Raw genomic sequence first — 127,974 nt, forward strand, 5'->3', positions numbered from 1 at the left:
ATATAAAAAGCCAATGCATTCTCAGACTACAGGTGTTGTGCTGTTGTTCTCTTTATTTGGTTTTGTTTTTAAATAAGAAAACTATGACTACCTACAAAATATTAGGTGGTTCTAGAATGCAAACACTTTAGAAAATAAATATAAATATGTAAATATATTATAAGTAGAAATATAAAATACATATAAAATGTGTTTAAATTTTAATCACTTAAAATGTCAAAACATTAAGAATTTTTGTTCCAGAATATAAAAATCCTGATTTGTAATATACTTTAACTAGATACAAAACTTTTTTTCCTAAAACAAACACATTCATTATAAAAATATTATTTCAATTTCATTTATAGTAGAAATGTCTTACAATTTGAGACACATAAAAAATAATTTTACCCATATGCATGAAAGAATCAATATTCCATCTTTTTCAGTAGGAGGTAGCCAGTTTTGTGGGACAGACTTATGGAGATGATTTTTCAAGTCTTATACTGAAATGAATACATTGGACAATGCCAATTTTATGAGAATGAAATAAAATAAAGTATTGGAAAGGAAAGACAAAAACTCTTCCAACAGCCTTCTGCAATGAGGCCAGGCTCAGGATAGAAGAAAATTCTTAGAATTACGGGTTTCATACTAAAGTTTCTCTGTTCTTTTTTTTAATGTTTACTCAGCAATCATAGCCAAGGTTTTCCCTTACATAATGTTTTGTGAGTGGAAATCTGAATCATCATGGAATGGTTACATATTTTTTTAAAACAGTGCCCTGCCCTTAAAGACCTCTATAATGATGGGTAAGAAAAACGGCATTATGAAAACATAATGATTACACATGTGGAGCCACAAGATGCTTCATCTGCTTTACAGAGCTCAGAGTAAATTTTCTGCAAACCTATTGCAATGTCACAATTAGAATTTTGCTAATATTCTGATTATGTCGGTTAAACATCATGTTTGTATTCCAATCCACTCAAACACGTGATAAGTGGTATGTGATACCCCCTTGTCTTATAGTGCGTTGTATGAAAGGATTTTTTTCTGGAATACAAAAATGTTATTGCTTTCTTCACAATTCTGTTAATTTCAGAGTATATTATTAAATATATGCAAGTACCTACTGTGTGAGTAGTTCAAGGCACTGTGTTAGGCCCTAGAAGGGATGAAGATAGAACAAGACAAATTGGACACAAACAGACAAGAAAATTGCAGTCTAATAAAGAAGAACAAGAAGTAGTTAACATTAGTTACTCTAATATATTCTCTGACCCCCAAGAAAGTCATGAGAAAGGTTTAAACAAGGAGCAGACATGTAAATAAGACAGACAATTTCTTCTTAGAGAAGACTGAAGGAGGAGACATGTGATCCCATGATCCATATAGCAGTTGTAATGTTTTTAAGCTGCATATTCAGGTTCACATTAAAAATTATTATCGTCTTAGTTCCATGATTCTTGATTATTAGATAATGCCTCATTGGAATTATCTAGGATGTGCAAAATTCTCCCATGGTCTACACTGCTGGTTCTGTGTTCAGTCTCCTCTCATCCTCACTCCCTGGGTTCTTTCGTAGCCCTGCATGCTGTGGAAGACTCTGGCACTTTTTCGGGTCCTCTCTTCTTAGACACACCGAGCTGCTCTGAGGATTCCTAATGAAAAAGTTGGAAATTCCTCCTTTAAACTTCTCTCTCTAATTTTTGGGGTCCCCTAAATATTTATGCAGTTATTGTCACTGTCTTCTAAGGATGATACAACCTTCAGTTGGAGAGATTTGGTAGCAAAGATCCTCATGAGTGTGCCCAAATGTATAGCTTCTTGAGAAATGGCTAAGATTTGGCCATGCTGAGATAACAGAATGAAGCACTCCGCGCAGATGGCAAATAAGTAACTTTAGAGTTCAGCAAAACACCCAACTTTCCTGGGTTTCTGAGAAGTAGCAGGTGACTCAGTCAATTACTCCACTCTCAGTAAAATCAGAGTACAATACAGTAAAACAGCCATTCCCCTATTCTGTTTTACATTAACCCAGTACATTTATCTTATACTTTATCCAATCACATGTCTCTTTGAGGTCATGCCTGATAATAAGCCTAGATTAGGCCAGGTACTCAGATAGATGCACTACCCTCAGCATCTATCTGAGAACCTGGCCTAATCTAGGCTTATAATTGATTAATTAATAGTTCTTATACAGGGAGTTCAGAGATTTATATTAAATGATGGTACTAAGTATTAAATCATTGGATACTTGCAAGGAAAGGTTAAAGAAAGATTATACAGCTCTGATAATGTTGCTTATATATTATCTAACTCATTTCAATCCCCTCACCAGCCAATTTTGTTCAGAAGTTTTCACTCGGAATAAGCACAGAAAACAGTGGACACTGCTATCATTGACCCTGCACCTTAAAAAATGTAAAAGCCAGATTGTGTCATATGTCCGTATGAATCAGCAATCAATGCAACATGCATTCAAATATATGATACTTTGCAGAGTCAGGTGGATTCTTAGAACATTCCATTATAATAGGATATACCTCGTGTATGTCTAGAGGGGCACTGAACAACTACTTTTTAAATAGAACCTAATCATTGATAAATTTATGTAATCATTGACATAGAAATGATATATAATTCCTTACTATTTATCAGGTGACATATCTGAATTATGAGTGAAGCATTCAAAGACCACTGACTTATAATATGGGCTTGACATTTGCACTATTCCTGTACAAACACATTTTTTACCAAAACAAAAATATTTTGCATGTTGCACTTTTCTCCCTCTATATAGTTATCCATGGCTCTCCTCTGCCCTGTTTTCTCCATTACTGAATCTTAAATGCTCCAGATCCTTCAATGTCCAGTGCAGAGAGCATCTCCTTCAGGATACTTTTGAGGATTATGCGTCCTTCAAACCCCAGGCACTTAACATTAATGATTCAGGCCTGTGTGTATATGCATGCATGTGTGGCTGGTGCATTTAAGTTCACATATATTTTCTTTATCCAAGATCAAAAATAATAATAATTACGTTTATTGTGTCTTGACCATATGCTTTGAAGAGTCCTATGCATTTACATGATTTAATATATTGAATTATTACAACCTTGCATTTACTGCATATTGTGAATCTCATTTTATGGATGTAGAAAATGAATCATATAAATTTGGTAACCTACTATCACAAAACTGAGGTAACTGAAAATGTAATTAATGTCATATATGCCCAATATTATTATTTAGGTTGTCAAAATAATATATTAATAATTAGAGACATCATAGCCGAACACTTCTCCTTCACATTCACAGTACTCATTTCTATTTTAGCCAGAGAGCACCAGAAAATGACTATGAGAAAGTGACTCTGGCCTCAGTTTCTTACCTTAAGCATGTAAAACCTCGGGGTATCCCTGTCTAAAATGAAAAAAAATAAATTGCTCTGTTTCCTAATTCATTCTATTTTTTTAAATTTTTACAGATTCATGTTGTACACGTGCATTTTTGTTACATCAATATATTTTGTAACAGTGAGGTTGGGGCTTTTAGTGGAACCATCACCTAAATGGTGTACACTGTACCCAATAGGCAATTTCTCACTCCACACCTGCTTCCCACCCTCCCACCTTTTCAAGTCCCCAGTGTCTACTCCTCCACGTGTATGTTCACCTGTCCACATTGTTGTGCTTCCACTAAATGAGAATGTGTAGTATTTGACTTTCTGAGTTATTTAACTTAATAAAATGGTTCCCAGTCCCATCCATGTTACTGCAAAAGACTTGATTTCATTATTATTATATTATTTTAACATTTCAAGAGATTTATTCTAAGCCAACTATGACTCATCAATGTTCTGTGACACATTGATGAGATGCTGAGCCCCAGGAGACACTGAGAACATTTGCACAAGGTGATCAGGATATAGCTTGGTTTTATATATTTTAAGGAGACGTAAGACATCAATCAATACATGTACATTGGTTCAGCCCAGAAAGGCAGGACAACTTGAAGCAGGGGCCTCCAGGACATAGGTGGATTCAAGAATTTTCTAATTAGCAGTTGATTGAAAGAGTTGTCATCTAAATACCTAGAATCAATAGAAAGGAATGTCTGGGTTAAGATAAGTGGTTGTGGTGACCAGATTTCATTATTATGAATGGATAGTATTCTATGATGTGTGGGTGAATGTGTGTTTGTACAATATATGTGTGTGTATTGTGTGTGTGTATGTGTATACATGTATATATACACACACATACATATATATATTTATTTATATGTATCTCCAAGAATGTATACACATTTTCTTTATCCAATCATCTGCAAATGGACACTGATATTGATTCCATGTCTTTGCTACTGTGACTAGTGCTGTGATAAACATACAAGCACAGGTGTCTTTTTAATGACTAATTTCTTTTCCTTTGGGCACATACCCAGTAGTGGAATTGTTGGATCAAATGGTAGTTCTATTTTTAGCTCTTTGAGAAATCTCCATACTGTTTTGCATAGAAGTTGTACTAATTTACATTCCCACCAACAGGGTATAAGCATTCTCTTTTCTCCTCATACTCACCAATATCTATATTGTTTTGAATTTTTAATAAAAGCCTTTCTGACTGGTGAAAGGTGGTATGTCATTGTGGTTTTAATTTGCATTTCACTGATGACAGTGATGTGGAACATTTTTTCACGTTTGTTGCTAACTGTATGTATTCTTTTGGAAAATGCTCATGTCCTTTGTCCACTTTTTAATGGGGTTATTTGTATTTTTCTTGTTGAGTTGCTTTAATTCCTTGTAAATTCTAGATATTTGTCTTTTGTCAGATACATAGTTGGCAAATATTTTCTCTCATTCGATAGGTTATTTGTTTACTCCGTTGATTATTTCCCTTGCTGTGCAAAAGCTTTTCAGTTTGAGTCTTATTTGTCTATTTTTGTTTTGTTGCACTTGCTTTTGAGTTATGAGTCATAAATTCTTTGCCCAGGCCAACTAATTCATTGCATTTTTGTGTGAAAGAAAAAAACAAACAAACAGATAAGAAGCGTTTCATGAGCTATCAAAGATCATACAAATTTAAATGGTATTCTAATATTTTCCCAACACTACTGTTCATTAAGCAATGACTTAATTGTGAACATCCTACAGAGGAGGAAAATAAGTTCAGCGAGGCTACGAGACTCTTCAAGGGTCAAGGAAAGCACCAAGTACTGCAGTGAGTCTGGACACCAGAGATCTGAGTTTCCATCCAGTGCCCCTTCTACAGCATCATGGAGATTTTGGTAGAGTTTCACATCACCATGATCAACCTTTACCTTCAAAATCAAGAGGAAAGGAGACTAAAACTTTGTGATCTAACTTAAAGGTCTCAATGTTGGATGAGTAACTGAATAAAAATGACAGCCTGCACTATCAACTTGTGTTATTTAACCATTAAACAAAAGTGCGGCCAGCCACCACTTTGCAAGTTTTCACATGCTACCATGATGATTAGTTTCAGACCTTTCTGCCAAGTGGGAATGGATTTAAGCTGTGTGTTAATTTCATCATTTCCTTCTCTCTTGAGAGTAGCAACAAGGCCACCATTTTCATCCTTTTGATTTAGCATTTAAAATAGCTCATGATAATAGCAGAAAGATCCTGTTATCATTTTTACAAGGATAGTTTTATGGGTGGCTTTTGTTCCAGCTCCAGTCATTTACACATTGTGTCCCTACCATAAAGCAGAGAACCCACTTCATAGACTGATTTGATAGATAAGGAAAATATGTATGTGCTTCTGACATATCCTGGGGCCACCTGAGTCAGGTTCCCCTTCCGGGAAATAAAGACCAACACATTATGTGCAATTAGATTAACCACAATATGTTTACATTTTTCACTCTCACACACAAATCCAGAACATACTTAAATTTTTCACTGAGTAAGCCAATAAGAAACAAAAGCATATGTCTGCTAACTATGTTTGCTTTGTCACCTACCTTGAAAAGCCTGGATTTCCATTTCCTTTTTGGTACATCACGTAGTATCAATTTTGCTTACTCTAATTACGATCTAGTTTCAACTTTTCAGTCCCTATGAAGTTTCGGCTCCATCATGCAGTACTATTAAAAACAAGAGATGGTATTAGCAGTGAGGGCATTGCATTCCATTTCCATCTCCCCCAGGGAAATAATGGAAGTGCCGTATCCCAGAGGCTGCAAGTGGGCTCTGGATTTTCATACCCTGCTCTTTACTAACTGTAGAGCTAAGTCTTTGGGCATCTCTGAATCTGAATTATTTAGCTTTAAAATGGGAGGATAAGTTAACATCTTAGACATTCTTCACTTTAAAATTTTCTGTGAGCCTAAGAAATAATGAAAAATCTACTATACATATAACATTCGGTGGGGAATACAAAGATGTCATCATTGTCCACAGATAGTTAATGGTAAATGCAGAAAAGATGTGAGAAACTGAGGATACAGATATTGAGAGTGAAAAAGCTTAGCTTTTCTACTAGTTATCTGAGGCTGCAATAAGAAAATACCACAGACTAGGTGGCTTAAACAACAGAAATTCATTTTCTCAAAGTTTTGGAGAATGGAGGAATTCCAAGATTGAAGTCCAAAATGGGAATAACATCAGGGTTGATTTCAGATGAAGCCTCTTTCCCTGGCTCATTAGATGGATGCCCTCTCACTGTGTCCTCACAAGGCCTTTCCTCTGGTCATGTGCAGAGAGTAGAAGAGAGAATGAGAGAGGGAGCATGTACACTCTGGTGTCTCTTCTTCTTATAAGAACAGAAGTATTATCAGATTAGGGCTCTACACTTATGACCTCATTTGACATAATTACCCTCCTGAAGACCCTATCTCTAATTCAATATGGTCATATCGGGGGTTAGGGCTTCAACATATAAATTTGGGGTGGAGAGGACACAATTAAGTTTATAACAGCTCTTTTTCAGCACTATCACATATAGCTGGATAACTCAGAGCAAATTATTCAACCAGAGGTCTTATTTTCCACCTGGAGAAAAGAATATCTAATACATTCTTCAGAAAGGGGTTATAAGGACTGAATAGAATAAAAGATTATAATGTGCTATATTAATTACAAAATGCTAAAGAAATCACATTCAATATGATAATAAAAATTCTTAGTGCTGAGAATATTCAGTGCATTTGGAGTTGAAAAAAGTTAACAAAATCTCTGGATTGGAATTTTCAAAAATGTATTAGGACTGAAACACAAGTATAGAATCTTAGTTACAAGTATTGATTTTTAAATCACAAAGCCTAGAGTCCAAATTCTCCTCCTGATTTACTTCTTATGTGAATTTGGGCAAGTTTTAAAACCTTTTTAAGATTTAACTTTCTCTCAAAATGAAAATAACATTGCTGCCATAAGAGATAGTATTATGACTGAACAGATTACTAATAATGAATATTGGTTGTCATCAATAGGATCTCACAGGATTTATGGAAAATTGGAAAGTGTCAATAGGAATTTAAAAAGATATTTAGGAAACAAAGAAGAGACTGAAATAATGGGCTATGTTGGGCAGAACAAAATGAAATATTTGAAAACATAAGATGGAGCTAAGGTAATAGAGGTTAACTATTAGTCAGCTGTTGCTGTATAATAAATCACTCCAAAAAATGGATGGTTTAACACAATAACTTATTCTTACTGGGTTCGCTGGGCTTTGGCTAATGTATGCTGAGCACAGATCAGTAGCTCTGCTTCAAGGTATAGGTCCACCTGGGCTTGACTCCTCACACTGTGTTGGGCTTGTGTATGCTCCATATTTCTCTCATCCTTCTCTAACCAGCAGTCTAACTAGGCGATGTGCTTCTCACAGGAATGGCAGAGTACAGTCAAGCAAGCCCAACAAACTATATGCATTTCATGCCACTGTTTGTGTCAAGTCTGCTAAAATTATTTTGCAAAAGTAAGATACATAGATGAGTCCAAATCAAGGGGTATAGAAGTATACACTGTTTTTCATGAGGTCAAAGCAAGTCTCAGGACCAAGCCCAATAATCAAATGGGCAGGGAAGTATCCTCCCATGGAGGAGGAGGAGAGGAAGTTATATTTTTGAATAGGAATACAATATGCTTGCTAAGAAACACAAAGTTTTATCTTGAAAGTAAATGAAAACAACTCTAAAGTTTTCTGAGCACAGGAACTACATGGCATCCATGTATTTCAGAGAAAAATAGCTTCTGTAGGTATACTATGGATACTAAAAGAAAAGAATCAGGGTGACTGGTTAGAAGGCTAAATAATACAGCCATGAGGGAGGCAATACTCTGTTAAATTTGGGGTAACATGGCAATTACATTTTAAAGAGGCAGATACTAAAATCACTTCAAAGGAAGAAGGCATGAAACTTAAACATTCTTCATATACAGTCATGTGATGCAGAATGATGTTTTGATCAATGATAAACCACTGATACGATGGGGGACCCATAGGTTATAACACACTGAAAAACTCCAATTGCCTAGTGATGTCTTGATAATCCTGACTGTGGGAATGCCTAGGCGAATGTATGTCTAGATGTCTTCATTTTAAGCAAAAAGTTTAAAAAGTAAAAAATAAAAATTATAAATATAGAAAATAGCTTATAGAATAAGGATATAAAGAAAATATTTTTGTACAGCCGTACAATCTATTTGTGTTTTTATCTAAGTGTTATTACGAGAGTCAGAAATTTTTTTAAAGTTTATAAAGTAGAAAACTTACAGTAAGCAAAGTTTATTTATTATTGAAGAACAAAGTTGTATAAATTTAGTGAAGCCTGTGTACAGTGTTTATAAAGTCTACAGTAGTGTACAGGGACCTCCTAGGCCTTCTCATTCACTCACTTTTCCCTGACTCACCCACAGCAACTTCTAGTCCTGAAAACTCATTTGTGGTAAGTCACCTATATAGGTGTACCATCTTTTATACCATATTACACTCTACCTTTTCTATATTTGGATATATTTAGATACACAGATACTTACTATTGTGTTACAACTATCCACAGTATTTAGTACAGTAACATATCATATAAGTTTGTAGCCCAGAAGCAATAGGCTAGGCCATATACCTTAGGTGTTTAGTAGGCTATACCATCTAGGTTTGTGTAAGGACACCAGAATTTTCACACAACAAAATTGCCCAATACATTTCTCAGAACATATCACTGTTGTTAGCAATGCATAACTGTATACGAAATGAAGTGAATGTTGGAGGAGTGCTAGAATAGCTACCTATTGCTGCATGAGCTACTGCCCCAAAACTTTGTGGCATAAAGTAACAATATTATCTCATAGAGTTTCTGTGAACTTGGAATTGAAGAGTGATTTATCTTGGTGGCTCTGCCTTTGAATCTCTCAAGTGGTTACTGTCAGATTGTCATCTAAAGGAATGACTAAAACTAGAAGATCCACTTGCAAGCTCGCTCACATAGCTGGCCGGCAAGTTGGTGGAGCCATGATGGAAAGGCTGTAGTTGTTTTCCACATGGACATCTCTGTGGGGCTGCTCGATTATTTACATTATATGGTGGCTTGTTTCTTTCAAAGTGAGTGATGTAGAGGAAGCAAGGCAGAAGAGGCAAAGTTGTTTTTTTGTTTTTTTTCCACCATGTAGACTCAGAAGTCATACATGGCCACTTCTGTCACATTCTATTCACAAGAGAAGATTATTAAACTTGGCACACCTTTAAGAAGAGGAGAGTTAGACTCTACCTTTCCTTTTTCTTTTTCTTTTCTTTTTTTTTTTTTTTTTGAAATGGAATTTTGCTCTTGTCACCCAGGCTGTAGTGCAGTGGCATGATCTTGGCTCACTGCAAGCTCTGCCTCCTGGGTTCATGCAATTCTCCTTCCTCAGTCATTCCTGAGGTACCCATGAAAAGATACTCAAGCAGCAATATGTCTGTATTGCATAGAAAAAGAAAGACAAAGAAAAATAATGACAAAATCTAAAAGCAAAACAGTATGTGAGTGAGTTAAAAAGAGGAGGGTTAAAATGGGCATTCAAAAACACAATACTTTGTAGTTACATAGAAAAATATCACAAGTAAAACTGTGAGGAAGAAATACCACTAATGTTTTTATATTTGCAGTTATAGCACTCTCACAAAGATGTTTGCAAATGTGCAGTAGTAGAAAAGGGCAGTAATATCAAAACATGGCTTTCTTTTTATCTTGTTTCTTTGAAGGGTTGCAATTAACAAAATCAACTACATTCTAAAAAATAAGGGAAAATGTTAACTTTTAAAATTCCCCTCAGGAAGACCAAAGGATTGCTAGACAAAAAAATAAGAATGAAATCATTTTTTCCAAATAACTCTTCAGCAAAATTATGAAAGGCTCTGTGTGACAAGAACTCTATTTCAAGGACAAGAACTGAAAGCCATCAAGGCAGCTTGGCCAGGTAGAAAATGACATCACCTTATAAAATCCCTTTGATATCCACAGCCTGGTTTTTGAATAATGATTACATGCTTAGGTTAGCTTCTCAGTAGCTAAAAGAATCATTTACTGTATAGTGTTTCTACAGCAAAAAGGGTTCTAAGTATTTTGCTTAAGAGTTTTGGTTTACTCTGGTTCTTTAAGGAACCGTAGTGCAGATCCCAACCCCATGAAACACACTAAGACAAGCCTCACCATTCCTAAGAAGCTGCCTTTCCACAAAGTGACCATGTAGTGTCTGTTTGTCTGGGTTCTGGGTAGGTTCAATTGCTTCATTTAAAACATAATAAAACGATGGAGAATGGAACTTGGTGACCCTGTTTCACAGTTTTCCAAAGCACAAAAAAAGATCGAGGGCATTGAAAAGTGAGTCAAAACTTTTATGAGTTTTCTTTCCCCCAGACCTCAGACAACAGCATTGTCATGAAGCAGCAGTATTCCTAAAGGGGAGTCTGGGTATTGATATGCAAATGTGGACTACAAACATCCCATTTGGCCTCAGAATTCCTGTGTCTAGCACTGTCACACAAATAGTTTTTGAATCTGTGCAGTTTATTCAGGACCATAAATATGTGTTTCACCCTGTGAACAAATTCTGTTTGCTCACAGAGTTCACAGCAGTGAAATACAAGGTAGACTACAAAACAGCCTCTATTTGATGTGATGTGCCTCACAGCAAAATTACTTTTAAATGGTCCAGATACATATTTGCTGCCCAAGATTTCAGTGCAAATGTAGCAGAACCCAGATGGCAAGGGTTTTCTTGTTGTTATTTATTTAAGGTAAATTCTCTGTATAAAAATAATTTACTTTTTAAAAATAGAAATATTAAAAACAACTTTAGTTTACATTGTTGGTAAAATCATAAAAGTCATATTATTAATTTTGGATAGATCTGGGATAGTAGAAAGAAGAAAAATAAATTTTGAGACATCTAAGGAGCAGATGGAATGAGGAGTAGATGTTTGCTAGTTCTCTCTCTCTGTTTCTCTCTCTCTGTCTCCCACTCCTTCCTCATTTAAAAAAATAATAAAGACTTATCCCTGGAAAAAAAACATAAATTAACTTTCAAAATAGCTTTGATAAGCATTCCAACCACCAGAATCCAATTTAGCTCACAAAATTTGTTTAGCCTCTACCCACCTTTCCCCATCCTATTTCCAGCTCCTCCTGGCCATCCCCTCTTCTTTGCTAACTGCTTCACCTCTAGGCAACTGCTAGCAGGAGCAGACACACTGACTTCTCACCACACTTCTCCACTGAGCATGCATAGAAGAGTGCAAGGCAGAGGGTAAGAAAGATCTCTTTTCTTATTAATTCCATCCTGATTCTCAAATGCACTGGACCTACCAACCATGTGTCTATTTTCATAACAAACAATTAACAACAACAACAACAACACCCATATGATTTCAGAGGAAAATATAAAGCATTTGCCTATATGAATAAGCCCAAGAGAGCACACACTATCAGAATAGAGACTAAACTGCCTTAAAACATCTATTGCCAATATGTCTTATCACATGTCTTTTTGTATATGAGTCCAACCAACCAATTATTCTTTAGGTGACTCTGAAATAATTAAGGAAACCTAGAGTCTATAACTACATGTTACACACTGGTGACCACATACACTCACAGTATATTTTTTGTCGTTGTTTTGTTTTGTTTATTTTTCTCTCTCTTTTTTTGGTTTTATAACTTAGTATATTTTTATTTAATTTTCAATATGAGATTGTATGGTACCTTGTCCTCTCCTAAGGCACACATTCTTGAATTTTATTTCCTCTATTCTTTATTTGCTCAAGATAATGACACCAGACATGAGGCAAAAATGGATGAGTCACTGAGTTAGAGAGGGTGAGGAGAAAAAGAGGTCTCTAGGAATTTTAGGGAAATAATGATAGGCCCCTCCCACTTTTGAGACTAGATGGTTCTATTCTTTTCTTTGAACATCACTATTAAATTACAGAATTTAAAAATCAACAAATTAAAGTCTTATGTTTTTACATATTAATTCTTAATAATTATTTCATCCTTAATAATCTTTAATAATTATTTAACCAAAAGTATGATTGAATGATAAAGTTTCTCTATATAAACAGCTTCTCAGAGTATTTCTTAAATCTCTTAAGCAGAGGTGCTGTATTAAAGATCCAGTTAAGGGAAAATAAATGTTGCTTCTATGCTTCCTCCTAATCCTTACTTTGATCTTATTGAATAAAGTAAGAATAGTTATTATGTGAATACTATCAAATTACTCTGGAAGTAGTAGAAACAGGGCATTATAAAATTCTGTTTCTTTTATATGAGTTGTTAATATCAACCAGCTAATGATATTCATTAGGTTTGAAAAAATGGATTAAAAGAAAGGATAAGCATATCAAATTTAAAAGTTACAAATGGTTAACAACTAATATAGTCTAATTGCATATAATAAGAAAGGCAGTACAGATTTTTACAAATCAAGGAAAAACAAATGATATTTTAAGATATTATGAGTAAACATTTGTTCATTTTATATTTTAAAAGAAAAGGAAAACTGGTTGATTGCTCCACTGGGAAAAGGAACATAACAATATCCAAGAAGGAGGGTGTCATGATTATGAATCAAGGCTTTTCAATGCTAAAAAATATCTTTAACAACAAAAATTCTCTCAAATTTCTCAAAATAATTTGGTTTACTGTTGCTTTTTTTCTATAATTTTCAACAGTATCTCCTGCACGTCTCTTTCATAACTGGATACAATTGGTAGGGTACTAAAATACAACAAAGGCAAAAGATATCATAGAAAAAAGAGAAATTGAATACTTTTTATTTCTTCTTGTGATTATTTTTCATAAATTTTGTGGAGGAGATATAGCCAAAAAGCATCTTGGAGCATGTCCTGACCTTGGAGGAACTTTTTCTTCCGGAATACTTCCCGTTTGTGTTTGTTTTTCCCCCATGTAGTCTTTTACTTTTCTAGACTAATTGCAGTGAATTACAAATATAAAATTCAGATAATTTTTTAAACGATAAATACTTATTCAACAATTTCATACTGCATTTAAATATACATATCTGGATATCTGCGTGATATTCTCTTGGATTTTTTGGCATCTGCTCAGTTTCAATGCATGCATTCTCTTACACTGTTTTTCTTCAAACTGGAGTTTTATTTGGGGCATTACTGCCATCTTCTGGACATAAATAAAATTACAGACTTGTCAGTTCTGTTTCATATGTGAAAAGTCCAAGTATAGACTTTGTTCCTTAAAATTTAAACTTCATAAAACACTTATTATTATTTTCAGTGTACTCAGAAACATAGGTTCAGCCCTGTTTCTATTGGTCATCCCAAGAAACTTAATGAAAAATATTTTGGGACTATTTGCCATCACAAATACAGTTTAAAATTACATTCAACAAAATTTGCACTCAGTATTCTGGGTGCACAAACAAGAAAACGATTCAGAAGCCTACTTCAAGATGCTTGTGATCCCATGGGTTGATAGGTTTCAAAAAGTAATTACAGTTGTGAAATTAAAATGCTACAATAGAATAATACCTTATTCAAACAACATGTGAAAACTGCCATAGAGATATAGTTATTCCTAAAATAACAAATATAATAGCTCTGGGAGGGATTTTGGACAATTGCCTACTTTTGCAATTGAGAAAAATAAGACTAAAGTGTTCCTTTTTTTTTTTTAAAGGAAAGAAGAAAAGAAAAAGAAAAAAGGAGTAAAGGAAAGGAAGAAAGAGGAAGAAAAAGAAGGAGAGAGAATGGGAATATTGCTTTATTCTAAAAATGGGTATTAATAATGGCTGATCAATATTTTGTGTATTTAAAGTGAAGAATGTATATTTTGTGTATTTAAAATGGAGAGCTCTATAATTATTTATTAAGTTTAATTGTTCCAGATCTGAGTTCAAGTCCTGGTTGTCCTCATCAATTTTCTGTCTCGTTGAGTCTAAATCTTTTTATGGGTCTTATGAAACTGGGTGTTAGGATCGTTAGCTCTTATTGTTGCATTGATCCTTTTACCACTATATCTTTGTTGCTTTGAAATCTGTTTTATCAGATACGAGAACTTCAACTCCTGCTTTTTATTTATTTATTTATTTATTTATTTATGCTCTCCATTTGGTTGGTAAGTCTTTCTCCATCCCTTTGTTTTGAGTCTTTGTGTATCTTTGGATGTGAAATGGTCTGGATGCAGCATACCGTTAGGTTTTGGCTGTGTCTTTTGATTGGGGGATTTAGTCGACTTAAATTTAGGGTTACTGCCATTTGATGTTAACTGGCTATTTTATCCATTTATTGATGTAAATTCTTCTTAATGTTGATGCTCTTTACTTTTTGGTATATTTTTAGAAAGGCTAATACTGGTTGTTCCTTTCTATGTATAATGCTTCTTTCAGAAAATGAAACTAAAGTGTCATATCTTATTTAAATAATATTGCTAGTTAGTGCCAAAGCTGAAACCAAAAGCTAAATCAACTAATGATCTTTTCATGGTTTCCCTTTCTGCCCAATCATTTCTTACCGATTATTTTACATACAACAAAGTGAAGGTAAAACAATCCATTGCAATATAAGCTTAGACAATTAATATGTCATAAAGATCATATCCAAAGCATAAAAAGCAACAAGAAAAACCATTTCAAGATCCTCTCACATTTTTAATATATATGCTATTTTGTTGCTTATTGATTTAATATGTATCTTTTACTACAAGACTTCAAGATTGCATACCAGAGCTTAGCAGAATGCCTGGCATTGTGCAACAGGTATACAATGAATGAATGAACAAATGAAATCTAGACTCCCTTGTGTTCTCTTAACCTAGTGAGAAAGGAAGTACTAAAATGAGCGTGACATATTGCTGAAGAAAAAGGAAAATTGATGCAAATGAATGGAATGAATAAGACTTTGTAGGTTAAGAAACATGTTTAGAACTTGCTCTTACTTCTTTCAGGTACATATTGAAATCCCTGTGGATAATTTAGCTATACCTAAATTACTTGATAACTAAATATCAAAAGATTAACACTGTCTAAATGTTGACTTGAGCAACATAAAAGATATTCCCTGTTTTTCTATCTTTAAAACAAATAAATATTAATTTGGATAAGACATTGAATGCCAGGGATAGAGAGAGGAGCCCCAGATAGAAAAATAATGTATTGATCTTGCCACAAAATTGACTACTGCTAGTGCTAAGAACTGTTATAATGATAAATCATGTGTTAATTTATTCAAACCTCAAAACACAGCTCGAGATATATTATTGTTAATTCCATTTTGGAGGATGAAACACCATAGCATAAGAAGTACAATAACCTGCCCAATATCACAGAACTAGGAGTGAAGAAGTTGGTCTACATGAACAGGCAGTGGGCATCAAAGCCTAAGCTCTTAACCTCCATGCAAGTGGTTCTTAAGGTGTGTGCCAAAGACCTGATTCTCTGAAGTACTGGACCTACCAACCATATGTCTATTTTCATAACAAACCAAAGCTGAAACAATGAACCAAAAAACAGATGATTTCAAGGGAAAACACAAAGCATCTGCCTATATGGATAAGCCCAAGAGAGCACGTACTGTCAGAGTAGAGACTAAACTGCCTTAAAACACCTATAGCCAATGTGTCCTATCACATTTACATTTTATCTGATTTACATTTTTTTCCATGGGGTGCCAGAGATATTTTCAGGGGGTCTGCAAACTCAGAACGACATTCATCATAATATTTAGACGTTATTTGCCTTTTTCATTCTCCTTCTTTCGCAAATATATAGTGGAGTTTTCCAAAGGCTGTGTGACAAATTGGATACAGAAATAGGTATGGGGCATATATTCCATTAAGCAAAATACTGAAGAGATTTGAAAAAAAGAAGTGCCACTTTTCTCACAAATATTTTAAGAAAATGTTTATTTTTATTTATTCATTTGTTTATTATTTTTTTTTTTTTTTGAGACAGGGTCTCAATCTGTTACCCAGGCTGGAGTGCAGTGGTGTGATCTTGGCTTGCTGCAACCTCCACCTTCCAGGTTCAAGTGATTCTCCTGCCTCAGCCTCCTGAGTAGCTGAGGTTACAGGTGCCCGCCACCATGCCCAGCTAACTTTTTGTATTTTTAGTAGAGATGGGGTTTCACCATGTTGGCCAGGTTGGTCTCGAACTCCTGACCTCAAGTGATCTGCCTGCCTCAGCCTCCCAAAGTCCCAGGTTTACAGGTGTGAGCCACCATGCCTGACCTAAGAAAATGTTTAATTTTGATAAAAATTATTGACTCGTGTTAACATATAATGAGTTTATTATTGTTGATTTAAATTAAATTAGTTTAAATAAATGAAATACTTTAAATAAATTAGTAGTTCTTTGTTTTAATTTCTAATAAATATCTATAGATATAACCTAAACAAAATCTCCTTGGAGGCCTCAATAATTTTTTTTCCTTCCTTCCTTCTCTCTCTTCTCTCTCTCTCTCTCTCTCTCTCTCTCTCTCTCTCTCTCTCTCTCTCTCTCTCTCTCTCTCTCTCTTTCCTTTTGACCTTCTCTTATTAAGAACTTTGTGCGGTAGGGTTTTGCTCTGTCACCCAAGCTGGATTGCAGTGGTGCTTACTATCTCCACTCACTGTAGCTTCAACGTCCCAGGTTCCAGTGATTCCCTGCCTCAGGCCAGCTAGCTGGGACTGCAGGCACATACCACCATGCCCAGCTAATTTTGTGTATTTTTGGTAGAGACAGGTTTCACCATGTTGTCCAGGCTGATCTCAAATTCCTGGACTCAAGCAATCCTCCCATCTCAGACTTCCAAAGTGCATGAATTACAGGCATGAACCATTGTGCCAGTCTAATGGAGTAAATATCTGTAGATATAACCCACTTAAACAAAAGCTCCTTGAAAGCCTCAATAATTTTTAAGAGGGTAAAGGAGTCCTGAGACCAAAACGTTTGAAACCCCTTACACAAGACTTGTTTATAGTGGGTATGCCATAATTTGAGTGCTGTTTTCACATTCACATCAGCTTGTAATTCTTACAATACAAATAGTGCCTCAATAATGACTGCAGTCCATGGATCTTTGGGCATACTTATTCAATATCCACATCTCAAAGGTTAAAATCACAACTTCCTAAGCCCATCCTAGTTCAGGCTGAAGCTCAATTATGTATAAGTCATCCATATAAGTTGAAAAAAAAATAAGGTTGCAATGGTAGGTTGGATTATATCACTTAAGGTTTAAATGCTAGGCTAAAGATGTATTTCTGCATGTCATAGAAAGTCAATTAAGATTTTGAATATGAAATAGTGGGAAGCAGAATTTGAAAGAAGTATGTAAAATCAAGTGGAGATGCAAATAACAAGGGCAGAGGAGAATGGAGAAACACAAGTTCTAATGGAATAAAAATTACTCCAAGAAAGTAATTTATGTTTTATTTTAAAAGTTAAAAACATTTGGAAAAAGGAAATTATTTTAAAATACTTTAATTATATAAAGAGTATTCTGTGAAAAGTATAAGTTGCTTTCAGTTATAATGCATGAGTTATGGAGAAATGATGTTAAATTTTGGTCAAGTAATTTGGTTAAAGCATAAGTTAAATTATTGATCAATGAGGATGATTATACATTGGAATAAGCAAAAACAGAATTTCAACAACATCTCACTCTGAAGATATTATAAAGATTATTGGTCCATGTAATTATAAGCTACAGCAGATCTCTAATCTAGAAGCAGTATAATGAAAAATATAGTGCAACACAGCTGAGTAGATCTGAATTCTGGTCTGATTATGACATATTAACTTCTTCATGAGTAACATCAACATATTCTGAGTGTCTTTTTTCATATCTTATATGTTCTTTATTAAGGCCATCTTGTACATGAAGGCACATATTGAATATAAAATACTGTTCACCAATTGATAACTTACGATGATGAGATCAATGACAACTAAAAAGCCTACCTACTGCTATGACTTTATGAAAATCTAGAGTTCATTCTTCTTCTACTGATATGTTGTATTCCAGGGACTGAGAAAATAGTAGTGAGTAAACAGACAGGATATTTGATGCTTTGAAACTCACAACAGAAACATAAGTTTTTAATAAAAATACTTGGGTTTACACTGGAAATCAGTGTTCCCAGATCTTATAACAAAAGTAAGTACAAAAGTTATATTAAGACCTGCTCAATGATATTTTCTTCATTCTTTTGGTGATTTTGTAAAAAGTTTAACAAAAGGATAATTCAAAAATATGGAAGTTGCAGACGTTTGCAATTTGTTGATGGGTATGTTCCAAAAGGTACAGTATGTAGCCTGAATTTTATCCAGACAAAAATCACAAAATTATTCATTAAAAATAAACAAAATCAAATAAAGTTGGTAATTTAATCAAGTTTTGTGGTTTGTTTTCCTAAAATGGACTCAAATATGTTAAAAGATAGTCCCCTTTGAGAGGATTTCCTAGATTTCATTGTATTCTATAATGAAAAGAAGTAAGTATATTGTATACACAGGCATAAACAAAACTTCTGCTTATACACAAATACATACGCTATATATACATGTTTCTAAATAGAGTGATTTATTTTGGTGAAATATATTACAGTCTTTTGAAAAATTCCTTTAAAATTTTTCTTTCCCATAATGAATTACAGTAGAAAAAAATATCATTTTACAAGAGTGTTTCATTGTTGCCTTCTCTATATTTGAATAGAAACAAAAAGTTAATCTTAAGACAAGCCAGGCTTTGATGAGAAACTATTTGCATTGTCAAAGCATATGTAGCATATGTAGATAGATTGTTACTATTCAGTTGAGTAAGCACATCAATTGACAGTAAGATCAGTAACAGAGATATTAATAAGCCTTTCCCCAAATACACAGATACCACACACAAATACACACACACACACACACACACACACACAGCTATTTCACAAAGGTATATAACCTTAAGTCGTTTGAGATCAATACCCTAATAATCAACTACTTTACAAAATAGGAAGAAAAAACTATTGGCTTAAGTTGGTAACTGAGCGACAATTGTTCAATGGCAGGTATATGTCACATTACACACACCAAGAAAGGAAACTCACTTGTTTCCTGCAAGTGCCAAACATGGAAAGATAAAGTCGCATATTGAATATTCACTGAAATGTCAATATTTTAATATTATTAGACATAGACAATGTTTATATCATATTTTAGTATTAAACATGTACAATGTTTATATCATAATATTTTAATATTATTAAACATGGACAATGTTTACAACAGCAGACATCAGGAAAAGTATTCAAACCTTGTCTACATTTGGGAAAGTGTCTCCAGCTACATATTCATAAGAGGTCTTCAGGGGAAAAATATAAGGCTGATTTAGAAAATCTTTATATACTCCAGAGCTTTCTTTGAAAAATCAGCGTTTATTAAAATTATTATTTTATGATATTCACCTTATCAAGAATGTCTCTCTTATATATAATAAATTTACAGATCCAATTTAAACTCTCCAAACTGAGATTTTAAAATTTTTAAACTGACTTCATTGAAGATAGAAAATGCACGGTTTGAAAGTGATATCTGAAATCTTCACCAACAAACTTAAAGACATTATTGACCTTCACTGAGAAAACAAAGTAAATAATATATACGGCAATATTCAATAAATTGAGAATTTACCTTTTTATGATAGAGGAGAAACTGTCCAAATCAGATGAAACCATTGCCAATAACTGAAATGATGCACACCTGTAGAAAATAAGCAAACATTTTAACAGAAAAATTAGATAGCATTTGCTCTCATTAAAGGCAAATGGTTTCCCATGGGGGAAAGGTGCTCACAGTAACTGATCAGAAACTCTACTGGCCAAGAGAAAACTCAGTAAATTAAGAAAAGAAAATACATATGACAGAAGAATAGTCAGTGGGGGTAGAGCTTAAATTTAATTCCTTAAATTTAATGGAGTTTCTTATACTCCTGATGCTCAAAATGGGTTATATGTCAAAAGCCTGAGAGAACCGCCAAGTTATAATCTGGATTATCAGTCCACTAAGAAAGCAGTAGCATTACGCTGTGATAGCTGAAGGATTGAGTGTCTAAATGTATCCAAAATACTACCTCAATGGATCTAGAATCATAGGAAAATGGTTCCTCCATCAAGGTGCTATATTTTCCAGCAATTTCTCCACAAAAGCCTTATGCAATTTACTCTATTGCGTCTAGCTTGGCATACTGTCTCTAGACCAGCAAAACCCAAAATTTACTGTCTTTTGTTAACCCTTAGGATTGGGTCACAGTCAGAAGTCAGAAGTCACATGGAAAAGAAGAGCTCCAGGGGGAAGTTCATAGGAAAATAACTTTTTTTCTACCTTTCCATTCTATCCACAATAATATGGACATCCCAAAGAAGACTCATCATTGAGAGATACTCCTGGCCTAACATATTTTCCATTAGCAAAGAGAAATGTCTTTATACCCAACCATTGGGTATTTCCCCATCCCCACACCCTGGAGAAGAATCCAGCCCTCCAATGAGCCTGCTTTGGAAGATTCTGAACCACAGCAACATTCTATTGTTTATTTTCTAAAGAAATTTTGTGTTTTTCTTTTAGTTTCATCACTATTAAGTGACTAGACCATTATTGAGATAAAGCTTGGTAGAATTACAATTCAAATAATATTTTACAAATTCAGAATATTTAAATGTGAGCTTTAAGACTAAACTGTCCATTTTAATTTTTTTGTCTTTTGAAATAATCTTGAAATTTGTCCCTTTTAATTTTGCTGCTGTTAGATGAATACTCAATTGCTTATATTGAAGCCTGACAGAGTTATAATTCTTCTTCTTTTTTTTTTTTTTGAGATGGCGTCTCACTGTGTCACCCAGGCTAAAGTGCAATGGTACAATCTTGGCTCACTGCAACCTCCGTCTCCTGAGTTCAGCTGATTATCCTGACTCAGCCTCCTGAGTAGCTGGGATTATAGGCACATAACACCACACCTGGTTAATTTTTGTAATTTAGTAGAGATGGGGTTTTACAATGTTGTCCAGGCTTGTCTTGAACTCCTGACCTCAGATGATCCACGTACCTTGTCTCACAAAGTGCTGGGATTACAGGTGTGAGCCACATATATATGTGTATATAGATATACACACACACACATACACACACATATATGTGTATATGTATACACACACATATATATGTGTATATATATATACACACACACATATACACACACACATATATATGTGTATACATATACACATACACACACACATATATATATACACATATATATACACACACACAAACACACATATATGTTAAGGGAAGTATATGCTCTTAGGAAGTTAACAATAAAACATAACCATTTCAAATTTTCTAGTTAAAATAAAATTAAACTTTAAAATTTTACAAATCACTATCTCCAAGAGCATATATTTAGCATCTGCCTTCCATTACCTGAATGGCATCAAGTTTTCCTGACTAAACATCCCTTGTAGGCAGGGACAATGCTGCAGTACAGTATCTCTGAGCATAGTAGCCCAGCAAACATTATAAATAGATTGATATTATGCTGTTAACCTAACAAGCATTTAAATGGTATTTCGTTTGTTAAAGACTTAGTCCTAAGTACTTTTAACTAACTAATTTAACTTCATAATGTTTTTGTGAGGTAAGTAGCATTACTACCCCTTATCTATATATTGGAAAACCAAATACTAGGGAAAATAAGTAAGTGACCCAAGGACACATAGCTCAAAGAGGCTCCACTAGGATTCAAGCCCAGATGACCTGGGTTTAAAGAATACCCACTTAAACACTATACCATATTGTTTGGATGAAGACTAACAGCATCTAATGATTGAAGTTAGCATCAGCAATGACTATTGTATTATTGCCATTAAAATTCTTACATATCCCAGTCTGAATTCTTTTTGATCCAGGTAATTTCTTTTACTCTCTGAGACTCTAGTATTTGGCCAATTGTTTGCATACTTGACATGTAAGTTTTCTAACAATTCACTGTTTATTATTCGAAACGAAATAATATGAAATGTTCCCTCTGATGTGCATGGGTTCATTTATATAGTGTCCTTCTACTTGGAAGAAATATCCCTTTTCTGCCACACTCTTTAGAGGTATGATCAAATGGTTGGCCTTTCTAGTAAAATCATACAGAGATATGTTCTGACTTTCTAAAAATGAACTAAATATCTCAAGGTAAGACAGAGTCTCTGAGAAGGAGAAAAACTATCCTAAAAGAAAAAGAATACATAATATTCTAAAACAACAATAGCATATAATAAGTCTAAGAAAACTTGGCAGTTTCCATACCACAAAATGCTATGGTTACCACTGACAAATTACCAAATGTTTTTATCTGTCAGAGAGAGAAAGCTGTCTACCTGAAACTGGGCTGAAGACCCAGGCCCTCTACAGGAAGAAGCTACCCAACATTCAAATGTGTAAGTTATCCTCAGCTAGCATTTGGGTCATGGTTCACAGGACAAGGGCTCCTGCCTTCCCCTTTGATACCGTGTTCCCACTTATCTTGAGTTTAGGCAAATGACTTGTTCTTGTGTAAATCCACATAGCTTTAGAAATGATGATATAATTTCATCAGTACTTAAAGACAGACTTCAAGGTGATCAGGAAGACCCTGGCTTGTGGGTCAGAGACTCTGTTCCAAGGGAGAATTTGAAAGCAAACAGAAGAAGGTCTTCTCATCTGCTGTTCAGTATCATTTGAGTACAAAGGCGAATCAATCATTGGTCTCTTTAGAAGATGTAGCTGAATCTGCTCCTAATCCCAGAAGAAAAAGTATAGTAAGAGCTATATAAAGCCACGTAACATATTAATTCCATTAACAATTTCAAAACAGTGTCATTAACAACTATATGGAACAAAAAAATTATACATGCTGAATTTGGTTTAAGAATAAGACCAATTAAAACAAAGCCAGAAATCAAACAATAAGGAAGTTTAGCTGCTATAATAATATCACTACTCCTGAAATTAGAATGAACACATTTACTCAAGAAACCAGAAACAAAAATAAAATATATACTCCAAAGACATTTTTTGGTGAGACAACTAAGTGAAAAATCTTGTTTTTCTTGTTTTCTTCCTGTTTATTAAGAAGAAAGGCCCTTCTAATAATAATAATAAAAAAAAATAAAAGAAAAGCTGGGAGGTACAAGAGACCACCTTGCCAAGTCATGTAAGATTCTCTAGACTAAAGAAAGCAAATCTTTAGATAAATAAATAAATAATTTCTAAGGGAAAGGGTAAGAGTAACTAATATACAGAAGGATGGATAACATTTGGCTAATAAATACTATCCCAGATGTTCCAGCACAAAACTTACAGATTAGTGAGCTAGGCACTTTGATGACATTAAAGAAAAAAAAATACATATGCACATCTGAAGTTGGAGGCAATATATGTACAGAAGAAAACACATGAATTTTGGAGATAGAAGGACCTTTATTTAAATACAATTTCCACCACTTACTAGCTTTATGACATTTGCAATTAACAAGTTACTTTGGTAATCAACAAAGTAATACTTTGGAATTTTAAAAATTCTTAATTCAAATGACATTTTCAAATTCCGTTATGGAACACTGGCACAATAGTGGTATGGATAAGTTTTATGATGGTTTTGAGAAAAGGTCCCTTCTGATTGAATTCCTAGTTATGTCTGTATAAAATCAGATAATGTTTTAAGTGAATGGTGCTTTAACCTAAATGTTGTTGCCCAAAAGCCACTTGATCCATTGATAAAACTTCTAACATTTATGACATTTATGGAGAGCATCCAAAAGCATTCCAATGGAACCTCTCTCATCATCCACCACTTACTTTGAAAACAGGCAGAGCCCTTTAGTTAGACATCTGGCTAGACTCCTAATCACCTTTGATCTCGTTATCTGGGACTCATCCACTGCAGCAATCACAGCCCTCCATGGTTCCTAAGATAATGTCTTAGTATGTTTGAAATAATCCAAATTTTGTATATCTTCAAATATGTTGTTAATTTAATGTTTCTATTATCTTAGGGCAATGGAAAGAAGGAAGAGGTTAGATGGTACAGATAAGTTATATCCTTTTTCTCTCCAATTAATGCTCACAGAACTTCTAGAAAGGTCATTTTATTCCTTTATATATAAGATTGATCAGTCTGTTACAGTGGGATTTAGGAGTAAGATGAAGCAACACTTATTGAGCATCTATGATATGTCAGGCACAGTATTCTGTAAATTTAAATATTACATATTAAGTATCATACACAGTATGTAGAGATGTGTCTGTGTATATATTCATATGTATACGTTCTCTGTGTGCGTGTGTGTGTGTGTAATTTAATTTAATAAAAATATAATTCCAATCTGCCTTCAAAGTTCTTCCTCACTGTCTAGTTACCATGTAGTCTGGGGCAAATTATTTAATTACTCTAACTTTCAATTTATTCTATTAAATGAATATGTTATATCTACTTCAGATTGCTCTGAGGAGTGAATGGAATAAAATATTAAAGAGTATTTAACATACTTCTCAGAACACAATAGGCACTCAATAAAATCATAATATCTATTATGCAAATACTTAGCATTTAATATGTGCCAGGCACTGTTTTAAGCGCTTTTTAAATATTGACTTTTAAAATGTTCATTATAATCTTTAGGTCACCTACTATTATTATCTGTCCTTTACTGATAATCTGAGTACTTCAAAGGTTAAATGACTGGCCTGAGATCACACAATTAATGGAAACAGATGTAAAAATAAAACCCAGGCATTTTCATCCCAGAGTCTCTGCACCTACCCTAACCATTATGTTCTACTGTCAGAGTTGAGCCTGAGCTCTCTGGCAAAAATAATAGTAATAATTTTTCCTTTAGGAAGTTTAAAACAAAATAATATTTATTCATTTAAGCAAATTATCAGGGTGACTGCAAACCATATTAGTGTTATACAGATATATTCCAAATAACCAACTACTCACAAAGAAGATAAACAATACATAGGATATGACTGGTACACTCAATTAGGATAATTCAGAGGATTTAATTGAAACAACTATTTTTAAAAGTATGAGCTGGCCATAGGGAAGAGTACAATATCTCAGGCTAGCTGTATTGAGGCTGTATTGATCAGAAAGGAAAAGCAGAGTGGGTATTACTGGAACCCAGAAAGAGCAAGTCATGAGGAGAGAGCCTCATTGAGAAAATTGTACCATCAAGTGAGGCAACCAACCCAAAGCGACTGGGCAGGGAGGAAGGGGGGCATGTAGACCCTGACTTCACAGTTGCCCCCTGGGGATCTCCTACCAGACCCCTCACTCACTAGCAGCTGGAAATCAAGGAAGCTGGCCAGTGTCATCCATACAGGCCAGCCTGCTGGGGCCAGGACCAAGAGGGGAAGACTGTCAGAGGCATTGTTCCAGATTTATAAAATATTAACATTTTAAGTACCAAAACACAATTTTTTCATTATCTTATAGGATATCTTTTTAAAATTTCTGTTACACTCTTGGCTTCTAACATAAATTACATAGTCCATTCATTTTTTTCTGAACTAGCTCTAAAATAGTAGAACTCTCAAGCACATCAAAGATGTACAACTGCGAGCCCTAAACCAGCATTCACAAAGTGTGTTTCTGTCTTTCTAAAAATACAGCTTCCAAGCACATTTTCTGGTGTTATACGAGAAAGATTTTCTGATGAAAAGGACAACATGGCATAAAACCAAACTAAGCAGATTTCTTCACTGAGGGATAGTTCCAGAGCTAGTTGCATGGCAAAAATGACAGATCAGAATATAATATGAAGTGTATACAAAACTAACTAAACCACACAATTCTTTATTTTTTCACTAAAAATAATATTTTTGGGCCTACAGTTGCAAAAAACATTCTTTGAGAAATAATTTTCTTCATACCTAAAAGCCTCAGCATTCTGTAAGGTTTCTAACATGTATTCATTTGTTCATTTTGTCAAAAAAGACGTGTTCTTGTCAGTACTGGGTGTTCAGTAGCATACAGGTCAGATGACGTCCTGCTGTTGTGCATATGCTCTGGTCTTGTGCTTTGCCTGGTGGAGTCTCTGTCTTTCCTCCTCACTGTCACTACCACTTGTCCCTATTTGCCACTATCCTTGAGCACTTAAGTCCTCCAACTTGACATTTTATAACCCTGCCTGTGTTTGGATAATCAGAAAATCAAGCCTATGGGAATGATGGGGCTGTTCTTTTTATATAAAACATGAACAATTTTATGTTAATGCATACAGCTGTTGGGGCCTTTCTTGCATTCTTCCTCATCAGAGGCTTCTAACAAATAGTTAAAATTTCCAAGAAGTCAGTTTCCAGTTAAATAAGATGGTAGAGCAGGGTGATCAAACACAGAATATTTGCCTTCTAACAGGCAGGCATGCCTTCTAGGCCCAATCCTGCCCGCTCCTTCTGTTGTAACCCATGCAAGTTCCAGTTTCCTTGCCTGTAGAATGCTGGTTGTAATCATGCCCACTCACTGGGATTATTATAGGGATTAAATCAGACAATGTGCAAAGAGCTCACAGGAGCCGCTAACCTATCATTTTTACAGAGCCTAGCACATAGTAGACATTCAACATATAGTTAGAAATAGGAGTTAAGGGCCAAATGAAATGAACAGCTTTCACAATTTCTTTCTTTTCAAAAAATGTATTTTTCTTGTTTGCAGTGGGGTTGAAAGCTTTCTAAATTTCTTAAACCAAGATAGTATAGGCAATTTTATTCTGTTCTTAGAAGCACAGATAAAGCTTGGGCCCAAGTATGCTTGCAGAGCTTTTCTAAAATACAGAACGGATGAGCTTCCTAAAGATCAGGTATTATGGTGAAGTAGATGCAGTGACTCAGGCAGTGCACATTTAGAGGAGAATAAAGCAGCACTGTGGCCCCACATACAGTGAGAGAAGTTCCTGGAATATTTACTTTCAGTGTTGGGTTTTCCTTTTTACCTCGCACCTCATGGCTGTTGGCCGAATAGGCAATGGTATTTCCATTTCCTACAGGAGCTTCAGGCCTTTCAAGACATCAAACAAGAAGTTTTACAAATTGAGGTTTTACAGGGAAAGTCCCTGAGGTGAACAGAACATGAGTTGTAAAGGCTGACGAGAAAATGGAGGTAAAGGTAAATGCCCTGGCACCTGAATCTGGACAGAACAGGTGAGGCCTGGTCTTGGGGGGCAGGGATTCAGGAAAGGCAAGGATGAGATCTGCAAGGAAAGGAGAGGCACCTTGGAATGTGCCAGGAGAGACCCTGAAATGGCTAGCCAAAGGGTGCTGTAGAACAAAGCCCTAGGCCACTGCTGGCATGCACAGCTCCTCATCACAGAAGAGAGCAGCCCCTGAAGCTTAGCTGTGGATTATTCAGCAAAAGGAGCCAGTTTGTGGTGTCAACTGTGCAGGGCCCCATGGAAACTGCCCCCTGGATTACAGATTCCCTGCCAATAACCCCAAAAGAGTTGGTTCTTGATAACCCACATGACTCATAGTGATAGTGCTGGTTCAGAAGGAAGCATTTCAGTCACTAACTGAGTTGGGAAGATTGATGCATATATTACTCATTTTGGGAAAACCCTTCAAATTTAGATAAATTTCTGCTGAAAGACAATGACTTTAGTTTTTTAAAGATAACAGTAATAATGTGAAATAGAAAAGGTAATCAAGGTCAAAAAGAGCATAAACAAGAAAAATATAATATTAATCATAAACTATGAGCTAGAAGCTTACAGACTCCAATCAGCAAACTTACAAAGCGTTTTCTCTGCATTTTACATATGGTAAATGACAACTCAGAAAAATTAAGTGTCTTGCCCAAGGGTAGCAAGTCAGTTAACAGTGGTCATGAAAACAGCCAAATACTGAGTAGTTTACTCCAAGTAATTTTAAGTAATTCTATCTATAATTAGTATAATTAGTTATAATATCAGGTATATAATACTGATAATTACCAATTTTACATCTATTCTCTCATGTATAACTCATGCCATTCCTAGAAGGCAGTACTATCATCATCATTATTATTATTATTATTACTGTATAAATGAGAAAACCAAGGTAGGAAATATCAAGTGACTTTCCCAAGGTCACATTTACTTAGTAGTAAACCAGAGCTGTTTGACTTGGAACATGTGTTCTTGGCCACATCCTTTCCATCTTCTGTTTTGTAAAGAAATTTCTTGATACTCAGAAATCACACTGAAATGAGAGAATTCCCTGAAGCTCTCATATCAGGATATGTGATAGGGGTGTGGCTCATCTGTTCATTCATTGCCACTGCTCAAATCCCTTACCGGAGGGGGAGTACAGAGATGGACAGATGCAGGAGCCCAAGTGAGCATGTGTTACAGTGCACTCTTTCAGCATTGTAATCTGCAGATTGCTTAAGTGTTCGTATGGTTTTGGCTATGTCCACACTCAAATCTCATCTTACATCGTAGCTCCCATAATTCCCACATGATGTGGCAGGGACCCAGCAAGAGATAATTGAATTATGGGGGCAGGTCTTTCCCATGCTATTTTCATGAGGGTGAATAAGTAAGTCTCACAAGATATAATGGTTTTATAAAGGGTAGTTTCCCTGACCAAGCTCTCTTCTCTTGTCTGCCACCATGTGAGATGTGCCTTTCACTTTCCCCCATGAATGTGAGGCCTTCCCAGCCATGTGGAACTGTGAGCTCATTAAACTGCTTTCTTTTGTAAATTACCCAGTCTCAGGTATGTCTTTATTAGCAGCGTAAGAACAGACTAATACAAGTGTTAATCAGCCTATTGGACCCTCTGCCTTTTTGCAAGGGCAGAGGGCCAGCATGGCAGCTTTCTGTATCCTGAGTTCTTGCCCAGCATTCCGAAAGAATGGGGTCACACATGGACTTGAAGGATGGTGAATGTGGGGATTTTAGTGAGTGGTGGAGGTGGCTCTCAGTGGGATGGATGGAGAGCTGGAAGAGGGATGGAGTGGGAAAATAATCTTCCCTGGGGGTTTGGCCATCCAGCGGTTGATCTCACCAATTATCCCCAGCTGAATTTCTCCTGGCGTTCAGATGCTCCTTCTCTTCTCTCTGCTCTGCTGTCATTCTGCTCTTCTGTTTGTCTCTTCATCTCCTTCTTGGGCCAGGGGTTTGGAGTTTATATGGATATAGGAATGGGGGTGTGTGGCAGGCCAAAAGGCAACTTTTTGGCGCTAAAACAGAAATGCCTGTTCTCATTTAAGGCTGTGGGTATCCAGGCTTGAGGATGGGAACTTTGTCAGGGAACCACCCTCTTCTACCCAGTATTTGTCTCCTGTCTATATCAACACCTAGGTAGCTTATGCACCACTCAGGAATAACCAGAAATGTATTTTATAATTAGCTGATAGTAAAGTATTCTTTTCTATCATATCTGCTTAGTTACATTTGTAGCTCAATAAATATACTGTCTGACAAACTGTATCAGTGTATAACAATGCTAGGCAGGTAGATAGTCTTCAAATATTTTTTTGGATTGGGTAGAAAGCACAAACTAAAATTACCTGAAGTAGCCAAATCATATTTTTCAATGGCATTATTAATTTAATTTTAGGTAATGACTATACCCATAATTATCTGTGAAATCTCTAAAAATTCCAGGAAAAAAAAAGTTCTTACTACCCCTACACAACTTATTCTATTAGCTAGTAGCTAAGTGTGTGTGGGTGTGGGTGTGTGTGATTTAGACAAGCCTAAATCTTGTCTTGAATTTGATATTCCTTTTATATTGTTTTTAGTGAAACAATAAAAAAGAGCTAGTCATTTTCTCTCTAAAAACTGTTTATATACTTGAACACAGTTGTTAACTATTTTACGGCCTTCCCATTGGGAGGCAAGCACATATTTAGAGATGCACTGTAGTTCCAGCAAAGTTAATAGTAACAGCTTTAAGAAAAAATCTATAGTAAGAAAAATAAAGAATGATAATATATTTAATTCTGAGATTGGATTCTACCTTAATATATTATTTTTAAAATAATAAACTAACTCCTTGTGACTCAGTATATTTATCCAGCTGTAAAATGGGAATAAAATACTTGATTCCATGATCTGTGCATAATATTTTAAATAAGAATGTAACAGAGAAGTTAACTTGCACTCCAGTACATATGATTAAGTTCAGAACCAAAATATTTAATCAGGGTGCAGGGTGACTTTTCTCTTTTTTCAACAGGAACATCTTTTGTCTTGCTGACCACATTCCACAGACAGCTGACCCTTCTTCTTCCCCTACTTGTTACTGTAGTGGCCCCAACTCCTTTCTTCTCTAGATAAGCCTTACTCTTTAGGTCCCTACCCCTGGATGAGTGGGCTATGATCTTCCTATCTGGTGTTACCATCAAGCTCCATATCAATCCTAACTCTTCCTAGACTGACTTCATGCATTCACTGAAGTTTCCACTGCCTGTTTCTGCCCTTATCCCATTGTTTCAAGTAGTGAATAGGTTCACAGTCACATCACAACAGCAAAGGCTCTGGGGGCTATGCAAGATATACACATAGTTTATCAGATTAACATTTTATACCACAGAACATGTGTTAATGGGCAGCATGCTAATTAGTCATCAAAAGTAAACTATTTATATGTTGTTCTTCCATGATGTTGAACAATTAATCATAAACATTGAACAAGTAAATGGGACCTGGGGGGCTGATATGGTTTGGCTGTGTGTCATCACCCAAATCACATCTTGAATTTTACTCCCATAATTCCCATGTGTTGTGGAAGGGACCTGGTGGTGGCAGGTCCAGGAATCGTGGAGGCAGTTTCTCACATTCTTGTGGTAGTGAATAAGTCTCATGAGATCTGATGGTTTTATCAGGAGTTTCTGTTTTGCATCTTCCTAATTCTCTCTTTGCTTGCTGCCATCCATGTAAAATGGGACTTGCTCCTCCTTGCCTTTTGCCATTATTGTGAGGCTTCCCCAGCCACATGGAACTGTAAGTTCAATTAAACCTCTTTCTTCTGTAAATTGCCCATTCTTGAGTATGTCTTTATCAGCAACAAGAAAACAGACTAAACTAGTAAACTACTACCAGAAGAGTGGAGTGTTGCTGAAAAGACACCTGAAAATTTGGGGTGAGTCTGGAACGGGGTAACAGGCACAGGCTGGAAGATTTTAGAGAGCTCAGAAGAAGACAGAAAAATGTGGGAAAGTCTGGACCTTCCTTGAAACCTGTTGAATGGCTTTGATCAAAAGCCTGATAGCAATATGGAAAATAAGGTCCAGGGCTGAGGTGGTCTCAGAAGCAGATGAGGAGCCTGTTGGGAACTGGAGCAAAGATGATTCTTGTTATGTTTTATCAAAAAGACAGGCAGCATTTTGCCCCTTCCCTAGAGATTTGTGGAACTTTGAACTTGAGAGAGATGATTTGTAGAATCTGGTGAAAGAAATTTCTAAGCGGCAAAGCATTTAAGAGGTGACTTAGGTGCTGTTAAAAGTTTTCAGTTTTAAAAGGGAAACAGAGTATAAATGTTTAAACAATTTGCAGCCTGACAATGTGATTGAAATGAAACTCCATTATTTTATTGCATTTTAGGTTTTGGAGTACATGTGAAGAACATGCAAGATTGTTGCATAGGTACACACATGGCAGTGTGATTTGCTGCCTTCTCCCCATCACCTATATCTGGCATTTCTCCCAATGTTATCTCTCCCCAACTGCCCACCCCCCGCTGTCCCTCCCCTATTTCCCCTCGACAGACCCCAGTGTGTGATGCTCCCCTCCCTATGTCCATGTGTTCTCATTGTTCAACACATGCAGTGTTTCATTTTCTGTTCTTGTGTCAGTTTGCTGAAAATGATGGTTCCCAGGTTCATCCATGTCCCTACAAAGGACATGAACTCATCATTTTTGATGGCTGCATAATATTCCATGGTGTATATGTGCCACATTTTCCCAATCCAGTCTATCATCGATGGGCATTTGGGTTGGTTCCAGGTCTTTGCTATTGTAAACTGCTGCAATGAACATTCGTGTGCATGTGTTCTTATAGTAGAATGATTTATAGTCCTTTGGATATATACTCAGTAATGGGATTGCTGGGTCAAATAGAATTTCTATTTCTAAGGCCTTGAGGAATCGCCACACTGTCTTCCACAATGATTGAACTAATTTACACTTCCACTAACAGTGTAAAAGTGTTCCTATTTCTCCACATCCTCTCCAACATCTGTTGTCTCCAGATTTTTTAATGATTGCCATTCTAACTGGCGTGAGATGGTATCTCAATGTAGTTTTGACTTGCATTTCTCTAATGACCAGTGATGATGAGCATTTTTTCATGTGTTTGTTTGCCTCATGTATATCTTCTTTTGTAAAGTGTCTGTTCATATTCTTCACCCACTTTCAAATGGGCTTGTTTGTTTCTTTCTTATAAATCTGTTTTAGTTCTTTGTAGATTCTGGATATCAGCCCTTTGTCAGATGGGTAAACTGCAAAAATTAATCCCCTTCTGTTGGTTGTCGATTCACTCTACTGACTGTTTCTTTTGCCGTGCAGAAGCTGTGGAGTTTGATAAGGTCCCATTTGTCTATTTTGGCTTTTGTTGCCAATGCTTTTGGTGTTTTGGTCATGAAGTCCTTGCCTATGCCTATGTCCTGAATGGTTTTGCCTAGATTTTCTTCTAGGGTTTTTATGGTGCTAGGTCTTATGTTTAAGTCTTTAATCCATCTGGAGTTAATTTTAGTGTAAGGTGTCAGGAAGGGGTCCAGTTTCTGCTTTCTGCACACAACTAGCCAGTTTTCCCAACACCATTTATTGAACAGGGACTCCTTTCCCCATTGCTTTTTTTTGTCAGGTTTGTCAAAGATCAGATGGTTGTAGATGTGTGGTGTTGCCTCCAAGGCCTCTGTTCTGTTCCATTGGTCTATATCTCTATTTTGGTTCCAGTACCATGCTGTTTTGATTACTGTAGCCTTGTGGTATAGTTTGAAGTCCAGTAGTGTGATGCATTACACTTTGTTCTTTTTGCTTAGAATTGACTTGGCTATTTGGACTCTCTTTTGGTTCCATATGAAGTTTAAGGTGGTTTCTTCCAGTTCTATGAAGAAGGTCATTGGTAGCTTGATGGGGATAGCATTGAATCTGTAAATTACTTTGGGCAGTATGGCCATTTTCACAATATTGATTCTTCCAAACCATGAACATGGAATGTTTCTCCATCTGTTTGTGTCCTCTCTTATTTTGTTGAGAAGTGGTTTGTAGTTCTCCTTGAAGAGATCCTTTACATTCTTTGTTAGTTGTATTCCTAGGTATTTTATTCTCTTTGTAGCAATTGTGAATGGCAGTTTGTTCTTGATTTGGCTCTCTTTACATCTGTTATTGGTGTATAGGAATGCTTATGGTTTTTGCACATTGATTTTGTATCCTGAGACTTTGCTGAAGTTGGTTATCAGTTTCAGGAGATTTTGGGCTGAGATGATGGGGTCTATTAGATATACAATCATGTCGTCTGCAAATAGAGACAATTTGACTTCCTCCTTTCCTACTTGAATACCCTTTATTTCTTTTTCTTGCCTGATTGCTCTGTCTAGAACTTCCAGTACTATATTGAATAGGAGTGGTGAGAGAGGGCATCCTTATCTAGTGCCAGATTTCAAAGGGAATGCTTCCAGTTTTTGCCCATTCAGTATGATATTGGCTGTTGGTTTGTTGTTAATAGCTTTTATTATTTTGAGATACATTCCGTCAATACCTAGTTTGTTGAGAGTATTTAGCGTAAAGGGCTGCTGATTTTTGTCAAAGGCCTTCTCTGCATCTATTGAGATAATCACATGGTTTTTGTCTTTGGTTCTGTTTATGTGGTGAATTATGTTTATACACTTGCGTATGTTGAACCAGTCTTGCATTCCCGGGATGAATTTTATTTGATCATGGTAAATAAGCTTTTTGAAGTGCTGTTGCAATCGGTTTGCCAGTATTTTATTGAAGACTCTTGCATCTATGTTCATCATGGATATTGGCCTGAAGTTTTCTTGTTGAGTCTCTGCCGGGTTTTGGTATCAGGTTGATGTTGGTCTCATAAAATGATTCAGAAAGGATTCCCTCTTTTTGGATTGTTTAAAATAGTTTCAGAAGGAATGGTTCCAGCTCCTCTTTGTCTGTCTGGTAGAATTCAGCTGTGAACCCTTCTGGACCTGGGCATTTTTTTTGGGTGACAGGCTCTTAATTGCTGCCTCAACTTCAGACCTTGTTATTGGTCTATTCAGGATTTCGACTTCTTCCTGTTTAGGCTTGGGAGGATACAAGTGTCCAGGAATTTATTCATTTCTTCCAGGTTTACTAGTTTATGTGTATAGAGCTATTTGTAATAATCTCTGATGATGGTTTGAATTTCTGTAGAATCTGTGGTGATATCCCCTTTATCATTTTTTATTGTATCTATTTGATTATTCTTTCTTTTCTTTTTTATTAATCTGGTTAGTGGTCTATTTTGTTGATCCTTTCAAAATACAAGCTCATGGATTTAATTGATTTTTTGAAGTGTTTTCTGTATCTCTACCTCCTTCAGTTCTGCTCTGATCTTAGTTATTTCTTGTCTTCTGCTAGGTTTTGAGTTTTTTTGATCTTGCTCCTCTAGCTCTTTCAATTTTGACTAGAGGGTGTCAATTTTATATCTCTCCTTGCTTCTCATGTGGGCATTTATTGCTGTATATTTTCCTCTAGAGATTGCTTTGCAAAGCATACACATGTTTCAACAGCTGAATTGACCAAGCAGAAGAAAGGATATCAGAGGTCGAAGATAAACTCAATGAAATAAAACGAGAAGGCAAGATTAGAGAAAAATGGGTAGAAAGCAATGAACAAGTCTCCAAGAAATATGGGAGTATGTGAAAAGACCTAATCTACTTTGATAGGTGTACCTGAATGTGACGAAGAGAATGAATCCAAGCTGGAAAATACTTTTCAGGATATTATCCAGAAAAACTTCCCCAATCTAGCAAGGCAGGCCAATATTCAAGTCCAGGAAATACAGAGAACATCACAAAGATATTCCTCAAGAAGAGTAACCCCAAGGCACATAATTGTCAGATTCACCAGGGTTGAAATGAAGGAGAAAATGCTAAGGGCAGCCAGAGAGAAAGGTCGGGTTACCCACAAAGGGAAGCCCATCAGACTCACAGCAGATCTCTCAGCAGAAACCCTACAAGCCAGAGGGAGTGGGGGCCGATATTCAACCTCCTTAAAGAAAAGAACTTTCAAACCAGAATTTCATATCCAGCCAAATTAAGCTTCATAAGTGAAGGAAAAATAAAATCCTTTGTGAACAAGCAAGTACTCAGATATTTTGTCACCACCAGGCCTGCTTTACAAGAGCTCCTGAAAGAGGCACTACACATATAAAGGAACAACCAGTATCAGGCACTCCAAAAGCATACCAAATGGTAAAGAGCATTAACACAATGAAGAAACTGCATTAATTAAAGGGCAAAACAGCCAGCTAGCATCAAAATGGCAGGATCAAATTCACACGTTACAATAATAACGCTAAATGTAAATGGGCTAAATGTCCCCATCAAAAGACACAGACTGGCAAATTGGATAAAAAGTCAAAACCCATCGGTGTGCTGTACGTAGGAAACCCATCTCACATGTATGGATACACAAAGGTTCAAAATAAAGGGATGGAGGAAGATTTACCAAACAAATGGAGAGCAAAAGAAAATCAGGAATTGCAATTCTCATCTCTGAAAAAAGAGACTTTAAAGCAACAAAGATCAAAAGAGACAAAAAAGGACATTACATAATGGTAAAAGGATCAATGCAACAAGAAGAGCTAAGGATCCTCAATATATATGCACCCAATACAGGAGCACCCAGATACATAAGGCAAGTGCTTAATGACTTACAAAGAGACTTAGACTCCCACACAATAATAGTGGGAGACTTTAACACCCCATTGTCAATATTAGACAGATCAACAAGACAGAAAATTAACAAGGATATCTAGGACTTGAACTCAGACCTGGGACAAGCAAACCTGATAGACATTTATAGAACTCTCCACCCCAAATCTACAGAATACACATTCTTCTCAGTACCACATTGCACCTACTCTAAAATTGACCACATAATTGGAAGTAAATCACGCCTCAGCAAATGCAAAAGAATGGAAATCATAACAAACAGTCTTTCAGACCATAGTGCAATCAAGTTAGAACTCAGAATTCAGAAACTAACTCAGAACTGCACAGCTTCATGGAAACTGAACAACTGGCTCTTGAATGTTGACTGGATACACAATGAAATGATGGCAGCAATACAGATGTTCTTCGAAACCAATGAGAACAAAGACACAACATACCAGAATCTCTGGGACACTTTCCTCTAGAGGAAAATATATAGCAATGAAACTCCATGTTTTTGAGGAGAAAGTCAAGCTGGCTGCAGAAATTTGCATAAATGATGAGAGGCTAAATGTTAATCCCCAAGATAATGTGGAAAATATCCCCAAGGCATGTCAGAGGTCTTCACAGCAGCCCCTCCCATCACAGGCCTGGAAGCCTAGAAAGAAAAACTGGTTTTGTGGGTGGGGCCCAGGGTCCCCATGCTGTTTGCAACCTAGGGACTTGGTACCCTGCATCCCAGCCACTCCAGCCATGGCTGAAAGGGGCCAAGGTAGAGCTTGAGCTGTGGCTTCAAACGGTGCAAGCCCCCAGCCTTGGCAGCTGCCACATGGTGTTGAGCTTGCGGGTACACAGACGTGAACAACTGGGGTTTGAGAACTTCTGCCTAGACTTCAGAAGATGTATGGAAATGCCTGGATTCCCAGGAGGAAATTTGCTGTAGGGGCAGGATCCTTCCGTGGAGAACCTCTGCTAGGGCAGTGTGGAAGGGAAATGTGGGGTCAGAGTCCTCACACAGAGTCGCTACTGTGGCATCACCTAGTAGAGCTATGAGAAGGCCACCATCTTCCAGACCCCAGAATGGTAGATCCACTGACAGAGCTTGCACTGAGCACCTGGAAAAGACACAAACACTTGATGCCAACCCGTGAAGGCAGCCAAGAGTAAGGCTGTACCCTGCAAAGCCACAGGGGCAGAGCTGCTCAAGACCAGGGAAACCCACCTCTTGCATCGGCATGACCTGGGTTTGAGACATGGAGTCAAAGGAGATCATTTTGGAGCTTTAAGATTTGACTGCCCCACTGGATTTTGGACTGGCATGGGCCCTGTAGTCCCTTTGTCTTGGCCAATGTCTCCCATTTGGAATGGTTGTATTTACACAGTACCTGAACCCCAGTGTATCTAGGAATTAACTAGCTTGATTTTGGTTTTAGAGGCTCCTAGGCAGAAGGGACTTGCCTTGTCTCAGATGAATCTTTGGACTGTGGACCTTTGAGTTAATACTGAAATTAGTTGAGACTTTGGGGTACTGTTGGGAAGGCATGGTTGGTTTTGAAATGTGAGGACATAAGATTTGGCAGTGGCCAGGGGATGAACGATATGACTTGACTCTGTGTCCCCACCCAAATCTTGTTTTGAATTGTACTCCCATACCTCCCACAGAACCCACTGGGAGATAATTGAATCATGGGTGTAATTTCCCCCATACTGTTCTCATTGTAGTGAATAAGTCTCACGAGATGTCATGGTTTTATCAGGAGGTTCTGCTTTTGCATCTTCCTCATTCTCTCTTTGCCAGCTGCCATCCATATCAGAGTGACTTGCTCCTCCTTGCCTTCTGCCATGATTATGAAGCTTCCCCAGCCATGTGGAACTGTAAGTCCAATTAAACCTCTTTCTTTTGTAAATTGCCAAGTCTCAGATATGTCTTTATCAGCGGTGTGAAAATGAATTAATAGAGGGGCATAACTAAGAAAACAATTATCCCTACCATTTATTGTGTTCCAACAATGTGTAAAGCACAATAAGTACTTTTATATGCAATACGATACAATACAATCTTCTTTGCGAATCGTAAGTTAGCTGTTCTTTTTATTTATTTTTATTTATTTGAGATGGAGTCTTGTTCTGTTACCCAGGCTGAAGTGCAGTGGCACAATCTCAGCTCACTGCAACTTCTGCCTCCTGGGTTCAAGCAATTCTCCTGCCTTAGGCTCCCCAGCTGTTGGGACTACAGGCACCCACGACCACACCTGGCTAATTTTTGTAGTCACAGGGTTTCGCCAAGTTGGCCAGATTGATCTTGAACTCCTGACCTCAGGTGATCTGCCTACCTCGGCCTCCAAAAGTGATGGGATTACAGGTGTGAGCTACCATTCCACACTAGCTATTTTTATGATTATTTTTCAGATGAAGAAATTGAGATTTAGAGAAGTGAAGAAAATTACCTAACCTGGTAAATGGTAGAGCTAGTAGTCCAAACCCTATCTATCAATATCTGAAGCTTAAGCTGTTCAATATCATGGCACAAAGCTACAAACTATAGTAGCATATTTTAGGTAGTTGTAAATATTCTTGATCCCTGCAAAAGCTTCAAGAAATCTACAGGGGTTTTTCCTCAAAATTCATGTTCATATAGCCAGTGCCATCTAGCTTCCTGTGGCTGTTTATTATAAGAAGGTATACTAGTGGTAGGACACACCATATCTGTGAAAGGCTCAAAATAGTGACTCCAATTCCAGAAAACGTATTTTTCTATAAGAAACAAGAAAGTGTTTTTATTAAAAAAATGTGATAGAAATTAACGTTTCTAGATAATGTAAACTTTTTTGGTTTTTTAATTAGGCATATCATGTAATGTACATGTTTTATGTTGATTGAAATAAATGCCAAATTTATTTCATAATTCTTTTCTTTTTTTAAGATCCAAAAAGCAATTAAACCTTCATACCAAGTGAATCATAGTTACATAGACTTTTAGATATCTTTTTATGAGGTCAGTCTCTGTTGATCTCATGATCAGATTATCACTACACAAATTTTCCACGTCTATACTTCTAAAAAGCCAAACTTCCAAGAAATTCACCAAATTGCCAGGAAATAATACTTGAAACTCTAAGTATTTCCCTTTGAATGACAACAGATTTTGTCATTAGCATCTTCAGCATTTAATCTCTGACAAGGCTGAACACAGACAAATATTACAGAGATCTTCATTCAACACATAGCCATAAAAATTTAACTAAATCCTGCCTCAGGGGATGAATGTCTTTCTACTGAGCCTTTGAAATCTGTATGTCTCCTTCGCTAAATAGATTTTTGTGACCATTGACATGTTTTCTTCTGTGAATCACTGAAAAACATAATATCTGTTCCTTCAAATTAAAAAATTATCCATAACTGTATAACAACTTTAGGTTATTGACAGTATTTAAAATGTCTACCTATTACACTAGTAAGTGCCATTTCCCTGAAAAAAACAAGGTCTTATTTTTCTTTTCTTTTTGTCATTTTTTTTCGCATATCCCAAATAAAGATTTTATTTATTTTTCATTGACTACCCACTGTTTTACTGTAACCCACACTAATTTCTTCCCATCATTTTCCAGGCGTAGTTATAGAGTAGGAAGTCCAGAAATTCTGGAGGAAGCAAAAGAGAAAATAGCAGCAGTTTGCAGAGATTCTAGGTTGATTTCATCAGTGACATTCTTTCAAATAGAATTCTTATATCTCTCACTATAACTCAGTAAGGACTGGCTCCTGGAGACATGAACAGTTTTAGATATTCTGACATTTTATGTCAACCAACATATTGAGGACAGCTATTGTAACCATAAAATTGTATTTTTACCCTTAGAAACAATGTTCCATCATTATAGGGTATCATAATTATTTGCTAGTACAATTGAGGTATTTTTCTTTCTCAGTCTTTGTATGACTGCCTTTAAAATCATATAATCATTACTTATACTAAACATGACTGAACTGTGTCTTAAATAGATATTTATGTCTGGTTTAAAAGTCTGCATGTCTATGAAACAGGAAGAAATTTTTAACTGCTAACATCTCCCTACAACATGACTTAAATATTCTCATATATTTCCTCTATTACTAGCTTTATTATTTGCTAATTGTTAATTCATCTGTAAGTGTTGCTTTAAATTAATATACAATTTTCAATCTATACACACATAGATAGATGCAACTTTAATTAATTAAAAACCCACCTTTTAATATGGTGGGTTTATTTAGTCCTGTTTCTTTCTGGATAAATTTAATCTTTCCTCAGTCTAAATTGATGTTTTCCAATTTCAATCTATGCCTCAGTCCACTTCAGATAAATCTGAGAAATAAAACATATTTATATTCCTTTTGAAAAACTAATGCACATTGTGTATGAAAGGCACTGCTGACTCTCCAATAAAATAAATATTTTCAAAATGTGGAATCCATAACTTCCCACTGAACACTTTTGTAGTACAACATAATATACAGGAAAGTAACGATGCTTGCTTGTAGCACTTTTGGGGGCATGGGCTTGATACAGGAGTGGAAGATCATATATAATTTCTGTCACAGAGGAAGCATATCTATTTCTTCTATAAAATAAATTGAATTACTAATCATCATTTTGCTATACTCTAAAATCCCTGAAAATGTAACAGAGAGAGTCAATCTGGTTACACTACATTAGTTACATCATTTTGTTGAATCTAGAAACTACACAAATAATTATGATCAGGTCTAGAAATTGCTAAATCTACATATTTTATTTGATTTATATAAATTTATTTATTCTTTTATATCACAGACCATATGCATTTAGAGATTTATTCATATATATTCTCTTTATAACCCAAGAAACTAGAATAACACTATTAAGTATTCTTATTATGAATGAAGATAGACACTGTGCTTTCCAAAGCAGCTGTGGCCTCAGAAATAGTCAACTTACCAAGAAATTGGTACCAAAAGCATTCATATATCAAGCAAAATAATGAGGCACTATGGGTTAAGGGTCTGAGCTCTAGATTCAGATCCTAGCTCTACCACCTTAATAGTCATGTGACCTTGAAAAAAAATGACCAATTTCTCTGAGTTTCATTAGGGAGAAAACAATAGAACTTTTTGTCATCAAGCAGTTTTCAGTAATAAATAAAATAAATGTGCAGCATATAGCACAATAACTGACATAGTGAGCGCCTGATACATTTTATATATTGATATTATCTAAGTGGTCTGTTTTCCTCTAGGGAGCACTCAGGGAAAATAAATTATTTTTCCTCCCCCAATATTTTCTATCAAACAATTATGAAACCCCAAACAGCATGATGTCAAAATTATCAACATTTATAGGACTTTAAAGGAAATAAAATTTCATCTAAATTTCCATTGATTTGGTACAAATTAAATTTTATGTTTAAAAACATGAAGATAAGAGAATATGCAAGTTTCCAAAAAAAAGCATTGAATGTGTATTATCAATACTCTTAAAAATGCTTTAGGCTTATAAATCAAGATTGAATTTATGAAGCTAAACTTATAAGTCCTGAAAATTTCCTAATTTCCCAAGTTCCAAATCAGTCAGTTTTGCTGCATAACAATTAATCCAAAATCTCAGTGGCTTATGAAACAAACATTCCATTTTTTCTGATTTTACACATCACTGGCTCAGAGTTAGCTTCGAGCTCTGGTTGTCTCTGCTCTATGTGTCTCCCCATTCCTGCACTCAGGCTGAAGAGCAGCCCTTTCTAAGACATTATCATAAATACTTGAAGGAAAGCAAGAGACCTAGTCTAAACAAGACAATTATATTTAAAGCTTTTGTTTATATGTGGCATGCATTATATTTCATTGGACAAAGTAAGATTCCGTCTCAAAAAAAAAAAAAAAAAAAAGAATATTCCTTCTACTGGGGTCAGGGAGAACTAATGACCTGGGCCAGCATTGTGAAGAAAGCCCACGATGTTCTGCATCTTTATCCCGGTACAGAAGCAGCTTTGAAGAAAACTTTTGGTTTTCTTCCCCCGCCTACCCTGCCCAAGCCATTTTGTCCAACTGAAACTATTTACTGCTATTTACTGAGAGATGGCTTAATTCAATCAAGTTTTGTGTGCAGGCTATTAATTTGGTCTTTGTCTTATTCTGAGTCTTAATTGGCCTTTGTGGCTCAAAATATTGATCATTTCACCAGTTAAAGATGAGAAACAGTTTGATTTTCCAGCCCTGCAAATCCTGGAGTTTCTCAGCCCTTTAGTATCCTTTTCATCTCCTATTTTAAACAAGTCACTTACTTTTATACTCATTCTTTTTCTTGTATTATTAAATGCAGTTTCTAACAACTAATTCACATTAGTAACATTTCAAGTCTTCTTTACTGGAGTTCTTCATTATATATGTGTTGCCCAAAATATTTTGTCAAATATTTTGCTGCTGCACAAAATGTGTCACCCATTTTCTAGCTTTAATAAGTTTTCTCACTACTAGCTCTCTGGCCCCCAAAATTGATGCCATCTATTTTAAGTTTTTTTATTACAATAACACTCCACTTCTAAGTATCAAATTCTATACTGTTCAGCCGTCTACAAACAGCCTTGAAATCTCATGGACTAACAAAAACAAGCATTTTGTTCTTGTTCATGTTTCATATAGGCAGTTATTAGATGGATGCCGCTATGGGGACTCTGCTTAACTTGGCTCTATAGGCTTTTTTACTCATATAAGCTGAAGTGTGGAGCATACCCATTGGAGGAGCTGAGAAGAAAACCAAGATGCTAAAGTAATCCTTAGAATTTCATTTAAAGCCTCTAATTGCAGGTAGCATAGTTATACCTGTTCACATTCCAATGGCCAGAAAAACTACATGGTTAGATCCAAAATCAGTGGGAAAGGAGGGGAAACATATAGTCTCCACAACAAGAAGCAGGGAAGTCCTGTGGCAATAGGCTGGCATGGCGGTACTGTATACAAGAAAGGGGCAGGCATGGGTGCAGTGGCTCAAGCCTGTAATCCAGCACTACTGGAGGCCGAGGCAGGCGGATGACAAGGTCAAGAGACGGAGACTATCCTGGCCAACATGGTGAAACCCCATCTCTACTAAAAATACAAAAATTAGCTGGGCATGGTGGTGGGTGCTGTAATCCCAGCTTGGGAGGCTGAGGCAGGAGAATCACTTGAACTCGAGAGGCAGAGATTGCACTGAGTCAAGATGGTGCCACTGCACTCCAGCCCGGGTGACAGTGTGAGACTCTGTCTCATAAATAAATAAAGGGACATCATGTATAATTGTGAACAGTAATACCACCAGCCAAAAGTGTAGTCTAACAGTGTTTTCGAATGCTCTATGATGCAAACATCCCACATAGAAAATAGCAAAAAATAAGACTGTACACTCATAACACTTTCCCAGAAAAGCAAATTATTTATTCAGCTTCAAAAATAACCTATAATGTCAAAAATGGCATTGTGTCTTGTCTTAAATTTCTATCATTAGTAGGCGTCATTTTAGAAGCTATTTCTCTGCATAGGAAAACCTCCTATTCTATCTTAATCAGGCCAGCTCGGAGCATCTGTGACTATAATTACCCTTATTTGCAATACTCTCTGACACACACCTGGAAGACTAGGGCCACCCAGCAAGAAAGAAAGAAGTTCAGAAGCCAAATCTCTGTCATTCCTGTTCATTTGTTTCTCTATGGTTATTGCTGTCATTACCAATATGGGCACTGAAGTAAGACATGCTAAGACCTCTGAGGCCAGCCAGTGGCTGGGATATTACTGGCATCTATAACTACTACCTGTTGAATTAGCTCACATTATCAGGGCACTGGGATAGAATCTTTAAATGGAGTTCACCATTTTGCCAATCTGAAGTTTGGAGTAGATAAGTCACATAGTTCTACACATGGCTCTCACTCAGCACCCACTTTCTCTCCCAAAGCAGTGCCTAATAACCAAGTTACAAAGTGATATTGTTTACTTTCTAAAATAATTCGCTCTAAGATAGAATTGATTTTATTCTTTCAAGGGATATTTCATTTTAAAGGAGGAAATACTTTTTTTCTGGTGAAAGGGAATTTCTTTGAGTGAAAGAGAGCTGCTTTTTTTCTCCCAATTTTTAGAGTTTTGTCCCACCAACTTACTACCACAGTAGTGTAGTTTTCTGTCTCTAAGAAATGCACCACACTTCCTCCTGTAGTTAATTCCTCATTGTCTTTTAAAGCTGAGCCCAAGGAAGATTTCATGGCCCTCAAGATCTGCTTATGACCTTCTGATAGAGACTTTTATAGAAACATGTACTTCTTTATAACCCTAACAATATTTGAGAATTTAAAATTATCCCTGTAATTGATTACTGGTTGATTGTCTTGCCAAATAGCATTTTTGCTCTATGAGGGCAGAGACCATATCTAACTTCTTCACAACTCTATCTCTAGTGCTTATCCTATTACATATTGTATATGTGTCATAAATATTTGTTGACTATATGCATGTATGTATGACCAAATAAATAGGAATTTGAAGCTCTCATTATATAATCCCTCTTTTTAAAGACAGCAGCGACTTTCTATATTATCTCTCAAGGAGTAAAAACTGCAGAAAATCTCCTAGTTCCCTTCTTATGCCCTTTCTGAATTAATCTGCCAGCTCTTGATGGCCTCTTCCTATTGCCCTGTCATAGTATTTTCCCAGAGTACTTTTTAAAGCCTAGCACTTTATGATCACCCACAACCATATATGTCCTTAGAAATTCCTCTAGTCACATGATTTCAAGTTACCTTGTGTGTTTGTGTGTGTGTGATTTAGAAACTATGTCCTGACTCATTTAGGACATGATTATTTAAGAGAAACAAATAAAAGACAGGTTTTTAAAAAATTTTATAATCTAGGCAGTATTGAAAATGATGTCATTCCCTAATGATCTCATTCATGATGGGATTGTGAAGTGGATTATGACAATGAAAACATTTCTGGGAGAACTTCCAAAGCTATCTGGCAAGCATAGAGCCTATATTTTTAAAAGTGATAGCTTAGTTTCTAAATATAATGGGCCAGGATTTGATGTCAAATCAGTGGGAAAGTAAACATAAAAGACATCAAACATAAATGATTGGATGATTGGTATAGATGCAAAGGAAGAGAATATTTTATATTTTGTAACCTGGTTATCGAAGTGTTAATTAAAGATATTATTATTTAATACATTAATGCACATTTACCATGGTAGTGAATTATTTTACTTTCTGACAACTTTTAACAGATTGTTTCTAGATAATACAATTTTAATTAGCTTTATTAAGGTAAAAATTATATACAGTAAAATGCACCAATTTCAAACGTACAATTCAATGACTTGTAATGTAACTCGACATATTTTTTCTTCAAACTGGGTTTGCAAATTTCATGAAAAAGAAAATTATGTGATATAAAATGGCATTATATTTTAAATTATTTAGATATGTGCTTGTATGTGTATACAGTTTTCTTCTTTCATCTTACCCTGGAAATTTCAAACAAAACTAAGAGTTGGAATTCTCATATATCAAGAATTTTTTTTTTTTTTTTTTTTGCTTAAGTCTGTCTGTTGAGTGAGGCAACAGTAGGACTGTTGCTTTTTTTTTTAATTGCATTTTAGGTTTTGGGGTACATGTGCAGAACATGCAAGATAGTTGCATAGGTACACACATGGCAGTGTGTTCTGCTGCCTTCCTCCCCTTCACCCACATTTGGCATTTCTCCCCAGGCTATCCCTCCCCAGCTTCCCCGCCCTGCTGTCCCTCCCCTATTCCCCCCAATAGACCCCAGTGTGTAGTACTCCCCTCCCTGTGTCCATGTATTCTCATTGTTCATCACCCGCCTATGAGTGAGAATATGCGGTATTTCATTTTCTGTTCTTGTGTCAGTTTGCTGAGAATGATGTTCTCCAGATTCATTCATGTCCCTACAAAGGACACAAACTCATCATTTTTGATTACTGCATAATATTCCATGGTGTATATGTGCCACATTTTCCCAGTCCAGTCTATCATCAATGGGCATTCTTTTTAAAAGTGAACTTTTTGTATGTAATTTCTAAGTAATGAATGTGATATTATTCACTATGAAATTATCATTTTTCATATGAGCTTGAGAAAAACTACTGAGTTTATGAAGTCCATATAATCCACTTTATCAAAACTGACCCCTCATCTACTAGAATTCTAAGGTAGGAGTGAGACCCCAGGCTTCTCTGCCCAGAGAATACCTGATACTCCAAATGGTCTTTTCAAGGCCCTTTTCTCTTGAATGAGTGTAAAGGCAAAACTTTCACCAGCCGACCCACCATGTGTTAGAAGGGTTACAGCATATAAATATATCCCTCCCAAAATACTTCCTTTTAATTTTCAATGCTCCTAAATGTTATATGTTTTTGAGTGAGTTAAAGAGCTTAAAAATAACAAAAATTGGTTTTTGACACCTTCTTTGACAATTTCGCATCAGGATTTTTCTCATCTCACTTTGGAGCCCAGCATATATTATCTTAGTGCATTAGCCGAAATTCCAACCTAATATTAATTGCTTTTATACAGATGGATTAGAACATTTTAATAAATCTCTTTGTCTTCTAAATTGCCCAGTCTCAGGTATGTTTTATCAGCAGGCTGAAAATGGACTAATTCAACATACAAGTACACAAATTATCCATCAGATTTCTTTTTGAATGCCCAAAAAACTTATTTGTACACTATAATTGAACAAAAAAATCAGTCTTTATCCACTTGTAAGAGTGACAGGAGACTGATAGAAGGAAAACTCTTAAGGTCATTATGGAGCTGAGTTAATTGTGGCCATCTGCCAGAATCCTGAATGTGCTCTTAATTTTCTCAGGCAAGGCCAGGCGCAGTGGCTCATGACTATAATCCCAGCACTTTGGGAGGCCAAGGTGGGTGGATAATTTAAGGCCAGGAGTTCAAGACCAGTCTTGTCACCATGCTGAGACTCCATGACTACTAAAAATACAAAAATTAGCGGGGCATGGTGGCAGGCATCTCCAGCCCCAGCTACTTAGGAGGTTGAGGCAGGAGAATCACTTAAACCAAGGAGGTGGAGGTTGCAGTGAGCTGAGATCATGCCACTGCACTCCAAGTTCGGCAACAGAGCAAGACTCCATCTCAAAACAAAATTATGACACATATAAAGTACTGTATATAAGAAATGTCCAACTTTGTGTCTTAAGAAATCCTGCTGTTTCTGCATTCTGGAAAATATACAAACAAAGGCTCTTCAGGCTGAGTTTTACCAAATAGACTAAAGACATCCTCCAGGATTTTGAATCTAGATTGATCTACGTCGTGGAGCTTTTTTTTTTTGTTACCCCAATTGTATCAGTTTATATATCTTCTATGACTTGTCTGATATAGAATTTACCAGACAAGAATTTATCTGTTTATAGTATTTAAACAGATATAAAAGAATTTTAGGTTTTGAGACAGGGTCTCATTGTGTCACTCAAGCTGGAACACAGTGGCACTATCATAGCTCACTGCAGCCTTGACCTCCTGGGCTCAAGACCTCCCACCTCTGCTGGGACTACAAGCATGTACCACCATACCAGGTTAATTTTTGTAATTTTTTAAATAGAGACAAGGTTTTGCCATGTTGCGCAAGCTGGTCACAAACTCCTGAGCTCAAGCAATCCTCCTGCCTTGACCTCCCAAAGTGCTGGAATTACAGGTGTGAGCCACCATGCCTGGCTACCTTTAAGATTGTAACAGATTGCTTTGTGGAGTAAGGTCCAAGTAGCAAAAAGAATATCTAGAAAACAAACAAAACTATTGCTGGTTCAGTCAACTTGACGGATGTATTTGTTATTATAAAGTTACATATTTATTCTCATTTATAGCTGTAGTTATGCTTTAAAGGATCCTAGTCAAAGTGTCAAATTTTAAGTGCAATATTTGAAATAGGTTTTAAATGGACTTTTCCACTGGAAAAGCAAACTACCAATGAGACATTTTTATTAACAAATATATTAAATATGCAATTCTGAGGCAGTCTATTTTTGCTACCATTTTATCGTTCAATTATATCCATAAAAGAAAATATAAAAGCCATGAGAAAATAATGATATAAAAGGCTGATAATTTGTTAGTTTATAATCTATAATCTCACATATGACATTCATTATATGGTTATGAAAAATTACATTTCTCAAATGTATGAGAGTAAAACATAAGAAAATTGTTGCAATTTCAGCAATAAGTTGATATAAATGACTTTTTGAGATTTTATGCATACTTCTTATTAAGTAACTTTTTGCTTTGCAAGCCATATGTGTAATTTAAGTATCTTCTAGTTTGCTATCGATTAACATTTCTTTTAATTTTCATCGATTAATTTTTTTTAACAAAAATCCTATTTTCTTAGTGTGAGATCTCACTCTAGGCATTATAGGAAGTCTACATCTACTAATATTTTTTAATCCTTGTGGTTTTGAGAATTCCCATTGTCCAACAAAATATGTCCTGGCTACAGCTTCTCACCTCTGGTTCCATACTTTCCTCTGATGTTACTTAGGACATCTCACAGGAGCTTCCCTGCTAGCTGAACACCCGTTGAGTTCTGAGTTTGCCTTCATGTATCAGGAGAATCTTGTCTTCTACAAACAGAAGGCCATCCTGTTTGTTCATTTAATTCTGCCCACAGTCTGGGATCCCACAAACTCTGTAGGACTTCAGAAAGGAAATTATCCTATTTCTCACATTTTACATCTTATTCACTGCCTAGTAATAGGATGGTTGACCAAATGCCAAGTGTGTTTAAGCAACTTAAGTAAATTCCCTAAATCTGGTTTATCTAATCTATCATAACCTTAGTAGTGGAATATCAGCAGTTCAGCCCAGATTTCACTGTGCCAAGCCTAATCAAATCCATTCCCGTTTCAGTCTTATTTCTAGTATAAAATAAAGAGAAATTCACACATCTATATCCCTCCTAGTTTGGTCTAGTCTTACAGTTCTGTGAGTGCAAAAAAATTGTAGTAAAATAATATACATGCTTCTAAAAAATTAATCCTTTTTAATCTGAAGAGCCTTAAATTTTGATTTAGGATGTCTTCAAGCAAATCTGATTCAGACTTAGAAATAAAAAATAATTTTAAAAAAGTAATGTTACTAAAATGACACCCAACTTATTTTATTAAACAGAACATTTAATTTCTAAGCCTGAAAAATGACTTTGGAAATTTTTGTAGGTGATGAAGGTCCCTTACGGGGAGTTTTAAAATAACATTTTCTGTGGTAAAAGAGTTCTCCAAAGATAAGATCAAATTTCATTTTCTACTTTTAAGTTTTAGGAAAAAATTTTAAACCTTTAAAATGGAAGTTTGAGTTTACGTTTTAGTCAATGAGTTTTTATAAATATTTGCAATTATTCTCAGAGTATTCTGCTACGCTAAAATAATTCTTATAAAATTTTTTGAAATGGAGAGTAACAGCTGTTTACATCTTATGTATGGACTCAAGTTTCCCTCCTGAGTCCAAAAGGCTCAGGTCCAATACATTTCTTGTGAGTCCAAAGAAAAGGGACAGTGCTCTGAATGTTGCCAGTTTCTATAGCACGGCTGCTCTGATCCCAGGGTAGAAATACAAAGAAAATGAAGCTGGAAAGATATTCTTTTGGATTTAATGTTCTCAACTGTGGTCACCCTACTGGCCTTCTCCAGCTACATTCTTAACAATTTCACCAATTTGCTGCTTCATGAGAACACAGATGCAGTAGACTGTCATTGTGGCGTGATAATTTATCTTAGGTCTTTTCAGACTTTTTAACCCAATAAGAATACTCGAGAACTTGAGAGCATCTGCTTTGGTATTAAACCTGAGGTATTCACAGAGGCAGGTAAAAAATGAAAAACACTTTATTCAAAAAATTGCTATTATATGAGTATAACATTGCACTATTTCTAGTGATACTTAGCCACTGTTGCCTCTAATTTTTAGGTCCAAAATAAGATGAGGATAATGATGACAATGACGTAGCTTAGTCAAGCATCTCACACTTCATCTGCTGCAAGCCAATGTTTGATTTTCAAACTTTACAGCCTACTGTATTTGAAAATAGAGGCCGGGTTCATGGGGGAAAATGCACAAACCTCAAGTGCATATATTTGTTTGATGTGATGCAGGTGTTTGAGTTTTCCTCTGGAACATCCACAGCAGCATGAGGAGATAACCTTAGGCTAGCAGGGACCCGCTGGGGACTTTTTTATATTTGATCAGCCATTTATCTTGTTGGCATATGGCACCATATGTATGACTTTTACTGCTTTGTTTTTTATTTTCTCTAGATGGCCTCATTACTTGAGAAAGTGTAATAAAACCTGTGTTTTCCTGAGGTCAGTCTTATCCTTCACTTTCAATAGCACCTGAGGGTTCTGCAAACATTCTAAAGGAAAACTTACAGCCCAATAGCTTTTTCAGCTCACACATCGCAGCAACACACAGTGGCCACATAAGACATGTATTTCCTGGTATAAATTAGACCCAACAATTCAGTTACAACAGTATGCCTCAAGAGACAAGGAGGTCAACATGGACAAAGAAAGTTCCCTCCACAAAAGGTCAGAAACATAGTTCTATACGGTAATCCCTCTATCCAATCCATTGAGACTCTGTGAGTAGAATAACATCCTGCTCCTTTATCCCAAAGAAAACAAAACTGAAATATTAAATTCTAGAAATTTCATACAAATGAAAAGTCAGTCATGAAGTCATCATAACAGGAAGGGTCAACCAAATAGAGGAGATTCAAAGGATATTACAGCATCTAATTTTTCAATTAGTTGAAATTGGAAGTAGTTCTCATGTAAATGACTGAATATATGCCTTTAAGGATCCTCTCCGAAATAAGAACCTTCAATCAATTCTGATTTGATCTACAGGCTAAAAGCAATCATGTAAGATTAAAATTGAAATAGCATATATAGTTCATATCATTGACTCATCTCAAATACTACATAAAGAAAAGAGGGAAGAAATACGAAAGTAGTCGCAAGACTAAAAAAAGTACTAATAAAAATGACACAAATATTTTACTATAGTTGACCAACCTTTTGGGCCTGGGGTTTCAGATTCTTTTTAAGCTAATACTCAGCACCAGTCTAAAAAGTCTGTATTTTCGCATTTTCTCAACTCACAGGAAATCATAAACTGGTTGCCTTCAGCATCAACAGCCCTTTAACCTTCCACACATGCACACGCACAGGCATACATACTCCAGTTTACCTCTACCATTATTACCCAGCAAGATGTATAGGTCCGTACCTTCCTTCCCCTGTCCTTACAGATTCTTAGGCAGCAAAGCTGTAAATTGGAGGAGAACATGGAAACTCCTGAAGTACAGATGGGCAATACTGTAGCTAGTCAATTATCCAATAAGTTCTAGAGATCATGGGGTGAAAAATACATTCATTGGACATCAATTGGAAAAACATCCAGCCTATTTAGTCCCTGGGCACAAGAACTGGACAGTATTTGGACATTAGAGTATTGCATAAGGAAATAATCAGAAATGCAGGCTAAAGAATTATGCACCAAGATGTTCACAGAAGCATTATTTAAAATTGCTGAACAAGCAAAAACAAAATTGGACTGAAACCAAGTAACCCCACATAGATAGACTATTAAACAAACATTAAATATCATGTTTTCAGAATATATTTAATTAAATAAAAATACATGATATACCATAAAGTTAAAAAACATACAGACATATATATATATATATATATATATATATATATATATATATATACACATACACACACACAGAAGAGTATGTTTTAAGTCAGTGTGATACATTCAAAATGAGCTGAGACTTGTGAAAGACACTTAGGATAATAAAAAGTACTTTTCCATCATATTTGAAGCAATAAGAAAAGACAGGAAAGGAAGAATCCTACTAACTCGGAGAAAAAGAGTAATTTACTAACAGACAATAGAATCTATTTTTCTTTTATAAGCAAAAAGGCCTTCAAATTCTAAAAATAAAATATACAATTAAAATATATGAATTTCAACCCAAAGTAATGAGGAAGGCTAGTCTATAAGCTTTGTAAGGGCAAAATCACATCTGTTTCTGTGTCCATAACACCTAGCACACCTGTGCATAGTAGTATTTCAATTAAAATTGTGAACAACACATGAATATAGAAATGAATACACAATAAGAAGAATCAAGGGCTTTGAAATGATCCAGTTAATGTCTCCAGTTGCTGAAGAAATGTACAGTATTTGTAGGTAAGTATTCATGGTTCAGTGTAGATAAGTTATGTAAGGTCAATGGATCTTGAGTGGTTTCTAAAGTGTGTATAGAGCAGATTTCCCAAATAATAATTTATCCTGGAAATGGAAGAGTGATATCTTTGATCCTGACTCCTAAGGATATTTTATAGCAGGTTACTAATCAAATGAATTGTAGAAAAGTCCTGCGGTACTAAATGCCAGAATACTTCCATATCCTTTCTTCCATATGTGACCCAATAGAAGTTGGTGCTGGGCATCTGCTGGTAATTGCATTTTCATTATTTGGTAAAAGATAATTTTAAAAGAAAACAAACAGTGAACTTCTAAGATACTTGAACAGGGAAGTGGAAATCACAGCTGCGCCATGAGCAGAGTAATCTGTCAGCTGTGCTGAACACACCAAAAGAAACTGAAGAGACTGCAGATCTAGTCAACACTCATAAGGCAAATGAAAATGTTCTAGGCAATGGCAATAGTAAATCTTTTCTTTTTACAGAGTAGTGAGAGTAGAGATATACAGAGGTAAGCAGAGGTACAACTGACAGACCTAGCCAGAAGGTTGAACGTGGAGAAAATCACAGATTCTGTCAAGATTTCAAAATTTGGACAGTCAAAACGGTAGCTGTGCCATGAGTATAAGGAAGAAAGTGAGGAGGAGAAGCAAAGTGAGGCAATGCTTAATCCAAGTATTCGTCATAATACATTTGAACTCAGTCAAATCGTGCAGTGAGATTACAGAACTGCCTCTCTGGAGAACTGAAAATGTGCATGTGAGAGCCCTGTGCCTGAGGTGGTAATGGAATCCGGAGGCAGAAAGCCCCAATCTCTGCCATAACTGATATTCAGAATGAGTCCATGTCTTCAAGAGAAGGCGAAAGTTCATTTACTTTGAGTGCAGTCCATTTCCACTGACTGTTTCCTTTTGTCTTACTGCCCACCATGTACCAGAGATGTATCAACAAATGAAGCCATTGCTCTCTTGACACTGCCACATAAGAGAAAATGTTAGTGTCAACTTTCAGTATGCTCCATCTAAGAATAACAGCAAGGTGTGTTACAGAAATATTTCTATCAGAAATAGTAAAGACAAAATGTTTAAGGTTTGGCATTTACATTTCTATCCTTCTATTATCTAGGAGATATACTGATGCAGAACAAATTTTGGATAATGCTGGGAAAATGAGGTGTTACTGTATTCACTTAGCAATATTAAATCATAGGTTACATATAGACAGCAAAGTGATTTAGTGGTAATTTTGGTTTCCTCTTTAGAAAGAGAGATCAGAGGGATTTTCTAAAAATAATAACCATAAAATACAGTAATAGCAAACACTCTGAAAATATTGAGTGTTATAAGGCACTTATTATGTCTATTACATCTTAGGAAAGATTATCAGTAAATATTGCAGTCTTAAATATAAACTTGCAGAGTGCTAAATCCTCTTCCAAAATAAACTTCAAAACCCTCCAAAATGATTGTCTATAATAAACAGACAAAGCATTTACTTATGGCCCAAAGTGAGACTTTGAAGTTCACTTTTAAAGAACATATTTGGAAGTAGTCCTCAAAAAGAATGTTATTTATGGAATGAAAGGATATTTTAAATCCTTTTAAAATTTATTTTCCAGTCTCTCCTAAAAATGCTTTAATGCCTCCTTTGATATGGCATAATTCATATCATCCCTTTAAAAACCACAACAACATGAAAAATTTCACAAAAATTAGCAGTTTAAGAATTCTATATTCCCACAATCTGTATGTGTATCAGAATCACAGTACTGTACTGATTGTGAGAATGCTATTATTTTATATATCACAGGGGGAAAAATACTGCCAAAAAACTTTTAGAACAATGTTTTCTATAACCCAGAATTTTCACTTCAAACTTATTCAAAGGTTTTTCTTTTTAGTACTTATTGAACAATGGGTTATCTTATATCATTCCTAGGCCTTTGTAAAAATTAAAATACAAGCAAAACAAATTGGTTAAGGTCTTCCTGAAGTTTACCCACATTTTGGGTCTTATCTCCCCAGATATTTTCAACTAAAATTTGTTTACGACACAGTACTGTTCTCCAGGCAGTAGAGAGTGTTGTTGATGCAGTGCTCTCTCTGGAATTTCACTCCAAGCTCCTGACATTCATTCTGCAATTTTCTGATGCACAGGGACAAGCAGTGATGAAACCAGGGCCCCCACAACACACAACCTCGTTTCAGAGATGTTAAAATGCACGAAAAAGAATAAATATTCATGTTATATATCTTAAGAGATAGGAGATATTAGAAGGAAACATGGGCTACAATTTTGTTTTCTATAGGCATCTTGGAATTTCTTCACTGTTCATCTGAGCTTTTATACCTGGAATTTGAAAAAGTGCTAACTTTAAAGAGTTAATATAGAGCTTTAAAAAAGAAGATGGCAGCCTTTCTACGGCTTCTTTTACTGTAGTGATAATGTCAGCACCTTCATCAAAATGGAACCAGCAGCAGACATATTTACCAGTAGCAGAACACCAGAAATGTATTTGTATTTACTTTCTTGGGGTTATTAATTTGCCATAGAACTACAGTCATCCTATTCCTACATTTTTCAAACTAAAAAAAAAAAAAGGAGAGAGAGAGGGAGGCCTTGTTCCTAAGAGATTATAAGTGCTATGGATGTGGGAGAGATTGCCTTTTTTTCTCAAACAAAAATATTTTCATCTCCTTATTTTAAATTTGTAGACTGATTTCTGGAAATTAGGTTCAAACATTCTGGGATTTAAACATTGAATCAAATACATAATCTTAAAGTAAACATTCTTGGAGTTAGACTCCTAGTATGATACATCTGATTGAGACATTGCTATGCCTGCTTTTAGAAGTTTATACTTAAACTGGAGAAAATCAGCTAAAAGAAGAATCTAAATAAATATGCTTCAATATGTTATCCACGTTGAAATTTTCATTTTTCAGTTTTCATTGCAGTAGTAATTCAGACCAGCTTTGAGATTTTTCTAACCTATCAAAAATCCCACAAGATAAAAAACACAGAAAGAGCTAAATGTTTTCTAAAACTTATATGTAAATGTTTTTAAATGCTAAATTCTCATCTATGTGCCACCGAGAAAATCGTGTAAATTTGCAACTTGATCTTGAGGTGAGAAAATTGGGAAAAAAGAAAATAGCAAGTGATATGTTTTACTAGAAAGTTTTCTTACATATATTTTTTGTTTCTTTAAGATATATCATTACTATCAATCTTTGACTACAAACAAAGCAACCTGAGGTGGTTCAACTGTAAATAAAAAATAAAGTAACTACAAAAAACTAAAATTGATCATACATTAATGCATGCCTTTATTTTAAATAAGAAATAGATTTAGCCAGACATAATATTCAAAGTATTTAATAACTGCTGGGTACAGGAACCAATCAATCAGGATGGGCACTGCCATCAGCAGCCAAACAGCCCCACAGCTATCAACTGGATACCAACTCAACTCTTAGCATGATGTGCTTCACAAAACTGCTCAGTAACATAATATGTAAAATAAATTAATGAAATATTTTACTTATGTGTTACTTCTTTGCTTACTTACTAGAATATTTTTGTATTTCTTTGGACTAATCAGTTAATGTGAAAAACCTGACTTTTTTGTTAAGAAAAAAAAAAGTCTACTTTTTTCACTGATGGGTCAAGGGGTGACTGAGACATAGCAGCCAGTTAGTCGAATCCTAGAAATGAGAGAAATATCTGATAGAAGGAAAACAATACATTCAGAAAAATGACAACCAAGGAAAAAGATGGCCAGTGAGAAATTCCTAGTAGCCAGCATGGCCAGAGGACTTTTAAAAACTACTGTTCTAAGTTGTGTTTTTGTTCTTTCTGTGTTTAAACTCCCTATGTTAACCATCAAACCCAAGAGAGTTACATAGGTAACCTTGTTGCACTATAACTTTGGGGAACTGAAAAACCAGGTCTGAGTCCCATACTTAAGAAAGAAGCAGAGCAGAAAAAGGTCAGAACCTAAAGAAAATGACAAATGAGGATTGAGACTTCTATAGGAACAGTAACTTAGAAAGGACTAAAAATTATCCCACCCAGAAATACTGGGCAGAGTGGTATGCTCTCACAATGCTTGAGACAGCATTTAGTTTAATACATCTGGATATATGCCCCCCCAAAATATAAAAAGTAATGCCAGAAAGCAAAAGTACTTGGGATATCTTTATGATATAGCACTTTACTATTTAATAATGCTTGTCATTAGTGTTTTATTTCTTAGTGTCAAAGAATCTAAAAAGCCATTTTAAAACAGGCACAAATTTATGCCTATATAGTACATATGTTGCTTTTCTTATTTGTTTTGTAGAAATGTAGATTTTCTAAGGATTTTACCTCTTTTAATTTTTGTGGGTATGTGGTAGGTATATATGGTAGGCATATATATTTATAAAGCATATGGGATATTTTGATACAGGCATATTTTAAATTGCTCATATCTTTGATTCACTATTTTCTACCATATTTCATCATTTTAAAATATTAAATATTTCCATAAAATAAAATCAAAAGCCCTTCTCACTCATCCTAAAAGATACAATTAAATCAGCGTTATTCTCACTCAAATATGTGGACAGACTGCCACGTATTTACGAACCATTTGTATGGAATAACAGAAAAAAACATTCTTGAAGTCAGGTAAGCATAATCACCCATATGGACCACAATTGACAGTGAATCTAATTGTTTCATGAATTTTTTATGAATATAGGAGATGGCTTGGAAATGGGCCAACTCTTTAAGGCCCACCTGTGTCAAATCAGACCCTGGGAACTGGTCTAGTGGTAGGAATTATGGGATGCAGATATAATTTTTATTTACTTCTTGGAATTCTATTTTATGACTAAATACCTGACATAAAAATTCCTAGGATATTGCTGGTTAGAATATTTGAGTGAAGTAAGCAAGTCAAACAAAACAAAAGGCCGAAGAACATTATGAATCTCCACATTATATAACAATCCTTAATTTTTGCGAAGTAATACATTTGTGGATAAAACAGCCTGGAATGCAAGAATTAGATGAAACAAATAAAGAACAGATATAAAATGAAACAAGGCTGAAAAGTGACAGAGTCCTAAGAATAACTCCAATCACTGCTATTTCAGAATACAGTCTATAAAGACTCTCAATAGAGAAAACAAAGTAGATTTCAGTCTTTGTGCTGCCAGTATCAATCTGACATTCATACAGAAGTGATGCATTCTCAGTCAGAGACACTTGACATTCAATGGGTTGTTTCTCCCCTTTTGTTGATCCTAACCCTAATTTAATAAAATTCTACTGATAGAGGCCATTTTTTCTAATTCACATATACACAAAGTGATATAACAAACATAAATTTGTCAGATAGAGTTAAATAGGATGGCAATGAATCAGAACCAGTGAACTAAGCTTGATACCTAATTTAAAGGGAAAGAAGCACAAGCACATGTTGCAAACTCAAGTCATCGGTATGGTCTACTTTCCCTTCTCTATAGTTATCCTGTTTTTATGACAGTGAAAAGCACTCTGTAACAATTTGCATTTCTTTATCTAAAGTGAATACTAACTAGTGATATCCTTTGTCAGATTATTTGGTTATTGCTATGTGGAGATTGTTTCTATTGGTTAGATAGCAAACCATGAAATTATTTGCTTTTCCCATCTTTGATAGGCAGGATCTTTGAAAAAGTGACACAACACATTTATAAAGATAATAACTGTGGACGGCCAGAGTCTTCAATAACATAGTGGTTAAGAAAGTGGGAGCTCCAAAATAAAAAATTAGGGATTCAAAAATCTTATCTTTATCAGCTACATCATCTTATGTAAGCTACTTACCCTTTTTGTGATCCAGTTTCACCATCTGTAAAAAGGGCATAATCTATCACATAAGGTTGTTGTGAGCACTGGAGGAGGTAACAGGCAAACAGCATGTAGAACAATGCTGGACATACAGTTGATGCCCAGTAAGTGTGATCTATTTTTCTCAGGCAGCATCTCCAACACCATGATGTTAGACACACAGATGCCAATGGAATCTTTCCAGTACCAACTGACTGGAGTTCCACATTGTAGCCCAGAAAAGGTCTTCAGGAGGCTATTGAGAAGTTGGAAACCTCAAAATAATTTGGAGGCTTAAGGTCATTAATAATCTTGCTTCTCCTACTTCCCTACAGAAAGATCTGTGTAGTTATTCTAGAATTGAGAATATGAGGGTGATGGAAATACCATGAAAATGAGAAAGCATTTTGAAAGGGAGTATATGTGCTCCTACAACCCACACTTTAGACCTAATCATTCTTGACCCATCTTGATTATCTTGCTAGAAAGGCAAAAGATACTGGAGAGTAAAACATTCTTACTCTCAGATCCCATTGACTAATATAAGGGTGTTAATTTTGCTGTTGTACCATAGTTTCTGTAGCTTCTAAGTAGACTTGATATTCATTGTCCCTTTCCACTGTCTCAGAGAGAAACCATTACAAATGGGATTTCAGAAAATTTTCTATACAGTGACTCCATGGATCTGGATTGTTGAGGAAATTGGGACTTAGTATCTATACAAATTGATTATTTCTTTAATAACAAACAACTACAGTTATATGTACTCTGAGAAATTAAGGTCCACAATATAGAATTTAGTGTAAAACACCCAATTTAAAGATCATGTGTCTATGTTACAAAGAATGACTATAAAAAGCAGACTATCTCCATGTATGGGCTTTTAACTTGACGCATTGAGTTGAAGATAATTTCTAAGTGACACTGACCAGACTGGATCCAGCAATAGTAAATGGATGTAAAAGAGGCTGAAGAAAACGGAAAGTAGAAGTGAGAAAATAAAAAAGAGAAAGACATGCAAGGGTAGAAACTACAACATGATGAAATCAGCAAGACAGTGGTACAACAGCATTGGTAGATAAGCACTAATTTTCCATTTGACCTTTGAGCGGACACTTCATATTTCATATTCAAACTCTGCTTAGCCTGACTTCCCCTTTCATCTTTCTGGAAGTATTTTGTTAGAGTCTAAATATGTACATTAGTCATGAATTTATGAATAAAAGGCACTCTAAATCATAATTCCACCTAACATGAAAGCAGTTGGTTAATATACAGACCTCATGCACACATTGACATCTTCTCAACTATTTACCCCGGAAACTTTATTATTTTAGAACGTAATAAAAAATAATAACTTTTCTACAAGTCTTCACAGTTTAAGATGCACTTAAGATGAAGAATATGAGGTTTAGAGAAGATACATCCATCAACAAATATTAAAATAAGAGTTCTTTTAATTTATAGTAGCCATATCAAATGCATCATCAATAGTTTGAGGATTTTGCAAGTGACATCTAAAATCTGCCATATTATGTAGTGTAATAAATATCAGATAGCATTGAAATCATCCCAAAATTAAGGAACAGTCAAGTTTATACAATCTATATTTAAATACTTTTGAAGGTAATAAAATAGAATACTGTCTTTATTGAAGAAAACTACTATAAATAAGAAACTACAAAAAAAAAACCTACAAATAATTACATAGGGACATAGTAACTTTTTTAGAATAATTGCATAATATTTAATACAACTCCAATTAAGTGAAATTTGGCTTAATCATAATGAAATAGTTAACAACTGGTATTGACCAAGTTTATTATAGGCGTAAAGTAGCCTTAAAATAAGGTTGTAGTCACTCATATCCCACAATAAAGATCAAGCTTTTATTGAGTATTTATGTTATATCAATGCTTTCTGGGTCAGTTAACAGACATACTTTTAATCTAATTTCTCAATTTTAATCTAATTAAGATTGTAAAATAATGGAAAAATGAAAAATCAATATAATAATTAAGATTATCGAGGCACTAATTTTATTAGTCAAACAAGTTATTCTTATAATCACTTATTCTTCAATTACATATTTATTAATCCCTGCTATGTGTCTAGCTGTCCTATAATCTTACTATTGTTTAAAGCACACAGTCTGACCAAAACAGAGACCCTTTGCTCTATAGTTTTATAATCTAGACCAAAGAAGCAAACAATAAATACAATTTGATGATAGATTTTAAACAGGTTTATTGAGGCATGAGATATAATAAACTGCAAATATTTCAAGTGTACAATGTGGCCAATGCTTACATCTCAATGAGCACATGAAACCATCACCATAATCAAGCTAGTGAATATACTCATCACCCTTGAACATTTTTTCCTACCCCTTGGCAAGCCTTCCTAAACCTCACATGAACCTTTTCCCAACTATCCCAAGCAATCACTCATCAGCTTTCTGTAACAATACTTTAGAGTTTGTAATTTCTAAAAGTTGTATAAATGGAATCATACAGAATGTATTTTTGTCTGCATTTTTTCAGTCAGCACAATTATTCTGAGATCTATTCTTGTATTATAATTCCTTTATACTGTTCAGTAGTATTTCATTGTATGGATACATGGTAATTTTTTGTCCATTCACCTGTTTACAAATATCTGGGCTATTTCCAGTTTTTGGCTATTATAAGTAAAGTTGCTATGAACATTCATATATAAGGCTTTGTGTTGATATGTGCTTTTATTTCCTTTGGGCATACACTTGGGAGTGATGTGGCTGGGACATATAAGAGGTTTAGATTAAACTTTTAAAAAAACTACCAGACTGTTTTCCAAAATTGTTCCAGCATTTTACATTCCCACCAACAGTGTATGAAAGTTCCAATTGTTCCACACCCTTGCCAACAGTTCATACGCTTAGTCATTTAAATTTTAGCCATTCTGTGAGTATGCAATGGTATGTTATTGCAGTGTTGATTTGCACTTTCTCTAATGACTAATGATGTTAAACATTTTCCCGCGTGGTCTTTTGCTACCCACATATCTCCCTTGGTGAACTGTCCATATTTGCTGTCCTTTTTTTTTTTTTTTTTTTTTTTTTGAGACAGAGTCTTGCTCTGTTGCCAGGCTGGAATACAGTGGCACAATCTCAGCTCACTGCAATCTCTGCTTCCCGAGTTTGCACGATTCTCTTGCCTCAACCTCCCAAGTAGCTGGGATTATAGGCGAATGCCACCACACCCAGATAATTTTTGTACTTTTAGTAGAGACAGGGTTTCACCATGTTGGCCAGGCTGGTCTTGATCACCTGACCTTGTAATCTGCCTACCTTGGCCTCCCAAAGTGCTGGGATTACAGGTGTGAGCCACCACACCTGCCCTTGTCCTCTTTAAAAGTGAGTTGTGTGTCTTCTTAATTAGTATGAGAATTCTTTATATATTTCAGCTACATCTTCTTGTTGTATACACGTTTTGAAAATGTCGTCTATCAGTCAATGGCTTATTTCATCAGTAGTGACTTTTGAAAAACAAAAGGTTTAATTTGATGAAATTCAATTTATCAAACATTTCTTCTATAGTTTTTGCTTTTTGTGTCATATTTAACAAACCTTTTTTAAATGTAAGGTCACAGATTTTTCTCCAAAACTTTGTTCAAGAAGCATTATAATCCTACCTTTAACAATCAAGTTTATGATTCATTTCAAGTTAATTTTTGCTGTTTGGTAAGAGTCAAAATTGATTTTTTGTGCAGAGTCTAATTTTTTAAGTACCATTTGTTGAAACCAATAATCCTTTCCTCATTGATTTGACACGGCACCTGTCTGAAACATAAATTAGCCATATATGTGCGGGCTATTTGCCGGACTATCTAGTCTGTTTCACTGACCTCTCTATGTTTAAGCCAGTGCCATATCATCTTGATGACCACTGTTGTATAATATGCTTCTAACCTTTTCTTCATTTTCAAAGTTATTTTAGGAATCATAAGGCCTTTTCATTTCTGAAAATTTTAGAAGCATCTGTCAATTTCTAACCAATTTTTTTGGTATATTAATCGTGATTGTGTTGAATCTGGAGTTCAATTTCAGAAAAATTGATCTCTTAACAATATTGTTTTCCAGTCTGTGAAGGCTGTCCTAGTTTGCTTGGGCTGCTGTAACAAAATACCACTGACTTATAAACATCAGAGATTTATTTCTCACCATTTTGAAAGTTGGGATGTCCAAGATTGAGAGTCATCAGCAGATTCTGTGTCAAGTGAAGACCCACTTCCTCACTGTTGACCGTCTTCTCACTTCAATCTCACTTGGCCAAAGGGTGAGGGATTTCTCCAGGGAGCCCTCTACAATAAAGGTACTAATCCCATTCATGAGGGCTTTGCCTTTATATCACCTCCCAAAGATCTCACCTTCTAATACTGTCATGTTAGTTTAGGATTTCAACATGAATTTTGGGGAGATATAAACATGTATTCTATTGCAGTGACACATTCTATTTAGGTTTTCTTTAATTTCTCTTAATAATGTTTTGTAGTTTTCAGCATACAGATATTGGACATCTCTTGTGCAATTTATTCCCAAGTATGCTGCATTTTTACTCTACTGAAAATAGTATTTTAAAAAACTAAATTTCCAATGGTTTGTTGTTACTATATAGAATTAAAACACTTTTTGCAATTGATTTTGTGTATTGCAAATTAGCAAATCTAGATTAGCTGAGGTAGGTTTAGTAGATTCTACTGAATTTTCTAGAAACAATCTTGCCATCTATGAACAGATAAATTTACTTCTTCCTTTCCAGTCTGTACATGCATTGCTTTTTTCCCCTCCCTTTATTGCACTGGCTAGAACCTACAATATTGACTAGAAATGATAAGAGCAGACAACTTTCAATGATCTTCAGGAGAAAAACATCCAGTATTTTATGGAGTATAATTTTAATTGTAGATTTTACATAACTCTTCATCAGATTAAGGGATTTTTCTTTTATTCCTAGTTTTCTGAAAGGTTTCGGTCAGAAATGGATATTGGAATTTGTCAAATGCTTTTTCTCATGTATTAAGCTAATCACGATGTATAAAATTGATATATTTTCAAATGTTAAACTAATTTGCATTGCTGGGTTAATCCCGGTCGTGATGTGCTATCACTTCTATATACTATTGTATTATTTGACACTAAAATTTTCATTAAGAATTTTTACATCTATGTTTATTATAGATATTTGTCTGTAGTTTTCTTTTTTATATAACGTCTTTGACTAGGTATCAAGTAATGCTGACTTCATAGAACAGGTTGGGAAGCATTCCATCTTCTTCAAATTTTGGAAGAATTTACACAATATTGGTATTAATTCCTCAAATGCTTGGTAGAATTCACAAGAGAAGCCTCTGGAAATAATATTTTCTTTGCGGGAAGGTTTTTAACTATAGATTCAATTCCTTTAATAAATTTAGTAGATATAGCACTATTCAGCTTACCTATTTGTTTTTGAAGGAATTTTGATAATTTGTGGCTTTCAAGAAACTTGCTTATATTATTTATTAGCACAAAATTATACATAGTATTATCTGTATGATCTGTATTGATATTCCCTCTCTCATTCCTGATAGTGGCATATGCATCTTCTCTTTTTTATCTCTGATTAGTCTTATTATAGTTTTATCAATTTCATTGATAATTCTCGATGAATCAGTTTGGGGTTTTATTACTTTTCTGCTGTGTTTTTGGTTTTTTATTTCATGGATTTTTTTTCTATTATTTCCTTATTTCCATTATGTTCTTTCTTATACTAACTTTAGCTTTAATTTCTACTTTAACAGTTTCTTAAAGTTAAAGCTTAAGTAATTGATGACCTTTCTTCTTTCTTAAAATATGTGGTTAGTGGCTGGGCACAGTAGCTATCACCTGTAATTCTAGCACTTTGGGAGGCAGAGGCAGGCAGATCACTTGAGCCCAGGAGTTCAAGACCAATCTGGACAACATGGCAAAATCCTGCCTCTACAAAACATTGCAAAATTTAGCCAGGCATAGTGGCACATACTTGTAGTCCCAGCTACTTGGGAAGCTGAGGTAAGAGGATGGCTTGAGCCTGGGAAGTCAAGGCTGCAGTAAGCCTGCATTCCAGTGTGTTTAGTGCTATTAATTTCTCTCTGGCTACATCCTATAAGTTTTAACTACTGTGTTTTAATTTCATTCAGTCCAAAATACTAATAGTCTTTTTGATTTCTGTGATCCATGGTTTAGTTAAAAGTATGTTCTTTAGTTTCCAAAGATTAAAAGATTTATCCCAATACCTTTCTATTAATGATTCTTTGTGGTCAGAGAACATACTTCATTTAATTTTAATCTTTATAAATTGTACTCCTCAGCATATAATCTCTCTTAAAGACTCCTTGTGCTCTAAAAAAAACTATGAATTTCACCATTGTATTTTAGTAATGTATAATTTGTCTGGTTTCACAGGTTTACAGTTGGAGAAAAATTCTGCGTCAGAATGAATCATACCTACAGCCTCACTCATATCTGATTTAAATAATATTTAGATAAGACTTTGGACATTAGAGTTGATGCTGGAATGAATTAAGCATCAACTTATTGGGGGATGCAATGAATATATTTTGCATGCGAGAAGGACATACATTTTGGGGTGCCAGAATGGAATGTTACGGACTACATACTTGTGTTTTCCCCTCAAGTGTATACATTAAAACCCTAATCCCCAATGTGATGGTATTAGGAGGTGACATCTTTGGGAGGTGATTAGGTTTGGATAAGGTCAGAAAGGGTGGTGCTCCCAGCATGGAATGAATATCGTTCTAAGAAGAGGAAGAGACACCAGAGAGTTTTATTTGCCATGGGAAGACACAGCAAGAAGATGTCCCATCTTCAGGCAGAAAGAGGGCCATCACCAGGAATTGAATTATATGGCACCTTGATCTTGGACTACCAAACCTCCAAAACTTTAATAAGTATGTTTGTATTGCTTAAGCCTCCTAGCATATGGTATTTTATTGGCAGCACGAGCAGTCTAATTCACCCAGTAAGATGTATAGTATCTTCTGTAACTTAGGAAATACACTTCCCTAGCACCTTTCAAAGTCCCTGAGCTGACCCTAAATAAACCTGTAATATTGAAAAATGTGGATGAAGAATTCTCAAAGGAAGGTAGGGTAAGAAAACGTTAAATGGATAAGAAGAAGTCTGGTGTTAGGAGAAGGTTACTTTGTACTGAAATAAGCAAGGGGGATATAAATAGCTGCCCTGGATCTTATAGAATTTTGATAAGTAGAAAGAATTAAGAAAGGGTAATCAGGAAAAGACAACATTTAGAAAAATAATGGAAAATGGAAAGCACAGGGTGCATGAGAATAGTGTATAAATAACTTGCTTACAAGAGTAAGTCCATGTAGAGAACTGTAAAAAATAATACAATATAGATCCATTTGATTAATACTGCATAGGGACTTGCATAGAAGGCCACTATATTAGAACATTATCATAAAAAAACACTGGAGAGTTTTCAAGAGGAGACAGACACTATATGAAACACCTGCTATACCCTGCTTCATTTTCCATGCCTCTTTTCCTAATTTGAATCAACTACTGCAGATTCAGCCCCATAGCAGTTTACAACCTCACTGCCACTAGCAGATTGGCCACTCCAGGTCTGATGATCCAGCACTGACAGTTGGATTACCCCAAGCCTACAGCCTCTTTTATCACCAACATACCTAGGGTCCAGTGAACTAAGTATTAGCTTGGGGTGATCATACAGCCGTACCCTGTTATCCTAAACCATCAGACTGAGCTTCTGGTTCTAGTCTCCCACTTTACTTCCTGCCATGTTACCTGACCTAAAATTGCAGCCTCCACCACGCTATCCCATACACAAACTATAGAACAGAGATCCTGTCCTGAACCTCCATAAGTAACTAGGGGTTCCTAGACCTCTTTCTCTATCATGATAAACACTTTACCTGATTGTTCTTCATTCAACTTGTCCCCCAGTGGCAAGGGATCTGCTAAATGGGAAAATTTTGTGACATGCACTGTTACCCCCACCCTCTGACTTCCATGATTGCTATATATTTTTATTGCTGTTCCCCAGTAGAAAGAATGATTCTTGCTACTATAATTGCCTACTTACTACCTGAGCTTGTGAGCTTCTCATGGACCATATTATACATATGGGCCAGCATTCCAAGGCTCAGTTTTATCTATTAAATTTTCCTCCCTTTTCTCATTTGCTATCACTATTGTGCCAGGATGTCACATACCTCTGCCCATCCAAATTTAACAAGGCCATCATCCATGTCATTTTAAAAAGTCCTTCAGTAACTCAAAATATATACTGAGTAAGTAAAGTACAAATGACTTGATCCAAATTTAAGTTCCTCAACAATCTGGTCACAAGCTTCCTTTTCAACTATCTGTTACTATCCAACAAAACCGAGCTGTCCCCAGTATTAGCTATTCCTAATACTCTCTCTATACTTGAGCTTCCACTAACAATTTTTTCTTAACTAGGAACAATCAACTAACTCCTCTCCTCATAATAAAATCATATTCCCATTACGAGACACAATCTAAATTCTCTCTTCCCTCCAAAGTGATTGATTTTAGGGTACTCTCTCTGGGCTGGAGTAGGACTGAATGATGGGTAATAGAAGCTAAACTTGAAGAAGTTCCACAAAGGAAGGCACTCACAGTAGCCTCTAAGGCTTCTTGAGAGCTAAGCCGTAAAGAGCATATCCTTAGCCTTTGTCCACGCACCTTTTCCCGTCATTATCAGACCAAAAAAACAGCTTCTAGTATAGCCAAAGAATATTGTTGATATGACCCTAAATTCCCTTTATAATTAGAAATGGCAAGATAAGAAGCGGTGCAATGAAAATGGCATCAAAACACAGCCTATCACTTTTAGAAGTGTAAATGAATGCTCTGTGGGGTTTTTTTCCAGTTTCAAGAGAGGAGACAAGGAAATGTTTCAACAAAACTGTCACTTCTCAGGGAAACGTGTTAATGCTATGAAAATTAAAATTTGAACGTCTACTTAACTGAAATCAGCAACACCAAGAGTTGTGTGTACAGAAAATTCATCAGCCTGAGAATGAAGCCATCCAACCTACTGATAGACAGCCATATCTCTAGCCATTTTAGGGAAAGCCCTACTCACTTTATGTTACAACGTAAGCAAGGAGTTCTAATTGACTTCAAAGAGATTTTCCCTAGTTGGGAACTGGGAGGGTTGAGAAGGAGGAAACAAACATAATTTCTTTCCCTGAGAAAATTTAATAAAATCTAAAGGATTCTTAGGAAATAGAAGTTAACTGCACATGGATGCCCGAAGAAACGTTTGGTCCAATGTGATTCATAAATTACTCTGTAAGATAAATATAATTTTTAAAACGCATGAAATGAACTTTTAAAATGTGGCTATAAATATTAAAATATAAATTAAGTAGCATATCCTTCTTTTTAATTATGTAAATGTTTTTAAAATTATATTTCCATTTTTTCCCATCGTTTGTTAACAGCTTCAGGCAAACTCTAACTGTGTTACTCTCCGGTAACACCGTTAAAAGAAATCATTAGTCACAGTGTGTATAATCTTTATAAATTTTAGCTTTGTATTAGCTAAGAAAAGCCTGAGACATTCTAACTCAGAAAAGAAATATGACTCTGTTAAGAGTTAGTAAACAATACATTGACTTGCTAATGAATGTACAACTTGTTTAGATGACCAGCTACAACAACTGAAGAGAATTTAAGAGTGCTTTATATGAAGAAATGCCAAATCAATAATTTAAGCTAAAACACTCCACAATTTTTTGTTTACTGGAGTAACATTTGCTGTACAGAGTGATTTGCCATTTTCAGAAATACACAACACAGCTTTATTTATTCATTTATTTATTTGTGTTAGGAGCCGTGCAACTTGCTGAAAAAACAAAGACACAAAACTTGACCTGAAGGAGCACTGTTCTCCAAGAAAGACCAACAATCTAAAAATTAGCAGCAGTACAAAATGGCACGGAAAATAATAAAAGCTATTTACCAAATACTACGAGGGAGGGAGAAAGCAACCATTTGGGATGCTTCAGTGGTGAATGAAATGGGTGTTTGAAGAAAATTTCATAGAGAAAATGACCTTTGAGTTAGACAGGTCTTGAAAGATGAGGATGATTTCATTAAGCAGAGAAATGAGGAAAAGACATGCCATACAGTGAGATCCGATTAATTAGAAGAGTAAAAGTTACAGGGACACAAAATAACCTTACAGGAACTTTAAGTACTTAGTGCTACACTTCTTTAAGTGTGGTCCAGAGAGCAGAAACATCTATAGGAGCTTGTTAGAAATGCGGAACCTCAGCCTTCAGCCAGATCTTTTGAATCAGAGTCTGCATTTTAACAAGATGTCCTGGTGAGCTGCAGGCTCATTAATGTTTGAGAAACACTACTCCAGTATGTATAGTTTATGGGAGAAGAATGATGTGAGAAGTGAAGATGCAAAGACAGATGGATGAACATCTTTGCTATATGCCATGAAGTTTATACTGATCAGAAGAAATTAAGTGGTTTCTTAATCAAAAAAGTTATGTAATCGGCGACTTATAAAGATAGTTCTGGTAGCAATGCAGCAATATTGTAGAGTGTAGAGAGAGAATTGGACCATGCAGAGATCAGTTTGGGGCTACAACAACAAGAATGATAGCTACCATTTACTGAGTGCTTTATACATGCCAGACATCATGGAGCAAACCTTATATTTTACATGTGTTATTTCAATCATTTCATAATCCCCATTCTGCAAATGAAAAACAAGGTAGGAAAGATTTTTTTAAATGTCCAAAGTCATATAAGTAGTTTGCAGATGAATGCTACCCTAAATATGATTTCAAAATTTGAGGTCTACTTCCAAAATACACTCCAATCTATTTGATCTGCGGGTGTGACTGAAACAGAGAGTGGGTGTTTTTAGGCATCATTGGTTGGAACGTTTGCAGCTTTCATTGTGTCTCTGAGCCAAGACTTCAGGTCTGTACTACAAATTCCAAAGGCAGAATAGTGCCTTAAGATGTGGCTACTAGCTGAACATTGTACACTTGGGGATGTAATGTCACCTGCTCTACCTGGGACACTCAGGTATATAGTTGCTGTTTGGGGGGTAAGCAGAATGGGTTGGTGAGGGGGACCTTAACAGAGGAGAAAACTGTCTTTTCACAAGGTCCACTCAAGTCAAAGAGATTTTCAGTAGCAGATACCAATGTATCCCAGAAGAGTTCTGTTTTCTACACAGAAAAAAATTGATAAAAAAGGTGAGTTAAACAGAGGAAGTTATGAAGTATTTTTGATGATGATTGTGACCACCTAAAGCATCTGAAAGAACCATCTGGGCCCTCAGTGCTTATTTTCCAAAACATATTAGTATACACAAGAAAAGGGATGAGAAAAAAGAAATTTTGTAATTCCAGGCCCTGAAATTAATTTGCCTTAATCAATGTTTACATCAGAGTTTGAGGACGATATTAGATAGTTAATGGACTATCGATGAGAAAAAAAATGGAAAGCAGGGAATAATGATTGATTTTCAAAGCCTATTTTTCAGATGAAGATTATCTGTCTACCTGGGAAAATCTCACAGAGTCACAGAAAGCCACTTTTTTAAGGAAGAGGAAATGTGTTATCATTTTATAGAGTATTACTTCCTCAGTCCTAAAAAAAAAAAAAAAAGAGCAGCTGACCCTACAAAAGTAGAAGTTTGAGAAGTTTTGAACAATATGATTATTTTAAGATTGTAGCTCTGGATAATGGCAAATCAGAGGGTTTCATTCTTGCAGACAGAGTGGACAACAGCAATTGGTTACACAATGTCTTGAATGACTGATACAAAGAGAAGGCAGCAAATTGTGTAAAGCTGAATACCCTTTAGGCCTCTGAAGATAAAATTGTCTGCCAGTAAATGAAATTGATGAGCTGGAGGAGGTAGGAATAATTCCTATAGTTCTAAAACAAGCAAAAGCAAATTGATTAAGAATCCATTTGCAGTGCATGCTCACATTTATATAACCATCTTTAGTTTTAGTTTATCCAGCATCAACCAAAGCCCAACAAATCAAAAAATCTGAAACAGGAATATCTCTCAATGGCTCACCATGAAAGAACTCAGCACAAATCAAATTGAATACGTGCGGATGATTAATAGCAGTGATCTGCATAGGGTAACAACCCACATTCTAAAAACAAAAGCAAAGAAAATAAAAGAGCAAGAAAGCAAGTTGTAAAAGAGCACAAGAGAATAGGGAAGAAAGCTAACAAATGAACCTTCAAACTATAGAAAAGAAGGCAGGAAAATGAACTGCTGAACCTGAAGAAGAATGTTGAGGGACTAAAGTTATCACAATGGGACATTTAGAAAAAGGCACATTCCCCATTAGGAACTCCTCATTATGTTCAATTATAAATCAGAATATTTTTACTGACATTTTTTACTAGTGGGTATTGAAAAAAAAAGTACAATATTTGAATTAATTATTTACCAAGTTTTTCCTGCTAACCCTCTTGTACATATTGTCACCCAAATCTCATCATGTAATTCCCACGTGTTGTAGGAGTGACCCAGTGGGAGGTAATTGAATCACATCTTTTCCATGCTGTTCTTGTGATAGTGAATAAGTCTTATGAGATCTGATGGTTCCATAAGGGAGAGCTTCCCTGCACAAGCTCTCTGTTTGCCTGCTGCCATTCATGTAATAAGACATGACTTGCTCCTCCTTGACTTCTGCCATTATTGTAAGGCCTCCCAGCCACGTGGAACTGTGAGTCCATTAAAACCTCCGTTTCTTCCCAGTATCAGGTATGTCTTTATCAGCAGCATGAAAATGGACTAATATAATTGCCAAGAAACTGATTTGAACAAAGAGCCAGAAATGAAACCATTTTGCAGCTGAGTGAGATTGAAAGAACAGACTTTGAGACTTGATGCAAGTGGCCCCTGGAATGAGCAGTAGAAAAGAGAAGACAAGGAAGGAAGGAAAGGTAACACATGTGGTAGATTACTTATCAGTATGTGCAACTGGGATTCAAGTCCACTAGAGACTTCTGGGGAACCCACTGACAGGAGAAAAAGGCTGAGGAATTTGTCACTGGATGACAGCTATTACCAGTGATATTCACAACACTTACAGAAATCCTACAGCCAAGGTACATATGGTAAGAAGTGTATAGGAGCACAGACTACTGGAGAAAGATGACAACAGACTCTGCTGGTCTGTCACATCAGCAGAGGATATATGTAGGAGATATTGGCCAATGACATTGAACACACAGACTAGTTTTGGTTTCTGTCTCTGAATTCCTAAATAAAGAGGCTGGACTCTATTTTATAAGCAATGAAAGAAATAAATAATTGACTCATTTTTTTATTATGCAGAATTTCAAATGTAAATTTATCAGACTGTAAAGAAAAGTATAGTAAACTTCCAGGTATCCATCATCTAGTCTCAATAAACAGCAATTCTGGCCCATCTTATCCTATCTGTACTCCCATTCATGTTCTTTCTCCTACATATTACTTGAATCAAATTCCAGACTTACATCAATTATTCATAAATATTTCAGTATGTATATATAAAAATAAGGACCTCTTTTTAAATATAATATGATTTTTTTTTCCTAGATGGAGTCTCTTACTCTATTCCCCAGACTGGAGTACAGTAGTAAGATCCTGGCGCACTGCAAACTCCAGATTCAAGCAATTCTCCTGCCTCAGCCTCATAAGCAGCTGAGATTACAGGCATGTCCAACCATGCCCAACTAATTTTGTACATTTAGTAGAGACAGAGTTTCACCATGTTAGTAAGGCTCATCTCAAACTCCCGACCTCAGATGATCTGCCTGCCTTGGCCTCCCAAAGTGCTGGGATTATAGGCGTGAGCCACTGTGTCTGGCCCAATATGGCTTTCACACCTAAAAACATCAGCAATAATTCCTTAATACCCTCAAAAATCCAGGAAATATTCACATTTCCATTGACAAGGTTTTAAAGATAATTACATGATTTTAAAAATGATTGATAAAGATTATTCTCCCATATGTACACAGGTAAATTAAAGCCAAGAGGGCCAAAACATAGAAGGGACAGTGTAAAGGCCACCACAACAGGAGAGAAATGAAATGAGATAACTGGAATAAAGACATAGACCCTGAGCGAGAGACATGATAGGTTTTAGGGGAAGCAGAGATGAAGGAACACAAAAGTAGGAAGAGCAGAAATTCTGCTGGGACACACAGGTAAGCACAAGGGATTATTGGTTTAGTATGAAAAGTGACAAATTTAGTCATGGACCTATTAAGTTTAATAGGATGGACATCTAGTAGAAGTATATAGGTAATACCTCAAAGATGGAGAACCACAGTTTGAAGGAGAGATTGACACTGAAGATTTCAACTTGAGAATCACAAAGGTTATGGCTAATTGAAAGACAGTTTGTAAAAAAAAAAAAAAAAAATTGTAAAGGGCAAGACAGAACTTTGGGCTTTCCTTAAAGAACCTGAAATGAAAACAAAAAGCATGAAAGAAGGCAAGAACAAAATAGTCAAGGAAGTGAGAAATAAAATACAAGAACTGAGATGTATCAGAGTAGCCAATTTCAAGAAGTATGAAGAAACTCATTAAAGTGTAAGGGAAATATTCTGGAGAATCTAAAGTACATTGAATATTCCTGTACTTTCTCAGTGATACTAATTTATATTCAGATATTCAGCACTATTACAAAGTTCCCATTATGTATCAAACACTGTCCTAGGTCCTGGACATATGATGGAAGAAGGACGCAGAAGGAGCAGACTCCTTCCTTCTTAGAGTTTACAGTGTAATGAGGGAGTCTAATGTTAGTCAGGTGTTTGTGCAAATAAATAACCACTGTGAGTGCAACGAGGGCAAATCCAATGTGGTAGCGATGAGAGTGCACAATAGGAGAACCAGATCTATTCTGGGACAGTAACAGAAGGCAAAGGATGGTTTACTCAAGATGCTGAATGTATTAGATAGCCACAGGCTCTAGCACTGCTAGTTGACCTGTGAGTCAAAGAATGACATCATTGTTTTTGTCATTCAAAAAAGAGGTCTGGTAGAGGAAAGAACCAGACCTCAATTTTGAAAGAAAAGGGATTTTTACAGAGTTCTTATAATCAGTTAATTGGTGCAACACTTTGTACAAATGCTTACTAAAGAAAGGAAACATTGTCAAAAGCACTACATGAGAACATTCTAAATTATTTTTAATAATGTTGACATATTATATGAGTGTCACAAAAGAAAATGTGTATTTTGGCTTTAGTCTCTGGTAATAAACCATTACCACTGAAACATTTTCTTTTAGAAATCAGTATTTCAGTTCTCAAGCTCAAGCAAAGGTTTTCTTTGAAAACTACTTTCTTTTGTCCTTACAGGGAGGACAGAAATCTAGAATAGTGAAGCACCATGTGAAAAAAAATCACTGATCAAACCTTTACTTTTTCCTATGCTGTTTACATCTGCTTAATTAACAGACAAAAAGTTACCTATAGAAAGTTAAAAAGCAAAGCTTTAAGAGGTATTCCATCTAATAAATAATAAACTTTAAATTCAATCCATCTAAAAATTAAGAAATCAGGATCAGAGACTTAGGCAGTGCTTGAATATTTTATAAAATAACTTTGATGAAAAGTAAACTGTTAAAATATCCTTCAGAATGTGCTTAAGATTATCTTATTATGATTGGAATATTACCGTTTATTTTTTGAAAGCAAAAGATAGACACCTTTCAGAAATCTTCCTTAAGAAAGAGATTAGGTTCAAAAGTCTGAAAAGTTGATTTATATGGTTTTAGATTTCACACTGCAGCTAATGTGTAACAGATTATCACTTGTTGAGATTCACTGTTATATTAAAGAATATCCACAATCAACTGAAAAAGTTATTAAAATATTCCTTCTTCTCTAATTACATATTTGTGTAAAGCCAGATTTTACTTCAAACAAAACACCATATTGCACCCAACTAAATGCAGAAGCAGGTAAGAGAACCCAGCTGTCTCCTATTAAGCCTATTAAAAATGTTTTTAAATATATTAAAAACATTTACAAAAATGTAAAACAGTGCCACTCTTCTCACTATATATGTATATATATTTTTGGTTTTTGTTTTGTTTCAGAAAAAAACTGTATTACATATGTTAACATATAATATGTTTTCATTGTTTTTAAATGATTTAGTAAATATTTTTTAAATTTATCAGTTTCAATGTCTAATATGATAAATACTAATATAACCTGCATACACAAAGTTCTTTGCAAGGGCCTTCAATAATTTTTAACAGTGTAGAGGGGTCCTGAGATCCTGCAGAGGTACAATTTCTGTTTACCATGTTTGCAGTTTGTTTTGGATCATCCTGGAATCCTTTAAGCATAACATACCCCTTACAGTTTACAATTATTACACTGTAACTCCGCTGAGTGGTTTATAAAACGCCATGAACAAATTAGTAATGCCAACGAAATAACAGGATATTTTTTTCTTTTAGATTTTAACAGATTCAAGAGGATGGAAAAAAAATTATCATCAACCTTTATCATAAAATTTTTGTGAAAACAATATATCACCTATACTGGGATTATAATATATATGTTTTTAAGAATGAAAATAGCCATACTCTACTGAATTAAAAAGTAATGATTAAAAAGTTAAGCCTGTATAATACAATAAAGAAGGTTCTACAGATCACCCAAATCTATTCACCATCCAAAAATAGCAATGTATTGGTATATTTTCTTTCAGACTTTCTTTGTCATATTATGCTGTGTGTGTGTAAAGATGAAATAATGCAAGTATAAACTTAGCCACGAGAGCATCATGATAAGAAAGAAATTTCAGTTTAGAAATCTTTGCATTCTGAAAACCACTGATATCTGAGTAAGAAAGCGATCATAAAAGGCTAAGTGTTAATTTTATTAACTCAAATGTAAACTGCCTTACATGCTATAATAATCAAATTAAGTTTTAAATCCAAACTGTAGCTGAGTAACGGATCTAGACATCAAACTGTTTTCTAGTTAAAAACTTTAAGGTTGTAAATATGCTGAAGCCATTCTACTGACCATATTAAAATCCTGTTACAAATTAGAATAAGGAAAAGTAGATTGTCACAGTGCCTTTTGGTATTTTTGTATGACTAAGAATGTCTGTATTTTTAAAATCTTATACGAACATCTAATTATCTCACTGGATCTCTATGAATTTAGCTTTAAAATATCACTTTAAAAGTAATGTGATCCTATACATTTACCAATATTTGTGTGAAAAGGTAAGAAGTAATTAGCATCAAATGTTTCTTAAATTAGAGATCATCTGTTTTTAATTTTTCCTCAGATGTCTTATCAGCCTTCACTAAGGAAAATATTAACTTTCCATAGATTCAACAGATTGAAACACTTTTAGAAGGAGACAAAAATTGGCAGAACAGACCATATGCAATAAAGTTGAAATGATAAAATCAAAAATATGCTGGCAAATGCTTTTTTTCCTCACCTACCTTGAAAATGTTTCAACTTTCGATTATGTAATCAGCACTCCAGAAAAAAGAAAATACGTATTTATGTAGCCTCTGAAGTGTTTATGTATTCGGGTATCACTGACAAATTCCAGCAATCAGATTTTGAACAACGATTATCTAAAATAATTTATTGAGGCTTAGGGTTTTTAAATTATACCAGAAAATTATTTCATTATATTTCAATTTATCTTATATCAAATAAGCTTTGAGCAAAATAAGTCAACATATTATTTTGACTTAATATACATTGTTTATAAAATTTAATTAAAAATTTTTTTTTACTGTTTTCAAAGTTATTTCACACATTGCCCATTAACATAAACTACAAGTATGAACTGAGCAGGCATCAGATAGAAAGAAGGGCACTTAAAAACTAATGTAAAAGTGGTCCAAACAACAAATACGAAAATCATGTTAACTTGTCATTATATTTTCAGTTCAAACAATGCTATTCTAATAATTAAGTTATTGTTATTAAGGAGCATACTTCATAAATATGAAAGCACCTACTCAAAATATATATAAATGCATTTTAAGTTTTATCAAAAACACAGTTTAATTTAAATGGACATAAACATTTTAGACTGCAAATAATTGCATTTATATGCATATAGATGTCCTCACAGGCTGTATAAAGTCCCCACCATGTTCATTGTTCATTTGAAGATAAATATATACAGCATTTACTTCAGTTCACAAAATGTGGGCATAAAACAATCTATAGAAGCTTTTTATAGGATTTAAAAGAGTTCTAATCACCCATGCCAACTGCAGTGTTCTCTCAACACAAAACTTTTGAAACCAAGCATTCATTTGCTAAAACAAGGCATCTGCTGTTAAGGAGATTGATTATCCTGGGGCCTGACCTAATTGGGAGATTAGATATGGTTCTCTATGCTGGATCGCATAGTTTACAGAAAAAAAAAAAATGAGACTGAAAAAGAGCAAACTTCTTTCAGGCTCCAAATGCCCTTTATTTAATTCTAATTTTATTTAAATAGAAACGAACAGAATTACAAATGTTAGGTGGGTGAAATTAGTGTGTTAATGAGTTATAAATTCATCAAGCTCATTCGGTCATTTCTTTAGTAACAGGTTCATATTTGTTCTTATTACATAAGTCAAACATTGTCAAAGAAATGACGTTTTTCTATATCCTGCTGAGTGAAGATGACTATCTAATAGGTATACACACACACACACACACACACACACACACACACACACAAATCTGGCCTTTTGCTAATGGTATCATTCCAGTGTTCTCCACCGCCATTTAGGTATTGGTTCTTTATCCCCAAACATAGACATAACCTCATTGCTGTGGCTAATTGCATTTTTCTTCCTAGCCTTTGACAACCAGACCTTTGTTAATGCTATTCATCAATATATCAGACTCAGGTCATCCATCCAAAACATGACAAAGGACCCAGATGCTCATGTAAATTGCACTCCCCAAAAGTACTGCCCTCTTCCTTAGGGCAGATACAAATTCATGACACCGTCCCACTTTTGTTCACTCCCTTTGTTTTCACTTAATCTGTCACGCTTGAAAAAAGTGGTTATTTATAGACCATAAGAAACATTATGCTTTTTTACATTATAAATCAAATAATCAAGTTGATTATGAAGATATAATTTTTATACAAAATTATAAAATAGTCTGCTACAGCTGAACTTCAAAATGGGTCCCTTTCCAGAATGAAGACTTCCTTCTATTCATTTTTTTCACCCTTTCTTGAACCCTTGAGTTGACACCAAGTTCGATTGTCCTCTTTCACTGAGGAAAAAAGGAAGAAAAAACTTTGAAGTAGAAATGTTCAAGCAGAAGTGCAGGACTGAATCATTAATAAAATATTTCATTTATAATTAAAAAGTCAATTTACTTGATGCTTTCTTATCGCCTTCAGTAAAATTTGCTTTAAGAATTGCTTACTCAGAAACTCTACTTTCTAAAGCCTTAGGTAACTCTTTCTTAAGTAACAAAAATAATTTCAGGATACTTTCAAGAAACAACTATAATAATTCTTTTAAAGGAAGATTATCATAGATTTAAATAGTTTCAGGAACATACTATGTTTGTGTAACTATATCTGTATTCCAGAATCAAGACTTTGTTCTATTCATTCTTCATCTCTTATATATTTTTGTGTTACATATTTTAATATTCACAAATTTTGGAAAGTAAGTAACTATAAGAGATGGGAGAAATAGAGAATTAAATAGAAAAACAATTTATCCAGATAGAAACAAACAGTAATATTTGGATATTTTAAGAAAAGCACTAAGTTCAAACTAATATATAAATTTCTGACCTTAATTTTAAGGACTTTGAAATTTAATTATAATTGAGTGAAAACTCAATAAAATGGTAAGAAACTATACATAGAGTTACAAGTGCTACTATCCTTACCTTCCACTCACAAATACAACCACACTGAATTTAATATGCTCACCTGTTAGTCATAATACCAAAAAAAAATTAAAAAATGGAAGTATCTTATTGAGCTTATGTAATAGGATAGCATAAAATATTAATAACCACTAAAGCTTAGCAAATATTACAGAATATATCAGTAACATTAGGAAATGAATGACACACAGCATCAACAATTTATTGGGATTCTCTACAGTGAAGCTATAGTGTACAGGTCTACTCTGAGTAAATTCCGAACAGAAAGCAGGAAAGTTCATATACAAAAGAGCACAGAAAAACAGCAGAGGTCAAGAAAGGACGGGAACTAAAGAGAAGACTGAAAATTTGGGAGAATTAAAGGACTAAAAATCTTCAGACATGGAAGATAGATAAAAAGGGGAAATTAATGAATCTATGATAATGAGGCAAAACCAGGCATTTATCTGGCAATTACAGCACATAATAGAATTTAAGTAGTAAAGAGAATTAAAATAGTGAAGTCTTAAGTGCCTCCACCTGGACTGTCACTATAGCTTTCCAATCTGCACTCCACCTCTGCTACAGTAATGTTACTAAAACACAACTTTATATTGTCCCTAATATAATTCTATAAAAACTTTCAGTGTCTCTCTAATGTCTCCTGAGAAAAGTCCAAACTTTTAGCCTGTCACACAAGGTTCTCTAGAAAAAGAATCCAGATGTAATCTGATTACATGAAGACTGTCCTGGGGAAAAGTGAGCTAATTTGATGCTTCTACAGTTTGTCCCATAGATTTTAAGTTCTGTGCCTGTGATGTCCCCTCTTTACACATCTATATCTAGGTTTTTAAACCCACCTTTTCTTTATGTCCAGACTGGACTTTAATCATCTCCATTAAACCTTCTCTAATTACCACCCATCTTTGCCTGCCTAAGTTCTAAATACTCTAAGTTTTACATCCTCTAAGAAACATTTCTTTTGCTATCTTTGAATTTGACAGTTACTTCATACATTCACTTGGTTCTCATCCTGTACTTTCTTATGTGCAGCTATTTTTCTGTAATGATTTCCCTAGTACAGAAACACTCATCATGTTTCCTCTTACATCATACAGCACCATGCTGTAAGATAAACAGAACTCAATAAATATCTATTTAGGAACAATAAATATCTATTTATTCTCCTTCATTGACTTCTCATCCCACTCCTCATAATGGCTGCTTTAAAAATCTTTCCAACTCTTTTCACTTATCTGACATTATCGTTCCCCTTCTCTACTTCCCTATCTCACCTCCTCTTTTACTGAGAAGCTAAAGATTATCCTTTACTTCCATTTCAAGAAAAAATGAGAATTTATCTGCACCCTCACCTCTCCCGCTTCCTTGTTTTCAATTTCCAAGAGGGACTATCTCTTCTAAAGTTTATTCTCTACTTGGGTCCCTGATGCCATTGCTTTCTGTGGCCTGGGGTGTCTGGCTCTAGTAGTTATATATCTTTCCAACTTTCAACTTCAGGATTTGTATTTTTCTGGCTCTCTTCTAAATATCCTAAAAATAAAAATCCCAAGATCCAGCAACTGCTTACGTAGTTTGTCCATTCTCCATTTCTCTTGCAAATCTTTTGTTTCTATCTTCTTAAGCCTTCCTTCCAAACTCCTTGTAAAAGACTTTGATGTCCTACCATGTGAGCCAAATTGTCTCCCCTTAGTTCACCAAAAATCTTTTAAGGACAAAATCTAGTGACTTTTCCTCAGTCATTCTTATTTGTGCTGAATTATTTACTAAACTATTAAAATAGTATTTTTTCTACCTAACCCAAATTCACTAATAGGTTCTGACATTCTTCTTATAATTTGCCTCCTACTTTTCCATTTCTTCTGAGTTTCCTTCACTGCTTCTTCTTCCTCAATGTGATATTTTTTAGTTATCACCGTAAAATCCCTCCCTGAATCTTTTTTTTTTTTTTTTTTTTTGGCCTGGTCTAAAATCACTTGAAAAAAGAAAACTAATCTAATGCCACACACTTATTTATATCATCTGCATGTATAACAGCTCTACCATGATCCCCCAAAACCCACAATTATTCAGAGTACAAACACATCTGAACACATTTTTTAAATGCCTCTCAAACTTGTCATCTTTTTAACATTCCTACTGTATTGAATATTCTCATTTTCTTTTTCCTGAACTATCAGGAAAGTTGGCAAGACAAGCAGTAGGCTAAATTTCAACTGTCACTCTATTCCTTGGCCAGAGCATTTGTTTAATGCCTCCTCTTAGTTTAATAAAGATCTTTTAAGTACAAAATTGATAAAAGATCTTTTAGACACAAAACAGTTTTTAAAAATTCCTGTTTTTGCAGCCCTAGTCAGGGCATCCCTTTTGACAACCCACTTTTAGCCAGATGAGCCAGTATTGCAACCTGGATCCTTTTTGTTTCTTTTCCTTCACTTTTGGACTGTTTCCTTGCTCCAATTCTGTGACTTTGTAGCCATTCAGCACCATTGGCTTCCATTAATAAATGGGTCTCAGGAGTTACACAGCAAGGATGGAGGAATGATAAGGACCCACTATAGTTTGCCTCAAATTAAATTATCTAAAATATAGTTACATCTTCTGTGCTTTCAGGATTCATATTCTGGTATCATCTAGATTGCTTGTATTTGATTCCAGTTCTCCTAGCTAGGTGACCTTGGCTAAATTATTCAGATTCCTTCTGTAACTTAGTTTTCTTAGCTGTAAAATTCAGGTAATAGTTGTATCTAACTCTTGACTTTGTAACGGTATTAAATAAAATGATTCTTGTAAAGCACATAGAAACATGCCTGGCAGAGAGTATGTGATTAATAATGTTAGCTATCATCATTAAATCTTTTGGGTTTCTGTCCCATCTGTGCCTTAAGGTGTATTATCTAAAGCCTCCTTTAGTTATGCTAAACTAAACATGTACCAACCCAGGAAAGGTTCATAGAAAAGTGGGTGAAAAGCTGTCTTAACACCAACAACAGTAACAATAACAATAATACAACAATAACAAGAATAACATATTAGCATTAAGCCAAAGCTTTATTTAAATTATCTCATGTAATACTCAGGAAAATTATATGTGACAATACTATTGTTACATCCATTTTACAGATGGGGCAAAGAACTCCTATATAATTCTTCTTAAATTGTCCATCTAGTTTGCTTCTACAAAGTTTTGGGCCAGGCACGGTGGCTCACACCTGTAATCCCAGCACTTTGGTGGACCGAGGCAGGCGGATCTCGAGGTCAAGAGATCAAGACCATGGTGAAACTCCATCTTTACTAAAAAAATACAAAAATTAGCTGGGTGTGGTGGCGCACACCTGTGTCCCCAGCTGCTCAGGAGGCTGAGGCAGGAGAATTGCTTCAACCCAGGAAGCGGAGGTTGCAGTGAGTCAAGATCGTGCCACTGCACTCCAGCCTGGTGCCTGGCAATGGAGCAAGACTCTGTCTCAAAAAAAAATAAATAAATAAAGTTTCTCTAGAACATGCTAGGCTGACATCTTTTTCTGGCATATCTGGATGTGATCTCTGCTGTTGGTAGATTGCTTGGAGATTCCTGTCCTTTAGACAAGAGCATGACACTCCCTCGTTATGCAACCAGTAATAATGTCTTTTTTTAATGTGATCTAAGTGGACTTTAATCACAGAATTTGTTGAAACTCCTAAGATTGCTTTTATTCTGTGCCTTGAGCAGTGGTAAATAGATGGGGTTCAAGAGTCTGGAGCACTCCTTCCCAATAGGAATGTATTTTCTTTACAAGATTGTTCTGGGAAAATTCATTATAAAGAATGATAGCACAGGCCAGGCGTGTTAGCTCGCAGAGCTTGGGCAAGTGTCAAATGAAACTGCTGTTTAAGACCATGGGCATTCTGATGAAAAAAAAAAAAAAAAAGCATAATCAACTTGAGCTCACAAACAGGCAGAAAAGTCTGCAAACCACATCTCTGGTCACACCAGAGCATTGGCTTGAGTGTTCCCTTCTGATAAGGGACTAGGTAGCCCAGAATGAGAGTGAATATATGTGATGTAAAGAAGGTGATGACAGGCACAGAGAAGCTCTTGTGCTGCAAGAAATAAAGCTAATAGGGGTTCATTAGTAATACCCTTCACATATGCAAGATCTAAATGAGCAATACTATACACCACATAAGCACAATCACTAATTATATGTGTGTCTTGGTGAGGAAAAGTTTATAAGGCCAGTATCAGGGCACCTATATCCACCTGCTGTATAGTTTTGAAATGTTCCTGGATTTTGCGTTGCCAGTTTTGCATGGCATCTTGCCACATCATAGCTGCTTTTCCAGTTTTTCCTGAACCATCTGTAAAGACAGTAGTGGCATGAATTAAGGATTCAGAGACAACAATTGATATAAATTTAACAGGCACAATTTGTAAAATGTTCAGGAGCTTAGAGGCTGGTAAATGGAAACTGACTTTACCAATACTGTCAGACATTGCTACTTGCCAATCAAGATCACAAGCTAAGAGAGTATGAAATTGTTCCTTGCCTAACGGTAGAAAAAGGTAGCAGGGTCATATCCTGACAATTGGACACAACACCAGCGTGTCTTTATGAGAAGAGACGCTACTAAATCTGTGGTTTTTTTGTATATGTTTAGAGGGGTTATGAGACAGGTAAATAGCACATAAAATACAGAAATGGTAAAAGATAAACCCTATCAGCTAAAGTAAGGCATGGAAAGGATGGACATTTTAAGTGATTTTTTTTTTATCATATTTTGGCCCTTGAAAATCGTTAGAATGTGACTGCAAGTAGCCAGGATAATAAACCTGCATTGAGTTAGCTTAAGTGTATATACATTAAAAAAAAAAAAAAAAGTTTTAAAATGTCCTGAGGTGCTGGCCATTTTCTTGCATTAGCCTTTAGCTGGAATGTCTTAGAAGCAAGCTTCAGAAAGTAGGGCTGTGGCCAGTTTCTTTTTATTTGTTCTGGGCTCCACAGACAGCCTCTCTTTTTAAAAGCCTGCCACTTGTTGCTACCCCTGCCCTAAAAGGAAGGAAGAAAGACTACAAGTGGCAGTAAGAGGCAATAAAAGGCACGCTTACTTTATCAGGTGGTAAAGTGTGTGTGTAAGCGTGGAGGCAGGAGGCAAGAGGGTAACAGACTGGGAGAAGACCACTCCCCTTATCTTCCAGGCCACCTATGCCTCGAGCCAACCCTATTAAGTAGGGTACTGAAAACATACTGGACTTTTCATTATTTTTACTATCCCCAAGCAGAGAGCTTCAGGGGAGGAGCAGACATGCAGCACAGATCTGCTTTGAAGTTTCCCAGCCACAGTGTTTTTAAACATTTCATTCAGAAATGAAACAAACATTCCTTACGGCTGCATCTATCTTCTGAAGAAGACACCAGCTGGCAGAGCTCGTCTACCTCAGCCTAGTTAGCATTTAACATATGGCTATGGGAGGGCCCCTTATTAGAGGGCTCCTCCCCCAGGGCTCTGTACTCTAGGCTGCTCTACACTCCTCTGCTCACCTTAGGCTAGTAAGGTTGGAGTGCACATGGACTGTTTCTCAGCCCTTTACCTAAAGACCCAGGGAAGACAAGGAATTGCTTGTCAACTGAGACATGTGAGAAGTGGCAGTGATGGGCAGAAGTAGGAAAAGCAGCAGCACAGCAAGCAGCAGGCCACTTTCTGGGCACAGTTACCAAGGCACATGACCATGGTGAGGAGGATCCTTAGGACTGGGCTGGAGCTGCCAGGAGCCACTTGGGGACTCAGTCTGTGCCTCTTGGCCACCCCTCTGTCACTGAAAACCCAGAGAAGCGCAACTTGCCAAGACTGCCAGTGACTAAATGAGCACACCATGGCATCTTAGCAACTTTCCTGCCCCAGGTCTCTATGCGCAGCAAGAAAGCCAGAGCTATCTGGGATAAAACCCAGGAGGCAGCATGCAACTTTCCCTTATTCTCCAGGAAAACAGAAAAGACAAGGCCAGGAAGTCCGATGCTGGAAGCAGAAAGTAAGAACTTGCATATTAAAAAGACAATATGAATCAGCCACTTTCCTTGCCTCCTGGAGGCATGCCTCCAGCAGGGAAGTTTGTCAAGGGGCCATCATTGAGTACACGTTCACCCAATCATATAGATATTCACTGACCAGGGGTCTTATCCAAGAACTGTCCCCTGGGAGGCCTCTAATCTCCTTAAGGGGGATGGGAGGCACTGTTGCCTGAACGAGGCCAACAGATGCATGTCTCTTTAAGGGTGGAGGAAAAGAGGGAAATAGCTTTTCTATTAGGGGAGAAAAAGGCTCCAATCTGTCCTCATCCTCACTAGAAAAAAAAAAAAAATCTCTTCCTTATTCCCCAGAGACGGAAATGAAACAGGAAGAGAGGTCTCTCTCTGTCCTTCTGGTTCCTGTTTTTCCTTCTCCTTTAAATCTCCTAAATTCCCTTCAGATGAAGATGGGTGGTCTGACTCACCACAATTTGGAAGATAAAGAGAATACAACACAGAGTGTACCAGTGCCCAGGTGGTCAAAAAAGTAACATTAGTAAAATGACCTTGCTCATATCCTCTTTTCAGGCAGCCAACCCACCTGTTTCTATAACTCTAAGGTTCCTTGATCAGGAAACCAAGGGCATTCTTGCCAAATTAAGAGCATAAGCTTGTGTAGAGCTCCAGGCTCTACAGTGCGCTGGATAGCCTTAAGTAGTTGTTGCACTGTTTTTAAAAATGCTTTCTGCTCTTTGGTCATTTCTTGACCCATCATAACCCTACCTGATATTTTACATGTGGGTTCCACCCTCCAGATGGAAGTCAGGACTGTCCCTTACCGGATTTCCCAAAAATTAATGAACTCTTCTCCTTCACACGTAACTTCAGGGCAATCACATCGGGGTCACCACCTGGAAACCTTACAGCTTGCAGTGAACAACGGGAATGAAGTACTCAGACAATTCCAGCTGAGTGGGGTTGGGGGTAGCTCTTCCGAGAGAGTCCACCCCAGCATCCCTCTGCCAAGTGTTTATTGAAAGGGCTTGTGAAACCATAAAAATCCACTAAATGGCTTTATGAAGTCAGTTACTGAGACACCTGTGACCTTGTACAACACTCAAATCGCTTTCTTAGGAGGCTGTTTGCAGCGTTCCTTATCACACCACACACTCCACTCCCTGTTCTGTCTTCAGGATCAAGGAGTTTCATCCTCATCCACAAATAACATACACAAATGCCTCAGTATTTTTCCATGCCCCAACCTCAAATGCCATGGACATAAACTTGAATATGTTACCATGTGCCCCCACATAGTGGCTCACATTTGTAATCCCAGCACTTTGGGAAGCCAAGGTGAGTGAATCACTTGAGCTAGGAGTGCAAGACCAGTGAAACTTTTTCTCTACTAAGAAATACAAAAATTAGCTGAATATGGTGGTACATGCCTGTAATCCCAACTACTTAGAAAGCTGAGGCAGGAGGATCACTTGAACCTGAGAGTCAGTGGTTGCAGTGAGCCAAGATGGTGTCATTGCACTTCACCCTAGGAAACGGAGTAAGACTCCGTTTTAAAAAAAAAGAAGAAAAAAAGAAAGAGAGAAAGAGAAGAGAGAAGGATAGCTCAAATTTCTACACAGGCTTGCAGGTCAGCCATTCTAATAAGGTCTATTCCATATTTATCTAGAAGAGAAGACAAGCATGGAACACTACCATTCCCAACTCAGGTGCCTCATCCCTCAATCAATAGGGTTTCTGCAGACATTCTCAAAATCAGTGGCTTCCAAAGTGGAATATACATACAAAGCAATCCTTTTGGGGATACAGGAAGAAACATTACAACTTCTACTTATCTTTTAACCTAGGAAGATAAACTAAGCTTTATTTTTAAAAAGTGGATTAAAAAAATGAACTGACATTGCACACTCACACAGTCTGCATGTCAGAAAGTCATGTTCTTACTCACATGTGGAAGTTAAAACAGTTGATACCACAGAAGTAAAAAGTAAAACAGAATACTAGAGGCTGGAAAGGGTAGGGGGAAAGAGGACAGAGAGATTTGTTAAAGGATACAAAATTACAGCTAGACAGGAGTAAGTTCTAGTGTTCTATAGCACTTATAGGATGACTATAGTTAATAATAGTTTAAAATAGCTAGAATGGGGATATAAATGTTGAAACACAAAGAAAAATGTTTAAGATGACAGATATGTTGATTACTCTGATCTGATTGATATATATTGTATAGAGCACATCACTATGCACCCTAAACTATGTACAATTATTTGTCAATTTTAAAAATGTAGAAAAAAAGAAAGTCATAGGCCACGATTGGTACCCTGAAGAAATGAAAGTCAACTGTTCCAGATTTCTAACAACTGGTTTTATTTAAACACATATACTATACCTAACACTGTGGAAAATGTTTATAATTTTGAGATAAATAACCTACATTTATATAGGTATATTCGTTACTTTTTCTGTTACTGAAAGTATACATGACTTTGGACAACAAGACATTTGAGAAAGAGAAGAGAAAGGTGCATTCACATTTCCAGAGTGCTTCAAATAACCTCCCTACAAGTTCCAGTCTCCCAGGGGGTACAGACAAGTGTACTTGGGACTTAAGTAGAAATATGACCTTCCTTTCCCACACTCCTGATCTGTTTCCTAAGGCAGGCAGGCAACCATTTTAAGTGCAGCAACGCACAATGTCATAAGTCCTGAAGATGTTCATCTTCTATGTTATGAGTACTTTTGGCTGCTCTTGGGAGGTAAGTATTATAGTTTATTTCAATGGAGACTAACTCAATAAGAATCTTACTGTTCTCAAAATAATAGTTCAAAATTAATGAATCTTAATGTAAAATTCCAAAAACAAAACAGAACCTATCATCTAACTCTACAAATTGATAATCACACCTTACATTTAAACCTCAACATTCTGTGAATACATTTTAAAATAACTAAATGCAACAATCTATTGTTCCTCATACTACAGTCTGCAAGAATATTCTTGGAAATAGTCTTAATTAAATAAAACTTTGCAAATTTTCTTTTATTTTGATGATGTTGTAACACAGGTTAAAAAAAGATATATTATGGATCATCAGAAAGACTACCTTAAAACAGGAAATTACCATCTACTTGAGTGCAAAAAGTTAGAATCTGTATTTACAACCATATTAGGATTAAGCATTCATGAAAAGACACCATTTATTTTTAATCCATTTGATCTCCAACATTAAACCAAAACCTCTGGAGTTCAGTAAGCTTTTTTTGTTGTTGGCTGTTGTTAAAAGGGTACATTATTCAAGAATAGAAAAACATTGTCATATTCAATTTAGAACTTGAAAAGTCCAGCACAAATAATGGAATTAATGTGCATGGCTGATCTGAAACCTGATAAATATGGCTTGACTACTTTACTGTTTGAATAAGCTATAAACACAAGGCAGGTTATAAGAAAACTGTTCCAGTCAAAAAAGCTGAGTTTATCTAAATAGAAAAAATAAACAAATATAAAATTATTTTCCATGTTTTCAGAAAGGGTTTTCAACCTATAAATGTCTTATAAAATGGTATTGACAAATATTTAAGAAAGACTCAAATTTGTAGTCTATTTATTTTATGTATAGAACTCTTTAAGAAATATTTTCCAACTTACTCAAACAACACCTTAGTTTTATTATGAGTTAGTAGATTTAACAGAACTAATTCACCAATATTTACATATTAAACAATAATAAAAATAATCTCCCATACAATGTATTAGAAGCAACCAGCTAAAATTTACTATAGGCATAAAATGTCTGACCAAATTTCATAATTATACAATCATTTAACTCATGAAATTTATTTGTATTCATTTTAATAGGACTATGGTTTATTATTGCTTCACAAAGGCTTTGTGCTGGCAGTTTCCATATCTGAAACTATTTTGAGCTGTTTTGAATTTCAATTATATTTTAAAATATATTGTGCTGTCAAATCCAGTGGCTTGCACCCAGGCTTCATATATATTTATTCAAATACACCTACATATATATATATAATATATATATATATCGCCTATTAATATATATTTCATACATATTCAACATATATACAGCCCACACACATATTCACTCCCTGAAGATCAAATATTAATAAATTATCATCTACCCTTCAAATTCTATCTTTCTGTACCTAGTTGTGATTTAACTATGAAAAGACTACTAAGTGACTACATATCACTGACATATCAAAATAAAATCATAATAAAACATGGTACTGCTTTCTGAAAAAAAACCACCTACAATTTTCATAAGAGCTTATGAAATTATTTTTGAAACAATATTTAGTATTTTACTACAGGTAAAATCTTAATAGTCTACATATGCAACTGGATCATTAAAAATTATGAATTCTGCCAGGATGGAGATATATTTGTTGACTTTATTAAGCCATGGCTTATTGATAAAATGTTATTAATCAAATTTGTTGTGCTATTTTTTGAGCATGCAAACCCAAATCAAAGAGTCCTTAAGAGAAAAGTATGGAAGAGTTGGGGATTTTGGTAGATATGCCATTTAATTCTTAGGCCCATGAAAAAAATCTACAAAATAAGTAAACAAAGGAGAAAATTACTGACTTAATTATTGCCTTCACATAAAATGAAAAATAATCTCTGATTCAACAAACAGAATAACCGGAAGTCTTATGACAGATTTAAAAAAAGAATTCTTCAAGATGACGTAATCAAATGCATATGTGCAGAAATATTTTTTCAGAATTTGTTCTTTTTTTTTGGGACAGAGTCTCACTCTGTTGCCCAGGCTGAAATGCAGTGGCTGGATCTCGGCTCACTGCAAAATTTGTTCTTACTAAAATCATCATAAAGTCTCCCCTAATGTTTTATAAAATTTAAAACAAACTGCTCTGTTTTAAGATGTTGGCCTCAGGAATAAAATAACTTCTACTGGATTAAAAAAAACCTCTAAGTTTATGAGAATAATGATATACTTTAAAAAATGTTTTCTAAGAATAAGCAAATTAAATGGTGTCAGTGTATATACACACACATTTATATACACGAATAAAACCTCACACAGGATAAGTACCCCTTATCTGAAATGTATGAAACCAGAGGTGTTTCAGATTTTGGATTTTGGAATACTTGCATTACATACTTACTAATTTAGTATCCAAAGTATGAAATGCTCCAATGTGCATTTCCTATGAGCATTATGTCAGTGCCCAAAACGTTTCAGATTTTACAGCATGTCAGATTTCAGATTTTCAGATTAGGGATGCTCAACCTGTATATGTATGCTTTCAGTATGTGTGTGTGCGCGCTTATATACCAAATGTTTTAGAGGATATTAAATGTTTAAAAGAATACCTTATTGGACTGGGCTCAGTGGCTCACGCCTGTAATCCCAGCACTTTGGGAGGCCAAGGCAGGCAGATCACAAGGTCAGGAATTTGAGACAGCCTGGCCAGCATAGTAAAACCCTGTCTCTACTAAAAATACAAAAAATTGGCCAGGCCTGATGGTACGCACCTGTAATGCCAGCTACTAAGGAGGCTGAGGCAGGACAATCACTTGAACCAGGAAGGTGGAGGTTGCAGTGAGCCAAGATCATGCTACTGTACTCCAGCCTGGGCAACAGTGTGAGACTCTGTCACAAACAAACAAAGAAGGATACCAGTTTTGTAATATATTATGATTCCACATGTCATTCTGAAGTATTACACATGTATTAATACCTTAGAAAATATTAAATTCATTTTTCCTTGAACTGAAGCACAGTCACGTTTTAAAAGGTAGTATTTCACATGCATTCAGTGCCACTTTGTGACAGTTGTATTTGTGTATCTACATATATTAATACCTTAGAAAATACTAAATTCATTTTTCCTTGAACTGAGACACATTGTTTAAAAGGTAGTATTTCACATGCATATAGTGCCCCCTTGTGGCAGTTGGAAGTATTTGTGTTATCTACATAAAATTATGGTTTGTATTAAATAACTGCCATTTTTTGGACAAGTTATATGTATAGGTTATTGAGTAAAAATTCTTAACCTAAAATGTTTTTTTGTTTCAAAATAACCTTTGAAAAAGAGCATTTTTCAGAATGTCTTCAAATGGATATAATTTAAAAGACTACATCAGGATCCCTAGATTGTCTACTAAATATACCACTATCAAGATACTGAATCTCAGACTGACTGTATAGCCATTCTGGACCTCAGTTCCCTTATCTTTAAAGTTGTTCAACTAATCATTAATTAAGTCACTTTTATCCTAAAATTCTATTTGATTTAGCCTTAGAAAATTATGTTTGTTTTTAGCATTCTAATATGAAATAGAGGTCTGTTTATGGCACACTTTATCTCTTTTATTAATATGACTTTTGGGTTATGATTTCTGCTTAAAATTTCTTCAGAAAAAGTCTCAATTTATTATTCTCCCTGTCCAAACAGCCTTCCCCTAAACAATACACATTTAAAAGATTTCATTGAATTACAAAGAAAAGTAAGCTAAAGTAACTGAAAACAAGTTTTGAAACATTCCGTAAAGATAAGTGTGCATATATTTGATAAGATGAGGTTAATGGCAAATCAAGTTCCCAAAAGTTAATGTGGAATAAGTCCCTCCAAAGCTTTTAGAATCTTGGGTGTTACTCTGATAAATAAGAACTAGAACAAGTTCAGAGTTTGGGCAGCTGTTCCTACCATAATCTGGATCGAATATTACCCTGTACTGCAGACTTGGCACCTCAGATTTATCTGAACTACCACTTCATTCTTCCATTATCAGTCATCAACTCAGTCCTTGTTTCAAAATGTCATTCCCTAAAGTATCTCTTCCTGTTCAACCTCTGTGCCATCCATTTAGTCCAGACATTCAACTTCCTAGCCCCGCATGCTAAAATATCCATCACAGTATCTTGCTTTTCAAAGATTGGTCTAAGAACTTGCCTCAGAATGGTTGTTAAAACATGTCATTTCCTAGACCCCATACTGTGGACAAATACTGTCCACTGAAAACATACATAATTTTCAATGTCGTGGTAATCACACCAAAAATAAACCAGTGAAATCATTTTAATAATATATTTTATTTACTCCAATGCATGTAAAATATTATTTCAAGATGTAATCAATTAGAAAACATATTAACGTGATACTTAATCTCCATTAGTTTGTACTAAGTCTTTGAAATCTGGTATTTTACACTTGCAGCATATATCAGTTTGGATTAGCATGCTTCAAGTGCTTAAGTGTGGCCTGAACCAACCCTGGAGAAGGGGGAAAAAGCCAGGGATTTACAAAACACAAAGGTAATTCTACACACTCAAGTTTGAGTCTACCACCTTAGACAGTCCTGTCTGTACACTGTTCATTCTACAACCATTACTGAATTAACATTTGAAAAAAAAATGCCCCTTTAATTATGTCAATCCTAAGAACCTAGAAAACCCTGGTACCACCAATTCAATCAATGTAGGTAGGTATTCATAGTTCTCTAAAAGTGACCTCATTCATCCATGCAACCTACTTTTCAGTTAGAAAATCTTTTGGATTCGGCCGGGCACGGTGGCTCAAGCCTGTAATCCCAGCACTTTGGGAGGCCGAGGCGGCTGGATCACGAGGTCAACAGATCGAGACCATCCTGGTCAACATGGTGAAACCCCGTCTCTACTAAAAATTACAAAAAATTGGGCACGGTGGCGCATGCCTGTAATCCCAGCTACTCAGGAGGCTGAGGCAGGAGAATTGCCTGAACCCAGGGGGCGGAGGTCGCGGTGAGCCGAGATTGCGCCATTGCACTCCAGCCTGGGTAACAGAGCGAAACTCTGTCTCAAAAAAAAAAAAAAAAAAAAAAGAAAATCTTTTGGATTCTTCCATGAAGCTTTCCTAAGCATGTACTCATTCATTCAACAAATATTTGTTGAGAACCCACTAAATGCCATCATGGATCCTACAAGTGTTAAAAAATACAATAAAAATGGAAGTCACAATTTAGATATACATCAAGGCCAACTGCCATAACCATATAAGCTAAAAATTATGTCATCCTGATTTCTCTGAAATGTTTTTTTTTTTTTTTTTTTTTGAGATGGAGTTTCGCTGTTGTTACCCAGACTGGAGTGCAATGGCACGATCTCGGCTCACCGCAACCTCCACCTTCTGGGTTCAAGCAATTCTCCTGCCTCAGCCTCCCGAGTAGCTGGGACTACAGGCGCGCAACACCATGCCCGACTAATTTTTGTATTTTTAGTAGAGACAGGGTTTTACCTTATTGACCAGGATGGTCTCGATCTCTTGACCTTGTGATCCACCCGCCTCAGCCTCCCAAAGTGCTGGAATTATAGGCATGAGCCACTGCGCTCAGCCTGAAATGCTCTTTCTAATCATAAACATAAAACATAAGCTTTACATTTCTGTCAGCATGATTCCATGAAATTAAGCCAATCAACTAGACAAATCAACTTAAACAGCTGTATGCACCCCTAAAAATCTTAATGTATAAGAGCAAATAACGGGAAAGTTCAAAATGCTTCCTCCTTTATCCTTATAAACTGTGCGGTAACTGCTGAGTGCAAGCTCCTTCCCACTCCTCCCACTTGTCTGTACTTTTTCTATGACAATAAACTTTTTTATTTATCCTGATTTTATTTTTGACATGGGAGATAGATCACGTCTGATGCAAATCATTATACAATTTTTTACAATTAAAGAAATGCTCTGAAGTAGCACTATGAGATGCTATGAAAACACTTCAGAGAGGTCCTTATACAGTCTCAAAGAAAATGTCTTTAAGCAAAGTTAAGACATTCACACCCTTTAAGTTAAGAAAGGGTGTGAATATAATTAAGAATCTCAGATAAAATGAAATTTCTAGGTAGAGAAATGTACATTATGGAAAGCAATAAGGTAGAAAAGCACATGGGAGGGCCAAGTTACTGAAAGGAGCAGACAGATGAGGAAAGTAATCTGATAGGTGTCTTCCCAGGCAGGCAGAAACCAGGTAGGGCCAAACTCATGAACTTCCAATTTTCTTTAAAAAAAAAAAAAAAAAAGTATAAATATTTGAACCGAAGTAGACTACAAATTTCTCACAAGACACAGACCATTCCTTCTATACTTCATTTCTTATGTCTCCTCATAAAGTACAGATATTTAATACTTCCTTTGTACATAGTAAAAATCATAATTACAACAGTCTTTTAATTTCTAGAATCTCCAAGTTATACTAACAATTATTTGCAGCTTCAGGTAACTTAAAAACTACATTACTATGAAACTCAATAAAATCATTCATGAAGTACTCAGTTTTAACATTAAGTTCCCTAGAAAGGCAGTTTTTATGTGGAAAAACATGGGTAACATGTCCTACCAGTGTGATCCCAAAACTCTAGCTCTCCCCAAGCTCTCAGTGGAAGGAGTAAAGGACATCCAATTCTCTTACTCTTTACTCTTCACTTTCCCTGACCGTATTCTTCATATCAAAGATTGTGATTTATACACACTCAGAGATTAAAAGATGGAAGAAAAAATTTTACTGGGTCAAGTCAGCCTGTAACCTATCACACTCACGTTTTACTCTTCAAACTGATCAAAATATGATATACAATACTGTACGAGGAGAATGCTAAGATAGTTCCCCACATTCCTGGCCCCTAGAGAGCACATCTGCATAATCCTCTCCCCTAGACTTTGGGTAGAACCTACAAATATGAGGAGATATCATTTCTCGGATTAGGTTCATCAAAAGGGAGATATGACTGGGTCTGACTTAATCAGGTGAGCATTTAAAAGGGGCTGCAGGCCCGCCGCGGTGGCTCAAGCCTGTAATCCCAGCACTTTGGGAGGCCGAGGCAGGTGGATCACGAGGTCAAGAGATTGAGACCATCCTGGTCAACAAGGTGAAACCCCGTCTCTACTCAAAACACAAACAATTAGCTGGGCATGGTGGTGCGTGCCTGTAATCCCAGCTACTCAGGAGACTGAGGCAGGAAAATTGCCTGAACCCAGGAGGCAGAGGTTACGGTGGGCCGAGATCACGCCATTGCACTCCAGCTTGGGTGACAAGAGCAAAACTCCGTCTCAAAAAATAAATAAAAATAAAAATTAAAAATTAAATTAAAATTAAAAGGGTTGGAATCTCCCTGAAGTCAGGGGGATGGGAGGTGTGAGAAGGTCTATGGAAGGGCCAGCTGGCAAAAAAACAGCTTGCCTCTGGCCAACGGCTAGCAAGACAAAAGGGATCCTAGTCCAACAACCACTTTCTGTCAGAGGGTTTAGAAGGACCTCAAACCTCAGATGAAACCCCCACTTGAAGACCCTTTGATTTCAACCTTGTGCGACTGAGCAAAACAGTCAACTATGCCACGTCCAGACTTCTACCTACAGGACTGAGAAAACAAATAGGTGGTGTTTTGAAGCCACTGATTTGTGGTAATTAGTTATGCAGCAATAGAAAACTAACAACATTCAAGTATTTCTCATATAATAACAGCATGTCTGGCAGATATAAAAGTTTTTCAGGCGTCATTCTACAAATATCTTCCTAGCTGCTTTAAGAATTCTTTTAAAATTGACATGAACATTAATTGTGCAATATCTCCTTAATAATTCTCACCCTTTTCAATGAAAAGTCATAGAGTGTGGTGAGTCAAGATACACTGAGTATTCTTCAATGCTGATGAGCCTCTTTGGGGAGGTGACCTTATTCCTATCCTGCCGCCTAAGGGTGGGCAGGGTGGACAGAACGCAACCTGGACTTCCGGACGCAGTCCCCCTACCGCCCCAGACTCGCCTACTCCTCTGGCCTCTGAGGGGTGCCTTAAGCCTAGGACAGACGTGGAAAATGGGCAGAAAAGAGGATGCAGTTCCCCTCTTTAATCCCTAACTCAATTTCTCGGGAAAAGCCGCGTTCCCACACAGAAGGCAGACCCTCCAAAGCTGCAGCCTGGCTACCGCGCACGCGGTAGCTTCACGAATTCCCAAAGCATCTAGCGGAAGTTTAGACCGTTCACTAGGGGTCACGTGTGCCACTTCGGATGCAGCTGGCAAACACTTCATTTCAGTTTGAAAGTAACTTTGAAACTCGGAAACGGTACTCCATGGTCTTTCAGTTCATAAGCGTAGACACCGGCTACTGAAATTGGAATCGTCATCTTCTTGCCTCGGCCGCAACTAGTAGACTAGGATCAGAAGACATCTAATCACAACCTACCGGAGCTTCACACAGGCACAGCAGATCAAGTCCACAAACTGCGCCTGCGCGAACCGGCTGTTCCGGCGAGATCGCAGGAAGACGGAGAGAAAGGGCAGGATCCCGCCGCGTAGGGCGGGGTTAAAGGCCTGTCGCGCCTGCGCAAAAGACCCGACGACGGGCTGCGTCGTTACTTTTGAAACGCTTGGCGGGGAATTGTTAAGGAGCCGCTGCGGTCGCTGTCAGCGGAGTGGAAGCGCGTGCATTTGCTTGTGTCCGTGGCCATGGCGCTGCAGCTCTCCCGGGAGCAGGGAATCACTCTGCGCGGGAGTGCCGAAATCGTGGCCGAGTTCTTCTGTAAGTTCTTGCGCAGGCCTTAGTGGGGGTGAACTGAGTCCTGGCGGCTCAGGAGGCCCGCGGCTCGGCCTCCAAGACCGGGGAAGGAATCTGGGGCGAGGCGGCTGCAGTCGCTTCCTCCTGACGCGTTGCTAACGTGGAGCGGCGGGCCTGCGTGCTGCTGGGGCCTGCCTCACATCGTAGCCTCTTCCGGAGCGTTTGTGCAGAAACACCCCACCTCCCACCGCTTACTTCACGAAACAGGACAGAGTGTGACTGGGGTGGGCCCCAGTGTCCTGTGTAGGGGGAAGGGAGGGTTGTTCTGTTTCTTTAACTGCGGCCGCACCCTGACCCTCCCACTCTTAAGTGATCGTGAGGCGTGAGGCTGGTGGTAAACAAGATTTTGGGAACGCCTGTTCTCGACCAGGCCCGCTGCACGTTCTAAAGGAATCTGGCAGGATTTGAGAGGGAAAGGGGAAGATGCAGGCTTGCCTGGAGCACAGTGACTATTAAGTCAGTTGCTAACTCGAATGCAACAGCCTATTTTGATATCCTCTAGCCTCATAATATTAATTTGGACTTGGTTTACAATGAGGTGAAATTTGGCAATGGTAGGTTGATACACTTTGTTTTTTTTTTCTTATTGCCGCACGAAAGCAAATACCTTTCTTTCTTAGAAGCAAGACTTTTAAGGATTTTTAATGCCGCTTTGTACCTACTCTGAGTAAGATACAAACACGTGTGTTCTGTCATTTACAGCTTTATTGCGTAATGAAAATAGAGCCACATCTAAATATATTTTATTTTCCAAAGTTATGTAGTGATAAGGAATTTTCTGTGACATTTCTTTTGTTTGCAGCATTTGGCATCAACAGCATTTTATATCAGCGTGGCATATATCCATCTGAAACCTTTACTCGCGTGCAGAAATATGGACTCACCTTGCTTGTAACTACTGATCTTGAGCTCATAAAATACCTAAATAATGTGGTGGAACAACTAAAAGGTATTTAATCATTGGAAACAATTTGAGTCTTGTAGACTAGGCTTCACATTTTCAGGCATCTCAAGTAGTAATTTTTTCCACTCTGCACATAGAAGTGTAGAACATCGGAAATAGTGATTTTCAGTTGGGAGGAAGCAAATAATATGTAAAATGGAAGAAATCCACTCTTCCCCTCACTGCATTGTGAGTGGACTGAATATTTTGATGTTAGAAATCTGATACGGCTAAAAAAAAAGTCTTCATCAACTCCTTTAGAAATGGCTTTTGCAGTTAATGTTGCTAAATGGAACAAGTTGGAATGTTACATAATTATATTGGTGTTCACTAGCTGAGAAAATATACACTACATAGTCTCAATATGATTTATTAATTTTCTGTAGTCTCCTGTTATAATTAGATTAAGATCAAGAAACATAAAATTGGATTCAACCAGAGAACTAAATTTCAAAAAAGTAAAGATTACCTGCTACATAACAGAACACCAACAGTTTTTTTTTGTTTTGTTTTTCACCTCTTTCTCTTTGTCATTTACAAAAATTCTGCCTGTGATGCAGTAAGCCTTTTCTGTCTGAACACTCATTATTTTTCTTTAACTTGGGAAACTGCTGTATTACCTCTTGGATGAATACTTGTTCATCTGTTTCTTTTTCCTTTCTAGAATTCCTGTTAGTTTCTCTTTTGTGTTTCCCGCCACTTAGGATGCTCATTTCCAATTTTTCAAATGTTTCTCTTATTTTATCTTCTAAAATATTAGTTTCAAAGAGTATTACAGTGGCCATCATTTTTTTTTTTTAATTTAGAAATCATTTCTTTTGTTGACCAGAATTTTTTGTTTCAAATGTGGCTTCTTTATCGTTTTCATGGCATTTTTACTAACCCATTTTTAATATGCTCTTCTGATGATGGCCATGTGAACTTTTTTAGCTTGATAACTCTCTTTGAAGCTGTACTATCCTCTAGGTAAATTGTTACCATTGACTTGCCATTTATATGTACAGGAGTGGAATTCCTCAACAGCCTGTGCATGTCAGGTCTCAAATTGACAGGCAAGGGAAGATAGCCCTAATGATATTTTGGCCTGGATATTTCTTTGATGTGGGTGCTTTTTTGTGTGTTGTAATGTTTACCAACATTCGTGACCTCTACTCATGAAATACCAGTAACAAACCCCCTTGCTCTGACAACCAGAAATGTCTCTATATGTTATATTGCCAGATATGCCCTAGGGGACAAAATTGCCCTTGGTTGAGAACTTCTGCTGTAGTGGATTGGTATTGTCTAAACAGCAAGATGAGAACTCTTTTGGTGTGAGAATAGACCTCTGTTCTCAGTGTACACAGGAAAGACATTGATAGGAACAGTCCTCCTCTCCCAGAGTTGCATCCAAAATTGGGAGTCAGGAATAAATCATCTATAGTGAATCATAGGGCTGCACGGTTTTTTTTCTTTTTTTTGAGAGAGAGAACAAAAGGCTGTACTTTTTTTCGCTCACATCATTCAGCTTGGAACCTCTAGGCAACTGTGGATCTGTGCCTTCATCTTAATATGCTAGAGAAGCAGATATTGCCTAAGCCAGTGGTTTTTAGGTTGTCTCCTATGAGACTGGATTGATGACATTTCACCTTATGTGTGTCTAGACCTTCCTGTTTAACTTTTCCCTTTCATTTTAGTTAAAGTGGAAGAATTGCTCTTCCCAAGAGGCAGGTTGTTCTGTTTTGAATGTCATTTCCTTTAGCCTTTTTAGGGTCTTTACCCTGTTCTCTCTTGTATTTTCTGCTTCTGTGTTTTGATTGTAATTATTCCCATTGGGTTCATCTCTCCAGTTTTAGAGAAACAACAAATTATCACCCAGTCTCCTCCTTTTCAGAGTGAAACTAATAAAAAGTTGTTGATAATGCCAATGAATCACAAGGCCCACAGGCCACATCCAACAGGTGGTCTCTGTTTTTGCACTGCCCACAAGCTAAGAATGTTTTTACACTTAGACGTTTGTTTAAAAATAAGCAACAGAGATCTTGGTGGCCTATAAGCCTAAAATATTTACTAATTACTCTATTTCTTTACAAAAACTTGGCTGACTCCTGATATGCTGTTCCAATTTCCAAGATTAATTCAAGGCTCAATCTTAGCCCCTGTTCTCTCTCTTTTTAATTTCTCTATAGGTGGTCTTTGACCTTGTATAGCTTCACTTAAAACCTTTGTGTAGTAAACTCACAAACTTGTATCTATCTCAAGCCTCTTTTTCCAGACCCATATATCCAGCAGCTATATCTTTATGTAGCTATCCCAGAGATAATGTACACTCAAGCATGCTAAAAACTAAATTTAGGATCATCTCCAAAACTGATACTCTTTAATTCTCTCTCTTTTTTTCTCTCAGTAAATGGCTAAACTGTCCAACCAGAAATAAACTTGGAAGCTATCCCTGAATCATACTTCTTCCAAACTACTGTGACTAAACCTAATAAATTTTAACCATGAAATCTCTTAAATCTACCTAATGCTCCATCTCTACCATTTATCCTCTTATAAGCTTTCACTAACTCTTGCTTAAATTACTGATTAACTAGTGTCTCTAGATCCCCTCTTTACCATCTCCACTCCACTTTCCGTATCACAGGTAGAACGATAGTTTTGAAATATAAGTCTTAATTGCTTTGCATCCTGCTTCACACACAGTAATGACTTCCCTGGTCTTGAAGTGTATATTTCTTTAATTTGATCCATCAGGCTTTGCATGTCTGACTCCTACTTATCTTGCCAGGATTACCTTGTTTTATTTTGTTTGTTTCTTGACTGCAGTTGTAGTGGACTGCTTCCAGTCCTCTAGTTATATGCTCTTCCCTTGTGAGTATATCTTCTTTCCTCTTCTTTTGCATATTTAATGCTGTTTATCCCTAGAGGTAAACTCAAGCCTTTTCTGACCTCCTAAGTGGCTCAAATTTTCCTTTTTTCATGCTCTCATAGCAGCCATTACAGTTTTAATCTCTCATTTATTGGTGTGATGATTGGATTAATGCCCATCTCCTATGCTTTTATCTTGGATTAGGATGAAAGTACCACATGTTCAGTATTCGGTCCTTAGCACCAATTGCTATACCTGGCACAGACACTGAGAATTTGAAGAGAGAAGTTAGGTTATTGATGGGGCAAATTTTGTTGCATGTAGAAGGAGGTACAAGATACCAGTGGTAGGAATTTGCTGAGGATAGGGAGTGGGACCAGAGAAGAGAGCTACTGTATAATGCAGTAGACCTAAAAAGATGTCTTTCTTTTTATATATTGCAGATTGGTTATACAAGTGTTCGGTTCAGAAACTGGTTGTAGTTATCTCAAACATTGAAAGTGGTGAGGTCCTAGAAAGATGGCAGTTTGATATTGAGTGTGACAAGACTGCAAAAGATGACAGGTAAGTAGGAATTCCATTATTTCTACTGTTATTTTTTTTCAAAACTTATTTTTATTACTAATTGAGTTCTAATTTTGAACTAGTTTTATATAAAATATAGTTTATTTCTAAGTTATATTTTCTAAGATATCTTCAGTCACCTATGGAAAAGAATTGTCCTCAGTTTAGCATATCATTGATTTGTATATATAATATACATTTAACATAATTGTCTTTAGTCTAAATCAGTAGTTTTCAAACAGTATTTATGGTGACATATACAAAACTACACATGATATACTAGAGAGACCATTTAATGAATTATTCAAAGATATTTCTGACTGTAAGGAATGATCTGAGACTCACACAATTTAAGATGCAGCTCTGCTGTACTTCCTTTAATGCCATCTGTTTCCTAAGACACTTCATAGTTTTCTGAAGGTTTCAGACTCCCTGGAAGAGAAATCTCCATCTTTATACCCTAATGTTTAACATAGTTCTAGGCATGCATTTCTATAAATGCAGAACCATTTCTCATAGTGAAATATAGTTTGCTTTTGAAGCCTTTGGTTTATTTTAGGAAATTTTTAGCTTATAAAAATAATTAGATATATAATTTAATGTTTTATTTGAGACAATAGGAAATTAAACATTTAGGCATTACTAAAAATACTGAAATGATTATACCAATTAAATATTTTAGATAACACTTGTTATTTTTATTTCAAAAGATGCTGAAGTTTCCCTATGTTGAGGTGGTTGGCAGATTTTCTAGTCATCTGATATTAAATGACCTGACATTAAGACCAGCTCTAAAAGATGACTGGCAGGATAAATGAAGTAATAAGGTTGTACATTGTGTCTGCTAGATTAAAGGTCTTAAGGATATTTTGACTTGTATTTTTTACAAACTGCCTTTTTAATGCATTGCTTGTCTGATATTGGGAGCATTTAATCAGATAAATAATCTTACCACTATGTTTAAGACCTAAAATGAATTCATTGATTTGTTTTGTTTTGTTTTGATAGTGCACCCAGAGAAAAGTCTCAGAAAGCTATCCAGGATGAAATCCGTTCAGTGATCAGACAGATCACAGCTACAGTGACATTTCTGCCACTGTTGGAAGTTTCTTGTAAGTATTATACAACTTCTTGTTGAATTAAATTAATTGGCAAAAAGACTAAACTACTTTAATCACCCCTTTATTAAATTTTGTCTTATTTATTAATATTATGTAATGTCAATTGAAGGAAAAACATTATAAAGCAAAAGTAGTGTATAGTAGTCTCTCTTTTCATAGGGAGACCCACAGCAAATACCTGAAACCATGGATAATATGAACCCTATATATATTATGTTTTTATGTTATACATACATACCTATGATAAAATTTAACATAAATTAAGCACGGTAATAGTTAACAACAATAATACTAAAATGGAACAATTATAACAATATGCTGGTGTCACTATTCTTGCACTTTGGGACCATTATTAAGTAAGATAAGGGTTACTTGAACACAATCACTACATTGCCACAGAAGTTAGAAAGATACAATATTTTCTTACTAAAATAAATGTTCATCAAGCAAAATAAATTAGTGATTAATCAGAGACCAAGCCATATGACCTTTTCTAGTAGTGAGTGGTTCAAAATAGAAAAGAGGCAGCAAGATTAGTTTTACTTTTGGAAAAACAATTTCATGATCTTATCCCCAATTTAGGTTCATTTGATCTGCTGATTTATACAGACAAGGATTTGGTTGTACCTGAAAAATGGGAAGAGTCGGGACCACAGTTTATTACCAATTCTGAGGAAGTCCGCCTTCGTTCATTTACTACTACAATCCACAAAGTAAATAGCATGGTGGCCTACAAAATTCCTGTCAATGACTGAGAATGACAAGAGAAAAATAATGTAATTGTTATTTTGAAATGTGGTTTTCCTGAAATCAAGTCATCTATAGTTGATACATTTTATTTCAATGGTGAATTTTGACATGGAAAAAACCAAAATGATACTTACTGAACTGTGTGTAATTGTTTTTCTTTTATTTTTTGGTACCTATTTGAGTTACCATGGAGTTAACATCATGAATATGTTGCACATTGTTCAAAAGGATCCAGGAGTTTTTTTGTCAACATTGTAACGTAAATTCCTTTGAAGATAGTAACTGTAGATGGAAAAACTTGGGCTATAAAGCTAAATGCTTTCCTACATCAGATGTTTTGATCAAGTAGCTTGACGGTATAGGTAAGGAGATATTTAAATATAAGATACAGCAAAGGAAGTCTAAATATTCAAAATCTTTGTTAAGATCCTGAAAGTAATAATCTATAAACAATGAAATATTGCTCCGTTAGGTTCTTTTGACATTGTTTTCATGTATAGTTTTCCCTGATTTTTGAATCAATTTCCAATTATTTGACTTTAATTTATATGACTTGAACCTCTGAAGCAATGGATATTTGTACTGTTTAATGTTCTGTGATGCAGAACTCTTAAAAAAATTTGTGTGTGTGTGTGTGTGTGTGTGTGTGTTTTATAAAATCAAGGTTTAAGTGAAAGGGAGGAAATAAAGTTTGTTTTAAATTTGTCTTAAAATATTTTGATACTGGTTTGGTGTTGATATAGTTAAATGGTAATTAGAATAGATTCAACATAGCTAAATCTTGTTCTACAGAGTTATAATGCTTAAGGATATAAAGTTGAGTAAGTCTTGAGGTATCTTCATTCTAATGGATAAACTGATCACATCTTATTTATCTCATAGCAATAGACTTAAAACTATTACTTCATCATTGTGAAAGGATAAATGTCCCTTGGAGTTAGTTCAACAATTCCAGTTGAACAAATGTTGGTTTTAGTACTTTACTCTCAGCCTTGTTGTCCGCTTACTTTTCCTCATATATATAAAGACTGTGCTTATCTCTGTTCTTTCAGTAATACCTTCGTCTGGTACATGTTTTCTGTCCAGTTCTCACATGTTTCTCCAAAGTCAGTTTAAGACATATTAGTAAAGTTTTCTCTAATCTAAATCTTATCTCATTTTGTAATAATTTAGTTTATTAATGCTTAATATTAGACGCTCTAAGTTCTTTATGTGTATTAACTTATTTAACTTTCACTATATTTAAGTAATTGCATATAGTCTGAATCTGTTCATTCAGACATTGCATATTGAGCAAATACTGTGGATCCAGGGCAGTTGCTGGGTTCTCAGTGACAAATTTGTAGATTCTTCATATCTTTATGGAATAAGTGGACCACTGGTGTTAGATGATTTCAAGGAAAGTGGCAATTAAATGCCTCATTTGTATTTTAACTATTTGAGATGTGAGACTAAATTCTGTGAAATCACTTTTATTTTTTTTCCAAGACAGAGTCTTACCTTGTCACCCAGGCTGGAGTGCAGTGATGCAATCTCAGCTCACTACAACCTCTGCCTCTCAGGTTCCAGCATTTCTCCTGCCTCAGCCTCTCAAGTAGCTGGGATTACAGGTGCGTACCACCATGCCTGGCTAATTTTTGTATTTTTAGTAGAGAGGGGGTTTCACCATGTTGGCCAAGCTGGTCTTGAACTCCTGACCTCTTGGTCTGCCTGCCTCAGCCTCCCAAAGTGCTGGGATTGCAGGTGTGAGCCCCTCACCCAACCGAAACCACATTTTTAAAGGTTGTGTGTATAATCTGGTCATTTCAACTCAGCTACTATTATTAAGAGGATTAAATTCTTAGATTTTTATATCATTTGCCTGTTACTGTTTACTCTGAGGTTTCTGGGGAGCTAGTCATGACAAGTCATTTTACCCCTTACAGATTATGTATCAGTTCAAAAATACACATTTTGGAGCTGAGTGGGAGCCAAACTATGAGCTTTATTGAGGTCAAGCTAGACTGGAAAAGCTTTGCCTTGTAGCTCTAGGTGGACTATCCCACCCTCTTTCTAGACCTTGAGGCTTAGCTCAGGGGAAGACATTTAAACCAACAACCGAAAAAAAAAAAAAAAAACAAAGAAAATAAATTAAAAAAAAAGAAAACCACAGTAATGTAAGACCAAAAATAAATAAACCAATAACCAAAAGACTTGTGACCGATTTCTACACCATGTTAAACAAAGAGAAGCTAAGGTTCTAAGACAGCATGATGGGCCACTAGGCCTGGCCTGGACTGTGGCTCAGTGTTGCTTACCATAGGTAGAGAATGAAGACAGGTTAAGCCCATCGAGGTCTTAAGAAGATCCCAGGAGAAACTACTATATCGGCCTTCAGGATCTTTCTCCCAGTGTCATCAATCAGAGAAGTCAAACCTCTGTGGAAATGCTTATGCAGAGGTGTAACAGTCTCATGTATTAGTTGGCTTTTGCTGCACCTATCTCATTCTGCTGGAGGGACGTTGGTTAGTTAAGACTCTGAAGGCCAGCTTCAACACTTTCACACTGAAGTGAAAGTGAAGGCCAAGCCTGACTTTAATGGGGCCAGGAAGTATACTCCTCCCATGGAGGTGGTGGGAAGGGCACCAAGAAGTTTGATAACAGTTATCTAATGAACTAGAGGTTGTCAAACTTTCTGTAAATGGGCAGGTAGTAAATAGTTCTGCTTTTGAAGGCATATGGTCTCTTGCACCTACTCAAGAGGCTGAAAGCAGCCATAGACAATACATAAATGAATGAGCATGACTGTGTTCCAGTAAGAAAAAAAAACATGGCTGTCTGCTTTGGCCTCAAGGTTATGGCTTGCCAATCCCATAATAGATCACAGCTTGTTCTTTTGGTCACAAATATTTGAACCCCTCCCTAGTTCAAAGCATTTGATATTGTAATATTTAAAGCTCACTTATAAAACATCATCATTTGTTGCCTTCATCCACAGTATCTCAAATAGAATGTCTCTCCCAAATATAGCTAAATTCCATATTCTCTGAAGCACAACTAGCTCCATTATTTTGACATGCTTCCTAACACACCCCACAGTTCACAATTCTTACCTGAAAACTTGGGAAGGGATGTTCATTGGCACATGATGCCATAGAAAGAGGTATGAACTCTATACTTTCGTGAGTCTCATAAAAGGAGACCCTTTTTATGAGACTCAATAGGATGAAGAGCCCACGCCTCTATTTTTATTTGTTTGTTTTATTATTTTCTTTTTTGAGATGAAGTCTAGCTCTGTCACCAGGCTGGAATGCAGTGGTGCAATCTCACCTCACTGCAACTTCTACCTCCCGGGTTCAAGTGATTCTCCTGCTTCAGACTCCCAAGTAGCGGCGACTACAGGCACGTGCCACCACGCCTGGCTAATTTTTGTAATTTTTAGTAGAGAATGGTGTTTCACCATGTTGGCCAAGATGATCTTTATCTCTTGACCTTGTGATCTGCCAGCCTTGGTCTTCCAAAGTGCTGGGATTATAGGCGTGAGCCACCACGCCCGGCTTCATGCCTCTATTTTTAATCATATTTTCACTATATAAACATGCATATTGAAAAAAAATGCTTTTTTTTTTTTTGAGACGGAGTTTTGCTCTTGTTTCCCAGGCTGGAGTGCAATGGCACGATCTCGACTCACCACAACCTCCGCCTCCTGGGTTCAGGCAATTCTCCTGCCTCAGCCTCCTGAGTAGCTGGGATTACAGGCACGCGCCACCATGCCCAGCTAAGTTTTTTGTATTTTTAGTAGAGACGGGGTTTCACCATGTTGACCAGGATGGTCTCGATCTCTTGACCTCGTGATCCACCCGCCTTCGTCTCCCAAAGTGCTGGGATTTAAAATGCTTTTATTAGTATAATGTACTAACATTTCTTATGTTCATTAACCTATGTATTTTAGAATATGCTCAAAGATTATTAGCACAATAAAGTAGGTAACTTATAGAACATTTGTTTTCATTTAGTATGTAAAATTTATCTAAAATTTACATGAAAGGTCAGAATAGCTATGTAATGCTACATTGTAACTCCTGTATTTTCCACCAGATGTCACTGATGCTGTAATATTCAAATTAAGATAACTTGGTTCTAAAGACTGTAAGCTTATTGGAAAAACAATGTTAATTATAACATAGGGATTTCTGGCTACAGATATATACATACATTAGGGGAATAAACAGCATTTATTATTTGCTAGTCACTTTACATGAATTTTTACTTAGTTCTCATGCTTTTGTGCATAAGTAAAGTTGTGGATCAATGGGCATGCAAGTTGTGTTGTGGTTTTTGAAGTTTAAATGGTCTCTTCTGTCCCTGGCTAAGGAAACATGCAAATTGTGTTGTGGTTTTTGGAGTTTACATGATCTCTTCCTTCTGTCCCTGCCCAAGGAAGTTCATTGTGACTCCCCAACAAGCACATCAAAAGGAGTGTTTCGTCACCTTTTTCCTCTTACCCTTTATATCCTTTTAGCAATAAAGTGTTCTGAACAAACTGGATTTCCTTCACTGTGCTTAGCAAAACTTGTTCGTGTTTTATTGGGTAACTTTGTATTTACACTTTCCTCAGATAGTCTGTTGTCAGATGACTTTGACCAATGATTGGGAGGAACCAAATACAGAGGACTTTATCCTATACCTAATCTATATATTGTCTACAGAATAAATCAGGTATGAATTTGTGAACACTAGTGAAACATAATTTTCCAACTAATCAGAAGAATTGTTTGTTTAGTAACCTTAACTCAGTCTTTGGTGAATTAGTTTTGGTTTAACTTGTAAATAATTTATTCATTTTTTTAAATGTGTGAAATATTTCTAGTTATTTTGTTCAATGTGACTGTGATGAGTTTATGTTGGAATAGCTGTGAAATGGAAAATGTCTACTAAATTTCAAATTTTAGTATATATTTTTAAAAATAGATCTTTTAGAGATCTTTCCATTCTTCATAATTATGACTTTTAAAGCCAACAGTATTCACTGAGGCTTATTAAAAAAAAAAAAAAAAACCTAGTTGGGCAAGCTACTTAATCTTCATTAGAGTTAACAATTCTGTTCCAATCTGGCAAAACATTGTAGCCCTAGCAACAAGACTATTAGGAAAGGCCTAGAGAGAAAAATGTCAGAGTTGAACCTCTGATTACACAAGTCGGTTTATGTTACCATGTCACCTATTTTTGTCCTCCACCATGTGATCTATTTTTAAAACAGAAACATAATATAGTTACATTTATTTGTAAAAAGCCCATTTTATCTACATTCATCTGCACCATTTTGCTATGCAAGCTTGTTTGCACAAAGGAACTTACATGAAATCAAAATCTTATTGTCTTGGAATTTTATCTGTGCTGAAAAAGGCATCCCAAACATAAGCTGGACCACCCATAGTCCATTTCCTTGCAAGGGAAAGATTCCAAACACTTAAAAACTCTCTAGATATGGACATACCCAGTGGATGCCTAGACATGGATATGAATTTCTCTCTGAAATGGCTGTCTCACTGACCAAGTACATATGCTGATGGTTTTAAACATTGAGTCCGTGATGTGCAAAATATTTTATATCTAACATGCAGTTATTGGATCACTGTGTTCACACTCATAATAGCCAGGACAGCTCTGTAAAGAACAAGCTGTAAAGCCTACAGCCTCCAAGTCTAGAAAAGGAAATTCATGGGTATTGATTATCTTACTGTGTGCTGGGCACCGCTGAAGTGCTTTGCATCTGTTCAGCTGATTGCTAAATGAATGGAGGTTGGGGTTAGTGGAGAAATAGAAGACTTGGGCCACAAGCTGTAGTGTTAGATACTGATGATAGGACATGGGGAGAACCATGAGATAAAGGAAATGAAGTCTGAGTCCCAAATAAGGAGTCCTCTGGAGCAAGGAACAGCCCCCAAACCTCAGTTCAGGGCTGTGAGGGAAGGAGAGGGTGGGGGAGAGAAGAACTGGATCCAAAATAGAAGTTCTATAACTACTGATGGCTCCAGAAGAGACCCATGAAGCAAAACCATGAAGAAACACTAGGGAGTCTGAATCTATTATAGAGCATCTTTAGCTCAGTTTGTGGTCAGGGAAGGGATGCAATATCTCAATTCTCACAACAAACCTATGAGAATTGTTAGCCCTATTTTATAGATTTAAGAACTAAAATTCAGGAAGGTTAAGTAATTTGCCCAACTGCAAACATCCAGAATACATCTACTGGACCAATTCCCAAACCAATAGGAACCAAATCTTTTTGTTATATCTTGTTTCCTCTCAAGAGTCTAGGGAACAGGAGTGGGTTCTCCTCCATACTTAGCCACAAGAACACTAGAATACCATGTGAATCTCACTCCAAGTTGAGGAAGTAAGAACTTGCAGTTAGAATATTTGACTTTTGCATTAACTTTTCTTAATACTGCCATTAAATGTTCACACAGGGCATTTTGCTTTAAAACGGGAGTATTCGTTTTCTTTCCAGCAACATTTCTTCTCTAATTCTTTCACTTGTTTTTGTAACCAAATGTGTTGGAATTTGTGCTTAACATGTAATCCTTATCCTTCTACTTGGTGAGTTTTAACCAACTTGAGACATAGATGCAGGAAACAGGAGATTGACATTTATTGTATGTATTATTATCCAAATTAGAGCACTCTGTAGTAAATCTGGATAGGAGAATGAGGCTTACACTTAAGGCAGAAATAGGGTTTGCTACTCCTTTTTAAGTGAACTAAGCAGCCTGTGTAGTCACCCGTGGAAGGGCCAGACATCTTCATTCTTCCTGTTCCAGCCCAGCTCCAACCTGAGAAGAAGCCTTGCATGCTGAACTGCCAAGGGCAAAATTAGAAAGCACTGTCCTTGAGCTCCTACAAGCCATAGAAAAATTTCTTTGCTGCTTGGGATGCAGTGAGAGAGAAGGTGGAGAGAGGGCCCCAGAATATTGCTCCAATGCTGTTTTCTGTCATCAGGTGTGGAATGGAACCTCTAAGAGTAGAGTAACAAGTTTCCCTCCTGCTATTTGCCAGCTTTTTCTTCTCTTAATATATTACAGTGTATGTTCCACTGGCATTATGTAAGTTGATTTTAGGTAGCATGAGGACTTTATATATATGTTGTACTCAGAAAAATATGTAAGATTTTAACACATTATTTATCATGAGTAAAAAATTGAGCAAATGATTTTAAAAGTATATACAATACTTAAAGAAAAATATATCAGTATTAGTGTGGGTGATATGCAGACATGAAGGCGGCATACATATAAAGGAAGGTTGGGAAACAATGTCATAACCCACTGGACTTAAGCTACTTGGAAATAAGCCAGGGTGGGCTGTTTCTCTCAACAGGGAAGTTGCTTGCTCACAGGGCCGTTGTGTTCTCACTTTCCTAAACCTGCCTTCTTTCCACAGTAATTTCCTCTAGAATTGCCAATGGGCATTTCACTTTTTGCCAACAAAAGTCTCTAGCAACATGAATCAGACAGAACTGCATGCAGAACCCTAAACAGAAAATGTATTCCCCATTCTATTTCCTTTATACTCAGTCATGTTGTCCAGAATGAATGAATGTATTCATTTTATATTCATGTATACATTCATGAATGTTCATGAAATGAATGCAGAGACCAGATCAATATATAAAAATGTTCTAAATTTTAACAGTATTAAACTCTTCTCATTTTTTAACTTCCTCCAAACTAAATTTCCTTACAAATGAAAAGCCCATGGAAATTAAAGTCTAAATTCCTTCACTCCCAATTCTATACAGTTGGCTCATTCTCAGCCACAGGGTCTTATGCTGATCCCTGGGTTCCTGTAAGTTCAGCTGTAACCTGGGCTGTCTTTCATAAGAATGGATATGACTTCTTCAGTCTCTTCAAAATTAATTCAAATTTCTAATTAGTTCAGTTCTCCAAGGGGCAACTAATCACAAAAGAAACTGCAGCTCCACTACATAAGCTATTACAAGTGAAATTATGGTCCCCAAATTAAACGAATGGTATAATCTTTTTTGACAAGGCTGTTGCCAGCCAAGGAACATGGCAGATAACTTAATGGTATCTGTGTTGTAGACAGAAGAACCTGAGAACATCTGGGTTTCAGTTCCAAGGAAGGCCAGTCAGCTGCGCCAGTGTCAAGAGTTCACAGGCTGTAAATCTGTCTATATACACTGAACAGAAATTGCCCATCAGCAATTGTGATTCCCCATGTTTACTGTGTATGCGTGTGTGTGTGCATTTGGTGGTGATGGTGGGTGTGGTGGCAATGCTTCTGGCAAACTCCCCATGTCTATTACCTACTTTCTCAGTGAATGGCATATGAGACATTATTCCTTTTTAGAAAATTTCGATGTTCCGGGTTCTTCATGTCTAATGTTTCATGCTTTTAGCACTTCAATGCAAGATTGTTTTTAGTCTAGATTAAACTTCTACTCCCAAATTTCTTCAGGTACATTCTCTCCAGCAGTGTGCAGTCTCTCCTTTATTCCCGTAAAGGAATGGAGCAGTGATCATCACTCTACTCCCTCAGCACTACTTTAACTTAATGATATATCACATTTTATTTATTCCAATTATAGTAATTGTCACCACTATTTCATAGGCTTTTCATTCCTACCTAGACAGGTCAAGTTGGTCCTAGCTGATCAATCATTAATCATAGTCAGATTTTTTAAAAAAAAATTAAACCACAAGGATCACAGAAAGAACCAGTAAGTAAAGCTTACTATTCTCAAGAAATTAGAGAAAGATGTCAAAGTTTAACAAAGCTTTAAGGATATTCTAGATATGATGGATTGAAATTGTCAAAAGGTAGTATTCCAAAGAATTAGGCCATTTTAAAGATAGAACACACCAAAATGGAAGAAGACCCCGGAACCCTCAAACTTCAGGGCAGGTACTTTTTCTGTTGCCCTTTTATTTCTTCCTGTCTCAGTTGACATGACGATGAGTATGAGCAGAGTGACTGCAGCTGGGGAAAGAAACAGTGCCAAGAGCTGCAGCTGCAGAAAGTTTTGTTTTCTTTTTTTAACTTTCATGGTGTAAAATTAATATATTCATGTTAATAAAATAAAAAAGTATAGAATGGTACCAAATGAAGAGTAAATTATCTACCTGTCTTCATTCCCCCCACTCTCCACTTCTAACCTAGCTCCTTATTTTAAAACATGTTTTGTTCTATTAGTGGCTAGCACCATATTTTTAAGCATATGTTAATATTCCTATGTTTTTGTTTTTCAATTTTAGGTCACATCTACTGAAAGATGAGAAACTTAGTTCATATTTCTTTATCCATCTGCTCCTAAGTTTTTCTAGTCATAAATTTTTGTTCTTCTGGGGGTTATCTTTATAATTTTAAAGAATGTGTTCAAACTCTATATTTTGTTACATCAATTATTGCATCTTGATTCCTTGCTATAGAAGGTGTAAGAATTTGTGTCTGACATTGCTGGCCACATCTGTCTGCTACCTTAACATTCAGACTTGCTTTTTTACATTATCAATTTTAATACTAGTTAGATTCTCTTTTATAGTTATTATTTTCTTCCAGTTTTGTTGATATGTTGACTCACAAATAGAAATAGCATTTTCATTATTCTGATTATTAAATTATGCCTTATTGATGGACCAAATAGCATGAGTCTACCTATTGAGGGGGAAGAAAATGTAATCTAGTTCGTTAAAACTGAATAATGAATGTTCCAAGTGTCAAGATCAAAAAGGGGGTTTATAAACTCAGCTTTAAGCCTTATTATTCATTTGGCCAATATCTTTAATTTCCAAGAAATTAAACATAAAACATAAACATCTTTAATAGTGCTTGATTCTAGCCACCCATCCATTTGCTTCTTGACTATGAAGATGAATTTTTCTTCTGTTCTCTCAATTACCTACTTTCTTCAGGAGTCACCTAGTATATCTGTTCCACTTGGACCTTCTCATTTTTGCTGTTTGTTTCTCTTAAATTTTGTGTTTTAAAAATCTAGATGAATAATGGAAAAAAGTTGATCAATACTAGTAGCATGGTTTTCTATTATGGTACTAGGACTCTCCCTTTAATAAAAAGACAGATGCCATGACTTGTGTCCATATAAGCTAGGAGTACAATTTAGGGTACATTTAGATATTTTGTTCATCATGTATTTTGCACAATTATTGTGGCTTCAAAAAATATTGCATTAAAATGTTATTTATCTGATTTAGTTACTCTAGGGGTACACCCTCAAATTTTTATGTTCCAGGCTTTGTTCTCAGTGGAGTACCTGCCTTGAGACCCGGCCTCAAAGAGTAAACATCATTTCCACTTATGGTCAGCAGAGGGCAGCAAGGGGCAGTGGAGTACTTGCTTGCTCGCAGGGCCTGGGTATCCATTTTGCAAAGACAAAAATCAGGGACTGGAAGTAGAGGTCCAGATGGTCAGAATCAGAAGGGAAATTATTCACAGTGACACTGACCCAAGATGGAGACCAGGCCGAGCAGGGAGTAAAAAGGCTTAGTCAAAAGGAAGCCTCAGATCGCAGCCCGGTATCTGTCATAGATATGTGAGCAAGTAGACCTCAGGAGGTGAGTAATCACTTGAGTCCCTTCACAGCCCTAACAGACTCCCAGCCTCTCTCAAGCCCACAATGTGGCTCCTAAGGGAATGTACTTAATGAACGGTGGGAGAGAATGCAAACTTTCTGTCTGAGAGTTGGTAACATGCTGCCAAGTGCTTAGGGGTTCCAGAACCAGCCATTCTGGTGAGGAGAAATTGAGTGGAATATGAGCACCAAATACAGACCCTGAAGGCTGATGACGATATTCGCATGTACATGCCAGCTAAATAATTTGGGAGTCTGCCTAAATGCTATGTGCTTTAAAATATATTCTGTCCCGGACCCAACACATCTGGGCGGAAACATTGTTTTGTTGTGCAAATACTATGTGACTTTGGAATCAAACACCCTGGACTCTGAATTGTTAGGTATGTGGCTCTTGGTTACTTAATTGACCGAGGCTCAGTTTTTCCATCTGTAAAAATGAAAATACTCATTCTTATCTCATAAGCCTACTTCGAGGAAATGCAAATTATTTACATAAACTACCTGGCAAAGAGCTTGGCCACCTGTAGTTGCTTGCTTGAATTTACTACTTTTTCTCTCTCCCTTCCCTTTGGTTATGGAAGAATATCCATAATACTGCTTGCTATTTTGAAATGTAAAGTCTTCATATCCCCTATAAGCATAAGTGACATTAACTGAGAGATTACTATGTTGGGTACCACACTAAGTTTTCTATGGCATTATTTAATACTCATAACAACCCTATGAGGTAACTTATCATCGTCTGTTTTGCAGATGAAGACATTGAGGCTTTAATAGTATAACTGGTTTTCCCAGTGTCACATAGGTAGTAAGTAATGATCAGGGATTCAAAACCAGGTAGTTTGATTCCAGAGCGCATGCCTTTAATAGTATACAACCTCCTTTTCTATACAGACATTTCATCATCAATTAAAAAATTTAAGAGGAAAAAAATAGAATTAAGAAAATAGCTGTTTGTCAGGCATGGTGCCTCACACCTGTAATCCCTGCACTTTGGGAGGCCAGGGTGAGAGGATCCTTGAGCTCAGGAGTTTGAAAGCAGCCTGGGCAACACAGTGAGACCGTCTCAAGAAAGAAAGCAAAAGAGAGAGAGAAAGGAAGGAAGGAAGGGAAGGAAGGGAAGGGAGGGAGGGAGGGAGGGAGGGAGGGAGGGAGGGAGGGAGGGAGGAAGGAAGGGAGGAAGGAAGGAAGGAAGGAAGGAAGGAAGGAAGGAAGGAAGGAAGGAAGGAAGGAAACAGTGTAGTTTTCTTTATGATGTGCTTAAATGTTGGTATTACTGGCATAGCATCACCTTGTACTATCCTATTTGATTTTTAGGGTGAAAATTTAGTATTTAAAGAAATAAATGAAAGACTGCCATGGACTGAACTGTGTCCCCCTAAATTAATATATTGAAGCCCTCACTTCCCTCTCTTCCTGCCATGTAAAAATACATTGAAAAAGTGGCTGTCTGTAAGCCAGAAGAAGAGCCCTTACCAGAAACCAAATATGCCAGCACCTTGATCTTGTACTTGTAACCTTCTGTGAGAAATAAATTTTTCTGTGAGAAATTTATTCTCACAGTGAGAAATAACTTCGTTGTTTAAGTAACCTAGTCTATGGTATTTGGTTATGGTGGCTTGAGCTAACTAAGCCACAGACTCTGTCACTGTTATTCTATTAAGGGCTCATCTATCAATTTATAAGAAATAATACATTTTGTTGGCTTTTTTATCATTTTTTTTAGCTTTTTAAATTTTTTATATAATGTGAAATTTACCCATCATATTATTTTAAGTGTACAATCAGTGGTTTTAAATACATTCATAATGTTGGGCAACCATTACCATCATCTTCATAACCTTTTTCATCTTGTGAAATGGAAATTCTGTGACCCTTAAACAACAACTCCTCATTCTCCCCTCCCTCTAGCCTCTGGTAGCCACCGCACTTCCTTTTGTAACCGTAATTTTGTCTGGTAGATCTAGCTGATTTGTGTGTTGTTTAAGTTCATTATTTCCTACCTATTTTTTTGTCTGGTTGTCCTATTCATTATTGACAGTGAATAAGACAAATCTCCAACTATTATTGTAGAATGATGATCTATCCATTCAATTTTCAGTTTTTGCTTTATATATTTTAATGGACTGTTTTTAGATGCATGCATGTTAATGGTTGTTATAACTTCTTACTGGGTTGAGCCTTCTGATTGTGCAGTGTCCTTTGTCTTCTCCTCTGTCTCTTGTTCTTCTTGTCTTTTTTGATTTAAAGCTTTATTAAAAAAGTACTTTTATAGCCACCTCTTCTCTCTTCTGGTTGTTTGCGGGGAACATCTTTTTTCATTCTTTCACATTCCATCTATTTGTGCCTTTGGATCTAACGTGAATCTCAATGCCACGTGCAGTGATACTTGCCTGTAGTCATAGCATGTATGACTAAGACAAACATGTCTTAGGGAGGCTAAGACAGGAGGACTGTTAGAGCCCAGGAGTTCAAGTCCAGCCTGGGCAACATAGTGCAATCCCATATCTTATAAAAAATTTAATTTTTTTAAAATGCCTATGGATGATAGACTAGACAGGGAAAATGTGGCACATATACACCATGGAATACTATGCAGCCATAAAAAACGATGAGTTCATGTCCTTTGTAGGGACATGGATGAAACTGGAAACCATCATTCTCAGCAAACAGACACAAGAACAGAAAATCAAACACTGCATGTTCTCATAGGTGGGTGTTGAGCAATGAGAACACAGGGACACAGGGAGGGGAGCACTACACACTGGGCTCTGTTGAGGGGACTAGGGGAGGGACAGCGGGGGTTAGGGAGTTGGGGATGGATAACATTGGAAGAAATGCCAGATATAGGTGATGGGGATGGAGGCAGCAAACCACATTGCCATGTATGTATTTATGCAACACTCCTGCATGTTCTTCACATGTACCCCAGAACCTAAAGTGCAATAAAATATATATATATATATATTTTTTTTTTTTTAAAAAAAAAAAACAAAGTGAGCCTCCTGCACAGAACATATATTTGGATTATGGTTTTTAATCCATTTGGCCATTCTTTTGATTGGAGTGTTTAATTCAATACATTTAAATTAATTAATAATAGCAAAGGACTTCTAACACTTTGCTACTTGTTTTCTATATGCTTTGTAGTTTTTTTTTTGTCAATTTTCTGCATTACTGTGTTCTTTTGTGCTCAGTTGATGTTTTATACTAAAAGTTTGCATTTTTTTCTCATTTCTGTTTTTATATGTTTTATATATATAGCTGTTTGTCTTTGTGGCTACCATGGGGATTACATCTGACATTCTAAAGTTATGCCAATCTAATTGGATTTTTTACCAGCTTCACCTCAATAACATCCACATCTGTGCTCCCTTACAAGCTCGTCCCTACTCCTTTTGGTTGTATACATTGTGTGCCCCAAAACATAAACTGATACAGGTATACCTTGTTCTGTTGTGCATTTTATCACACACACAGATACTGCATTTTTTACAAATTGAAGGTTTGTGGCAACCCTGCATAGAGTATATCTATCACTGTTTGACTTTTCAGAAATTGATTACAGCTGATTACAATGTGTCTCAGTGTTGGTCTCTTTGAGTTCATCTTACTCAGAGTTTGCTGAGCTTCTTGCATATTTTTAGTCATGACTTTCATCAAATTGGAATGTTTTCAGCCTTTATTTCTTCAAATATTCTGTCTCTTTCTCTCCTTTTCTACTTCTGTTTCCCACAATGTGTACATTGGTTCACTTGATGGTATTCCATATGTCTCTTAGGCTCTGTTCACATTTATTTAATCTCTTTTCTATTTCTTAGATTTGATGTTTTTCGCTGTCTTTACATTTGCTGAAATCTGCCTTTGAACCCATCTAATGAATCTTTTTTTTCAGTTAGTGTACTTTTCAGCTCCAGAATTGTTATTTTTAGGTTTATTATCTCTTTATTAATGTTTTCATATTGTTTATTCACTGTTATATTGGCTTTTTTCCACATCCTCCTTTAGTTCTTCGAGCATCTTTTGGACAATTGTTTAGGAATCTTTGTCTAGCAGATTTGCCATTAGACCTACTTCAGGGACAGAGTCTATTGATTATTTTTTGTTCCTTTGAATGAGTGCTTTCTTGTTTTTTTGTACACCTCTTTTTGTGAAAAGTTGGACATTTTAATATAATATGGAAACCCTAGAAGTCAGATTCACTCCCTTCTTCAGGTTTTGCTGTTTTCTGATATTGTTTTTGTATATTTAAAAAATTGTTTTAGGTTGTTTCTATAGCAAGGATCAGCTTGAAGTATAAATTTAAAGTCTTCTGAGGTCTTTTCTGAGCCTATATCTTTCCCTGGACATAAGTGTTCACTCTCTTATATCCCCCATTTTGCAGTTGCTTTTGAATGTCCTAATCTGTATTGTCTGGCTCCCAAAGGGGGGAAAAAATGAAGGGGCATGGGGAAGACCAGTGGTCCTATTTATCTCTTGGAATTAACTTCAGCCTGAGGGGCAGGGGCTTGCAACCACTGGGAGGAGGTGCAGATTTCTGGCGTGAGACAAATTTCTGGTGCTTCCTAGTCTTCCCAGAATTCTCTGAACAATGACATTGGAAGAAATTAACTTTAGCTATTACATGTAAAAGTAATTATTACATGACTAAGGAAAGCTTCTTTCGTTTTTTTTATTTTTGAGACCAAGTCTAACTTACTCTGTCACCTAAGCTGGAGTACAGTGGTGCAATCTTGGCTCACTGCAACCTTCACCTCCCATGTTAAAGCAATTCTCCTGCCTCAGCCTCCTGACTAGCTGGGATTACAGGTGTGCAACACCACGCCCGACTAATTCCTGTATATGTTTTTGTGGAGATGGGGTTACACCATGTTGGCCAGGCTGGTCTCGAATTCTTGACCTCAAGTGATCCACCTGCCTCAGCATCCCAAAGTGCTGGTATTACAGGTGTGAGTCATAGCACCCGGCAAGCTCCCTTCATCTGCCTATGGAAATGTTTTCTCTCTTTTGCTTCACTATGAGAAGATGTTATCAGAACATCACATTTTTTTGCAATATATGCCTAATAAATAATTCACAATACTGCTTACATGTAAGAATCACCTGAAAAGCTTGAAAAAAAAATACCGGGTTTTTTTTTTGTATTTGATAAATTAGTGCCCCTGGAGTGGAGTTGGAGATGTGTGCATTAAAAACTCCCACAAGTGATTCTAACGTATGTAAGATTTGGTTGTCATTGACTAGATTCTAGAAGGAGAGAGGTATCTAACTGTGTGTAAGGGAGGAGCAGGGAGAGGAGGAGTCACCCTGTGATAATCTGGCAATTAGGAAAGGTACAGAGGTAAGTCAGCCTACATTTTTTACCTTGAATGTGTTCTGACACATGCTTCCTTCATAGCAGGCCCTAGTTACCAGTGAAACTTCAAGATTCTAAAAGTCAGGCTAGTCCCAAACTAGTATTGTCCCTTTAAAAGCTGTTAGAAGTCTGTGGAGGCCAGAATTTAGAAGCCGTTTCTATGCCAGCTTGTTTTTAGCATAAAAGGCCTTAACAAAATTTAAAGGGACTAACGGAATTTGCATTTTTGGCCCCTACCTACCTCTCTTGAATTATTTCACTTTCCTGTACCTTCAGTTGGTGCCTCCAATTCAGCAAACTATTTTATACCTCTGAAACTTGATATAATCAAATCATATCCCTTTTTCATTAAATAATGAAACTTCTCCCAACACATTCTCTCCTCCCACCTGTCTCCTCTCTCTTTCTGTCTTTTCCCTCTCCATCACCCCAGCCCAGTTAATTCCAAATTATTTTTTAAAGATTATTTCAAATGAGCTCTTCAGGGAGCCCTTCTTTGCCTGCCTCTCCATAACATAAGGTATCACTCCCTCTTTACATCTCGCACCTTACTCTGTCATTTTTCTTTGCAGTATTTACCAAAGTCTGATGTTATGCAGTTATTGATGTGAGTATTTGGTAAATATTTACTTTTCCCATTTAAATATAGGTTTTGTGAGAGTTGGGCCTGGCTCCTTTTTGTTCCCTGCCGCCCAGATATAACCACGTGCCTGTCTCCTGCCATAGGTTCAAACATTACTTGTTGAATGAATGAAGTAAACAAAAGAGAGACTTGTCCCCATCCACGGAAGAAAACAATTTATTTATTCAACAAAGTTTTTCAGGTTTCCCCAAAGTGCCAACGTCTATGAGAATTAAAAAATAAATGAGATATAGCCTCTTTCCTTCAAGTTTTCAGAGTCTATAGGGAAATAAAAAATATATATCCAAATAAGTATTTAAGAAACTATAAAGGAAACCATAAACTTTATTAGTAAGATCAAATTTCAGTACGAGGATGCCAAAGGAAGGAGACTCTCCACATTGGAAAGCTGAGGGGTCTCACTGCCCTGGGCTTGCGTGACCTCCTATGTCAGCTGGATTCGAGTCCCCATATTACCTCATGGCTGCTTGGCTTCGAGGCATATCATCAATTTGTGCAGCCACCTCCTCATCTGTGAAAAAGTCAATCTTCTAGTGGAAAGGGAATGCTGTTTTTACATAAAATGTTTTTAGCAGAATACTGTAAGTTCTCTAATTCTGAAGAAGATACACAGATGACAAATCAACACATGAAAAGAAGTTCAGCATCATTAACCATCAGGGAAATTCAGGTTAAGTCCACACAATGAGATATCACTGCACACCTGTCAGCACAGATAACATGGACAATGACACCAAATTCTGCTGAGGATGTGGGGAAAATAGATCACTCATACAGTGCTGGTGAGAATGTGAAATGATACAGACAATTGGTTTGGAAAATGGTTTGACAATTTCTTTAAAAATGAAACATGAAGCCACAACCCAGAAATCTTATTCCTGGGTATTTATTCCAGAGAAATAAAGACTTACAATGATTCAAAAACCTGTACACAAATGTTTATAGATGATTTATTTGTTATAGCCCCAACCTGGCAACAACCTAGAAGTCCTTCAACAGGTGAATGGTTAAACAATCTGAAGTACAACCATACCATGGAATACTACTAAGTGAGGCAAATAGATGAGCTGTAAATGTCTGCAACTATCTGCATGAATCTTCAATTATGCTGAATGAAAAAACATCCACAAATGTACCATATGATTGTTGATGTAACATTTTTGAAAAGACAAAATTATAGAAAGGGAGAACAGATTAGTGGTTTCCAGGGATTAAATGTGGTGGAGATGGGAAGGAAGTTGGTGTGGCTGTAACAGGGATATATAGAAGATCCTGTGGTAGTGGAAATGTACAGTATCTTGATTGCATCAATGTTAATATCCTGGTTATGTTATTGTACTACAGATTTGGGAGGTATTATCATTGAAAGAAATGGATGAAAAGTTGATGGAACCTTTCTGTATTATTTGTTACAATCACATGCGAATCTATTATACAATGATCTAATATTAAAAAGATTAGATTTAAAAGGTAAAAGATGGGAGCAATCTGGGAAAAGAGTACATCAGTTTGTCAGTTATGGGATGAGCCTCAGAACCTTGACATCATAATGGCCTCAGGCTTCAAAGATTTGCCTGTGCTGCTCTGCCAGGTACTGCAGACATGGCAGATTTTCAGTGCCAAGAGTAGAAGAATGAAGGATGCTCACATCAATCAAAAGGTGACCATTTAAGGCTTCACTGAAGAGGGTATTCTTTTAATATATCATTTTTGATAATCAAAAAAGCCTGTTGGTCTCCAGAAGTTATCTCTCTTGTTTCCTCTAAAACATATGAACTAATTCTCAACTTTAGAACTGGTTTTGTGGAGATAGTCATGTTCATAAGATTTAATGCTACTGAGCTCAAGAGATTTGTCTTTGTATTCTCAGGGAAGATACTTTTTTGGTCCATAGGAGACAATTTTCTGTAGGTCTACAAAAATGTCTGCCCTGTTTTTAAAAGAGTTTTTATGCTCTACTCAACCTAGCTGGTATTAACTATTATGACCACAGACTATTAGAACTTGATTATAGCTCAACCAAGTAATATTTAAGCACTTTGTACAGTTTAGCAACTTTCTGATGTTTTCAGTATTATTTAGTATTCTTTAGCAATCTTTTAACCAAAATTTAAAAATTTATTTTGATAAGATGGGAATCAATTTTCCAGGATCCCCAATTACCTAAATTTTTACGCTGATGAGGAACCTATTTGTAATTACTTGTTTGCAAGTCTCTATATAATATTGTTTTGTATATGTTGGGGTGTCTTGTGTCTGTATGTTTGTTGTTTCATGAGAATGTAAATGCATGGTGTGCACAAAGTATCAGTTCCATGTGAGTCTTCTTTGCACAGTGCAGCATAGTGGCTTAGGTAGAGTAAATGTTAGGTGATTCAGTGGAAATACACTTCTGAAAATTATAAATTGGTTTAAACCATTAGGGAAATGTTATTATATTTTTAAAAGTACAGTAAATACCTATCTCTAAAGATGACATATCTGTGACTTTTATTCAGAATTAACTAGTAATATTTATGGAGTGCTTTAAAGTTTAAGAATGCTTTTCATAGCTTACTTCATTTTAAGTCTCATTATAACCCTGCAAAGATACTATTTTTCCAGATTGTATGTTCTATTTTATTACTATCATTGACATTTTGCCAGATTAGAGACCCGGTAATTTAAATTTTTAATGGTCTTTTGACATATATTACATATGCAAGGCATAGTGTATATTATATTATTAACTTTAAAAGTGTCTCCAAGGACACTTCAAACATAATCCTCTGTGACTCTTGGCTCCACCCTCTGGGCCCTTCCTTCTCCCTCTGGACTTTGGGCACTGCTTTCTGTGTCATGTTTACATTTTCATGAAAAGTAGCACATGTTTGCAGATGAGTAGTTTCACCTGTCTGTTTTCTGCCAATAGGATTTGCGGGTCTGACAGCCTTCTGTTATTCTGAACTCTTTCTGTATTTTTCAGGCCAACCTGATGGTGTTTCTGCTGATATAAAATTCTCATGAGCTTTATGGTCTCCATGCTTACCATTCCTACTCATCACTTCATTAGCTAGAAGTTAGGTGCACCAAGTTTTCTGACATAATCCCTTCTCATTTTTGTCTACCGCATAGATGGCTGCACCACAATGCCCCTAAGCTTTCTGAGTCCTTCTGGTTGTATTGAGGGGATCTATGACTCATATCCTTAATCTTGTCAAAGAGCCTTTTCTGTGCCTGAGTACTGTCATCATTTGATCTTTACTGAAGGTTTAGCAACAGATTGTATTTTCCTATGCCACATTTTCTGAAGCATCTTCTTAATTTTGCATTTTTGGCATCTGGATAGGGTGAGAATCTCCCAACTCATCAAATGTGCGTTCTCTTTCATTAAACAAGTTTGGGTTCTCTTTTGTTTAACAGTTTCTCTCTCAACTATCTTTCTCTTCTCACATGTTACTATAAGTAGTAAGAAAAAAACAAAAAGTCACTTCTTGCAACTACTTGCTTGAAAAATCTCTTCACCTAAATTCCAAGTTCATCATTTAAAAAGTCTGCTTTTCACAAAACTAGAAGGCACTATTTTAATAAGCTTTTTGCCTGCTTATAACAAGAATCTCCCCTATCCATTTTTCAATAAGATGTTTCTTTTGAGCCCTCATCAGCAGTGCCTTTAAAATCCATATTTCCACCAACAGTTGTTTGTTGGGGGTAATGTAAGTATTCTGTAAGGCAAGTTAGATTTTTCCCTATAATACTGTTCAGTATCTTCTGAACCCTCACTGGTAGGGTCTTTAATGGCCATATTTTTGCTAGCAGTCTTTTCAAGACACTCTAGTTTTTTCCATCATGCTCCTCAGAATTCTTCCAATGTCCACTTACTGGTGATTCCAATGTTGTTTCTATATTTTAAGTGTTTATTACAGTAGCAGCTCACTTTCAAGTATCACAATCTATATTTGTTTTTCAGGCATTTATAAGCAATTACCATACATTTAGTGGCTTAAAGCAACAAGAATGTATTATGTTGCTGTTGTGTACCTCAGAAGATTATGTGGGCTTGACTGGGTTCCCTACTTGGGGTCCCATAAGACTGATCAAGGTGTTGTCAGGACTGCATTTCTTACTGGATGCTCTCCGGAAGAATTTGCTTCTGATGAGCTCATTCAAATTTTGGGGTAAAGTCAGTTACTTGAGGCTGTGTACTGAAGTCTCCTTTCCTTGCGAGCTGTCACCTAGGGTTGGGGTTTGTTCCTAGGGCCTGGCTGTATTCCTTCTCATTCTTTCCATGTGGCTTCTGCCAGCAGTGATAGATTGACCATAATTTTTAGCATCATACCACCCTTGAAATTTGGCATAAAACTCTGTCATATGTTTGACACTGACTCTTTGTTTCTCGTGTTCAAGGTGTTGCAGGAAAAGCTCTTTTTCTGAGATGGACACCCACAGTGAGAAGGGTGCCAATCATACCATGCTAATCCATGGCTCTGTAGGACTCAAAGAGATTGGAGGAGGCAGAAGTAGCACCTCTTTCAGTTCAGCGATTTGTTGCTTGTGTCTAATAGCAAGTATGTATACACGATATACTGTCCTGATTATCGTAAAATACATTTTTACTAACAAATTCCATGTTCACTAATCCTTACTATTTAAAAATAATTTATTCTTCTGCTTTTGCAAATGACTTGATCCTTCATTTATGCAACAGGTATTCCTGGAGGTCCTGTTGGGTGCAGTGCTCCTCTAGAGAATATAATCAAGAATGTGACAGGCAGGGTCCCTCTTGCCTGAGGCTTAATGAGAGGTGATAAAACTAAGAGAGGGGATATTGCAGATTGTGAATAGTTATTCTGAGAAGAAGATAGATAGGGTACCATATTAAGAATATGTCACAGGGTTAGAGTTGTGTCATCCAAGATGGCCTCTCTGAGGCCCTTTTAAACCTGAGCTCTGGGATGAGAAGAAGCAGCATTCCTAGACCAGGTAGCTGAACCTTCTAGGCTGAGGTGACAACAAGGCTTATGGTGAGTGCAATTTGGTCCTTTGGAGGGAGGGGCTCAGGGAAGGCAGATGTGACTGGAGACAAATGCCTGGAGACATGATGTCAGATATGAGAGTGGTCACACAGGTCTTCATAGGGCATAGAAAGGGGTTGGAATATTATTCTGAAGGGTCAGTAGGGGAATGACCAAATTTGGTGAATATTTTTAGTATATTGTTCTGGCTGTTGGTAGATAATGGCTTAGAGGGCAAGAAACAGTGGAAGACAAGAGACCAGTTAGGGAGGCAATAATTCTGAAAAATGATGATAATGGCTTTATGTTGGGAGCAACAGTAAAAATGAATGATGCAGAAGACAGATTTGGAATCTATGTTGGAGGTAGAAACAACTGCATGCACTTTCCTCTCCACACTGAACACAAATGCAATACCCAACCTAGAAAAACAGTGATTTCTTAATAAATATCTGACATCAGGGAGATGGAAAGAACTGAATGGTGGCCATTGGTTTACCTGCTACATATCTGTTTTCAATATTTATAAAATAACATGAAAAACAAAGAATATTTCAACACATAAAATCTCATCATAAAGTTTTGTAATCACCAGGGTGGAAAAAAACAAAACAAAAACAGAACCTCTTCTCTGTTACCCTCATCCTGGATTTCAATTAATCTGTGTCATAGATAAGATATGCAAGATTAAGTAATAATTTTTTAAAATGCCATGTTTAACCTCAGTGACAGTAATGATAGGCATGATTTTTCAGGGGCAGATTATGTGTCAGGTCTTATGCTAAGGACTTTATGTACCCAATCTTGTCTAACCCTTACAGCTGCTCTTGTAAGACTGAGATGGGGCTATTTTCCATGTCTTCCAGGGGGTCTTGAGGCTCAGAAATATAATGCCTTTCCCCAGGTCACCACACTAGTAATTAGTGGAGTTCACATTTGAAATTCAATCTTTTATGTCAAAGCACAGACTTTTACCCAACAGGCACTACTCCTGCCTCTATTCTTTATTTCTTTTCTTTTGGATTTTATAGAAGGTTCTACAACTATTTGGTTTTTCTCTTACCTGGAAAATCAACCTTTCTCTTGTGGTGAGTAAAAGACCAACTCATATCACTTGGTATCTAGTAAAAAATGGAACAGACTGCACAGTGAGTGGAGAAATGAATAAGTCCAGCTATGAAAAAAAGTCAAAGATAAATATGAAGACAATAAAATATATTTTGGATGAGCGCTATTGCCTAAACATGTAGCTGTCAAGGTGGTGAGATCATAAAGAGAACAGAAAGATTATCTAGGTCTGGCCATGAGGTCCAAGTGAGGTGCCCTGAAGGAGACACTGACAGAAGATAAGTTGCTATTGAGAAATATTTTTAAATTAGTTACCATTCTCTGTATTTAACCGAGGTATGTATATATAGGAAACTAAAATTAACTGGAGAGGTCCACAGGACCATACTAGAAACATTTTTATTGAGGGCTCATCTAGTTTTCCAAAGTGCCTTCCAAGGCAGGTATTATTATCATCTCCAGGTTTTAGATATGAAAATGGAGGCTGAGAAAGGAACAGTAAGTGGCCCAAGGTCACACAGTGGGAAATTGCAGGAGAGCCTGAAGTTCCTTGGACTGGAGTCTAAGGCTGTGCTCTTCCTGCCACCCCGCATTGTAACCAATGGTGCTCAGCCTGAGAGATAAGCAATGGCAGGTTTCATTCTCTGCTTCTTAGGACCTTGGAAACCACTAATGTTTGATTTTTAAGGGGCACATGTTTTACTTTACTTCTTTTTTCTTAACCTTTGTAATTATTATAGTATTTAGAGAGAGTAGACCTTTATTTCTCACCTCCAGGCTCTGACTGGAAGCTTTCTCACCTTTTAGGTTTATGCTACGGGGCTCCGGTAATAAACTCAGGTGGAAAAAATAGTTGACCAATTGCTACATTAGCATTTTGTCAAAATAAGTGAATTATAGTTTGTGTGTAATAATATTGGGATTTAAATGTTTGTTTCTTCACAGTGGGTTTTTGTTGGGCTTGATGTTAAAAGAAAAATTTATTTTGAGATTATTGTCATTTATTTTATACTACATTAGAAACTTCTGCTCTTAAAAATTAAAGTCAGATGAGGCCTTCATGAATACTCTTTATATTCATTAGAATGATAAATAGAAAGTTTTTTCAATAAAATTATGTCTTTTATTTTTTAAGACATAATTTGCTTTATAAATATAAAGGTATTAATACTAGTGGAGGCCCAGAAAGAATTTACAAAAAGAAAGAGACTGTACTTAGCTCACACCCTCTTTAGCCACCACTGCCATCTTATTTAGCTATTAAAGAATAGAGAATGAAAAACGAATTTTGTTTACGTCAAAAATGAAGATGACTACTGACTTATTATTAGTGGAATTACAGATACTATGGATTATGCTGCACCATTACTCAGAAGCATCTGACTGAGCATCTCTGTCTTAGAGCTGGGGAAATATCCTTAGAATCGTGTAAATTTTCATGGTTCACTGGGGCTTTTACTCCATATAAAGAGGTAGATCTCCTCCTCCTCCTCCTCCTTCTCCTTTTCCTTCTTTCTCCTCTTTCATCCTTCTACTTCTCCTTCTCTTCCTCCTCCTTCTTTTTCTCCCTCCTCTCTTCCTTCTTCTTCTCTTTCCTTTCTTCTGCTGCTACTCCTTCTCTTCCTCATCTTCCTCCTCCTCCTATGAGCCAGTTTATGTTAGATTCATACTTTCTCAGTTCTACTGAAATAATTTAATAGTGTTAGTGATTGAAGAAACACAGAGGGACCCTACAAGAACCCATTTGAACAAAAGCTATGTTGTAATACATTTTAAACATATCCAAGCTATCTAGCTTTGTTGATATAATGTCATGAAATGTATCCCCTCACTCTCAAAGAGCAATTCCATCAGCAAGCCTGATAACTCTGGAGAAAAGAAGGGTGAGGGTAGGAAAGATACAGGGAGTACTTCTGAAGCTATTCTTCCATGCAAGAGCTTTAGAAGGTGGGTCAACACCCAGAGATGCCAATTATGAGGATAGGCTTGTAAGTTAGATCATCTGTGTTATAATTGGGCTATTTGCTTAACCTCTCCATGAGTTTCCTTATCTATAAAATGGGGCTAATAGCGACTATTTGATGTAACTATTTGAGGAGTAAATAAAATAATGTGCAAAAATATTTAGAAGAGTGATTGGCACATGGTAGATACTTAGTAAGTACTGTAGGAAAATGGAAACTATGTTCTGGACTTTGATAACTCCTTGGTTTGGTTTCAAGGAAGTGGATAATCTTAGCACTTTATTGAACTAAATGGACTAAAGATAGAAGTACTCAAATAACTTTTTCATGTCAATATATGTGGAAGTTTCCACACAGAATCTTAGGTATTTGTACACATAGATACTTACACTAAAAAAAATAAAAAATCTGTAAAAACAAGCAGGTGTATGTCTGAATAGAACAAATATTTTTAGTTTGATTAATACCTTTAGAGCTGCTACTTAGAAAAATAATTTTATCTGATAATTTATTGTATTTCATAAAAATTCTCAGGTATACAACCATAGGGTAAAAATGTTGAAAAAATGTAGAAAGTTGCCATCTTTTATCAGAGGGTACTTTTCTATTCTGTATTCGTATATTCAGTGTGCCCTAAGCTCTGCATCTAGATTATTCTTCATGTATGCTTCCAGCAAAATTGTTTCCATTTCATGAATTCCATTGAAGAGTTTTAATTTTAAGTGTCCCATGAATCAGTGAAGTCACAGGGAGATTTCCACATGAGGTGTCTTTGATCTCGTTGTAGCTTTAATGTTTCCACAAGTATTTCTGACTAACGGGAAGTGACCTAATGCTATACCCATGGTGCCTGGGAATCCTCATCAGGCTTATAACTATTTAAAACGCAGGTCCATCTAAGCAATAAATTTGTAAATTAACCCGGGTTATACGGTGGTTTCTGTATTAGAGGTCTAAGGTGGATTAGGCAGAAACTATTAAAAAGCAATTTCAAGGCTGACAAAGTCAATCACCTTC

The 127,974-nt window shown here is 36.1% G+C and overlaps 1 protein-coding gene and 1 long non-coding RNA gene across 4 annotated transcripts; one reads left to right on the forward strand and one right to left on the reverse strand.

Moving 5' to 3' along the window:
- Positions 1-2,156: 2,156 nt before the first annotated feature.
- LOC103791882 (uncharacterized) lies at positions 2,157-95,779 on the reverse strand. Of its 3 annotated transcripts, XR_008480066.2 has the most exons (5): positions 95,738-95,779; positions 90,050-90,167; positions 20,126-20,194; positions 5,977-6,099; positions 2,157-4,081 (listed from the first exon to the last, which is right to left on the reverse strand). It is a non-coding gene; the product is annotated as an uncharacterized LOC103791882 (long non-coding RNA). The 3 variants fall into 3 exon arrangements; XR_004740693.3 differs by lacking the exons at positions 2,157-4,081; positions 5,977-6,099; positions 20,126-20,194 and adding an exon at positions 77,064-77,893; XR_013533411.1 differs by lacking the exons at positions 2,157-4,081; positions 5,977-6,099; positions 20,126-20,194 and adding an exon at positions 77,064-77,893 and having other exon boundaries at positions 95,141-95,779.
- A 116-nt stretch (positions 95,780-95,895) lies between these two features.
- Positions 95,896-106,872, forward strand: MAD2L1 (mitotic arrest deficient 2 like 1). Its single transcript, XM_002745440.6, has 5 exons — positions 95,896-96,073; positions 96,912-97,058; positions 100,347-100,467; positions 101,476-101,579; positions 102,171-106,872. The coding sequence occupies exons 1-5, from the start codon at positions 96,001-96,003 to the stop codon at positions 102,341-102,343; spliced, it is 618 nt and encodes a 205-aa protein (XP_002745486.1). The 5' UTR covers positions 95,896-96,000; the 3' UTR covers positions 102,344-106,872.
- The last annotated feature ends 21,102 nt before the right edge of the window (positions 106,873-127,974 follow it).

This window comes from Callithrix jacchus, chromosome 3, assembly GCF_049354715.1.
Source record: "Callithrix jacchus isolate 240 chromosome 3, calJac240_pri, whole genome shotgun sequence".
Lineage (NCBI taxonomy): Eukaryota > Metazoa > Chordata > Mammalia > Primates > Cebidae > Callithrix > Callithrix jacchus.

What these genes read in the sequence shown, in the direction of transcription:
- MAD2L1 (XM_002745440.6), top strand. Translation starts at nt 96,001, where the DNA reads ATGGCGCTGCAGCTCTCCCGGGAGCAGGGAATCACTCTGCGCGGGAGT. An exon ending in AATCGTGGCCGAGTTCTTCT is followed by an intron (nt 96,074 to 96,911) that starts GTAAGTTCTTGC and finishes TTTTGTTTGCAG; the next exon opens with CATTTGGCATCAACAGCATT. An exon ending in GCCACTGTTGGAAGTTTCTT is followed by an intron (nt 101,580 to 102,170) that starts GTAAGTATTATA and finishes TCCCCAATTTAG; the next exon opens with GTTCATTTGATCTGCTGATT.